Below are 135433 nucleotides of genomic sequence, written 5' to 3'. Positions count from 1 at the left end.
TTCTCGTCCTTCATTAACCAAGTTACCAGGTTTAACATACAGATTATAGATTATATATATAATATATACATATTCTCATTACTTTCAGTTATTTTATAAGTTCAAATGTGGAACTGGAATTAGAAACAGGTGGATGCTAGATGTTATCAGTTGCCATGTTTCAATTTGATAGTATTAAAGCAGACCCTGTATTTGCTCGCCCAGTTATACCTTTCAGAATTGTAAATCCATGAAATGATGCGTGTTTGAGATGCCTCAACAGAAAACTGAATCACCACAGTATTGCTTATAAATTTTTTTCATTAATCAGTGGAAAAAAAAAAAAAAACAAAACCCTGAGCTTTTGGATAGGGCATCCCCCTACCTCCTACCCCAACATGCTAGAATGTCTCTTAGGCAGGGTTGGCTACAATTATACAACATCAAATCTATGTTACTTTTGGTTTTCAGTTCCCTAATTTTTTAAGGATCTCGTAGAATTTTGCGAGTTACTGAAGAAATACTTCAGGACCATAAGTAGGCAAGCGGATTTCACAGCTGGCAGTAAAAAATGGCAGAATGAAAGCTATTAAAGACTAGCACATAACTGTACTCCTTCAGTCAACACGTACTGAACGTCTAGCAAGGACAAAGTGCCAGGCACTAGAACACACAATATTATTGCACTGTCAAACTTTGTTCTCATTTTAATTTATATTTTCATAGGACTTAGAAACTATTTGAGGTTAAGAAAAATACACTGGATTCACATGAATAATTATATCTTATAGAAGAAGAAACATCTGAAAGCTCATTATTTTAGTGTGTGGTCAGGATGTCAAAACAAAGATCAACCACTTAAGATCTAAATAACTGATTTATTATATCACTCCAAAAAAAAGAGTAATTAGAAGTTAGTTGGATACGTTTTTTAAGCCATTATTTCCTTGAAAATAAACTCAAGGGTAGACTGCCTCCCCAACAAGCAAGTTGGATAAATCTCTGGAGACAAATTATAGCCTCCCCCAAAACTTGTTTTTTATAAAAGCCAAGACTGACATATAACTACTAAGCTAAAGAAAAGCTCTTTGATTTCTATTCTTTCAGCCTTATAGTTTTGTAACTCTATTATGTAAATCATGCATCTAAAATAAATTATTTTAATAAAAATAGTGTGGACAGTGCCAAGTGGCACTTCTGCTACCAGAAGAGAGTTACCTATACATGCAACATAGGATCAGGACAAGTGTTTTGTCAAGTGTGGTCCCGGGGTCATCTTCCCTAGAGTATTAGTCAAAATATAGATTTCCTGGCTACACCCTATCAGAATTTCTAGAGATGTGACCTTGAAATACGTATTTTTAAAAAGTCTTCCAGTTGATTTTGATGTACACTAAAATTTGAAAATTGGTAGACTAGAAGCCTGTGGGGAGGAGACATAACTAGCAGCATTAACAATGGAAGAGACAGAAGCTAATAAAGGTAATTTTTTTAAACAAATGGGCTTACATTGTAAATCACTTAGCTGAGGCTTATATTCACTTCTATTTATGTTTTATAGGTGAATTGTTTCCTAATCTTTTTAGTAGGTCTGGTTTAATTTTTAAACCACTTCATCTCTGATTTTGTTCTTCCTACTAAAAAATGTATCCATTCAAGTGAGTTAAATAATTGGGAGCTTAGCCCCATGTTCTAAATTCTTCACCAAAAATGGTTTATTTTTCCACATTTAAACATATGATTCTTACAGTAAGAGTTTCAGTAGTAGACTCATTTGGATAAAAGAGATCTTAAGGTAATTTAGTCTCACCTTCTTTATTCCCACTCAAGTTTTGTTTCAATTTCCTATACAGCAGACAGCCTGAGTTCAGAAAACCATCTGAAATAGGTCGATGCTTCACTTCCTCTGTACATAGCTTATTATATTTAGGATACTCAAATCATGACAAAGACTTGATTCTCTTGAGACACAGACAATACACTCTCCTTGTTTTCTTCCTATCTGACTGATGACTCCTGTTCAGTATTTAGCTGAGTTTTCCTCTGAATATTAAGGTTGATCCTCAGCCTTCTCTTTTCTCTCATCCTCTCCCTAACTGATTTTATCTGATCCCATGGCTTTGAGTATAGGACATGCTGTGACTTTCAGATCTATAACTGTAGACTTTACCTTGCCCATCGAGCTGCAAACTCCTGTATCCAACTCTCTATTTGATACAGGTACCTAAAACTTAACCAGGCAAAACAGTACTCTTGATGACAAGCCACCCTCACACTTCCATTCCAATCTCTTTTCATCTTTAGTCTTCCTCATCTCGGTAAATGGTACCTCCATCTACCTGGTTACTCAAGGCAAAATCCTCTTCTTTGATCCCTTTCTGTTCTTCTCCCTCATATTCAATTTACTACCATGTTTTGTTGGTTTTATTTCCAAAATATATCCCAACTTTATGATTCTCTCCATTTTCACTGCTACCCTAGTCCAAGCCTCTGTCTTCTTTCCTAGACTACTATAATAGCCTCAGTAATAAAAAGTGATTTTTTCCTTTGCCCCAGCATTGGCAACTCGGACTCACAGATGACAAACAAGAATGGCCAAGTACCCTAAATTCTAAAGAGAGTTGGATACTTCCTCCAAGACTTAACAAGAAGCAACAGAACTCAACTTACTACCATCACTACCCCACCACTTCCAGGTTCAATCCGCTAGTCTTTAGAGAACTTTGGAGGGAAAGGGGGAATGCTATCACAGAAGCTGTTGGCCTTTTGGAAATAGCACTGTTTGTGGTAAGAGATTTTCCCCCTTTTACTTTTGAGAGGGGGGCAGGACAAGGTGTTCTTTTCTCCCCAAAGGTAAGTGAGGGAGAGAATCAAGAAAATAAAGAGATCAAGAACCCTGCAAGAAGGGGAAACTGAGAAACAATATACATAATAGTTAATATTGGGCTGGCCAAAAAGTTCGTTCGGGTTTTTCTGCAAGATGTTACGGAAAAGCCCGAACGAACTTTTTGGCCAATGGAATACAAAGGATTCTGAGTCTGACTGCTTGCGTTTACCACCCAATCCACCACTTACTATTTGTGAGACAATAGGCAAACCTTGGTCAAATCATTTAACCTCTATGTTTCAATTCTCCTCTCTATAAAATGGGATAATAACAATACATATTTCATAGGACTGTTGTGAGGCTTAACATGTATTACTACATATAAAGAAGTTAAAACAGATCTTGGCATATGCTAAGTGCTAAATAGGTACCAGTGATTATTATCATCATCATAACAATTATCACCAACATTATGTTGGTCACGCCTTGTTGAGTTGCAGAAAATGCAAACTCAACTTGGGGCTATCAGTTGCAATGAAGTTTAAGGAAAACATTCCTGGGAGAGCTTCACATATCCCCTTGGGTTGCAGGCATGTAGAAACATAGAAACTGATATGGGCTCCTGCTATATGACCCTTATAAGGTATGAATGAAAATATCCAACAAATCTATATTAGTAATCAGAACAGTAGGATACTGGCATGAAAACAGACACATAGACAAATGGAACAGAATTGAGAACCCCAAAATAAATCCACACATATATGGTCAACTAATATTTGACAAGAGAGACAATAATACTCAGTGGAGAAAGGACAGTCTCTTCTGGATATTCACATGCAAAATAATGAAACTGGACCTCTACCTTACACCACTCACAAAAATTAATTTGAAATGGATTAAGGACCTAAACATAAGATCTAAAACCATAAAACTCTTAGAAGAAAACAGATGGGAAAAAACTCCTTGTAATTGGTCTTGACAATAATTTTTGGCTATGACACCAAAAGCACTAGCAAAAAAAAAAATCAACAACTGGGACTATATCAAACTAAAAAGGTTCTGCACAGCAAAAGAAACAGTTAGCAAAATGAAAGTGCAACTTATGAAATGGGAGGAAATATTCATAAACCACATATCCGATAAAAGATTAATATATAAAATAAATAAGGAACTCATACAACTAAATAGCAAAAAAAAAAATCTGATTTTAAAATGGGCAGAGGATTTGAATAAACATTTCTCCAAAGAACGCATATAAATCACCAACAAGTACATGAAAAGGTGCTCAACATCACTAATCATCTGGGAAATGCAAATCAAAACCACAATGAGATATAACATCATACTTGTTGAAATGACTTATCAAAAAGACAAAAGACAACAAATACTGGTGAAGATGTGGAGAAAAGGGAAACCTGTTGTACTGTACGTGGGAATGTAAACTGATACAGTGGCTACGGAAAACAATATGAAGATTTTCAAATAATTAAAAATAGAACTACTCTACAACCCAGTAAGCCCACTTCTGGGTATATATCCGAAGGAAACTGAATCACTATCTCAAAGAGATATCTACACACCCATGTTCATTGCAGCATTATTCACAATAGCCAAGACGTGGAAATAACCTAAGTGTCCACACACAGACAAATAAAGAAAATGTGATATATGTATTAAACTTACACACCATTATATGCCAATTATTTCTCAATAAAGCCAAAAGGAAGAAAAAGAATATATCCAAAGTTTTTCTGACTTGGAGGGGGAGGCAAAGGACACTTGGGAAAAGTGTTAGCTTTATTTGTAATAGCCCAAAACTGGAAGCAACCTAAATGTCTATTAAAAAAACTGGATAGGGCTTCCCTGGTGGCGCAGTGGTTGAGAGTCCGCCTGTCGATGCAGGGGACACGGGTTCGTGCCCCAGTCTGGGAGGACCCCACATGCCGCGGAGCGGCTGGGCCCGTGAGCCATGGCCGCTGAGCCTGCACATCCACAGCCTGTGCTCTGCAACGCGAGAGGCCACAGCAGTGAGAGGCCCGCGTACCACAAAAAAAAAACAAAACTGGATAAACAAATTGTGGCATATCCATTACTCAGCAATAAAAGTGAATGAACTGTTGCAATACACAACAACGTGGATGAATCTCAAAATAATTGCTCTGTGCGAAAGTAGCCAGGAAAATTATCAAAAAGAGTGCATACTGTATGATCCCATATATTTTGTATATTTAAAATATTTAAACATATTATAAAATATATAATCATATATTTTTAAAGATTCTTTAAAAATATATTTCAATGTATGATATTAAATTTTATATTAAGTGTTACATATAAAATACATAATGTTTTAATATAAGTAATTCTAGAAAATGCAAACAAATCTATAGTGATAGAAAGCAGATCAGTGATTGCCTGGGAAGGTAGGGACAGGGAGAAAAGGGAGGGAGAGTAGGATTACAAGGGTACATGAGGAAACTCTTAGGGAGGATGGATATGTTCACTATCTTGATGTAGTTATGAATTCAGGAGTGCACATATAAGTCAAAATTTATCATATTGTATGGTTAAATGTGTACAGTTCATTGTATACCAATTACATCTCAATAAAGCTGTTAAAAACATTCACATCTTCAGAATTCATTTTTTAAGCATGATGTTAGGTTTTCCTTGAATGTCCTTTATCAAGTTGAGGAAGTTTCCTTCTGTTCCCAGTTTGCTGAGAGTTTTTTTTTTTAATCAGTAATGGATATTGTATTTTTTCAAATGCTTTTTCTCTGTCTACTGGATGACCATATGATTTTCCTTTTTTAGTTTGTTAATATGGTAAATTACATTGATTTTAAACGTTAAACTAACCTTGCATTCCTGGGATAAACCCCACTTAATCATGATGTAATATCCTTCTTATAAATTGATAGATTCAACTTACTAAAATTTTGCTTAGAATTTCTCCATATATGTTCATAATGGATATTGGTTTGAAATGTTCTTTTCTTGTAATGTCTTTGCCTGGTTTTATCAGGATAATGCAGGCCCAATAGACTACGTTTAAAAGTATTTCCTCCTCCCCAACTTTCTGGAAGAGTGTAGAATTAGTATTATTTTTTTCTTTAAATGTTTGGCAGATTTCACCAGTGAAGCCATGGCCTAGAAATTCTTTCAAGGAAGCAAGCTGGGGCAATTGCAGAGGTCTCCTCATCTGTTTTCTGTTTCTCAGAGATCACTGTCCTTTGTTGCCTAATTTACAGTGTCTTAAAAATCATTATTTCATAGATTTTGTCAGTTGTTCCAGGCAGGAGGGCAAATCTGGTCTCTATCATTCCATCTTGTTTGAATTAGATGCCAGAGGCTTGAAATTAACAAAAAGCAACACTACAACATTTTTCAATAAATACTACTTAAGATTACAGTATCTCTTTTTTGGCAGCTATGTTACACTGTTGGCTTCTATTTGGCTTCTATCAGTTATACAGTCAACTAAACTTCTCTTTTAAAAATAAGTGTTTCCATAAAGTATGAGATAAAAGTTTTTAGACTGAACTAGAGGTTTTTTTTTAATAGACTACTTTTTACAACAGTTTCACAGGTTCACAGCAAATAAACCAAACATTTAATAATGGAAAATTACCAAAATTATTGAATCTTTTTAAAACCTTGTCAAGGTAAGGCAAAGAAAAATTTAATTACAGTAATTGGAAGCAATGATTGGGAGGAAAAAATGGTCTCATGTTTATTACTCATTAAACTATTTTCTGCTCTAAACTCTTCTCTACATCCAGTCTTACCCCCATAACTCATTGTCCACTCAGCAGTGATCTTTTCAAAAGGTAAATGAGATCATATCTGACTTAAAACCCTCTACTGGCTTCTTATTACACTTAGAATAAATTCAAACTCATTATCTTCCTTGATTTCCCACAACTCTCCCTTTCATTCATCATTCTCCAGCAGCTACTTCTGTGCAGGGCCTTTGTACTTTATAGTCCCTCTGCATGAAACACTTTCCATATCCTTGCATGGTTGGCCCCTCATCATCACTGAAGTCTCAAGTCAAATGTCATTGCCTCAGAGACAATTTGTCTGATTGCTAATCATCTTAACTACCAGTCACTGTCATATTACTCTATTTTATTTTCCTCATAGTATTTATCATTGTTCAAATATCTTATTTTGTTTACTTAGTATCTGTCTCCTCCTCATTAGAATAAAAGCTCCTTGAGAACTGCATTGTCTTGTTGCTCACTTCTGTTTCCAAGAACGAAGCACAGGACTGCCTAAAATATATTATTGAATAAAGGATGAATGGAGAACATCTTCACAAGGCATTGAAAACTGTGTCTAATTTTAAGTCCTCTAATACTATTCATCTCTTTTTTGGACAGGCTCCATAGTGTCAATGTCACTTTTTAAAGTGTAATGTCCAGATATGTATACAACTGTCCAAGTGTTATTTGGCCAAGTACAAAACACAGCAGGAATATAACATTTTTCAATAAATGATACTTAAGATTATAGTATCTCTTTTTTGACAACTGTGTTACTCTATTGGCTTCTATTACATGTCAGTCAACTAAAATCTTCTTTCAAAAAATAAGTGTTTCTAGTCTTTTCTCTTGTCCGCCAACCTATGTGCGGTTGGATTTGCTCCTCGCCATGTCTTCTCACAAGACTTTCAGGATCAAGAGATTCCTGGCCAAGAAACAAAAGCAGAATCGTCCCATTCCCCAGTGGATTCAAATAAAAACTGGTAATAAAATCAGGTACAACTCTAAGAGAAGACATTGGAGAAGAACCAAGCTGGGTCTATAAGGAGCCTCACATATGAAGTGGCCCACACTTATGCTATCAAGGTCAACTGTATCTTACCGCATCAGAACATCATTAGTGTCTGGAACAGCTGCCTGTGTTTGATGCTCTCTCCTCTTTTCTTGATCTTTCCTCACCACTGCTCACTGTGTAGCTCAGTAATAAATATGTGAACCTTTTGTTGGAAAAAAAATAATAAGTGTTTCTATAAAGTAATAACTTCCTCATACTTGAACAGTTGGGATTTGGGTGTGAGATTTAGCATTAGTCCCTAAGTTTTCTCTTACTAAACTCAGACCAACATTACAACCTATTAGATTCTTTTTGAGTTCAGATTTTGAAACCTGGCACATTAGTTATTTCTCTTAGCTCCACAGCATCTACAAACTTAATATACATGCCATCAGAATCCTCATTTAAGTCAGTAATAAAAATGTACAGTGGCATAGTGCTGAAGATAGACTTCTATGGCATACATCTAAAGTCCCCCTCCAAGCTAACAACAATTCATTAATAAGCACATTTTGGGTATAGTAGTTCATTTCAAGTTAACCCATACTATCAAGTTAATACCATACTATCACACAGACTGTAATTCTCCATTTCATCCATAAGGAGAGCATGAATACTTACCATAAGTAATCAATCTCTCCTTAGCCTCTATCTTTAATATCATGTGATTTCTCTCCTTGAAAGTCTTCCATAATATAAAAGGATCCTTGATATCCTGGCAGTTTTCCAGTTAAACACTTAAAAGGATGATATTTTTTAATAGCCTTCTTGGCTTTAAATCCAAGAAGTAGCTCAACACTCTTGATTTTCCTTCTAATGGATTAAATTCTACATTTAGTATTAACAATTCACTGCTCCAATTTGCCCTTGAACTTTATATGAAAAACTGGTTTTGGTAGTAAATAGTATTGCCCAAATCAGCTCCAGAAAATAACTTCTAAAATATGTTACAGAGTCATCAGAAACAAAGCCTTTACACCTTCTCTCTATATATCTATTTTCTATACCTTTGAGACACTAGACAATACAAAAGTAATTTTTGAATTAACATAGGAAAATAAACTGAGGGAAGATCATATTAGCACTGGAGGAAAGATCCAAGAATCATTAACTGCAAAAATGATCTCCAAGAGAAGCAAGATAAAGTGGAAAATTCTGGTGACTTCCCTGGTGCTCCAGTGGTAAAGCATCCACCTTCCAACACAGGGGATGCGGGTTCCATCCCTGGTCGGGGAACTAAGATCCCACACGCCGTGGGGCAACTAAGCCCACACCTCACAGCTACTGAGCTCCCACTCCTCAACAAGAGAGCCCGTGTGCCTCAACAAAGATCCCACGTGCTGCAACCAGACGCAGCCAAAAAAAAAGTGGAAAATTCGTTGTGTATTTATAAATAGTATAATAAATATATAATTGTTACCAATTAATTTTAAACATCCTAGAAGCCCCAAAACATCCGATAGTCATTCAAAGTTCCACAAATCCATTGTATGTAAAGTTACTCACAAAGATTAAAGAGGGAGTTTTTCTATGACAAATGCAAGCTAAAGCCCTTGATCTACTGGTAATCTATTTCTCCCCTGGAAGGGGAGATCCTTCCTGGCTGGGTTGGTCTGGACTTCCCAAAACACCTGTAGAGCACTCTCCTTCCAATTCCACAAAAGCAAATATAACTTATTGAGAATCATTATCAAAAAAATTTTAAAGATATGCTTAATAATGGTAAGAAGTAAACAAGCAATTACAATTGGATTTGTAATGTTTTATTTCTTGAATCAAGTAGTAGTATATGGGTGTTTGTTATATTATCCTTTACAACTTATATATTCATAATAAATTAAAGATAATTGAGTCAGTATCAAAGAAAGACCAATTAGCACTCCAAACAGTGCATGCCTATCCCTTCCCTTTCAGAATCTTAACCCTGGATCTATTTTGTAGATTAAGAATTAAATGATGGCCTCACATTTTGCATATTATTACAGGTTAAGCAAATGCTTAGAATTAAGGGCAGAATTAAGAATACTAAATTTATTTCCAAAATTAATTTCTAATCTTTAAAAGTCTATATAAATGCATTTTAATGATTATACATTTATGCAAACTATTTTGTGTTCCTCTTTGTCACTTGTATATTTTATACACCAATTTCCAAAAATTTATATAGAACACATGTTAACCTTTGAAGTAGTTATGTAATATTCCATAATGTCGATATACTATGGTTTGTCACATAGTCTCTACTACCCTGTTTGGAGTTATTTCATTTACTATTATAGGCATACGTCAGAGATATTGCAGGTTTGGTCCCAGACCACTGCAATAAAGTGAATATTGCAATAAAGTGAGTCATATGAATGTTTTGGTTTCCCAGTGCATATAAAAGTTATGTTTATACTATAGTCTATTTAGTGTGCAATAACATTATGTCTAAAAAAAAAAAAAAGTACTAACCTTAATTTAAAAGTACTTTAGGGACTTCCTGGTGGTCCAGTGGTTAAGATGAGCATGGGTTCAATCCCTGCTCAGGGAACTAAGAGCCCACATGCCATGTGGTGCAGCCAGAAAAATTTTTTTTAAAAAAGTACTTTATACTAAAAAAAAAAAATACTAAACATCATTTGAGCCTTCAGCAAGTTGTAATTTTGCTGGTGGAGAGTTTGAAATAGTCAAAGAATTATCAAAATGTGACACAAAGACATAAAATGAGCAAACATTGTTGGCACCAATAGACTTGCTCAAATGCAGGGTTACCACAAACCTTTAATTTGTAGAAAACACAAGCAAAGTGTAATAAAACAAGGTATGCCTATATATCAAAAATTACTTTTCAAAAAATGTATGTTGCCAACCTAATATGTATTTAATATGTTGTATCCTTGGTGCTAAGATACAGCTGACCGTGACTAACCTGTCCCTGCCTTCCCAGAGATTATACTCTAGTGGAGAAGACAGATGAGAAAAATAAATAAAACAATCACAGTTTGCAATAAATGCAATGAAGCAGATAAACAAAGTACAGTCTGCCCTCCACATCCACAGGTTCCACATCCGCAATCTGCAGACCCATTTTATATAAATCCCATTTCATATAAGGGACTTGAGCATCCACAGATTTTGGTATCCCCAGGGGGTCCTGGAACCAATCCCCCACGGATACCAGAGGACAACTGTAGTGTGACAGACAGCATCTGGGGTAGGGTTGATGTAGCCTACTTTAGAAGACATACTCTGGAAAGGGCTCTCTGAAGAGGTAACATCTAAGCTGAAACAGGAGCAAGTGAGAAGAAGCCTGAACTAGCTTTCTATGCTGCTATAACAAATTATCATAAATTGAGTGGCTTAAAACAACACAAATGAATTACCTCACAGATCTTTAAGTCAGAAGTCTGGGTAAACTAATTCCTCTGCTCTGATTTCACAATGTGGAAACCTAGGTGTCAGCCAGCCTGAGTCTTAACTTATCTTGAGGCTCTGGTAGAGAATCTACTGACAAGTTCATTCAAGTTGTTGGTTGAATTCAGTCCCTTGCACTTTTAAAGCTGAGGTCCCCATTCCCTTGCCTGCTCTCAGCTGAAGTTTGTTCTCAGCTTCTAGATGCTGACAACACTCCCTGACTAGTGGCCCCCTTGATCTTCAAAGTTAGCAACAGTGGGTCAAGTCCTTCTCAAGCTTCAAATGTCTCTAACCTGGGCTTTTGCCATATCTCTCCTGCTTCCAGCTAGGGAAAGTTCTCTGCTTTTAGGGACTCATGTGATTCCATTGGGCCCAGCCAGATAATTGAGGATAATCTCCCCATTGTAAGGCCAATACCTTTAATCACATTTGAAAGTCTCTTTTGCTATGTAATGGGTAACAGATTCCAGGTGCTAGGGACTAGGGCATGAACATTTTTGAGGGGACATTATTCTGCCTTCCACAGACTCAGACAAACACTATCCCAAGAAGAAAGGAAACAGCAAGTATAAGGCCTAAGATAGGAAAGAGCTTGGCCTCCCCAGGACAATAGCAAAAAACAAACAAACAAAAAGAACCCTGGAGCTACAGCAAAATGATGAAAGGGAAAACCATAGTAATGACACCATGTACTTCTTTATATTGATAAGAGTAACTTTTTTCCCATTTAAATTGTACAAGTTTAGAATCTATTTTGAATTTTTCAATCAATCTTAGTCATTCTAAAGCTAACAGTAGAGCATTAAGCCTCCTAACTTCTAGTCTCTTTCACTTCCCACAAAACCAAAAGTCATCAATAGTATTTTTTTCACATCTGTATGGAGAAATTTCTTCTAACTGACATTTTTTAACCCTAAACATTTTGGTTCTTGCATACAGAATTTCTTCAAGTATTGATCTGCCTCCAATCACGGCATATGTAAAATTTATATGTAGATATCAGGAGGCAAAAACTAAATTTAAAAAGAATTCAAACTATGAGAAAGAAATTTCATCCTCAACTCTTTTAAAAATTAAAACAAACAAGAAACTGAATTATCTTTCTTTCCCAATGGCTTTCCACATAGACTTTCAGGGTAGTGTTTTGTGGTTAAATGTTTATAAGGAGAATTGCACCTGTGTTGTAGTCTGTTTTTAAATAAACTTGCACCTGCAGTGGCTTTTCACAGAATTGCTATTTGGGATACTACATATTAGTCATTTGACCATTATACAGAGCTCTTCCCTCTCACCACACTACCTTCTGGGCTGGTCCTAATTTACAAACACCCTATCTCCAAAAATTCATTTGAAAAACAATGGTTTAGGTTTCATGATAATTTTTGAGACACAATAATAAACAAGGTTTCCAGGAAACCCCTCAAACAACAAGATACTCCTTCCAATCCATTAACTCCAGTGGTCTGGTCCCTTGCTGCTTTAAGAAAATTCTAATTTATTTTCAAGGGAGGCCTCTGCTCTAGTCAAATATGTCTGCTTTCCTTTTCCTATATATGATTTGCTAACTCCTGTTTCAGAATCTTTTTTACTCTGTTATTTCCTCGCCATAAATTTCGTTTTACTTCCTGCCAATCTTTGCCAAAAATCTTAAAATTTTTTAAACTTATTTTAGTAAGTCTTCCCTGCTTCACGTCAGCCCATTCTGTTCACTCCATTACTCTGTTTCTTCATTGCTAATAAATTCATCTTATATCTCTTTATATCATTTTACACAAGTTGGCATATTACTTTCCATTTTTATCACTCTTCTTCATATGTGTACAATTTACCTCATACTAAATTAACACTTTCAAGGGACTTCCCTGGTGGTGCAATGGTTAAGACTCTGTGTTCCCAATGCAGGGCGTCCGGGTTCAATCCCTGGTCAGGGAACTAGATCCCACATGCATGCTGCAACTAAGAGTTCGCAGGCCACAACTAAGGAGCCCACCTGCCACAACTAAGGAGCCCACATGCCGGAAGTAAGGAGCCAGCAAGCTGCAACTAAGACCCAGTGCAACCAAATAAATATTTTTAAAATAAAATAAAAAATAAATTAACACTTTCTAATAAAAACAAAAATAAACAAATGGGACCTGATGAAACTTAAAAGCTTTTGCACAGCAAAGGAAACCATAAACGAGATGAAAAGACAACCCTGAGAATGGGAGAAAATATTTGCAAACAAAGCAACTGACAAAGGATTAATCTCCAAAATATACAAGCAGCTCATGCAGCTCAATATCAAAAAAACAAACAATCCAATCCAAAAATGGGCAGAAGACCTAAATAGACATTTCTCCAAAGAAGATATACAGATTGCCAACAAACACATAAAAGGATGCTCAACATCACTAATCATTAGAGAAATGAAAATCAAAACTACAATGAGGTATCACCTTACACCGGTCAGAATGGCCATCATCAAAAAATCTACAAACAATAAATGCTGGAGAGGGTGTGGAGAAAAGGGAACCCTCTTGCACTGCTGGTGGGAATGTAAATTGATACAGCCACTATAGAGAACAGTATAAAGGTTCCTTTAAAAACTAAAAAATAGAACTACCATATGACCCAGCAATCCCACTCCTGGCATATACCCTGAGAAAACGACAATTCAAAAAGAGTCATTTACTAAAGAAGACATACAGGTGGCCAAGAAGCACATGGAAAGCTGCTCAACATCACTAATTATTAGAGAAATGGAAATCAAAACTACAACGAGGTATCACCTCACACCAGTTAGAATGGGCATCATCAGAAAATGTACAAACAACAAATGCTGAAGAGGGTGTGGAGAAAAGGGAACCTTCTTGCACTGTTGGTGGGAATGTAAATTGATACAGCCACTATGGAGAACAGTATGGAGGTTCCTTAAAAAACTAAAAATAGAATTACCATATGAGCCAGCAATCCCACTACTGGGCATATGCCCAGAGAAAACCGTAATTCAAAAAGACACATGCACCCCAATGTTCACTGCAGCACTATTTACAATAGCCAGGACATGGAAGCAACCTAAATGTCCATTGACAGACGAATGGATAAAGAAGTTGTGGTACGTATATACGATGAAATATTACTCAGCCATAAAAAGGAACATAATTGGGTCATTTGTAGAGATGTGGATGGATCTAGAAACTGTCATACAGAGTGAAGTAAGTCAGAAAGAGAAAAACAAATATCGTATATTTGTTAATATACAAATCGTATATTAACGCATATATGTGGAACCTAGAAAAATGGTACAGATGAATCGGTTTGCAGGGCAGAAATTGAGACACAGATGAAGAGAACAAACGTATGGACACCAAGGGGGGAAAGTGGCGGGTGGTGGTGTGATGAATTGAGAGATTGGGATTGACATATATACATTAATATGTATAAAATGGATAACTAATAAGAACCTGCTGTATAAAAAAATAAATTAAATCAAATTCAAAAAAAATTTTTTAAATAAGAGTCATGTACCACAATGTTCATTGCAGCACTATTTACAATAGCCAGGGTATGCAAGCAACCTAAGTGTCCACTGACAGATAAATGGATAAAGAAGATGTGGCACATATATATATACTATGGAATATTACTTAGCCATAAAAAGAAAGAAACGAAATTGAGTTATTTGTAGTGAGGTGGATGGACCTAGAGTCTGTCATACAGAGTGAAGTAAGTCAGAAAGAGAAAAACAAATACCATATGCTGACACATATATATGGAATCTAAAAATAAAACAGTTCTGATGAACCTAGGGGCAGGACAGGAATAAAGACGCAGACGTAGAGAATGGACTTGGGAATGGGAGAGGGGGAAGAGTAAGCGGGGAAGAAGTGAGAGAGTGGCATGGACATATATACACTACCAAATGTAAAATAGATAGCTAGCGGGAAGCAACCGCATAGCACAGGGAGATCAGCTCGGTGCTTTGTGACCACCTAGAAGGGTGGGATAGGGAGGGTGGGAGGGAGACACAAGAGGGAGGGGAGGGCTTCCCTGGTGGCGCAGTGGTTGAGAGTCTGCCTGCCGATGCAGGGGACGCAAGTTCGTGCCCCAGTCCGGGAAGATCCCACATGCCACGGAGCGGCTGGGCCCGTGAGCCATGGCCGCTAAGCCTGCGCATGTGGAGCCTGTGCTCTGCAATGGAGAGGCACAGCTGATTCACTTTGTTAAACAGCAGAAACTAACACACATTGTAAAGCAATTATACTCCAATAAAGATGTTTTAAAAAAGTAAAAATAAATAAACACTTTCTAGATGCAGAGAGGGGTTCATAAAGAGCAGTAGCAATTGGCACCCCATTAAAAGGATATAAGGAAGTACCAGAACGGAATTATAAAGACTCAGTTAGGAAAATGGTTAAGAAAATAAAATTTTTCTCGTTCCTAACTCTTTTACTCAGTTTTTACATCATATTTAAGTGCCATACTAAGTCTGTTTTCCCCAATAACAAGGAGAAAGCATAAATCCATAGTGAGGAATATCCAAAGAAATTTTTTAAAATATCTGATGCATTCTTTCAAGACTATTATATAATTCTTTTGTATTTCTCTCAGAGTTTCAAATAAGTTGCTTTGGCCCAAAATATGTGCAATAATTGATTATTCCCGGCTAATTTTTTTATAGCACCAATGTTTATTACAGCAGCAATAGGAAATTAATATAGCTATCTTTTTGGCTCATAATTTCCTCATATAATTGGAGGCAACCACATATTTTTATTTTAAAAATTTAAAAATAAATTTCAAATTTATTTTCTCTTTATGATACTGAAATAAAGTTGCCATTATAGCAAATGTGTATATGTGGCCTGCAAGACCAATGCTTACCTGGCCCTTAATTCAAATGATCATTCATTCATTCATTTTTTCTTTCTCTCAAGTATCTATTGGCATCAACTCTATGTGGCAGGGATACAAGTGAACAAAATAGGTAAGACCCTTGATCAAATGGGTTTACATGATGACAAGTACAAAGTGCGATAGGAGCACAGATGTTGGGAGAGAGGTAGGCAGGGTCAAGGAAAGGTTCCCAGAGGAAGCAATATCTACGCTGAGATTGAAAGATGAGTTGAAGTAGGGCAAAAATGGGAGGACTATGGTCTAGGAATAAATAAAACATTGACAATTTGGAGTTGAGAGAAAACATGACTATTGAAGGAAATGAAAGTTCAGTACGGCAGTATGAGTCCAGAGACCATATATTTCATATGTTTCAACACACTTACCCTTAAGCACCTACTACAGTGCTGTGTGCTGTGCAAAATTAAAATAGTTTACATGGATGTAAACTTAGCATTATTGTATGATATGGTTGTAGAGTAATGATTTTGTATAGATAACTATATTATACTTGATTATTAAATATCTTCATTCAATTCAGCTCTTTAGCAACAAGAAACAAATTTGAAATATAACATCACAACATTATCAGTGATTTATACTTATATGAAAGGAAACAAGTAATGTGTTCACTGTTACTTTAAATATTGCATAATAGAACATTAATTGTACAGTTAGTAATCACAACGTGAAGTAATGCTCTGATACGGCAATCAGTGTAAACAAAAATAAGTTGAAGTAAACAAAGTAATTTATAGTGAATAAACAATTTTACCAAAATCATAGAAGAAAAAAAAAACACAGAATAAACCTGCCCAAAAATAATCAATGAAGGAACAATAGATCAATCTCTGAATGATATCCTCTAATTATACTTTATGACTATATTTGCCTGTACTCTGAACAAATCTACTCAATTCATGCTTTCCCAGGCCCTAAAATAAAACTGGAGAGATGCAATATGGCTGATGCCTCCTGATTCTCCTATTTTTCTGCCATTATATTGGCTGAAATTGATACCATATCTCTGAGTAATCTTAGTCTATAAATCTGAGGGTTCAACTTTTTTCAGTACGTATTGAAACAGAAATGCATATGTCTCTGGGCATAAGTTTTTCATTGTGATAAAATGTAGACTAAGAGACAGTATAATAAAATAGTTTTAAAAAAATAACTTCAGATTGAGACAGACTTGGGTTTAACAACCAGTTATATAACCTCGGGCAAATTACTTCACATCTCTGAGCCTCATCTGTGAAAAGAGGATAATAATGGTACCCTCATCATAGATATATTGTGAGAATTAAATATGATAATATACTTAAGACACCTAGTAGAGTGCCTGATATGTAATTAGTATCTCCCCAAATATTCAATGTTATTGACAACAGCAAGTGGAGAAAGCCCAGACAGGGACTAAAACTTCTGAACATGATAAAAATGAGAGATGAGCACACATGAAAGCTTTATTCAGATGTATTTTTTGTTATTGTTGTTTTTAGTAATTTTTCATGGCTTAGTTTTACAGGGTAAGTTTAGAGGTCTTAAACTTGAATAGGTTTAAAATTACATACTTAATTGCATGTAGCTCATTTATTAATCCAAACCTTTTAAATTTCACACTTGATTACAGTCTTATAACTGTAGTGGCAGGCAGGTAGTATATCCTTTTTGTTCAACTAATTCATGCACGCTAGCTACTTAGGTAAAAACAACTCCAAACCATATTTTGTTTTTTAGTTAAATAGCAAATATAGTCTCATGTTCCAGCTAAATGTGGAAGACACCCAAATCTCTTGCTCTAGTTCATATTCTCCCCGGAAGCTTCAGAACCATATATCCTGCTGTCTAGAAGAGATTAGACACTTAAACCCCTTCACAGACACCTCAAAGGCACAATGTCCAAAACTTATTTTTCTATTTCCTCACCCCTGCTAACCTCTTTCCTCCTGAGTTTTCTTAGTGGAGGGTACCATCATCCACTCAGTTGTCCAAGAAAACCTGTGAGTCACTTTAACTCCTCACCTCCTCATCCTTAATCAGACACTGAGTCCTGTAATACCATTGCGTAAATAGCTGTTAATCTGTGTACTTCTTATATTTTTGTTTCCAGGGCCCTAGTTTAGACACTAAAATTCTTCACCTAGATGACTGTAACAGCCTCACACTAACTTCCTCTCTATAATCTTACCTCTTCCCGTCAATCCTCTAATCTTGTCCTGTTTAAAACCCCCCAATGGTTCCCCTTTGCTCCTAGCATAAAGTCTAAGTTATCTCTTAATATCAAAAATAGATATAGATCAGTCACATTTTCAGACTCATTAAATTTTTAAGTTATTTTTACTAACTTCTAATACCTTATTGAAATTTAAGAGAACTCAATTTAACTCTCATTATTTGATTAGCTATTATCGGTACTTACTATGTAACTGTATCAGATATTATAAAGGTTACAGAGATGAATGGTGATATATCTGGCAGAAAATATAAAACAAGTATATAAATAGTCTCAACACAATGGAGAAAATGTTTTAAAATCCCAAAATAGGACCTACATACACATTTTTCCAAAGAATTCATACAGATGGCCAACAGGCATATGAAAGGATTCTCAACATCGCTAATTATTAGAGAAATGCAAATCAAAACCACAATTAGGTGTCACCTCACACCAATCAGAATGGCTACCATCAAAAAGTTTACAAATAAATGCTGGAGAGGGTGTGGAGAAAAGGGAACACTGTAGGTAGGAATGTAAATTGGGGTAGCCACCATGGAAAACAGTATGGAGGTTCCTAAAAAAACTAAAAATAGAGCTACCATTTGATCCAGCAATCCCACTCCTGGGTATATACCCAGAAAAGATGAACACCCTAATTTGAAAAGATACATGCACCCCAATGTTCATACCAGCACTACTTAACAATAGCCAAGACACGGAAACAACCCAAGTGCCCATCAGCAGACAACTGGCTTAAGAAGATGTGGTGTGTGGTGTGGTGTGTGTGTGTGTGTGTAGACACACCCACAGTGGAATAGTATGCAGCCATAAAAAAGAATGAAATATTCCCATTTGCAGCAACATGGATGGACCTAGAGAATGTTACACGTAGTGAAGTGAGACAGAGACATACAAATACTATATGACATCACTTGTATGTAGAATCTAAAAAATAATACAAATGAATCTATATACAAAACAGAAACAGACTCACAGACATAGAAAGCAAGCTTATGGTTACCAAAGGGGAGAGGGAGAGAGGGACAAATTAGTAGTATGGGATTAACAGATACAAACGACTATAAATAAAAGAGATAAGCAATAAGGATTTACTGCATGGTACAAGGAATTATATTCAATATCTTGTACTAACATATAATGGAATATAATCTGAAAAAAATAACTGAATCACTTTGCTGTATACATGAAACTAACACAATAATGTAAGTCAACTATACTTCCATTTAAAAAAAAAATCCTAACATAGGAAGAGTTAAAGGGCTATTAGATGCCAAAGGAAGGAAACATATCAGAGAATACAGCCTTGAGAAGATATGATTTTAGCTGGGCCTTGAAGGCCATCTAAGAATTGAGATGTGGGGCAGCATAAGCAAAGGCCAAGGGAAGGAAATCTTAAAAAGAGAAAAAGAACAATGTGCATTTTAGTTTTAACTACAATGTAGAGTTCCTCAATGAAAGTAGTAGGACAGCAGCTAGAAAAATAAGTTGGGGCCAGATATAGGCAGGCCATGAATATTAGGATAAGAGGGCTTTATACTGTAGAGAATGAGGGCTGACTAAAGAGAAAAAAATTACGTGAACTGTTTCAAAAGACCTTCACCATCAAAGTACAATTATCACTGAATCAACAGTTATATGTATAATTGTATCTACAAGGTTCCTCATGACAAGAAAAAACAAAAAGGGGTTAAAATAATGTTTAGAAAATAATTGTGCAGTATTTAGTTGAATTAGAGTTTGGAAGAGAAAGTAGTGTCACAATTTTATTAAATTCTTCATTTTGTAATTAAAACTACCAAACCTAGTCATTTTTAATTAAAAGCTTACAAGGGTTCATATGTTTATCTCATACTTCAGTATAAGTTCTATATTTTACTTCCAAATCACGTTTAGGATTTTTGTGTCTTTAAATAGATACACACCCTAGTTGCAAAAAGAATCAATAACTTACTGGTTTCAGAGTAAGTGGTTTCTGACAGAAATGAAAGCAGATGGCAACTATGCTTCATCTTTTCTATTTTCTTTCTTACACCTAAAAATAATCCTTCTTTTTTTGTACCTAAAAGTAGTTCAAGGAGTTTCCGTGAGGTATATTAAATTATCTAAATAGGTTGATCACTTTTAACACCAAGAATACATCTTCCCATTATTACTCTCATATCAAATTATTTTAACTATTATTACTTCTTCTGAACATTAAACAAAAAAAAAACACTACTTCTTCGACAAATTCAGTCATCATAACCTAGTCTGTGACACTGGGATGAAAGGCAAATACACATTTAATTATTAGCTTAAGTTCACAAAAGCCATATATCAAATATTTCAGTTTTTAAATGTTACTTAAAAAAAAAACAAAAAACAAACCTGTGCTGATGACCAGAGCAGTACAAAAGACATTGCAATTCATTGTTAAAGGCTACTATTTTGTATGCTGACACTGCATTTAGAAACATATTTTCTCGAATACTAGATTCTAGGGATAGGCCTAGATTCTAGGGATTTAAAAAATAACAGCTTGGATCCAGCCTTAATGGGGCTTATACACTTAATGGAGGGAAAGCAGTAAGTATAAATAGAGATCTGAAGCATGGAAATGCAAAAGAGGAAGTTCTTCATCCTGTCTGAGGACACAAGGAAAGGCTTTTAAGGTGACATTTAAAATTAGTTTTGGAATTCCCTGGTGGTCCAATGGTTAAGACTCCGAGGTTCCACTTCAGGGGACGCGGGATGGATCCCTGTTCAGGAAATTAAGCTCCCACGTGGCCAAAAAAAAAAAAAAAACTAGCCTTAAATGATGAGTAAGAATTCTCTAGAAAGCATAGAAGAAAACAACATGTGTAAAGGAAAGGCAGCAAGAAAAAGCATAGCCTGTACCAGGTTAAGGAGGAACCTGGTAGATACAATTATTTTTATATTAATTATTGATACAATGATAACTGTAGTTTTGATGGTGAAGCTTTTTGAAACACAACCCACATAAATTTTTTTTCTAGTCAGCCCTCAGTTGCTATACAATAAAGGCTTTAGCTCTTAGCCTAATATTTACATCTATTGTACATATGTTGTGTACATATACAAGGCTATGCCGTACATAGTAGCAGTGAGAGTGTGGTAGGAGGTAAAGCTTAAGCTGTATGCAGGAATCAGGTCATAAGGAATATAAACTTGATCCTATAGATGTTGGGAAGCTTTTAAAGGACTTTAAGTTAGAGACGTATATGGTCATTTTTTGTCTGCTTATTTGTTTTGTTTTTTGTTTTGTTTTCCTTATTTTTAATTGAACCTCAGATGCAAACAGTTAATCATTCTCCTCAGTTCCTGGCACATTATCATTATTGGTCCATGGAAAGTATTGATACCTCTCCTATTTCCTCTAATCTCCAAGCCTTATCCCATTCTTTGCTCCTCCATAAGCAATTGTTCTTTTGTATTTAATGCACATTATTTTGTTTGTATATGTTCTTACAAAATGTGTGCTGCTGTATTGTTGTACACATTGTATTACATATCTCATTTTTTTTACTTTTGTTCTTAAGCACATTGCTTTTAAGATCCATTCATGTTGATATGTGGATATATAATCCACTTTCCAATTATTGCATAGTTAAGATGACCATATACTTTATCATCTAAATCATAAAAGTAAAAGGGTTGCTATTAATAATTACACTAGAATAACAAGTTCAACAAGACTGTACTAAGCAAACTAAGCTGTATGGTCACTTTATGCTCCTAAATTCCATGCTGTTCACCCATGACATTTATTGATCTGCTCTTCCAGGGATGGACATCCAGGTTGTCTCCAACACCCTGCTATCAATAATAGCTTTTCAAACAGCCTCATACAGGTCCCATTATGGACCTGTGTGAGAATTTAACCAAAAAGATGTCTGTAGTGATTTGCAACTTTTTTACATAAGGAATTATGAGAACACTGAAAAGATGAGCAAAGAAAGAGAGGAGGAAATCACAAAGCAACGTTTGGGGAATAAAGAGTGGTAGAGCATTTAAGTTAGAATGGAAGATTTTAGTAGGGAGGTAATGAAAGGTATGGCGAGGAAGGTTGCTTTGAGGCAAAACTGTGGGAGGGCCATGTATGTTGTGAACTTTATCTTGACAGTAATGGAGAGTCATTGAAGCATTTTGAGCAAGGGGGTGGGATGAGGGAAATGGTATTCTAGGAAGATTTACCTGATGATGCTGAATCAAATGTATAGCAGAGACTGGAAATGAAAAGACCTATTAAGGGAATATTTGAAAGCCAATATAGTACAGTAGTTAGCTATAGTATAGTGTGAATTCCAAAGCCAGACTGTCTGGGTTCAAATCTAGTTCTACCATTTACCAGTCTTAAGACCTCGTTTAAACTCCATGTGCCTCAGTTTCCTAAATTAGAGATTATCATAGTACTTCCTCATAGGGTTAAATGTCAAGAGCTTATAACAGTACTGGAACACAATAACTACTCTCAATGTTAGCTATTATTATTGCTGCAAGTCCAGAAGAAACTGAGATCAGTTTAAGCTAATCTGGTGGTAGAATATCTTAAACAACTTGAACTCATGCCCTGAAGAAAGTATCCTAATATCACCTAGTGTGTCATTCATGAACCCCACCTCTACAGTAAGAAAATCCTACAAGAGGCTTAGAATAAGGCAAAAAGGGTATTCTAAAAAAAACGAAAAAAAAGAAAAGAAACCTGTTGGCTCTCATTATGTGTAGTGTGCTAACTCCTGAGCAGGCATCACAATAATGTAATAAAGATTCAAGTTGATAATACATTATAGTTGCCACAAAAATAATGGTTAAATGTTATTTAATATTTGTGCATTTTCTCTGGGGACTCTGTTTTTCTTTTTAATTGGCATAGGCTTATAATATAATAAAGCATTAATCTGTCTTTCCAGCAATACATTTTTTTTTTTTTTTTTTTGGCGGTGCGGCATGCCGGATCTTAGTTCCCCAAACAGGGATCAAACCCGCGCCCCCTGCAGTGGAAGTGATCAGTCCCAACCACTGCACCACCAGGTAAGTCACGGCAATACAAATTTTTAAGAAAACAATTTCCTCAACAAATGGCAAATAATTCCAAGATTAGGCTATGGAAGATTAGACTATGGGAGCTGCTGGAATGGAAGAACTAACTTCTGAACTGTTCATCAAAAAGATCTGAGAATGTTAGAATACAACACTCTCTGAATATGCACTGGTTACTGCAACTTTATTTTAAATAGTTAGGAAATGTAATGTATAGTATAAACCAAATAATATTAGAGGAATGTGATCATTCCATTAAAAATATCCAAAATATTTTTCTACCTTCTCTATAACAGTATACGCATTTTGTTAAGTATGACTACAAATTCTCAAATAATTAGCAATAAAAATGAACAGAAAAATTGAGATTTACATGCCTAAGTAAAACTTAATGCTTACATATAATGTAAATTTAATACATTTAAAGCATGGATCTAATCACAGTCTCAGCTTAAATGCAACATTCTTTAAGCAACATTTCCAGAACAAAATCCAGAGACGATCTCTCACCTCTGATCTCTCACAGCACTGGGTTTACCTCACACTGCCTTGTATTTTAGTATAATCTGTATGCATGGCTTCTTTTCTACCTGATTAGAAGAGACTGTGGCTAATTCACCTTTAGATCTACTACAGCATGTAGCATTCTGCTACAATTAATAAGCAGTTAATATTTGAATGACAAAACCTATTAAAATTTACATTCAAAAATGAATTCTGGGCTTACCATCAGAACATAAGACTTCTACCCACACCTTTTCTATTCTTTAAATTGTATTACCTAAAATCTTGTAAAGGTTTTTTAATGCTTAAGATAACTTTTAACACTTTAAAAATATTTAGTTCAAAATACCATTTTTCTAAAAAATTGTACTGGGCTTCCCTGGTGGCGCAGTGGTTGAGAGTCTGCCTGCTGATGCAGGGGACACGGGTTCGTGCCCCGGTCCGGGAGGATCCCACATGCCGCGGAGAGGCTGGGCCCGTGAGCCATGGCCACTGGGCCTGCGTGTCTGGAGCCTGTGCTCCACAACGGGAGAGGCCACAGCGGTGAGAGGCCCGCGTACCGCAAAAAAAAAAAAAAAAAAAAAAATTGTACTATTTTTCATAATCTAATGACACTGCACTTTCTGCAAAGAACTTGTATGTCGCCATTAATTTTAGCAACTTATCAAAAGTTCAGCTTTCAACTACCCACATCTGAAGGTGTCATAATACCTAACATATATAATGAATATGAACCTATCATATGTAATGTCTGAAAACTTAAACCCTGAATTACTCTAAGATTGCAGGGCAGTCCTTTCACACTTCTAGACCTAGAAATACTTCTAAAGACAAATTTGACTGATTTTTCCCTTATTACCACCCTCCTCTTCAAACACTTTCATCTGAGCTCTTGGTTTCTTTCATCCACCCAGCTTAGCCTATGCTCTGGAAAAGGTCTGAAACTCATTCACATTGAATTAGCAAAGGACTGATAGCAGCTGAATGTGAGGGCCTGGTGTGGGAGCCCTACCCCAGGTTTCTGTGCTCGATTTGCTAATGTAACCTTCCCAAGTCTTTGTTTCCACATGTATACAATGAAGATACTGGAATTGGAATTCATGACTCCTAAAATCCATTCCAGCTCAGGTTATCTCCCTTAAGGATGTTCGCAGCCTTATGCATTATTCATTCCCTCCGTTTATGGAGCACCTGAAACAGATAATCAAATACTGCAATTTCAATACTTATTCATTAAACAAATCTTCATTGAACACTTACTCTGTGCCAGACACTGTATTGCGTGCTTGCAATATCATAGTTCGTTGAGGTCTACTAGGTGATACAGAAGAACTGAGGAAAAGACTAAGGGAATTAAAGACGAGATCAAAGAGGTGATGCTTAGACTGTCTCTTCAATACAGCAGAAATTTCCCGTATTTGGGCGGGAGTACTCAACACTTTAGTGTTTAGTAAAGGGGGATGGATGGCGTGTACAAAAGGCGATGTAAAAAGGCAGGTTGAGTATTTTCAGCAGCTGGGTAACACAGGACAAGTGTTCCCTGTACTCACCCCAACTATAATCAGGCACGTTTTGCATGATGACTTGATTAACACGTGCCCCCAGCTAGACCACAAGTTCCACCACTGCAGAACAGCGTCTGCTTTCGCCCACCACTGTTCTCCCAAAGCCTAGCACGCTGCCCTGTGTTTATTAAGTGTTGAACAATTCATGAAGCGTCCGCCCTTGAAAGTTAAAATGTGCCATTTCCAAAATATCTTGAAGAATGAACCTCTTCCACTAAAAAGGCAGAGAAATCGCGGTGTCTTCTGCAGCCTACTTGAGCTCCTCGGAAAGAAGCAAACTCTAGAGCGCGGCTCTGCCTTCCCACCGTCATCCCTCAGAAACTCCTCAGGGACACAAATCCCATGAAGTCGCCGAGCCCTGCGGAAAGGGAGCTGAAGGCGGGCTACCACCCGCCCGGCGGCCCGGCCTGCGCTTTCCCGGACGCCCGCGCCAGGATTCCAGAGCGCAGTGGCGCCGCTGCCGCCTCAGGCTACGGGGCCCAGAAATGTCATATTTGGACGTTGCTGAGACAACAATAACCTGATTAACTTCCAGACGGATAGGCAGAGAAGATAAAACAATTCCAGTAAACAAAGAAATTTTCTACACTTGGACTCGGCTCCAGGCCGGTGACAACCGGTACGGAAGCAGGACAACTCACCGCACCGCCCCGGGACCTCTCCTAGGCGTGGAGGTAAAGCGCCCTCCAATGGTTACCGCGACATCACCTCGCGGTTCACCAGGCCATCCCCCTAGCGACGCCCAGCCTCGCGAGAGTAAGAACTGGGTTAAAGGGCTCTACGGAACTGAACTTCCTATACCTATTGTTCCTACACGGAAAGGCCTGAAGGACCAACCGGAAGTCCTGGTTCAAACGCCACACAGAGAGCATCCTGGGGGCCGGAAGGAGGTGGAAACTCCTGCATCCTACTGGAGTGCCCGCAGACGCGCATGGTAGGAGAGCGCGTAGCTGTTATAGAGGCTTGTTGCTGGAGCGCGTGGCTCGTGCGCGGAAGTCAGAGGTGACCGAAAGCCAGACGTCGCTGTAGAAGCTGACACTGCGAGCTATGGTGGGGCGATCCCGGCGGCGCGGAGCGGCCAAGTGGGCAGCTGTGCGAGCTAAGGCAGGTCGCGACCCAGCGGACGAAAATGATGACAATTTGGAATCTCCTCCCTCACCAGCGGACTCCAGCTACTACCAAGATAAGGTAGATGATTTCCATGAGGCCCGATCTCGGGCTGCCTTGGCTAAGGGGTGGAGCGAAGTGGAGAGTGGGGCCGAGGAGGAGGATGGCGATGAGGAGGAGGTTCTTGCCCTAGATATCGCCGATGAGGACGATGAAGATGAAGAGAGTGCGGGGAATGAGGAGGATGACGATGATGATGGTGGGAGCTCCATGCAGAGTGAGGCTGAGGCCTCGGTGGATCCCAGTTTGTCGTGGGGTCAGAGGAAAAAACTTTACTACGACACGGACTATGGTTCCAAGTCCCGAGGCCGGCAGAGTCAACAAGAAGTAGAGGAAGAGGAAAGAGAGGAGGAAGAGGAGGCACAGCTCATTCAGCGGCGTTTAGCCCAAGCTCTGCAAGAGGACGATTTTGGAGTTACCTGGGTGGAGGCCTTTGCAAAACCAGTACCTCGGGTAAATGAGGTTGAGACACGGGTCGTGAAGGATTTGGCGAAAGTTTCAGTGAGAGAGAAGCTGAAGATGCTGCGAAAGGAATCGCCAGAGCTCTTGGAGCTGATAGATGACCTGAAAGTTAAGTTGACAGAGGTGAAGGATGAGCTGGAGCCATTGCTACAGTTGGTGGAGCAAAAGATCATTCCACCTGGAAAAGGAAGCCAATACCTGAGGACCAAATACAACCTCTATTTGAACTACTGCTCCAACATCAGTTTTTATCTGATCCTGAAAGCTAGGAGAGTCCCTGCACATGGACATCCTGTCATAGAAAGGCTTGTTACCTACCGAAATTTGATCAACAAGCTGTCATTTGTGGATCAGAAGCTGTCCTCTGAGATTCGTCATCTGCTCACACTTAAAGATGATGCTGGAAAGGCAGAACTGAATCTAAAAGCAAAATCCACAAAGGCCAAGCCAAAATCTGTTTCTGCTGTTGCTGCCTCTGCTGTTACAGACCTTTCTGATGATTCTGATTTTGATGAAGCTGCACTGAAATACTATAAAGAAATAGAAGACGGACAAAAATTGAAGAGAAAGAAAGAAGATAGTACTGAAGAACAGGCTCTTGAAGTTCAAAATGCAAAGAGAGCCATTACTTATCAGATTGCTAAAAATAGGGGGCTTACACCTAGGAGAAAGAAGATTGATCGGAATCCCAGAGTGAAACACCGGGAGAAGTTCAGAAGAGCCAAAATTCGCAGAAGAGGCCAGGTTCGTGAAGTTCGTAGAGAAGAGCAACGTTATAGTGGTGAACTATCTGGCATTCGTGCAGGGGTTAAAAAGAGCATTAAGCTTAAATAAAGTTTTTGCTTAGCTTAAGTTTTTTGGCAATAATTTTGGATCAATAAATTTTTATTTTTAACTGGTGACATGATTGTATTAATATTTAATACCTAACCGTAAATTTTTAAAAGTCTGTCAATAGGGAAAATTGTTTGGGTTACTGCTTAATTTATTTGTGTTTTAATTTGGAATCAGATCATACTAAGAACTGCGGGAACAATATGAGGGTGCATGGGAAGAGAGATGGTGATGAAAAAAGTTCTCCAACATTCTGTCAAATAGTAGCCTAGGGAAATTCCACAGCTAGTTGTGGAGCAACAATCAAACTTATAGTACTTTTATAATTTTTCACATAAAGTGAAGAGAATGCACCTTTGGCAGTCATCTTATTTGTAAGACAGGCTATAATGTAGTTCTGACATTTCATTTACCTAAAGTATAATTCTCGAGCAGCATACTTGTTAATAATGAGTCTACTGTAAACTTATGGATTTTGTACATTTTATTGTGGTACAAGCTTAGGACTGAAGAGGAACTTGGTTAAAAACAGAAAGAGATATGCCTTAATTACATTAAATGTGAATATTTTTTAATAGTCCTTAATGTGGTAAGATAAAAATTCCATTTCCCCTTCTGTACTGGTGGGTGCTCTTTGTACACTTGCTGAAAATCTGGTATGATTACTACTGGGTAAGTGGTAACTAAAGGTGGTAACAAAATTACATTTTTCTTTATAGTTATTCTGGTCTTTACAGTAGGGAAAAGATGAAATGGTGAACTTAAAAATTTTTAGGATGATGCCAGCGAGAAAATGAGAGGACTAGTGAAGGAAAGCACAAAGGACATCTTACCTATGTCACTGTTTATTCATTAAACATTGTGCTAGCTGCTAGAAATGCAGAGGTGGTCAGTGGTTAATATTTATTATTAAAACATTTACCACAAGTTTGTGCAGTGGTACTGTTCTCTTCCGTCAGAGATGAGGATGCTGAAATTCCCGGAGGTTAACTTCCTAAAGGACATATGCTTGGGATTTGGACCCAAGCCGGCTTAATTTGAGCCTTCATTCTTTTAACTTCTGGCTTACAACTGCTGCCAGAGTAGCGCACATGCCAGATTATTTTCTTATAAATAAAAAAGGAAAGTTAGAAATAAACGTTTATATTGAGTGCAAAGGTACTTTTGTAAGCATTTTATTTATATCCTTATTCCTCACAACTCTTACGTAGTAAATTCTATTATCCATATTTTAAGGATGAAGAAACTGGCAAAGAGAAGTAACTTTCTCAAGGTCATATAGCTATTAAGTGGTAGAACCAGGATTTCAGCCTAGCCTTTCTGGCTTAAGAGCCATATCCTATACTTCCTTTTCTGATATAGTAAAAAAGTACAGGTTTTGGAGTTAACTTACTAGGTTGATTTTGAGTTATACTTGATCTCTGACTCATTTTCTTCAGCTATATGGTACTATACCTACCTTGGGTATAGGTATATACACATAACAGTGGTTAAGAGCTGTGAGACAATAGAAAATATATATATATTGGTTTCTGGCATAGAACTCCTAAAACCCTTGTAAATTCCTAAGTAGTAGGAGCAGTGGGAACAGCATTTGTTCTAATAAGGTGACTCTAAGTGAGCTCCTGGATGGGGGCCGGTCACCAGAAAGACCAAGCTGTGATTAGAAGCTTGGAATTTTCAGCCCCAGACCCCCGTGCTTCAGAGAGGGGAGAGAGGCTAGAGATGGAGTTAATAATTGGTCATGTCTATGTGAGGAGGCCTCCACAAAATCCCGATATTATGGGGTTTGGGGACCTTACAGGATGGTGAACACATCCTCGTACTGGGAGGGTGATGCACTCCATGGGGACAGCAGCTCCTGTGCTGGGGATCCTCCCAGTCTTCACCCTATGTACTTCTTTATCTAGCTGTTCATCTATATTTTTCATCATGTTCTTTAGTAAAGTGTAAACATAAGTGTTTCCCTGAGTTCTGTGAGCCACTCTAGCAAATTAATCAAACCCAAGGTGGGAGTTATGGGAACGTCAGACTTAAAGTCCATCGGTCAGAAGCACAGATAACAACCTGGACTTTGTGATTGGTATCTAAAGTGGAGTAGGGGCAGTCTTTTGGGACCGAGCCCTTAACCTGTGGGATCTGACGCTACCTCCAGGTAGACTGTCAGAGTTGGTTAAATTGTAGGACACCCAGCTGGTGTTGCAGAGAATTGCTTGGTGGGGGAAACATGGTGTCAGAAGTGTTGTGAGTGGTAATAGTGTGACAGTAAAGGAGAAACACACAGGTGGAAAACTCAAGTTTTTCTGTTTGAAGAGCAGGCTTCACCCAGATTCCTACCCCAGTTTCATCAATTAGGACCTGTGACTAGGGGCAAGTTACTTGATCTCTCTTCCTCAGTTTTTTCATCTGAACTGGGGATAGTAGTAGTAGTACCTACTTCATAGAATTATTATGAGGATAAAGTGAATTAATATATGTAATGCACTTAGAACAATGCCTGTTACACAGCAAACACCTAATAAGTGTTGGCTTTGGCTTTTTTTTTTTTTTTTGACACGCTGTGTGGCTTGTGGGATCTTAGCTCCCCAACCAGGGATCGAACCCGGGCCCTCAGCAGTGAAAGCTCGGAGTCCCACCAACCACTGGACCACCAGGAAACTCCCAGTGTTGGCTCTTATCACAGGTTGTGAGCATCCACATCTGACATACAGATGCTCAACACATAGCTAATAGTGTAGTGATTCCTATTCATTGCAGGAACATAGAGAATAAAATATAGTCGTATATGTAAAAATGCTTAAGAAATTAATATTCTAAGTTTGGAACAAGAGGGGAGCACTGGGTAAGTGAGCACATGAAGGGATATAGAAAATCTGGGACAGGACAAAAACAAGGAAATGAAGTTAGAGGTTGAAGGTATTTAATGTTCTACGTCGAATTTCTGCCACGTGTAAAGTTGTGCTAAGGAAAAAAAAATGTTATAAAGGAAGAAAATCTTCCATCAAGGAAAGTGGAAAAAATTAAGACATATTTCTCCAGATGTATCACATATTCCTTTAGAGACCTCACAACACTATAAATATTAATTCATTCTGTAATAGCTAGGATCTAGATGGTACTATCCGATTTTATAAACATAAAAAGTGGCTTTGCCTGAGGTGAATTAACAGTAAACGAAGTAACAGAGAAACTACTGGATTTAATGTTTACATCTTCCAAATTTTGTATTTACTTAAAAAACATTTAAAGAACACTGAGATGTGCTGGATACTGTCCTAACACATGAATAATAAATTGTTAACTATTCAGTATGGTCATTTATCATAGAAACTCACTTTGTGAACTCAGGAGAGTTCACATGGATAAGAGTTCCAATAAAGTAGATTACTGGTGTCAGGCATCAATACAAAGCAACAACCTGTTAGTTTTATGTCAGCATGTTAAGCTATGGGCAGCTATTGAAAATACAAAATATTAAAAATTAAAGTAGAAGAAAATATCAAATTAGTGATGCAGTAACTTACTCTGCCACTAAATCAGCTGACTGGCTTTGGGCTAGTCAATTCTGTAAGCCATAGTTTCTCACCTATATTCTTACTTATGAAGGAGTTAATAAAATAAACATATCCCTTTAATTTTTGTGTGGAAATAAATTTGTCAGACTTTAATAGTCAAAACTTTTGGCAAACTGGGAAATTACTTTTTGTGATTTTTAAATATAAAAACTAGCTTAGGTAATGTGAATAACTGTATTCACATATCTGATACAGAAAATATTTGATATATCTGAGGAGTAGAGTCGCTTATTTTTCCTTGCTGGTTGTATGAAGTAAAAGAATTTTAATATGGTAATATAAGTTAACATTACCAAAATAATTCAGGAAAGGTGAAAATCAGTATAATTTACATCTCAGGGATCACAATGATGAACACGTACCACTTTCTGAATAGTAGATGATCCAAAAACATCATGTAGGATTCAACTACAGTTCCAAATCATTTAAACTGAATATTGCTTCAGGTAATAAGTCAGAGTTTTAAAAATCATTTCAAATATTGATTCTTTTTAAAACATTTGTGGTTTGCCATCACAAGTTTAAATGCAGAAACAGTATAGAAAATTTAACACCACCCACATCAACAAATGTTAAAGTTTTTAAATTTTGCTCAGTGTCATATCAAATTTTTTAATTTGATGTAGTTGTTTTAACTATGTGTTCCAGAAAATGTTTTCTTACATACATATTCTTTCAGCTATTCACTGGAGAAGAAAAACTGATTTTTTTATATTTGCTTCAAAGTGAAGCTTTGAATAATAATAAATATTAAGAATCAACACTTTTTATAACTATAAAACAAAACAAAAAACCTGCAGGAAACTAATAAAAATATTCTCTCTTAAGTGAAACTATACAGAGTAGCAATTAGGAGCTTGACCTCTGGAGCCAAGACAGAGTTTAAATCCCACTTTTACCACTTACTATGTGTCTTTCGTCTATTTACCTCTCTGTGTCTCAATTTCCTCACACTGAATAATATATGATTGTTATAGCCATTTAAATAGTTAAACCATATAACATACATTTAGGACAGCACCTGGCAGGGAGTAAGTGTTTCATGTTAGTTACTATTAATCCATTAAAAAAATAAATAAAAACAAAACTAATTTTCTCCCCTTGAAAGAGTTCATTTTCTCCTTGGTTTTATCATACTGGTTCTTAAACCAGAATGCCTAAGGATCCATTGGTAAGTTTAAAACGCAAATTCTTGTGCCCTACCTCCACAACTTATTATTTAGCTGGCCTGGTGTAGACCCAGGGATCTGTATTTTTAAGAGACACCTCAGAGAATGCTTATCCAGAAGCTCTATAAAACACGTTGGGAAACACTGCTCTGAACACACAGCTTTTTAGGTTCTCTTCGCTTATAACATAAGCATGTGAATGAAATTAATTACAAGAATGAAATATGATGTGGTATTATTTACCATGAGACTACAAAAACTCTAGAGTAGTCCCATGAGAACCTGATGAAAGCAATGGACCTTCCCCTCAGAACAATAACATAGGCCTAATTGTTACGAAGTCCAAGCTCGTACTGCTCATCACACAGCAGGCCAATAAATCAAGAGAGGAGTTATTGGGGGGCAAGGAATAGTAACTTTATTTGGAAAGCCAGCAGACTAAGGGTGTCCAGAGAACTATCTTACCCAAGTTAGAATTCGGGCTTTTACACTAAAAAGGGAGGGGGTGTAGTTGGTTGTTACAAACTTCTTGGTGTCAGATTCCTTTGTTTTTGCAACTATCCACATAGATCAGGTCACTAAGTTCCTGTAAACCTGCAACAAGACAAATGTTATTCTCTGTTCTGTAACTTTTTATCTCTATATGAATGGAAAAGTGTCATACCTTTTTTTTTTTTAATTTTTGGCCGCACCCCACAGCATGTGGGATCTTAGTTCCCCAACCAGGGATTGAACCCGCACCCCCTGCACTGGAAAGCAGAGTCTTAACCACTGGACTACAGGGGAAGTCCCAAAAGTGTTATACCTTTAAAGGTCGGAGACTTGAAAATGAGCTATCCTGTATATTTCAGGCTACAGGCAACATTCTAATAGCAAAAGCAATAGAATACAAAGGTAAAATAAAAGAAACAGACCCAATATGGAGTTAGATTTGTTCTTCCCTATGACATAATCACAACATTTTACATACCATGTCATTGGATTCCTGGACTCTCTGAAGCCTGGAATACTCGGACTTCATAGGAGACTTTAGGGGACTGTTCCTTGTACCCTTAAGCATTGCTTTATATGGCATACATAAATAAATAAATATATATATATATATATATATATATATATATGGACCATCTTAATCATTGATAGGTAAGGGGATTATTCAAAGTAGAAGACTAAAAAAAATTTTATTAGCACCTAGAATTTTTTATATTTATTCAGCGAGCTTTTAAACATACTTAAGTTTCTAAGCATATCATGCTTGAACATACACAAAAAGAGAGACTGCAGCCAAATAAATGTTTATTCCTTAAACTTCATATTCAGTCCAAATTTTCTGAATCACTTCTATTCAAGGTCTCTGATGGCCACAGGATCAAAGAATTTTGATAAGATTTTAGGAAGAGGAAAGGAATTGTTAATAAAAAGGTACGTGGGTCGGGGGAGGAGGTAGGGGCATGAGAACTATTAAACGAGTAAATGTGTTGTGCATTGAAAAAGGAGAAACTCAAAGATGTCAACTTTGGGTGTAGACACTCTGGTGGAAGAGACAGACACAGTTGGAGCAATTAACTGCCCTAGTTAGCATGCTATGGGACCTCCAAAGAGGCATGTACCTCTCTACTTAAGGAGGCCAGAGAAGATCTGTTTGAGTGAAATCTTGAGGGAAGAGTGGGTGTGGCAATATAAGGAATGTCAAACATGTTAAAGTTTATCCAGAGCCAACAAGGGTGAAGCAAGCGCAGGAAAATAATATCAGCAAAGTGGGGAGGGGCTAGATCAGGAATGATCTTAAGGAGCTTAGATTGTATACCAGGTATAGGGAAGGCAACCAGGGTTTTCAAGAATCAGTGTGACATAATTAGGTCAACCTTCAGAAGATTAAGTTACTCATTCTAGCTGCTGTAGAGCAATGGAGTTAGAATAGATTAAAAATAGAGGCATGAAAAACAGGTAGGAGTCCTTTGCAATAACACAGGCAAGAAAAGATGAAAATTTCAATTAAAGCAAAGAGGACAAATTCAGGGTCAGATATGAGAGAAATTTAGAAGAAAATCTGAAAAAAAAGCATAAAAATTGGAACAAAGTGTGGACAAAGTCATAGACGGTCAGCAAAAGCAAACAACGAAGTAGTTTCAGCAATTCTATTAAGATATTAAAACTCTAAATAGACACAAAATATGATAAGCTCCTCTAGGGTAGGCCTCTTGAGTTCTACTCCACAGTATACACAAGGAACACAACTTTGCTGTTAGTAGATCTTCATTAAAAAGATATAACATAACAAAAAAGATAATTATCAAACTATTCATCAAAATAGTCCTTCAACATGTTTTATTTTCTATTATAAAGGTAACACATTCATTACAGACTACTTGCAAATGCAGAAAAATAGAAAATTGGAAAAATACATCCATATTTCTACCACCCAAAGAAAAGTGCCATTGTTTGATCTTGATTAAATATATTGCTTAAGGGGACTTCCCTGGTGGCGCAGTGGTTAAGAATCCACCTGCCAGTGCAAGGAACACAGGTTCGATCCCTGGTCCAGAAGATCCCACATGCCACAGAGCAACTAACCCTGGGTGCCACAACTACTGAGCCTGCGCTCTAGAGCCCACGAGCCACAACTACTGAGCCCACGTGCCTAGAGCCCGTGCTCCACAACAAGAGAAGCCACCGCAATGAGAAGCCTACGCACGGCAACGAAGAGTAGCCCCCACTCGTTGCAACCAGAGAAAGCCCACGTGCAGCAATGAAGACCCAACACAGCTAAAAATAAATAAATTAAATAAATAAATTTAAAATATATATATATAGCTTAAGCTAAATATATTTCTTTAGAGTGCATTGTACTCTTAATAAGAGTATTGCATTAAGAGTAGTGCTCATAAGAGAGGTGGCCAGATGTTAAAAGTAGGAAGACCCTGAACTCACCTTCTCTGACAGACATACCAAAATTTCAACTAATTACAGAGCAGCAACCTATGAGAACAACCTGAAGACTAGCAGGAAAGATTTTCCACAACTAAATACATAAAGAAGGAATCACGAGATGGGTAGGAAGGGTAGAGAGGCAGTATAGTCAGGACCCACACCCCCCGAATCTGGTGACCCACAAACAAGAGGAATATTTTAATCATAGAGGTCCTTCCCCAAAGTGTGAGGAGGCTGAGCATCACATCAAGCTCCCCAGCCTGGTTGTCATGCACCAGGAAGACAAGACCTCAGCACTTCTGGCTTTGAAAACCAGCAGGGCACATGTTCAGGAGAGCCAGAGGGCTATAGGAAGCAGACTTGACTCTTAAAGGGCACTTGCAAAATCTCACATGTTCCAAGTCCCAGCAGAGAGGTAGTACTCTGAAATAAGCCTGGATCAAACTGGTGATCTTGGAGAGCCTCTTGGTGAGGCAGGAGGCAACTGGGACTCCCCTTGGAAGTGAAGATGTTGGCAGCAGCCATTTTGGGGGAGCTCATTCTACTGTGATAACAGCATTGCTGATAAGTTCCACCCTGGAATCCTCCCTGCAGTTTATTAGCACCGGGGACCCAGTCCTGCCTCACAGCTGGCCACAGCAGCTACAGCATAAGGCACAGCCTTGCAGCCAACTGGGCCAGGGGTCAGCTCCTCCAACCAGCACACCCACAGTAGTCAGCCCCACCACAAAAGAACGGCACACACAGCCCATATGGGGGGGCACCCCTAGAGCATATAGCTCTGGTGACCAGAGGGTAGCATGCTGATGGGCCCCATAGGATTTCTTTTACACAAGGCTACTTCTCTAAGATCAGGAAATGTAGGGAGTTCCTTGGTGATCTAGTGGTTGGGATTCGGCACTTTCACTGCTGTGACCCAGGTTCAATCCCTGGTCAGGGAACTCAGATCCCACAAGCTGCACTGCATGGCCAAAAATAAAATAACAATAAGAATAGGAAGTGTAACCAACCTACCTGACACATAGAAATAAACATAGAGAATTGAGCAAAATGAGGAGACAGAGGCATATGTTCCGAACAAAGAGGCATAACCTCAGAAAAAGAACTAAATGAAGTAGAGATAAGCAATCAACCTGATAAAGGGTTCTAGGTAAGACCATAAAGACGCTCACTGAACTGGGGAGGAGAACGGATGAACACAGTGAGAATTTCAACAAAGAGTTAGAAAACATAAAGAGGAACCAAACAGAGCTGAAGAACAGAGTAACTGAAATTTAAAAATACACTAGAAGGAATCAACAACAGTAGATTAGATGATACACAGAAATGGATCGGTAATCTGGAAGACAGAGTAGTGGAAACTGCCTAAGCTGAACAGAAAAAAGAATTTTAAAAAATGAGGATATTTTAAGAGACCTCTGGGACAACAACAAGCATACTAACATTTCCATTACAGGGATCCCAGAAGGAGAAGAGAAAGAGAAAGGGGCAGAGAACTTATTTGAAGAAATAATAGTTGAAAACTACCCCAACCTGGGTAAGCAAACAGATATTCAGGTCCAGGAAGCACAGAGTCTCAAACAAGATGAACCCAAAGAGGTCCACACAAAGGCCCATTAAAATTAAAATGCCAAAAATTAAAGATAAAGAGAGAATCTTAAAAGCAGCAAGAGAAAAGCAACTAGTTACATACAAGGGAACTTCCGTAAGGCTATAGCTATAAACTGACTTTTCAACAAAAACTTTGCAAGCCAGAAGGAAAAAAAAAACCAAAACTACAACCAAGAATACTCTAGCCAGCAAAGTTATCATTCAGACTTGAAAGAGAGAGAGAATTTAACAGACAATGAATAGCTAAAAGATTTCAGCACCACTAAACCAGCTTTAAAAGAAACGTTAAAGGGACTTCTCTAAGCCAAAAAGAAAAGTCTACTACTAGAAATATAAAAAATACAGGGAGAGGAAGCAAGATGGCGGAGTAGAAGGACGTACTCTCACTCCCTCTTATGAGAACACCAGAATCACAACTAGCTGCTGGACAATCATCGACAGGAAGACATTGGAACTCACCAAAAAAGATACCCCACATCCAAAGACAAAGGAGAAGCCACAATGAGACGGTAGGAGGGGCTCAATCACAGTAAAATCAAACCCCATAACTGCTGGGTGGGTGACTCACAGACTGGAGAACACTTATACCACTCCACCCACTGGAGTGAAGGTTCTGAGCCCCACGTCAGGATTCCCAACCTGGGGGTTCAGCAACGGGAGGAGGAATTCCTAGAGAATCAGACTTTGAAGGCTAGTGGGATTTGATTGCAGGACTTCAACAGGACTGGGGGAAACAGAGACTCCACCCTTGGAGGGCACACACAAAATGGTGTGCGCATCGAGACCCAGTGGAAGGACTAGTGACACCAGGGGAGACTGAACCAGACCTACCTCCTAGTGTTGGAGGGTCTCCTGCAGACGCGGAGGGTGGCTGTGTCTCACCATGACGACAAGGACACTAGCAGCAGAAGTTCTGGGAAGTACTCCTTGGTGTGACACCTCCCAGAGTCTGTCATTAGCCCCACCAAAGAGCCCAGGTAGGCTCCAGTGTTGGGTTGCCTCAGGCCAAACAACAAACAGGGAGGGAACCCAGCCCCACCCATCAGCAGTCAAGCGGATTGAAGTTTTACTGAGCTCTGCCCACCAGAGCAACAGTCAGCTCTACCCACCACCAGTTCCTCCCATCAGGAAACTTACACAAGCCTCTTAGATAGCCTCATCCACCAGAGGGCAGAGAGCAGAAGCAAGAAGAACTACAATCCTGCAGCCTGTGGAACAAAAACCACATTCACAGAAAGAGAGACAAGATAAAAACTCAGCGGGCTATGTACCAGATGAAGGAACAAGATAAAACCTCAGAAAACAACTAAATGAAGTGGAGATAGGCAACCTTCCAGAATTCAGAATAATGATAGTGAAGATGATCCAGGACCTAGGAAAAAGAATGGAGGCAAAGACTGAGAAGATGCAAGAAATGTTTAACAAAGACCTAGAAGAATTAAAGAACAAACAAACAGAGATGGGGCTTCCCTGGTGGCGCAGTGGTTGAAAGTCCGCCTGCCGATGCAGGGGACATGGGTTCGTGCCCCGGTCCGGGAAGATCCCACATGCCGCGGAGCAGCTAGGCCCATGGCCGCTAAGCTTGCGCGTCCGGAGCCTGTGCTCTACAACAGGAGAGGCCACAACAGTGAGAGGTCCATAACTGTGGCAGAAGAACGGATAAGTGACCTGGAAGACAGAATAGTGGAATTCACTGCTGTGGAACAGAATAAAGAAAAAAGAATGAAAAGAAATGGAGATAGCCTAAGAGACCTCTGGGACAACATTAAGCGCAACAACATTCGCATTATAGGGGTCCCAGAAGAAGAGAGAGAGAAAGGACCAGAGACAATATTTGAAGAGATTATAGTTGAAAATTTCCCTAACATGGGAAAGGAAATAGCCACCCAAGTCCAGGAAGCACAGTGAGTCCTATACAGATAAACCAAAGGAGAAACATGCCAAGACACATAGTAATCAAATTGGCAAAATTAAAGACAGAGAAAAATTACTGAAAGCAGCAAGGGAAAAACGACAAATAACATACAAGGGAACTCCCATAAGGTTAACAGCTGATTTCTCAGCAGTCACTCTACAAGCCAGAAGGGAGTGGCATGATATACTTAAAGTGATGAAAGGGAAGAACCTACAACCAAGATTACCCTACCCGGCAAGGATCTCATTCAGATTCGATGGAGAAATCAAAAGCTTTACAGACAAGCAAAAGCTAACAGAATTCAGCACCAACAAACGAGCTCAATAACAAATGCTAAAGGAACTTCTCTAAGTGGGAAACACAAGAGAAGAAAAGGACCTACAAAAACAAACCCAAAACAATTAAGAAAATGGTCATAGGAACATACATATCAATAATGACCTTAAACGTGAATGGATTAAATGCTCCAACCAAAAGACACAGGCTTGTTGAATGGATACAAAAACAAGACCCATAGATATGCTGTCTACAAGAGACCCACTTCAGACCTAGGGACACATACAGACTGAAAGTGAGGGGATGGAAAAAGATATTCCATGCAAATGGAAATCAGAATAAAGCTGGAGTAGCAATACTCGCATCAGATAAAATAGACTTTAAAATAAAGAATGTTACAAGAGACAAGGAAGGACACTACATAATGATCAAGGGATCAATCCAAGAAGAAGATATAGCAGCTATAAACATATATGCACCCAACATAAGTGCACCTCAATACATAAAGCAACTGCTAACAGCTCTAAAAGAGGAAATCGACAGTAACACAATAATAGTGGGGGACTTTAACACCTCACTTACACCAACGGACAGATCATCCAAAATGAAAATAAATAAGGAAACAGTAGCTTTAAATGACACAATAGACCAGATAGATTTAATTGATATTTATAGGACATTCCATCCAAAAACAGCAGATTACACTTTCTTCTCTAGTGTGCAAGGAACATTCTCTGGGATAGATCACATCTTGGGTCACAAATCAAGCCTCAGTAAATTTAAGAAAACTGAAATCATATCAAGCATCTTTTCTGACCACAACGCTTTGAGATTAGAAATAAATTACAAGGACAAAAACGTAAAAAACACAAAGACATGGAGGCTAAACAATACATTACTAAATAACCAAGAGATCACTGAAGAAATCAAAGAGGAAATCAAAAACTACCTGGAGACAAATGACAATGAAAACACGACAATCCAAAACCCATGGGATGCAGCAAAAGCAGTTCTAAGAGGGAAGTTTATAGCTATACAAGCCTACTTCAAGAAACAAGAAAAATCTCAAATAAACAATCTAAACTTACACCTAGAGGAACTAGAGAAAGAAGAACAAACAAAAGCCAAAGTTAGCAGAAGGAAAGAAATCATAAAGATTAGAGCAGAAATAAATGAAATAGAAACAAAGAAAACAATAGCAAAGATCAATAAAACTAAAAGCTGGTTCTTTGAGAAGATAAACAAAATTGATAAACTATTAGCCAGACTCATCAAGAAAAAGAAGGAGAGGACTCAAATCAATAAAATTAGAAATGAAAAAGAAGTTACAACAAACACTGCAGAAATACAAAGCATCCTAAGAGACTACTACAAGCAACTCTATGGCAATAAAATGGACAACCTGGAATAAATGGACAAATTCTTAGAAAGGTATAACCTTCCAAGACTGAGCCAGGAAGAAACAGAAAATATGAACAGACCAATCACAAGTAATGAAATTTAAACTGTGATTAAAAGTCTTCCAACAAACAACAAAAGTCCAGGACCAGACGGCTTCACAGGTGAATTATATCAAACATTTAGAGAAGAGCTAACACCTACCCTTCTCAAATACTTCCAAAAAACTGCAGAGGAAGGAACACTCCTAAACTCATTTTATGAGGCCACCATCACCCTGATACCAAAACCAGACAAAGATACTACAAAAAAAGAAAATTACAGACCAATATCACCGATGAATATAGATGCAAAAATCCTCAACAAAATACTAGCAAACAGAATCCAACAACACATTAAAAGGATCATACACCATGATCAAGTGGGATTTATCCCAGGCATGCAAGGATTCTTCAATATATGCAAATCAATCAATGTGATACACCATATTAACAAATTGAAAAATAAAAACCATATGATCATCTCAATAGATGCAGAAAAAGCTTTTGACAAAATTCAACAAGTTTTATGATAAAAACTTTCCAGAAATTGGACGTAGAGGGAAGCTACCTCAACATAATAAAGTCCATATACAACAAACCCACAGCAAACATCATTCTCAATGGTGAAAAACTGAAAGCATTTCCTCTAAGATCAGGAACAAGACAAGGATGTCCACTCTCACCACTATTATTTAACATAGTTTTGGAAGTCCTAGCCACGGCAATCAGAGAAGAAAAAGAAGTAAAAGGAATACAAATTGGAAAAGAAGAAGTAAAACTGTCACTGTTTGCAGATGACATGATACTATACTTAGAGAATCCTAAAAATGCCACCAGAAAACTACTAGAGCTAATCAATGAATTTGGTAAAGTAGCAGGATACAAAATTAATGCACAGAAATCTCTTGCATTCCTATATACTGATGATGAAAAATCTGAAAGAGAAATTAAGGAAACACTCCCATTTACCACTGCAACAAAAAGAATAAAATACCTAAGAATAAACCTACCTAGGGAGACAAAAGACCTGTATGCAGAAAACTATAAGACACTGATGGAAGAAATTACAGATGATACCAACAGATGGAGAGATATAACATGTTCTTGGATTGGAAGAATCAATATTGTGAAAATGACTATACTACCCAAAGCAATTTACAGATTCAATGCAATCCCTATCAAATTACCAATGGCATTTTTTACAGAACTAGAACAAAAAATCTTAAAATTTGTATGGAGACACAAAAGACCCCGAATAGCCAAAGCAGTCTTGAGGGAAAAAAACAGAGCGGGAGGAATCAGACTCCCTGACTTCAGACTATACTACAAAGCTACAGTAATCAAGACAATATGGTACTGGTATAAAAACAGAAGATCAATGGAACAAGATAGAGAGCCCAGAGATAAACTCACACACCTATGGTCAACTAATCTATGACAAAGGAGGCAAGGATATACAATGGAGAAAAGACACTCTCTTCAATAAGTGGTGCTGGGAAAACTGGACAGCTACATGTAAAAGAATGAAATTAGAACACTCCCTAACACCATACACAAAAATAAACTCAAAATGGATTTGAGACCTAAATTTAAGACCGGACACTATAAAACTCTTAGAGGTAAACATAGGAAGAACATTCTTTGACATAAATCACAGCAAGATCTTTTTTGATCTACCTCCTAGAGTAAAGGAAATAAAAACAAAAATAATAAAAAAAATTTAAAAATGGGACATAATGAAACTTAAAAGCTTTTGCACAGCAAAGGAAACCATAAACGAGATGAAAAGACAACCCTCAGAATGGGAGAAAATGTTTGCAAACAAATCAACGGACAAAGGATTAATCTCCAAAATATATAAACAGCTCATGCAGCCCAATATTAAAGAAACAAACAACCCAATCCAAAAATGGGCAGAAGACCTAAATAGACATTTCTCCAAAGAAGACATACAGATGGCCAAGAAGCACATGGAAAGCTGCTCAACATCACTAATTATTAGAGAAATGGGAATCAAAACTACAATGAGGTATCACCTCACACCAGTTAGAATGGGTATCATCTGAAAATCTACAAACAACAAATGCTGGAGAGGGTGTGGAGAAAAGGGAACACTCTTGCCCTGTTGGTGGGAATGTAAATTGATACAGCCACTATGGAGAACAGTATGGAGGTTCCTTAAAAAACTAAAAATAGAATTACCATCTGATCCAGCAATCCTACTACTGGGCATATACCCAGAGAAAACCATAATTCAAAAAGACACATGCACCCCAATGTTCACTGCAGCACTATTTACAATAGCCAGGACATGGAAGCAACCTAAATGCCCATCGACAGACGAATGGATAAAGAAGTTGTGGTACATATATACAATGGAATATTACTCCGCCATAAAAAGGAACGAAATTGGGTCATTTGTTGAGACATGGATGGATCTAGAGACTGTCGCACAGAGTGAAATAAGTCAGAAAGAGAAAAACAAATATCGTATATAACGCATGTATGTGGAACCTAGAAAAATGGTACAGATGAACCGGTTTGCAGGGCAGAAGTTGAGACACAAATGTAGAGAACAAACGTATGGACACCAAGGGGAGAAAGCCGCAGGGGGTGGGGATGGTGGTGTGATGAATTGGGAGATTGGGATTGACATGTATACACTGATATGTATAAAATGGATGACTAATAAGAACCTGCTGTGTAAAAAAATAATTAAGATAAAATTCAAAAAAATAAAATATAAATAAATAAATATTATGAAAGAAAATATCTCACACACATAGACTGAAAGTATGTGAATGGAAAAGGCATTCCATTCAAATGGAAACGAAAAGAAAGTTGGGGTAGCAATACTTATATCAGACAAAATTGACTTCAAAATGAAGACTGTAACAAGAGACAAAGAAGGACATTTAGTATGATAAAGGAATCAATCCAACAAGAAGATGTAACAATTGTAAATATGTATGCATGTATGCACCCAACATAGGAGCACCTAGATACATATAATGCAAATATCAACAAACATAGAGTGAAAATTTGACAGTAATATAATAATCGTAGGGGACTTTAACACCCCACTTACATCAATGGACAGATCCTCCACACAGAAAATCAATAAGGAAATACTGGCCTTAGATGACACGTTAGACCAGATGAACTTAATAGCTATTTATAGAACATTCCATACAAAAACAGCAGAATACACACTTTTCAAGTGCACATGTAACATTCTCCAGGATAGATCACGTGCTAAGCCACAAAATAAGTTTCAATAAATTTAAGACTACTGAAATCTGAAAAAGAATATCATCCCTTCCCAAGTGGTATCTTTTCTCTGATCACAGTTCTAAGAAGCTTAGGCTAAAAGTACATCCATGACATTGATATTTTAAAAGTTTGTAATATATTCTAAGTGTCCATCCTTAAGATCCCCTAAGGGTTTCAAAAACCCAAACATGAGGGCTTCCCTGGTGGCGCAGTGGTTGAGAGTCTGCCGGTGCAGGCGACATGGGTTCGTGCCCCGGTCCGGGAGGACCCCACGTGCCGCGGAGCGGCTGGGCCCGTGAGCCATGGCCGCCGAGCCTGCGCGTCCGGAGCCTGTGCTACGCAACGGGAGAGGCCGCAACAGTGAGAGGCCGCAACTGTGAGAGGCCCGCGTACCGCAAAAAAAAAAACAAAAAACCACCAAACATGAAAAACTAAAAACAAAATGCAAATAAAGTTGAAAAACACCTCTTGCTTTATTTTACAGGAAAATTAATAGTATTTGATTCTTACAGTGGTTTGGATTTCGTCCCTTTAAAACAGTATAGGCAGATGCTCTGTGCATTTTCATAAAGGAGCAGCATGGTTTGGCTTGTTTTTTGAATCTTAGCGTCCCTAAATGTATGTAGCAGTTGAATCAGCCCTTTATGTCACTAAAGGTTATGTAGAGCTGTGATTATAATATTGATCCAAAAGCTAAAAGCATAAGAAACTAGGAACTTGGAGTATCATCCACCTTTAAAGAAAATGCCCATAAATAGCCTTGCCTGTAAATGTTAAAGGACTCATATTTCAGTTGATTTTCTATATTCATTGCACTGCCACTTAATGACATAAAGCATAAACAGAACTGTTTTAAAAGTAAAGAGGCACAAAAACCCCAGTATACTGCAAGATTCCACAGCATGTCAATGTTTCTAATACCTGTAGGTAACCTGGATAACTAGAAAGGAGAAATCTGGCGATTTAAACTAGACAACATTTTATACTTTGTTAACTTGGTGACTCCCTTGGCTTTTACTGCCCTTCCTCAAGAGTGATTTGTGTGGAGTCTGTTTTCTTTTCTTCTACCTACAATTGAATAAGTGTATATTCTTGTTAAATTCTTTACTGAAAAATTTCAAAACACCTGTGTGAAGGAACCTGACAAGAATACAATGATGCTTGGAAATTTCTGCATGCCAAAACAAGGTAAAAGGCCAGTTAAGGAATCACTTTGCTATCCCGCAGAAATTAACACATTGTAAATCAACTATACTTCAGTTTAAAAAAAAAAAAAAAGATCCAGTTAAGGTTGGGTATTAAAATCATATATCTGTAATGCTTTAGTTTTTCTCTTCAAGGTATTATACAGCTTGTAATTCCTAAAAGGCAAGTATGTTTTTTTATCAAGACTCTCGCCCTTAGAGAGACTGAAAAGACCCAACAAAATTCCAAAATGCTAAAGATATGATGAAAGAGCTCCCCCCAGCAATTCTGTTTTTATTACTGTAAGTTATATGTTGTTTTACTAAAATGATAATACATAGCTAATAATAATTATTTTCCCCTATTCCAGAACTGGAATCCAGGCTCAGAGAACAAATAACTTACTCAAGTAGGCTGTAGCACTGGAATCAACAGGTCATGGAAATGCCAGAAACTGAAAAACTACTAAGAAATTTTCTGACTCCTTGATGTTAGCTTCTTGTGAACACCTCCTTTTAAAATGTTTTGTTTAAAAGACTTGGTGAAAGATAGTATTAGACGTGTCACGGTAATTTCTTGTAATTTCAAGAGTCATTTTCAGAGGATAACAACAATAAAAAGGTTTACTTTTCCTTTCAGAGAAGCATAACTTCCTCTACAGAGGGAAAGACAGACCAGAGAAAGAAGGAAAAGCAGGTGTTCAAAATGTTACACAACAGTGATTTTTAATTATGAGTCAACATGGATTCCATGCCAGCATTTTGCAACCCGAACACAAAGCTAATCACCTAGGAAATACGAGGGCACGTTCATAGAATCTAGAGTTAAGGAATAACGATAGTAACTGGAAATTGTCTCTATTATAGAAGGAAATGTTTATGGGAATTACTGGATCAGTAATCGTCGATTCAAATATTCAAAATAAAGCAACAGTGGCCAATTACTAGTGAGACACAGGCACTATGAAAGTGAAAACTGTCGCCCTGTAACAGACGCCTGTCACATAAATTCTAAGCTGTTTGGTTTAAAACGTATTCAGGCGCACGCGGAACCCCGGAAAACCAGGGAGTTAAAGTCAGAGCAAATACAAGATTTCTATACAGGGCACATGACAGAGAACAAAAGAGGTGGGGGAAGGAAGACACCCACCCCTGGTGTCTCACATAAAAAGCTCATAAATCAAAACCGTGAATGAACGGTTATAGTGTATGCGAGGCATAGGGTACAGTTTAATACGGGAGGGGTGGGGGGAGCAGGTTCCATTTTAAAATTAGCTTTCGCCTCTTCAACCCAGATCTTTGTGCCTCCGTGCTACCGATGAAGCTGGGCGGTTGCACAGAAAAGCGCCGCTAGATATTTGGCCAGGTCTCCCACCGTTCAAGCACCGGGGGGTAAACACACCTGACCGCTTAGGAGGGCCGTGCCGGGGGCCGGTAAGGACCAGGCACTGGGCACCGTACCCTCCCCCAGGGTCGGGAGTGAGCTCAGCGCCGCCGGAGCCGAGCGGAATGTGGGAAGTGGGAAGAGGAGGAGGCCGCCCCCTAGGGGAGCCGCGCCGCAGGCTGGGGGCCGGGGCGGGAGGGGCAGGCGGGAGGAGGCGGCCGGTAGGGAGACCGCGCCGTCGGGCGGGGCCGTCCCTTCAGCTGGCTCGGACCCCGGCGGGGCGGGCAGTAGACGGAACGGCAGAGCCCAGACGCCGGCCCGTAGCCAAGGAGAAAGGTGGCGGTGGCGCGGACGGGACGGGGCGGCGGCTCCCCGCCGTGACCCTCTGCTCCCCTGCCCAGGCCCGGGTGCGAGTCGGAGGCGGCGGCGAAGGAAGGAACGAGCATGGCTGAGACCTCGCCGCCGCCCACTGCCGGCGCGGAAAGTTGCAGCGAGGAACCGGCGAGGGGCGGGAAGCAGCGGCTGGAGGAGCCGCGCCGCGCTTCAGCCGGGGGCGCGGACCGAGAGGACGAGGCGGGGCCGCCGCTGGCCTCCCCCGCGGGGCAATCGGAGCCCGGCTCGCCGGTGGCTGCCCCCTTCTTCCTGCTCTACCCGGGCGATGGAGGCGCCGGCTTCGTAGCGCGCCCGCCGCCGCAGCAACAGCGCGCCTGGAGGACCCCGCCGTCGCCGGGCTCCCCGCTGCCCTTCCTGCTGCTGAACTACCCGAGCGGCGGCGGCGGCGGCGGCGGCAAACACCGTGAGTAGCGGCCGGGAAGGGGGATGCCGGTGGGGAAGGGGGGCCTCGGCCGGGAAGGGCCAGTCCGGCTCCGCAAAGCTCCGCCTCCTGCTGGCTCCCCGAAGCTGAGCAGGGCCCCGAGCCAACGGGGAGACTGGGCGCTGGGGGCGGCTCTCGGGAAGCTCCCATCCGGGGGCGCAGGGGGGCGGCCGCGGTCCGGGCGCCGGACTGTTTACCTCCTAGTCTACCAAGGCCGCAGGCTCCCGCCCGGCCTCCTCTCCCCTCCCGGGCCGGGCGCTCGTCCTCGCCAGCCTCCCACGTGTTCGCCGGGTCCCAGCCCCGGGTCTCCGGTGGGAGCCCTCCCTGAAGGAATGGAGGAGGGGGCGGTGTCCGGAGACCCGGCAGCCCAGCTGTCCCGCCTTCTGCGGGCTCCCAGCGCCGCTGCGGTCGATAGGTGTGGCTGCTGCGCCGCCGCCGCCCGCGTGGCCTCGGTTGGACCACTAAATTTTTTACTAGCGTTCACTCCACACCCGTAAATATCACATATCCGTCCCCCACAATGGGAAGAGAAATCAGGAACTGTGCGCGAGATGACGAGAAAGGAAAGTGTGGCTTTAGGAGGGCACTTCCCAGGATAATATCGTTTGATAGGAAGAGGCCTCCACCTTTTAAAAGCACTATCACCGGAGTCCTGTAAATGCAGCGCACCGCACTTTGTGCTGTATCAGTCAACAAAGGTCTAGTGCAACCTGCTGTGAGCGGGGCCCTAGAGTAGGCAATGTGTATAAAAAACTTGAAGAATATTAAATCTGGTTTAAAAAGACAAGATCTTAGAGTATGAAAATGTGACTGAAGATACAAGGCATGATATAAATGCCTAATACTTTGCTGTATGAGTTCTGAAAAGGGAAATTTGCCTAAGGTGAAGAGGGAATCAATCGATCAATCTGTCTCTGTCTGTCTCTCTCTGAGACACAGCTAGAGGTTTCTTGTTTAGCACGAAAGCAAACCTTTTAACTGTTCTGCACTGCCAAGAAACCCTGACTTTGCCTTTTCTGCCCCTGATCCGTCCCCTAGAAAAAGGTTAACATTAGTTGAATACTTTCTATGTGCATGTGCTGTGATTATCATAGTTAATTGTCACATCTCTGTAAGCCAGATATGCCACTTTTTCAGGTGAGGAAGCTGAGGATCAATGTGATTAAGTGATTTGTCCTAAGTAACAGTGTGAGAGAAAGAATGAAGTTGACCCAGATTCTTTGCCTACCGAGCCCATGTTCTTTAAGTGAATAGCAGACGTCCAAAACTGTGATTGGATGGTTCCTCCCTAGATTAGGGTCCATTGGATTCAGCTGGAGGTAATCCTTTGTTAGCTTCTCTTTATTACTTACCTAGAATGGGGGCCAACACTGACTATAGACCTAGAGTCTTAGTAAAGTCATAGTTTGTTGCAGTAATCCACTAATTTCCAAAAAAGAGTGTCTAATAATGTCAGAAATGAGTCTTTTGATAAGCAGAGGAGGTAAAGATAAGAATATTCGCAACGCTGCTTTTCATTTTCTAAGGCATCTGCTTTCTACTTTGTTCTTTAAGCACAGCCTCTCTTTTTCTTCCTAAGAATTTCTATTTTTGTGTAATCTGCTTATTAACCAGTCATTATAGGATGAAGAAGACCCTCCTCTCACTTCTTCATAACTCTGTGTAACAGTTGTGGTAGAAGTTGTGATATAGAAAATTTTTTCAACTGTTGGCCAGTATCAGTTATGGGAATTATCTGAATTTCAGGTGATTTATTTGATTCCTTCTTCATATTAAGGGTTGACTTTATTTATTTTTAAGTATTGTCCGAAAATTGGGGCCTCAGCATGATCAAGATCAGCAACGGAGAACTTAAAGCTAAAGTTTCGTAACTGTGATCCCTTGGTCCTTACCTTACAACAGTAGCAGATGTATGGCATGATTTGTTAGCATATAAAGTTCTAATAGTTCGTCCTGGTCTTTAATTTCTGAAATAGTTTATTGGTGTGTAAGTACTCAGAAAATTTACTGGGAAAATACACGTGTCCCACTTGCACTGTTTTTAAAGACCAGTCACTGAGGACAGTTCATATTGTCAAAGATCACTGATACTTATTTTATTCAACTATAAAACTGACTTAAAGTAGTTTTTGTTTTGTACTGTTTTTATTTTTACCTGTTATTTTTATATGTACTTTAGAACACACATACTTGCAAAAAGGAATTCTCTGGATATTAATAAAAATACTTCCTTGTTGCTGCTCTGTAGAGTCAGTGCAATATTGCTTTATATGATGTACCTGGATATCAGAACTCGGGTTGTCCTGATGACTCATTTGAGCAACCTGAGACCAGCAGTTTTTCAAAGACTTCTCATTTCAGTTAGCAGGGCAGTACTTAGACTCAGCCTCAAGCTAATGAACATTTGCCTCCTCAACACTGAATTTTTAACTCTCGCTGATGTACTTGCCAAAAGTGTATAATATATAATCATTTTGATAGACTGTTTATTAAGGCATTATTATCTCTTCATTTTAGAAGTCTTGACTGTACTCAGAGATTTTAAAATTAACCTTTACATTTGAGTTTAGAAGATTTGTTATAAATGACACCGATGAAGAACAGCAAAAATGTGTGCAGAGGAGGTAGCCTAAACCTTTCAGGGTTCATGACATGTAACGTTTCAGTGTAAAATCTTGCAGGATATAATGTCCATGAAACATGCAGCGAGCTTAAATGCAATATGAAAGGTTTCTGATGTGCCTTGTTGGATTATGTCACTCTCTGACTCTGAGTGCTGGTAATCTGCTAAATTTTTATGCTCCTAGCTTTTAAATCTCAACTTTCTACCATGCCTTTTTTTTTTTAAGTAAAAATCACAAGTAGCACATGGATCTGTTCTCACTATTTAAATGTTTTATAATGCAAAGGTACATTGAGCACAAAGTGACTTTCCTCTTTGTGGGCCCCCAAACCCTCCTCTCCCCCACCCCCCATCACCACCACAATTTATTATCAGAGACTACCACTTTTGAGTTTGGTGAGTTTTCTTCCAGAACTTTTGCATGCATTCACAGAGATGTATGTGTTCATATTTCGTGGGGCCATTTCCCCCTTGGTGTATGACCGTCCATTCCAATTTCTCATCAACTCTATAAGAAGGAGCTACTTGCATGCCATGGTCTAATACTTTTGAAACCAGGTCCCCCTAAAACTGAGTTCTTCTGCCAAGTTTATGATTAACCTCTCTATTCAAAACTCTATTTCCGGGCTTCCCTGGTGGTGCAGTGGTTAAGAATTTGCCTGCCAATGCAAGGGACACGGGTTCAAGCCCTGGCCAGGGAAGATCCCACATGCTGTGGAGCAACTGAGCCCGTGCACCACAGCTACTGAGACTGAACTCTAGAGCCTGCAAGCCACAACTGCTGAGCCCACGTGCCACAACTACTGAAGCCTGCCCGCCTAGAGCCCGTGCTCCACAACAAGAGAAGCCACGACAATGAGAAGCCCGCACACCGCAACGAAGAGTAGCACCCGCCCACCGCAACTAGAGAAAGCCCGCGCACAGCAACGAAGACCCAACGCAGCCAAAATATATAAATTTATATTAAAAAAAACCAACAACTCTATTTCCTTTCTTGTCCCATACCTGTTCCCCTCAGGATTGAGGAGTATCAAAGTAAAGGGGGCATTGAAACCAAGCAGGACCCTGTGGGACTTTCCCAAGTACAAAAGTCCCATTTCTTATTTGTAGAAAAAAAGGCTTTAGACTCCTAGGCCTTCCCTGAGTTCCAAAGAGCAGATGCAAGCAGTCAGTGAAGAGGACAGTAGTGTCACAGGACTCCTGGTTTCTCCTGAGGGGATATAGATAACAATCTGATGCATATCTTTTTTTAAAATGAATATTTAGATTTATGAATCAGTAGATTACTTCAGTTCTTTGTGATTTTTTGTTTTATTTTTTTATTTTTGCTGTGTTGGGTCTTCGTTTCTGTGCAAGGGCTTTCTCTAGTTGTGGCAAGTGGGGGGCCACTCTTCATTGCGGTGTGTGGGCCTCTCACTATCGCGGCCTCTCCTGTTGCGGAGCACAGGCTCCAGACGCGCAGGCTCAGTAGTTGTGGCCCACGGGCCCAGTTGCTCCGCAGCATGTGGGATCCTCCCAGACCAGGGCTTGAACCCGTGTCCCCTGCACTAGCAGGCAGATTCTCAACCACTGCGCCACCAGGGAAGCCCCTGATGCATATCTTTGAGTTGCTCTGTAGAGACTAAGACCCCCATCCAGGTGGACGATGGCCACTACATGCTGACCACAAGCAAGGTAGACCCCAGACTGGTTGGAACCAGAAGTTTGAGATTCCTGAAACATCAGCCTGTTACCTCACCACCAACGAATCAGAAAAAGGTCCACGAGCTGATCACGCATCCTACGACCCTCTCCTCTAAAACTGTCTTTAAAAACCCTTGCCTGAAAGCCATCCAGGAGTTCGGGTCTTTTGAGCATGAGCTGCCCATTCTACTTGCTTGGCGCCCTGCAAATAAACCCTTACTTTGCCGCAAACACCTGTTATCAGAGTTTGGCTTTCTGTGCCAAGGGCACACCAGCCCTTGCTCAGTAACACCTAATGCCTTCCTTTTCCATCCTAACTTTAGAAGTCATCTTGTGAGTGGACAGAATGGACAAGAGATGGCTTCTCCTTGGTGTTGGAGGGAAGAGGCACCCCTGCCATTTGCATGGTTATCAGCTTCTATTGACAGTTCTTTTCCTCTTTCAACTCTCAGAGCTACCACAAACATTTATATTTAAAGCAATGCCATACAAATAGCCCACATCTCTGTCCTTGTCTTTTCTCTCCCAAATACAGCAGTGTACCAAAAAAGAGTCCACTCACAAAGTAGCAGCTTTCTTTCTGTATTTGCATGTGCTATTTTGAGATAGGAGAGCTAGGAAAGGAATAGAAAGAAGGGGGAAACACGTCTTGGGAAGGACCGGAAGCATTACAGTGACTACCCACGTCAAAGTTGAGTATACTTAACAGTGAATGCCTTGGTTGAGCCCTGGAAAGTGCAGAGAATGAGGCTTCTAGAAGCATTCACTGTTTCTCATGGATGCTCTTTAAGAGTCCAGGATGTGGGGAATGAGTGCTCTCATTTACATACGAACCCAGGAATGTGTATTTAAGAGGAGAAAATCAATTTTAGGTTCACAGTTTCATACACACACCTACAACAGAAAGATATTATGTATTATATAGGTATATGTGCGTATATACATTATTTGTATGTGTATGTATGTATTTATTCATTGACTTTATTCTCCATGGGTATTTCTATTATTATGTCTCTCTCTTTTTTCTCTTTTCATTGTTTAATAGTACTCTAGAAAACATTATACCTGATTAGGAGTTGAATACACATTAATCAGTTCATCTGCTGTGTGCTTTTTAAACTTTGAAAAGACAAAAGTCACTTTTTTTGGATTTGTAAATGTAGAGGCATCAGCTCAAAATTGGGAGGTGTGCAGGGGAAGGGTTGAACCATCAGAACCAAAAAGTTTTGAGCATTCACCTCACATGAGTAGGTTTTAGCTTGATGTGTGACTTTTTAGAAGACAGCATTTTGTTATAATTAATGTAGAGCAGTGCCTTCATTTACAGTATTGTGATTCACAAATCTGTCAGCCATCAGCTCTTTTCCAGCTGTGTTCAGAATGCAAAGAGCCACTTTCTGATTCATTAAATGCTGTTTTGTCAAATAGCAGAAGTAAAGGCCCATAAGAAAAGGGGGGAAACCCTCAGAAACGTAGCATCTTCGGTGTGTAATTGTAGATTAGTGACTACCAGAGACCTGTAGTTTAGCCCTTAAGAGTATCTAAATGCAGGTGGGTCCTTTTCCACACACAGCTGAAATAACCTGGGATCTTGAGCGTCTAAGGTCCTGGGAGCTGGGTCATACCCCCATTTCCCACCTCATGACTAAGCTTGCTGTCTGCTGCTTGCCTTCCTGATTTTGCTTTTATCACCACTGCTGCCTAAACTGTCAACAGTTTGTCTTCCCAGCCAATTGCTCCCCTTCTCTTCTGCCTGCTTTCTTTTGTTTTACCTCCTCTTCTGGCCTGGCATTATCAAAAAGTCCTGTTATGCTTCTTATTGACAAAGCAACAGTTTCAGAATATTAGATGTAATTTTTGAGTCTTTGTTTTGGCTGCTCTGCTATTGATAATCATGGGTTCATTCTTTCAGAGTTTTCTTTTTTCTTAGTTCTCATCTTAGCTTCATTCTGGATACTAGAGGATCCTAAAAGGTTCTTCATTAGATAACAGAAATTTTACTGTAGTTCTGTAACCCAAACAATTATGAATAAAGAATGTGACTAGTAAGATAGTAATGGTACTTAGTGGCTACATTTATAGAATATTTTTATGTTCTAGGCAGGGAGGCACAAACTTCACATGTATCAGTACTTATCAGTTTGGGGGGTTATATTTATAAGAGGTATTTCTTAGAATTTCCATTAGATGGAAGAGCTAGTGCATAAAACTACTCACTTAACAATGAAAGCTGAAAAGAAAAAAATGGGGAGGAGTAGTTCACATAGAATTCATATAGGTAGGTGCAACATACGTTTTTCATCAGAGTATTTGATTCAGTCTTTTAGTGATATCTAAGCTATTATGAAATAAATTCTGATAGAGTAACCTTGGATTTAGAAGATTTTTCTGGAGATGTAGATTCTTTGGTTTAGGAAAAGTCTTATCTCAAACTTTAGCGCACATCAGAGTCACCTGGAGGTCCTGTTAACACAGATTTCTGTCCCTGTCCCCAGAAGTGTTTTTTGGTTTTTGTTTTTATGTTTTTACTGATATATAATTGACATATTTTTAAAATTATTATTTTATATTGGAGTATAGTTGATTAACAATGTTGTATTAGTTTCAGGTGAACAGCAAAATGATTCAGTTATAGATATACATGTATCTATTCTTTTTCGAATTCTTTTCCTATTTAGGTTATTACAGAATATTGAGCAGAGTTCCCTGTGGTATACAGTAGGTCCCTGTTGGCTATCCATTTTAAATATAGCAGTGTGTACATGTCAAACCCAAACTCCCTAACTATCCTTTCCCCTCAACCTTCCCCCCCGGTAACCATAATTGACATATTGTGTTAGTTTCAGGTATACAACATAATAATTCAATATTTGTATATATTGCTTTTTTTTAACTGAAGGACAGAGAATGAATTCATATTCCTCAATAGTCTGAGTATCCAACGCTCATGTTGTTAATCACTGTGTACTCCCTCACCAAGGCCTTAAAGAACCCAGTTTGGGTAGAAGGCAGTAAAGAAGTTCCTGGGTGGGAGAGACAGCAGAGGAAAGGTGGCAAAGAAAGCAACTTTTCAGACTGAAATAATAGTATTGGCTTCAAAACATGTTCACCTGACTGTATTTTGTCTCTCATCTTTTCCCTTTTTTGTTTGACTTTTAACAGAAACCTATGTGTTAAACAGGTAAAATTTTATCAAGAAGCTGAGAACATATTTTTCTAGTGTATGTTATAGGTAGTAGAAAGTCTAGGTGGATGATGATGAGAGTTTAGCCAAATTAACTGGATGAAATAATGATAATTCCTTGTTGGCTAATATTTTTGAAAATTCCTTAAATAATGAAACAAGTTGCATAAAAGATATGCTGCTTCTCTATCATTACACAATAAGTAACCTGTAGCCATCATAAATAAAAGTAGAATCCCATTTTAAGGAACTTTGCAGAACATCACAACTTACATTTCTACACAAACCTTATTAACATTATAATGTCTTCCTACAGTGCGACGTGGCTCAAGTATGAGCTTTAAATTTTATTTTGGGAAGTTAGTAGTATACCATAAGCATAAAGAATTGGTTTGAAATTACGTGAAAAGAAATGCTTTTAGAGTTACAAAGGCAGTGGTACTCGAGAGGGTACCTATCAATACTGTCACGCCCTCTACTGTAGCTATGTTTGAATAATTGTGAAAAGTTCATAGTCTTCCTAAAACATAACAGATCAGGAATCAAGGGCTGCTGGGCCAAGATGATATTCCTCTTTGCACAACCCATCTTAGTGAGTGTCTGGTTCTAGACTTGCTCCATACGGAATGGACATGACACTCAGCATGTGTCAGAGGGAGTGTCATGGATGGTGGGGCAGAGGCGGGAAAGTCTGAAACCTCATGATCCATAAGGAAAGGAGAGATTAGCAGACTGTGACAGCAAAAGGCATGTAGAAAGCGGGAGAAATTGTTTCAACATACTGCCTTTAAGAATATGGTTTTTCTCTCTAATTTTAGAATCTGTTTATGGACTGTCCACAGACATTTATCTGCTTCCTCTGCCTTTTTTATGAACTTAGGAAATCTGGTCACCTGTTATGAAGGCTTGGTAAAATTCTGACCCCTCTCTCCTCTTCCTTTCTCAAGTCCCAAGTGATGCCCCAGCATACCCTTTACTCAGATCGCCTTTTTTACTTTCCTCTACCTTAGTCCCTTGAACATTCATCCTTACTGACTTTCATTTCATGTGATTGATAGGGTTTTTGGGTTTTTTGGGTTTTTGGGTTGTTTCCCAGTACTCTTGAAAGCAGAATCACATATTAAAATGATGATAATGGCTGCCATTTACTGACTGCTTACTTTGTGTAAAGTACCATGTTGAGCATTTTACTTTCATTACTTCATCTAACTCTGAAGTAGTGAATATGAGTATCGCCATTTTGTCAGTGAAGGAACAGGCGCAGAAATAAGCACTCAGCTTCTAAGTGATGGACCTAGGATTGACTGTGGGCATTCTGGCTTGAGTCCACATGCTCTCAGCCTCCTTCACCACCTCCCATAACTGGAATCACATCCTAAACTGGAGGCTCCTCTTTAGGCAGCAGTAGCCCTCTAGTTCCTTGTTCTACCTGATAAAGCCCTATTTGCTAAAAATGAATGAATGTGAAATTCACAAGCCACCAGCGTGATAGAGAAAATAGGTATGTAAGCAATACTGAATAGCCATGTGTGTAACGGGGATTTAGAAATTTCTTAAACACCTGTAATTTTCTGTTTCTTGTCTATTGCCTTGTTCTTTCTTCATATCCATAGTGGCTAGACATAATAGGTGCTTTATACATATTAAATCATTGAATCTGTTGTGTATAAATGAATAAAGCCTGTGTTAGAATGACATGTTTGTTGGGGCATAAATATAGCTTGATTTTCTAGAACTTGGGGGCTTTCATGGTTGAAGTGAAACAGGAGGGTGGAAATATATCATTGCAAGAATATAGAGTGCTTTAGAGTTATATATCTATACCAACAAGTATCTATGGAGTATCTGGTATTTGGTAGGTATTATTTTAAGCAAGTGTGTAATGGTGTGTAAAACAGGCAGAGTTCTTCTCATGGAGCCTGTGATCTTTGTGAAGCTAGTTATTTAGTTCCATGTTTATAGCTGAATAAATTGAGACAAGAGGAGGATAAGTTTCCCAAGATTGTCTACTAAGTAGTTGGTAGCTTTACATCTGTAAATTATTACCTACTGCCACGTAGCCATGAGATCCATTTTAGTTATTAAGGTAGGAGTTATTTTCAGTCTTATGCTGGTTAATTTTACAAGAAAAATATTATGCAATGTAATAGTCCTGGTGGTGTTTTTAGCAACCATAACTCAGCTTCTCAGGTATACTCATAGTATATATTATCTTCCTTGGAATATCTACAGAGTAATACTGAGCCTGCCAAGTATATAAACCTAGACTTGTAGCAATCTCAACATTAGAGGAGGATATAATAGATCTTCGTGTGGGGGAGGGAAGGAAGTGAGAGGGAGGACTGGAGCATGTGACAAAGTCATGATCTTTCAATTGAATAATCTTATAATTTAGCAGAAACATCTGGGCTTTCCCAGATGGCATCATGATGGTAATTCATCAAGGGAACCCTTTTGTGCTAACAGCAACTAGTGAACTTGGGGGGAGGGGATGAGACTTTTCTTCTTAAATTGTAAAACGGTGACCCAGGAAGCCTTGGGTAACAGAACTTGTGAGTTTTACAAATTGATGTAGTTGCACAAGTTGACAAATTTTAAGCACTATTGTGTGCAGAATAGGAACTAAGTAATAGGAGGAGTCAGCTAACTGTAAAAGAAGTAAGTGAAGTGGTCTCTTACCCTCAAACCTGTTGAAGAAGAATTGGCATACCTACCAGAAATCTATTTCTGAAAAGTATCTAAATAATATCATTTAAAACGAAAAAATTAGAAATAACCCAAATGCTCACCAGCATGAAAATAGATCAAAAATTGTTTATACATACAATGGACTGTTACCTTGTAACACAGCAGCCCAAAGGGTAAAGTACAAGCTACACACTACAATGTGGATAAGTCTTAGAAAATGCAGTTTTGAGTGAAAGGCTTAGGTTATATACAGTATCAAACCCTTTTCGCTACAGTTAAAAAAAAAAAACAAGCTAAAATATTATTTAGGCATCCGTGTATTTGTAATATTTCTAAAATAAGACAGTGATTTACACAAAATTCAGAAGTAGCTGCCTCAAAAGGGGAGGCAGGAATTCAGAACAGAGAAGGAGCATGTAAATGAAAGACACTGGTCTGTTTCTCCAGTTGGGCAATGGTTTCATGGGTATTGGTGATTTTTTTTTAAGAATTAAAATTAGGCATCGAAGTTTGTTATTTAAAAAAGTTCTGAAATGAGTCATTTTAGAAAATCGTTCCCCCCCACTTCATTTATCTTTTAACACTTCTGGATGTATCAGGTGTTCTTAATATGTCCACCCGGATAAGTAAATGTGGCGGGAACTCGGTAAGATGGTTTTTTCAATGGTACAGTTAAGCAAGTGACATCCTTCACAATAGTCAGGAAGAATCTGGTTTACCCTTCGCCAGCACAAGCAGAAAGATACATGCCGGATTCTCAGCTTCTCAGAAAATGCCCACTTGGGAATTCCCTGTGCTCAATGGTTAGGATGCAGCACTTTCACTGCTGGGACCTGGGTTTGATCCCTGGTCAGCGAGCTAAGATCCTGCAAGCCTTGCTGCTTGGCCAAAAAAAAAGAAAGAAAGAAAGAAAAGAAAATGCCCACTTATTAAAAACGTAAACTAGATGTATAAGGGTGACTAAGTGGAATATATGGTTTGTGAAACATTAAGGTGTAAAGTATGAAAGCGGTTAAATTTTTTCTCTGCTTCAAATCTTAACTTTGTTGAAATAACTGTTTAGGAAATTTCAAGAGGACCTTGCCTGTGTTACTTTGTTTTGTTTTCCTTTATTTTCCCTGAGTAAAGTTTAATCCTTGGGGTGGAGTGCTGAAGCTGCAAAGTATAGAAGAAAAAATGGACTTCATGGGCATTCTAGAAGCAGCTGGGGATCCTGGTTCTGCCACTTGCTAATTGTGTGATCTTGGGCCAGTTATGTGGCTCAACTTTGGTTTCCTTGAATGTAAAGAGGGAATATCAATACCTACTTTGCAGGATTCTTTTTTTTCTTTTTTTTTGGCTGCATTGGGTCTTCGTTGCTGTGCACAGGCTTTCTCTAGTTGCGGCGAGCAGGGGCTACTCTTTGTTGCCGTGCACGGGTTTCTCATTGCGGTGGCTTCTCGTTGCGGAGCACGGGCTCTAGGCGCTTGGGCTTCAGTAGTTGTGGCTTGCGGGATCCAGACCGCAGGCTCAGTAGTTGTGGTGCACGGGCTTAGTTGCTCCTCGGCATGTGGGATCTTCCCGGACCAGGGCTTGAACCCGTGTCCCCTGCATTGGCAGACGGATTCTTAACCACTGCGCCACCAGGAAAGTCCCAACTTTGCAGGATTCTTGTGAGGATTTGATATGATATTTACAAAGCACCTAACAGAAAATAAAAATTCAATAAATGGTAGCTACCTTAAGTAGTAATAATTTTTCCACATCGTATAACAGGGCCATTGGGTGTGACAAATCAGCCTTTGTCTTATAATAGTAGCTGAGTAAATATACTTTAAAGGAATGTAACTACTAACTTTGAAAAGTGAATCTCATTTGCTTTGAATCAACCATAATGTGGAAAATTCATGCTGGGTGAGCAGTTAGAACATAGTATTGTTCAGATCATTATCTTGGATTTGAACTTCACATAGCCTTGTTAATTCTGTTTTAGGGCCACAAACTGTACCCCAGACCTCCTCACAACTCTTTTACAAATATATGCTGTTATTCTCAAGTGGAATCAAATGAGAAAATAGTTCAATGCAGCTTATAATTAGTGTGTTTATGAGAAAAGATTATGAAAAAAAAGTTCAAGGTTTGTATGTCTTACTGATGACTTAATATTGCCCTTATATTCTAAGCTAATATGTTTACATAGTAAAAACATTACCAAGCAATATTTAAAATTATTTTTATTAGTCCTCTATTTAGTGTGTGTTTTCATAGTAAGTTCATTGCTTATGAACAGAACAATGAATAACTGTCATGTTGAAGACTCAAGAGTGGTTACCTGCAAACAGGTATAACTGGGTAAAAGTACAGGTTTTCCTGCCCACCCACAGTTCTTATTTCTGAAATAACTGCTAATACCCCCTCAAACTGATAGGTATGGGAAAGTCAAGGGTAACCAGTGCAGACAGGTTTTTCTCTCCTTGGCAGAAGTTTTAGTTGCTTTGGGCTTCCTTCCTTGTGTCTACCTGGAGAGGACCTTTGGAAGGAATGTTAATCAAGTTTCTGTGCTTATTGACCTAGATGTTTTTGTTTTGCTGGTACGTTGTAATCAATCCAGATCTCCTGTTCAGGGTTAAATAAATGCTTATTGTTTGGTTGGTGGGAAGATTGTCCATCATGGTTTGTGACAGGCTGAATTCAGGTGTTGGTGGACACAGGCAATCCCAGAGCATTCAGATTAATTCACATATTCACAGTTCTATATTTTAAGAATGTATCAGTGACCTAGAGTCTTGATGTCATATGTACAGATAGCCAGGGCTCTTTGGTATTGTGGTTCCAGGAACTATTCAGTGTAATTTTAAAGATTTTAATGACTGCTTAACGGTGTTTTGAAGTATTACATGGCTTAAAGTGAAACTATAAACTATCTCCCTTTAAGTTTTAATCTATAAAGATGTCTGGCTAGAAAGGAATTGGACTGTAATTAAATGTGAATGTGTTAAATAAAGACTTATATTCAGTATTTGGATATGTAAACTCTGCTTCCTTGAAGAAGTGATCTTGTCTTAAGCTGCATGCCCAGTGCCTGGCACATGGAGTACTCTCAGTGAATATTTACTGAATGAATGAATGAATGAATAGCTCTGGTCCAGATGTAGAATAATGTTGGAAGAGATTTAAATAGAAATGAATAAACCTAGTTGGAAAATTTTATTTTCCTTAGTAACTTGCTGACGTTCTTCCTAATTATAAATAAGCATATACGTATATATATTCTTACATTGTACCAGATTGCCTTCCCTCTAACAATATGAAAATACCTGTTTACCTACAGAATCTGGTTCTGAGCATTTTTTCTTTGAGTTGAATCTCAAATTAGGATGGAAGCATTTATGAATTTTTTTGTATTTGCTGTAAACACTTTATTCCAGTATGGCTTTCCTTTTCATTTACTTAAAAAAAATTTGTTTTATTGAATTACAGTTATTTACAATGTTATGTTAGTTTCAGGTATACAGCAAAGTGATTCAGTTATTTATATGTATGTATGTATGTGTATATATATATATATATATATATATATATATACACATATATATATATATATATAAAATACTTGGGCTTCCCTGGTGGCGCAGTGGTTAAGAATCCACCTGCCAGTGCAGGTGACACAGGTTTGAGCCCTGGTCTGGGAAGATCCCACATGCCACAGAGCAACTAAGCCCGTGCACCACAACTACTGAGCCCACACACCACAACTACTGAAGCCCGTGCACGTAGTGCCTGTGCTCTGCAACAAGAGAAGCTACCACAAATAGAAGCCTGCGCACTGCAACGAAGAGTAGCCCCTGCTCGCCGCAACTAGAGAAAGCCCGTGCACAGCAACGAAGACCTAACGCATACAAAAATGAATAAATATTTTAAAAAATTTTAATAATACTCAAGGAGAAATTTTTCTTTCAGTTTTTAGATAACCCTCTGATAAGAAATCCTAGAACACAATAAATCATCTTGGGACATATTTCTTGAAGTTTTGTGCTCCTCCTAAAAACCAGACCCTTAAGTAAAAACAAACAAACAAACAGAAACTTATTTTCAATCGTCCAAAACATTTTCAAAGAAAATCTTTGTCATCCCTTATCTCCTTGTTATTTATGTAGCTCAGAAAGCAAGTACCTAACTTCTTGCTACCAAGGCATAATGGTCTCCTTGGATAGTATAGATACGTGGGCGGGTGGGTAAACTGGTAGATTGGTTTAAGAGAACTGGATAATGTGCCCTTAGCATGTTCCAAGATGGGAGAATTTTTAAGGTACTAGAAAATAATCTAATGCAGAAACTTGGTAAATACAGCAATATCAGAAGGGGAGGGGGAAATTGCCATTAATCAGGAAGGATTTTACTTTTTTCACTTCAAGTTTTTTTTTCTTGCACTTCTGTCCTGTCTACAAAGTTAGGTCTTTGTACTTTAGAGAAGGAAATTATGAATGCCTGAGAGTATGGTATTTAAATGGAAAATCTGCTTTAGTTTTTCTTAAAACACCACCTTTAGCAGAGCAAAGAATTTTGATAGCTAAGTATATAAGGAAAAAAGAGGTGAATTATGTGCTTGTTAAAGTAATCTAACTACCTCTTTTACCATCTTTGCGGTGCAGTATTACCCAGTATTAAGTGTCTTCCTGTTATCCAGCCCTTTTATCCCACAGAGAGGGGAATTGATGAGGATATGTGCATTGTGTTATGTCTGATCACAGTTTGACTAGCATAGTCTGGAAGTGGGTTGTGCAGGATGAGAGCTAGCAGCCTAATTGCTCTCCCTGCATCAGCAGCATCTATAAAGCATCCTGGGAATTGCTCGCCCTACGTTCAGAGCAGCTGGTCACATGAGCCTGAATTTTCAGTTCAGTTCATTAGTCAGCCATTTTGGTCAACACCCTGCTTACTGCGCACGACCAATCCTATTAGAACTCAGCATCCCAGCTCCTCTGAGCAGATCCTGGAAGTGATTTCTGCAGTTCAGGATTTTTTTTTTTAAGCTAAATCGAAAATATTGGTTTATTTTTTGTTCGTTTTTTTTTTCTTTTGTACTTTTTTCTTTTTCCTGCACAGAGAAGGAGGATTTTTCACTTACTCATACAGAGGCCAGTTTTTCAAAGCCAGCTAAGGTAGCATCGGCTGTGCAGGATTTCAAGCCTCTGGCTCAGCTGAAAAAGAAGGAGGTAGGGAAGGGAAGATAACAAGAGAGAAGCTGGAAGAAGACAAGCATCATCTTATTTTGCTAGGTGGTAGGAGCTGTCTATGAGAAGAGATAGGGTAGAATTGTTTATCTTGAACAGTTAGTTCTTAAACCATAAGGTGTGTTTTTTTTAACCTCCCCCACCCCGTTTCTTGAGAGCTTTGTTGCAGAGCTTTGGATTGGGGGTTTTTGTTGAGGAGGCTTTATTTTTGTGCGGGGTGTGTGTGTGTGTGTGTGTGTGTGTGTGTGTGTGTGTTGTGGTCCCAGCTGAGTCATCATGTCGGCTCTGACGCCTCCCACCGATATGCCGACCCCCACCACTGACAAGATCACACAGGCTGCTATGGAGACCATCTACCTTTGCAAATTCCGAGTGTCTATGGATGGAGAATGGCTCTGCCTGCGAGAGCTGGATGACATCTCACTTACACCTGACCCAGAGCCTACCCACGAAGGTATGGTTAGAACCCATCCACTAGTATCTCACCAGCATCCCCATTGTTACTCGGGCTGGGAGGGTCAGGGAAAGGCAGGAAGAACCCATGCTGTAAACTATTAACAAGCCTGAAAACCTTTCATCCTTACCTACCACCAGCTCCCCTTCTCTACTTTACTGGGAAAAATAATTTTTCCCTGCCCCCTGAGGTATCCTTTCAAAAGATGCTGGTGCTTGTTCAGAGTTCTTTGTCTTGAAGCCTCTAAAAAGAACATTTGAGGTCACTTATCACATCTGACCCTAATCAACAATGAAAAAGCTATTAATTCTGATTAGATGCTAAAATATTATAGAAATTGTAGTGATTCTTAATAAAGATAAAAAAGCATGACCATAATTATAGGGTTGTACATGATATAGTTGAAACGCTCATGAAGGGTATCCTATCATCAGGATATAATGTTAAATAGGCTATGATATCTAGAAAATATTTGGTCAAACATTTTTTTCTTTAATAATATAGATTATAAGGTTAGATGAGAAAGCAGTTTTCCATTCAGTGCTTATTTAATGAATATGGTGTCTTAAAAAAGCACAATGCCTTAAAAAGGCATGATTGATAAGGTAATTTCTTCCCATGGAACCTATTGGCCATTGCTTTTTATAAGTTATTTGTGGTATCTATGATGACCCATTTGAAATTTCCACTGTCAGTACCTTTGAGACCTTTGTGGTTCTTGACTTGTGACTTTCTCCCAGAACCTTTTCTAAATTGTGAGAGCGTTTCATCTTCTACCCCTAAATTCTCTTAGTACAGTAAGAAAGAGAATTAACATGAGTCATAATTTGAGTCAAATTGTTTTGTATTTTTATGTAGTGACCTCTTAGCTAGTGTTTATTCTCTACCCTTAAAATAATGAAGACAGAAATGCTCACGTATGAGAATAAATTCTTCATAAAATCTGCCTAATATTTAGACATACTGCAGGATAGAGGGCACAAGGTGAATTGCACTTAGCAATTGGGTTAGGAAAAGTGATTCCTTTCCCTTGACCTAGTGTCATTGCAATCTTATCATGACTCAGATTTCACTCTTTGTGTCTGAAAAGGATTTTATTTTCCCAGTTAGACACTTTTAGAGAGGGTTAACATCACAACACAAAGCATTCATTTGGGTGTGTCTTTAAGGGCAATGTTTAAGTAGTTTTTAAGGCCCTTTGCATCTTTTAACAATTGATTTGTCAGCTGGACAGCTTCCTTTGGCTCTAAGTTTCAGAATGTACACAGGGGTTAGAGGACATCAGCTAGAACTGCATACAATGCCAGTACTGTTAAGAACAGCCTCCAAAGCTTTAAAAATCTTTAGGGAAGAAAAATATATTTTTAGAAGGCTACCAAGAAGTCTTTTAGCAAATGCCTCAATTTGCATATTTTGTTTTAAAATATATTCATTTTGAGAGTCATGTGATATCAAATATTCCCTTAATTATAAAATTTAATGTGTCAGTGTCTCAAAATAACTTTTAACAAATTTAATAATTTGAATACATGTTTGTTTTTTGAGCAAGATTCCTGTGAGTGAACAAAAGTGAGCTGTTTGGTTCACATAAGCATTTGTAGTGGTACTGTTTAAATTCAATATGGAGAACTCTGTGATGGAAAATGTATGAGGGCTGCAACCTAAGCTTAAGTGGCACATCCTTAGATTAAGGGAAACAGACAAATAGGAAGTTCCCAACACCTTAGAGTCAACTCTGGAGGGTGTGGAGGAAAATAGAGAAATGCTAACAAATGAATTTTGGAATTCTGCCTTAAATTGGGTAAAAGAAGAAACAATTTCAAATGATTAGCACTAGAAGTAGTAAAAGAAAGTCCAGACCCAGGAAAACATCTATAGGTTTAGTGATCTAGGAAACCAGGTAAATAAAATACAGGGATTTTGTTTCCTTGCTCCACTGGCTAACTCTGGATGTCTAAACAGTCATTTGAACCAAAGAAATGTCTGCTTTAATATTGATGCTAGTGACAATTGTTAAGTTTAATTTAGCTACTAACCTTTAAGTGGTGATCACCAGGCCAGTGATAATGGGAATCTTACTGTGTTGACAAAATGGAGCACCTGGTGCCCAGGCACAGGAGTATTCATAGAATACTTCAGACATCTGACCGTGCAAATCCTGCATTGGGGCCCTCTGACTCCCACAAGAGAAAGGGGGCAAAAGCATAATGTATCCTCTTAAGAGGATAATATAGACTAACTTTGTGGCCTCAGCACTACAAGCATTGCGGTTTCCAACTTTTGTTTTCTGAAAACAGTTCCTTCCTTCACTGTGCTGTCCAAAGTGTAGGCCTGGACCTAGAATTTCTGCCTAGCTTAACTCTTAAACACGTGGGAATAAAAACTCACTTAATTATTTCAGTGCTTATTGGTGGTCAAGGAGGTGATCTTTCTTTCACTTCTTCTAATACACTTTTTTTTGAAAAACCTGGAGCAAATCTCCAAATCTTTAATTGTAAGGAGAAGGTTCAGCAAAGGCTTCATCCAGTAAGTGACACTTGGGCTGGGCTCAACCTTGCGTGATAACTAGACCATCACCAGGCTGACACCGTGGCGGGTAGGGGTTGGAGGGGATGTTTCAGACAGTACATAGTGAGCTGGCCAAGCTTGGGTATAACAAGTAGTTAGGACTGGTACCTACCAGATAGTAGGTTAGGAGGATTAAATGAGATACTTAATGTAAAGTGCCCTATAAATTTAGTTATTTGTGTAATAGTTATTCATGGAGCAGTGGTTTGAGCTGCAACAGTTTAAGCCCCATTCTTAAATCTATTGCCGTTTTAGTGTGTATTTCTGTTTTTATATCTAACTTTCTGGAGTAGTGTAAACTAGTTGTTTACCAGACAGACTAAAGGTTAGTAGCTTAAATTCATATAAACGAGAAAATAATCGGTTAAAAATAAAACGCAGTTATCAAGAAATACTTCTTTTCCTATTAACCTTCTTTTAAAGAAGAGGAATCTGACATTGAGAGGTGAAACGCAGATGATCGGTTTAGTACAGTTATAATATACCATTTGGTTATAAAGACAGCTATAAGCTTTGAATTATTTTTTTGACTTAGAAAATTTCCTTCTCAAATACAGATAATAAGAGGCAGACTACGAAGAAATGATACATTGAGCAGGCACATTGAGGAGAGAATCTCTGCTCAAGTCTTTGATTTTAGTGTTACTATAGAGAACTGTATGTGATGGCCGACGTGCTGTTACTGCGTAACTCTGCAGTTTTCCCCTGGTAGTTGCATTTTGCTTTAGTGTTCATTAGACTACCTGGCACTTATACTGTAATGTATAAAGAGATAGCTTATATGTAACATCTGTGAGTGTAGTAAAATGATACTGCACCACATGCAAGGAGTGTGTTTTGGTCTGTCAGTTGGTCAGAAATATTTATTGGGCATCCCTTCATGCAAAGTCCAGTTCTAGAGACTAAGAAATAGGTGGCCCTTGCCCTCAATGAATTCACAGTCAAGGAAAAGAGAGAAAAGAGATGAAACAAAGATGTCAGAGGCTGCTGTAAAACAAGTGTGAACTACTTAGTTGCTAAAGGACAATCCTGTTCCTTAGGAACTGGACATGGAATTCAAAGCCAGGTAACACTTAGAGTGACCACACTTCCCAAAGGACAGTATGGGTGTAGATTTGGGATCAGGTTTTTCCATTCAGTAGGGAATACGCTACTGATATAACAAGCAAGGAAAAATCCCCTGAAGATGAAATGGAAAATGTTTGTTATCTGGTGACTGTGGAAAGTGTCTGGTGCTGAGATAACTCCATTGACATTTACTAACGTACTCTTACTCATTAATATCACTGCACACTAGTAAAACCCCATTCTGCTTGGGACCTGCATATGTTTTAATGAAAAAAGTGCCTGTCCCAGTGGGCATTTTGTCAGGGGAAGCCAAATGGCTGTTTACCAAGAAACTTCATAGCATGAATTCACTACAGTCTAGTGCAGGGCTTCTAAATCTGGAAACCATGATTCAAAAAATTATATGTAAAATTTTACGTTTGTGCTTTTTTTTTCCTAGGGGAAAAATCCTTAGGGTCTGTTAGAACCCCCAAAGAAAAAAAGCAGTGTTTAAAAAACACAGTTTTTATCATAAGATCAGAATTTATGCTCCACACTATGCTAGGTCCTGAGGTACAGCACAGTGAATAAGCCCACTCCTCCGTATTTTCTGAGCTTATTGACAAGTGGGAAGTAGGGTAGTTCAACAAGTAAAATGGCAATCACTGCAGTACCATGGTACAGAGCCAATGTATGAAATATATATGTATGAAATTATATAAACCAGATTTAAGGCATCTGGCTATTGTAGTTTTCTGCTATGATTAAACAAATAGTGCTGTATGTGTTAGGCCATAAAAGAGGGATTTATGTGCTCCGTTCCACAACAGAAGCTTAATTTTGTCTTTCATTTTAGTTTCCGCAACTACCAGGATCTAATTATGTCACATCCAGATTCCTACACCTACTTTTAGCTTTTCTCCAAACCATTTCTCTTCCTATACTGATTCATTCTTTATAAAATTGCCAAATGAGTCTTCAAGAAAGTAAACTTTTCATTCTTGTACAAGAGCCTGTTTCAGGCAGCCTTTATATTGAATGTAGAATATTCCTGAAAAGGTGGTAGTGGTGGTGGTGGTGTAGCAAGAAGAGATGCTATGTTTTATTGAGCAGCTACTTTGTGCCAGGAACTGTTTCCTCTAAGTAATATATATGAATTATCTCATTTAATCCTTACAAAAACCCTTTGAGCCTAGGTACTGTTATCCCCATTTTACAAATTGACAGATTCAGAGATGTAGTAAGTGTTGGAGCCTCCATCCAACCCACATGCAGCTCACCTACACCGCAATTCAGTGAGTGTACGTCCAACAATAGACCTGTGTGTCATAAAGAACATCTTCCTCCCAGTCTCTGGTGACATATTTCCAGTAGTTTTGTACACAATTGAACGTGGCATTGACCAGCTTATGTCCAGTGAGCATCCAAATGAGGCCAAAAGCATGCCAATTGGGGCAGGCTTGCTGATTGCCATCAATTAAATTGGATACCTTAGCATTTTATCCACTTGGGGTTTTTTTTTCCTCTTTCCACCCGTTTTTATAAAGCCCATAAAAATATTTACATAGTTGTGCAGATGCTGCGAAACAGTAAAAATGGCACACTGCTGAAACTGACCTGGTGGGCAGGCAGCACCTTTATGTGCTAAATTTAAAATGTTTCTCAAGTAGATGTGCAAAATGACGTGGAAAGCTGTTTGTGGTAGCAGTAATGTTCATGATTATGGATTGTCTGAAACAGTAACGACGTTGAATCCTTATTCTTTAGCTAACTATTCCCATGCCCTTCTTTTGGGTAATTTTACTTATCAAATGTTTTTTCAAACTCCTTTTCAATGCTTACCAATTTCAATCAGGCTGTGATTCTGCACTTTGCCAAAACCCTGATTATTCTTGTTGTTATACTATTCCCGCTTTAGATTCTCCGTGCTGACATTAAATTAGGAAAGGGTTCATCAGTGAACCTTTTCCAACAAGTCCAATATCCTTCATCTCCTGAATCGTTGGATACTGTCTGTGTCGCTTGATTGAATGCACTTTAAATCATTCTCCAGTGATTTATTTTAACCTATGTGATTCATACTTCATGAGATTATACAGAAAGTTCTTTAGGGTAAAACTTCTGCATCCTTCAGAAGGCCTTATATTACTGTGTACTGTTTATTGTAGCTATCTACCACACTTTAGGTGAACTCATTAATGCCTCATAACCCCAGAAAATAATCATTCTTAAAAGAAAAGTTTATGAAAAGATTATTGGAATACCTTCCCTCCATTACACATAACTTATGTTTCTGGGTATTTTAAATTTTTAAAAATCATTTATCTCATATTATAGACTCATTGTATCTTATTTCAAAAATGGAAGTTTAGGGCTTCCCTGGTGGCACAGTGATTGAGAGTCCGCCTGCCGATGCAGGGGACACGGGTTCGTGCCCCGGTCCGGGAAGATCCCACATGCCGTGGAGCGGCTGGGCCCATGACCCATGGCCGCTGAGCCTGCGCGTCTGGAGCCTGTGCTCCGCTACGGGAGAGGCCACAACAGTGAGAGACCCGCGTACCGCAAAAAAAAAAAAAAAGGAAGTTTAGTACAACAGATAATTTGTTGTTGTTGTTTAAAATATCTATGAATAATATTCAGTGCTGATGAAAGTGGGAAGGCTCAGATAGGGCTCTGCTAGTAGGATATATATTGGTACAGACTTTTTGGAAATCACTTTATCGGTGTGAATCAAGAGCCTTGAAAAATTAAGTTCCAGTTGTTTTACCAGATATCTATCCTAAGGAGATAATCAAAGATAAAGGCAAAATATATAGGTATATATATTTATCACTGTATTATGATTTATAGTAGCAAAACTTTAAATGCAACTTAAATAACCTAATAGGAAAATTGCTCAATAAATTGTAGAGCATCAATACAACAAACACTAATAATGGTGTTGTGGAAGAATATTTAATGGCAGGGAGTATTTTTTAAAATATAGTAAGTTTTATGGGCTTCCTTGTGGTGCAGTGGTTAAGAATTAACCTGCCAATGCAGGGGACACGGGTTCGTGCCCCGGTCCGGGAAGATCCCACATGCCGCGGAGTGGCTAGGCCCGTGAGCCATGGCCGCTGAGCCTGCGCGTCCGGAGCCTGTGCTCCGCAACGGGAGAGGCTGCAACAGTGAGAGGCCCACATACCGCAAAAAATAAATAAATAAAATAAAATATAGTAAGTTTTAAAAACTGTCTCCCAAGCCACATATACACTGTGGTCACAGTTTTTTTGCTGCGTTGGGTCTCAGTTTCCACAATTTGATTTAAATATAGGTACACGTACACACAAGTGAAAGGAAATGTACGAAAAATGTAAAAAAGTGGTTTTCTCTGGATAGTGGAACTACAGATGATTTTTATAGTCTTCATACTTCATTATGTCTTCCAAATATTCTACAAGAGGATATATTACTATAATCAAGAAACAATGTTATTTTTTTCTTTAAAGAAAAAAGCTTAATGAAAACTGTAGATGTGCAGTCATCCATCTTTCTAACTCAGAGTTAAGTACCTTACATGACAGAGTTTCCAACAGCCATGAATAGGAGAAATAGCCTAAAAGTGGAGCTACTGGGCTTCCCTGGTGGTGCAGTGGTTGAGAGTCCGCCTGCCGATGCAGGGGACACGGGTTCGTGCCCCGGTCCGGGAAGATCCCACATGCCGCGGAGCGGCTGGGCCTGTGAGCCATGGCCGCTGAGCCTGCGCGGCCAGAGCCTGTGCTCCTCAACGGGAAAGGCCACAACAGTGAGAGGCCCTTGTACCGCAAAAAAAAAAAAAAAAAAAAAAAAAAAGTGGAGCTACTGCTTTAGATTCAATTTCCACTATAATTTTTTAATATTCCTAGTAAACATCTTGAGTTTTTCCAGGTCACAGGTCAGGGTTTATTTTTTGGCATGCTTTGTTTTCAGAGCTGTCTAAATGCTGCATGCTGTGCACAAGGGTGACCCACAGCACTTAGACTTAGGTGCATTTAGTACAGCATTTGATTTATTCCTTTCCTGTGTTCAGAAAATAAAACCTGAGTTGTTAGGATTCTCTGTTTTACAGAATCGTGTTGTTCTTTGCTTTCGCTCTGGCACTCCTCCTTTTGTAATCTGCCCTCAGTGAGATTATTGGAATATCTGTTGCCACCAACCCGGTTAGCCTCATAGTCAGGTTCTCTCGAGTTGTGATTACGTGTGCACAAGGCAGTCTTCGTGAACTTCTCAAAGTGAAGAGGTTATAGCTTTTACTACCATCTCAGAAGCCTACCAGACAAAGTTCTTTGGACAAGGTTCATCCCTTCTTGTTGTTCTGCTCTGGGAATAGTCTGGCTAGTCACCTTTCCAAGGTAAGTTTTACCCACTTGCCTCTGAGATTTTATAAAGTCCTAAATCTGGGAGAGAAGTATCAGCAGAGTTCCATTTGTACCTCAATCTGTAATGAAACCATAGAAGAGCTACATGTTTCCTCTGAGCTGACTGTAATGTGCTCTCCCTAAAATCAGCTTTCTCCTTCTGATTTCAGGTCTGCTTTCAATTTCTTCCCAACTCCCTAGTACTCCTGTCACTGGAGTCTGCTTTAGTGCCCTGTCATTAATCACAGTGCCTTACTACTGTCTTTCCTCTTTATTGGTGAGCTTTTTCTGGACCGTTTTTGAACGGAGCTTTTACTTTAATTTGTGACTTTCTTAGTGTAGTTCACATTAACTCTTCTTTGGGTTATCAGCGCCTAGTGCCAGAAGGTTATTTGTCCTAAGCTAATCATGGACATCTTTGTCATTTTCCAGAGGTACATGCTGTACCAGATTAGATAACTAATACTCAGTGATGGATCTCAGATTGGAATTCAAGCTGTTGGATTCCCAAGCCTGGGTACCTGTGAGACCTGGCTAGGAAGAGAGCAAGGCTGTCACTTGAGAGCGCCCACAGTATTCTCTGTGCTTCAGTGTGGTTCTGTATTATTTTGGGTTTGTTGGTTGTGCCCCTTTTTTGGGAAGGTGGAGAGTATAATGGGGCATGATTTTCCTTTGCTGTTGTTCTAACCCCACTGGGACTGCTATGAAGTACTTTTGAGTACAGGGAAGTAAATACTAAAATTCATTCCCTTGCAATTTTTTTGTATTTGAACTTTGCCAGAGAACAAATAGCTGAATTTGATGAGCTTAGAAACACATGTGTAGAGGGACAGTGAAACACACTTATTGTCAAATGACCCCTAAGTATTTATTTTTCATCATAATTAAATTTCCCCCAATAAAAAAATATTATATCAGCATATTGAAAATACTGGGGTTCTCTTAGAAAAATATATTTAGAATTATATATATATATATATGAATTTTAGTGAAAACAACTTTATTTTTAAAGTTGTATAATATACTCGCATTTAAGAGTCACAGAATACAGACAAGTAAAAATATATAAAACAGTAGAATTCACCTAAAATTCTAGCACCTATCAGTAACCACTGGTAAGGTCTAGCAACCTGATTCTCTTTTTTAATATATACACATGTGGTTCGTTTACAAACTCGCACAATTTTATGCATGTAAGGTCATCACATACCTGTCTTGTGTGACCTGCCGTTCTTCTCTCCACTTCAGTAAATAGAAATCTCTACTGCCTCATTTAATGTCTTCACTTGTTTGGATGTGCCATGATTTGTTTACTCCCTTATTATAGATATTTAGGTTATTTCAAAATTAGGCTACCCCAAACAGTTTTGGTACATCATTATGTTTATAAATTGAACACTTTTCACTTGAACAATTTCATTTTTAGAAGTGGAATTTCTGGGTCAAATAGTAATATATTTTACTTTTTTTATACACATTTCCAAGCTGCAGTAAACATTAAAAAAAATTTAATGCCATGGTGTCATGAATTTTCATATTGGCTGCTTCTTTGCAACTCATTTTCATCTTTTGCCACTGCAGTTGGTTGTGGTTTCCCACACTATTAAAATCTGAACTTTCAAAGGAAACAGTTGTGGGGTTTTAGGACAGTTGATTCAGCAACTGCAAACTGCATGATAATATTTTATCTGTTTTTTGCGGGGGGGAGGTTCTTTGAGCTAGTGACAATGTCCTAGCAGAAGAGAATGCGTTTTACTGTTGATTGTACAGTGAGAAATTTCACACTTCTCTAAGATCGCTATGGTTTACTTTCTACAATGAAAAGGCTGCTGGAATTTCCTTTTTCTTTCTCCAAGAGCTGTAAAACTTAGGGTATGTATGAGATGTACTCTGTGTTATCTGAGAATTTCACAGTGTCCTCTTTTACGGGCAGCAGCTACCCAGTTGAGGTCCAGTTAGTCAGAGACATTATTTTCTGCCATTGCAGCCATTCAGGCAAGAGGGCAAAGGGTCTCCTGATGCAGTGGAGGCCCCTTTTTTTCATCCCCTCACTCCCCGTCAGGCCCTGTGTCACCTAGCTGCTCACCTGACTTAGGAATCTGTTTTATCTAATACCAATCCCTTTTTACCTTGTGTCATAGTTACATAGTTCTCCTCAAGGGCAGTGTCTGTGGATACTTCATCTTTGTCTCTTCTGTACAGATTAACTGTCCTAACTGCCTTAGTAAAGCCCTGTGCTCCCCGTTCGAAAGCCCTGTGCTCCCCGTTCGTGCTCAGCAAATATTAAACGGCTCAAATGTTGATAACTGTATTGGAAAAACCTGCATTCCTCCTCTTGTGTCTCTCTTTTACTTTCACACAGAACACTTCACTTCCGACACTTCTTGTCACCAAATGTGTGGGATTTTTCCCAATGCCAAGCAATTCCATGACACCAGCTGGGTGTCCCACAATTTAACTCCTTTCTGACTCTGTCTACCTGGAGATAACATCAGATCCCACAGATCAAAGGCTCAGACCCTCAAGACTGTTCCCTCCCAGCCCACAACCGTAACACTTCAGCTGCCAAATGCAAGTTGTAGGGCCCCAGGTCACCCACCACTTCTCTCTGGCTGGGCTACAAATCACAGATTCCCATGACCTCTCTCTTATATTCAGTTATTTGCTAAAGAGCTCACAGAACTCAGGGAAACACTTAACTTAACGTTTGCCAGTTTATTAGAGGATATGATAAAGGAAACAGATGCACAGCCAGATGAAGGGATACGTAGGGTGAGGTCTGGGAGGGCCCAGAGCGCAGGAGCTTCTGTCCCTGTCTAGTTGGAATGCATCACCCTCCCCGTGTGTGAATGTGTTCACCAACCTGAAAGCTTTCAAACCCCATACTATTGGGATTTTAAGGAGCCTTCCTCACATGGATAAGACCAATTTTTAACTCCATTTTCAGCCCCTCTCGTCTCTTCAGAGAGGTGGGGGAGTGTTGCTGATAATTCCAAGCTTCTAATGATGGGAACCAGATCCCATTCAGGAGCCACCCAGAGTCACCTGATTAGAACAAAAGATGCTCCTACTGTTCTTAGCACTGAGGAATTTATACGGTTTCAGGAGGCCTCTGTCAGGGACTGGGCATGAAAACCAAAGATATATTTCTTATTATAAATCACAGTGTCACAGTAACTTTTTTTTTTTTTTTTTTTTTTTTTGGTGGTACGCGGGCCTCTCACTGTTGGGGCCTCTCCCGTTGCGGAGCACAGGCTCCGGATGCGCAGGCTCAGCGGCCATGGCTCACGGGCCCAACTGCTCCACGCCACGTGGGATCTTCCCGGACCGGGGCACGAGCCCATGTCCCCTGCATCGGCAGGCGGACTTTCAACCACTGCGCCACCAGGGAAGCCCCACAGTAACTTAATATTACCTTTTCCAGGACCATTTGTATTTCTTTGCAGATATTTTTGTTTTTTATTATACTTTGAGGAGAAGATAGACCTTGGCCTAAATTACTGGTTTATTATAGCAGGCCCTCTTAGCATTTTTTTTAAGTTAGCTTGACAGTTCCTCTGCTAATATTTATTATTAGGTTACCAACCTAATTATATTATTGTTTAGCAGTGTCTCAGCTGCTAAATTTGTCCTTGTTCTACTTACACTGACTTATGTTCTTTCCCTGTGTTTAATAGTTAGTTTAGTTTTTTGTTTGTTTGTTTGTTTGTTTTCCCAATCCCATTACCTCTATTTCCTTTGAATAATTATGGCAAATATACTTAGAGGACTCCAGTTTGTAGCCAAATCAAAATACAGGGCACATATTGGTTTCTTATAAATGTAAAGTTGACATTGAGTACCTGTGATTTGCTAAGTACTTTAAATTAATTAACATTCACTTTCACAACAGTCCTTCAGAGTTATTTGTGATCAGTGGTTGGGGCTTCAGGAAGGCTGTGCCCTCAAGAAACTCTCAAGAAACTCTAGTAAACTTTTAAAAAGTAACACTCTAAATCAAAGACACCTAGCCTCAAGGAGACAGTGTAACTTGGTTGCTTTTGTCTCTAAACTTGACTGCAACTCCCTTGTCTATAGTAATAATACTCCTGAAGAGAGAACATATCGAGAAGAGAGATCTCACAAGCCTGGGTACATAAACAATGGAGAAGCACTTTGAGTCTATTCCAGTGCTTCTCAGGAGGGATGGAGCTTCAGCTCTCCCTCATGGAGAGAAAAAAGAAGTAGCTATGCAGGGTCCAGTGTCAAAGCTAGGCCCTCTTTTACCAGACCACACTGCATCATCATTGAGTCACCACGTACCGTAAGAACAACTATTTTACAGTACCACCTAATTAAATATTTCCAGAGCTAAGTAAATTAGTCTCCATGTTTAGCCGGGAAATGGTTCAGTGAACCTCAAATAACCTATGCTTCCTAATTCAGGGCCTTTGTATAGTTCCAGCCTGTCTCTTATCTCTTGACTTTAAAAGATGTCTTTGTTCATATGCATCTTAAAAATAAGATGATAGAGTCTGTTAGGAGCAGCATTTTTAACTGCTTTAAATCCAAGCGTTTAGAGTGGAGTGGTGGTCCTGACACTGCATTGGTCTCATGGCACCACACCCTGTGACAATCCACTTGGCATTTATAAGGTATGCACTCCTTTCCTTATGAGTCAGTGTTTTGAGTGAACTGAGGGTGTCTGTTCAGCCAGAGTAACTTTGGAAGCTCCCCTTTACCATTCACTTTAATATAGTGCACATCTGGCACAATTCTGATTGCTACAGCTCTGCACTATGCATTATCTAGAGCAAAATTTTAATCCAGACCTATCTTTTGTATCAACCAGCAAGGCTTTAGATTATGCTTCTTTGCAATTTGTGAATATGTATTATGATACAAATGAAAGGTAATATAGTTTTTTAGACCAGGCAAAACATGCTCAAGTCAACAAAGTATTATCCCTAGGAAAAGGAAATGTTCTGGGAAAGAGAAGAGTTGGTCATGCTGCCACCCACCTCTTTGATTCATGTATTACATACTTTTGTTTTTATTGTTGTTGTTTTAATAATTTGAACATATTCCAGAGGGCACAATTTTAAAAAATCTTTTATAAATCCTTCTTTGGGGGTTATAAAAGAGCATTATGGTATCCATTCTTTATTACAATAAAACTGTGAGCATGCCAAGGTAAAGTGGGTAACAACTTTAAAAGGAGAAAACATACCTTTTACCTTTCTGGGGAGGAGGGCTCTTTTAAATTGATTCCATCACTCTGACACTCATAATTTTAAATGTTGTTTTAGAAACAAAACAAAATATGTCTGGTTGGAACAGAAAAGTGCTCTAGGTGGCCCATGCCAAGGGGAAAATCAGAGAGATCCCTTGTACCCACACCCATTTCCAACTAGAAATTCACTTTCCTGAGCTCTTCTTTGCACAAATCTTGGAGTTTCTTTATATTTTGCTTTAATAGAGTAGACTTTTATTAGGTGACAAATGTAGTTTTTAGTTAAAGAAATGAAGAATAAAATAGGAAGTCACCTTACGGATTTTCACAAGGTCACATGGCAAGTCTGTATGGCAAACTAACATGATCGTTAAAAGAATATTCTTATGAATCTATAATCCTACATAATATAAATCTGTAACATATTATATTTTCAGAGGATTATACTTGAAAATCATATATGCAAATATATATATATGATGTCTTTTAACACAAATTCATTGTAAAATAATAATATTGTGCTTTTTCTGTATGAGATACTTTCTAAGTGTTCTAGACATAAATCCAAAAAAAAGCTCTTAAAGCCAAAAGCATTTTTCATAAATTTGCCTGAACTCATTTGATGCTAAAACATGACCTGAATTTACTTCAGGCTATTTATAGTCTTTATCCTATTTAATCTGAATATCCATATGTGTCCTGCAGAAATGCTGATGTGCTTGCTTGTGAAGTGCTGTCTCAGGCCCTGCTGGTTCTACATGTTGGCCTCGGTATATGCCGTTTTACCTTTCTAAAAAAAATAAAATTCTGCCTTTCAGAATACATTTGGCCAGAAAATATTCAGCTAAAAGATTTTGGACCTGTATTTACTCTTTTTACTCCTTGCAGCAGGGCTGTAAGATAGGTAATCCTCTCGTCCATGGTTTATAGATGAGGAAACTGACTGAGGAAAAACAGATGAAGTACCTGGACCAAGGTCATACAAACAGTAAGGGGTGGAGCTGGGACGTGAGCCCGGGTGTTCCAGCTCCTGAGTCTGTTCTCTGAACTATCATGTTCTCCTACCTCTGTTTATAAAGTGACTTGCTTGGGATGTTGACAGAAGTTAGGAATTTAATCCTGGTTCTCTGAGCTGTACTCCTGTGCTTGGTTTTCTAAGTCATTGATTTCTAAACTTTTGAATTGGGGAACGGTACAAGTGTAATAGGGTATAGGTACTTGCATTCTTTTTATATTACCTTTTATATTACTTTTTATATTGCTTATCTTTGTGTCTGACCTAACCAATAATCTCTATATATGTAGTTTTCAAAAAAGTTTCATTTTAATCACATATCACTTTACTAGATCCCCATCTGCTTCCCTGTTTTCTGAATTTAAATTTTAACTTTTTATATATTTGTGGGGTTTTTTGCACGTCTTTACAGGATAACTGAACATATATTTCACATTAGAATGAATGCTTACATTCCACTTGAAAATCACTATGCCACGTGAGAACCAAAGTTGACCAGTTTAATTACAGTGTTAATATAATGAACTAGTGAGTAGGACAAATGATAAATTCTTTTTCTGGATCATTACTCCAAGTTATTGCTTCAGACCCTATGCTGGCTTCCATGATAAATTTTTCAAGAAAGAGGGCTTGTCATGGGCAAAGTATTCTTTGCCCATTTTGTCATTTCTGTTACGCTTCATCCTCTGAGAACTTACCTTTATTTGTATTTGCGTATTTACACATATAAAATTCACATGATTTGGTGGGTTTAATTATGAATATTGCAGTTGTGTATAATACCATGGTTTCAGAGTTACTGAAGGATGAACCTAATCCATTTTTTAAAAAATTTCTATAGGTTCTCAAAATTCATTTCAGAACAGATAATGATCTTACAGCTTTAAGACACTATTAGAAGACACTATAATAAAGTATCTATTATATTTGTAATCGTGACATCTGTGTCCTTTTGTCTCACATGGAATATTCTGTATACAAGAACACTGAGTTTATAGTAAGAGGGGAGAGAGAGTACTATACTTTTAACTGAATAAACATCTGTCTTTTTTGAATTATAAGTGATTTATCTTCAAAACAGCAACTTTTCCTTTATTTTTGTTTGGGGGAAGGAGAGCTGTTTGGGTGGAAGGCTCGGGAAAGGTATTTAGGGTATTCTTTGGTTGTTTTAGGAAAAGTCACTAGTTTTGCATCATGATATTTGGCCTGAGTCTAAAAAACATTCCACATGTTTTTTTAGCTTCACTGAAGGGATCAAAAGAAATACTGAATGAGGTCAGTGTTGTGTACACTAGAATACAGAGTCTCATCTTGATTTTCAGTGGGAAAATAAAGTCTGTTATTTATGGGATATACAGATCCCATAGAAAATCTGTGAAATTAGAAGCCTTGAAATTATTAATCTTAGCTTTGAGACCTATTAACAGTCATAGTTGATATTTCTGCTCGGTTAGTGTCACATTCCTCTTTGGGTATGTTCCCAGCGCTTTTCACTGCTAATCTCTGAGTTAAGCCCAAAGAGTTCTAGGCATCTCCCTTTCAGTTATCCCTTTTGAAACCTTGTTTTTAATAACACTTTTCTTTCTTGGCTTGCATGACATTTTATCTTTCTTTTCCTTTCTTTTTGCTGTTTGCAAAGACTCTTGGGAGGATTTGACAGATTTGGTGGAGCAAATGCGCGATGATACAGAAGGTGCGTGCCACACCAACATCTTTCAGTTTTCTTTTTCTTTTCTTTTTTTTTTTAATCTTCTAACCACCTTTTGATTGTTTTCCATAAGAGGACGTGTCCGCTTTAGGTTTTATTTCCCATGACTGTAACTGGAGCAGTAAGCATATTCGCCAGATTTTCCATGCAGGTACTTCGCACAGGATTAGGTTTTCAGAGTCTTGCATTTAAAAATCTTTATCTTTCTGGTTCCAAGTAAAGTGGGATTAATATATGTTTATGCTGTTCCTTTAAGATACTAATATGTTCAAAGGGGACTTTATTTCAAGATTATATCATTTTTCTATGGCTGTTTTTTCATGTGTTAGGAAGATGTAAATTTTTTATCATTCATGAAAAGAAATATATATATCTATATGTATTACCATGAACAAGCAGTTTAAAAACAAACAGATCCCAGGAACTTCAAGTACCTGGAATGTTGCTCTGATTTGTAGATTTCCCAGAACATTAAGTCATTTTGAGCTTGGTCATGTAATAGCATTCCTTTCTGGTGGAATTACCTTGAAAAGTAGCACATATGTTCAAATGCATGAAGGTTCCCCAAACCGATAATTATTTCTTCTATAATTGGCACCTAACTTTAGGGATCTCAAGGTGATTTACACATTTTATAATAAAGATAGAAAAATTGAAGTTTGGCTCCACTTTATCATTTTACATTCTCCCACTTTGGCTGGGCACCTACAAGTCCCCCAGCCTCAGTGTATGCTCTCCTAGCACACGCACACCCACCACTCTGTCCACACTGGCCTTTTCACTGACTGCATGAGCTGACCTCAGCCTCCTCTCCTGCGTTGTTCCTGTGACATCCCACCCGGAGCACTTACTTCCCTTCTCCCTCCCCCTGTGCCCCCTACATCCCCATTTAGTCTAGATGAGAGCTCTGTGAAGCGCTCCCTGACAGCTTTGGCCCAGTTCATTTCTCCATTCATTCAAATCCTGCAGAACTTGGAGCCTAAGGCTTTTTACTTGTTCTCTAATTCTTGTGTGTTTACATTCCTAGTTAAAGTGTAAAATCCTTGAGAGCAGAGATTGTCTTAAACTTCTTGGTATTCGTATCAGACTTAGGACAGTACTGTCCTCCGTAGATTTGGTCACACCAGACAAAAAACTAAGGCAGTTTTCTCTCTCCAGTGATGCCCAATAGTTTCTTCTTCAGCACTTTACTTTGAATGAGTAACTTATCCTGAGTTTCATCTCATTTCCTATAGTCAAACTATCTTTTTATTCCATCTTTGATTCTACTTTTAATATAATTAGTTACATGTATTTTGATGAAAAGGCAGATCAGTATTGTCTAGTTGATTGACAGTTCATAGACAAGAAAGAAAAGAGGACAGTGTTGATTCATTCAGTGAGTACTGATGTTAGCTGCCATTATCATTATTATTATTATTATTATTATTTACCAGGCACTAGATAGGTTTAAGGTTTTGATTCCTTTAATAGACTACGTACTAAAGAAAAATGCTGCATATAGGCCAACAAATCTGTGCCCTTCTTAGAAACTTCTTCCCTATGACTTAGCCCTGGCAAAATTCTATTTCTTTGATACAAGGTACTACTGCAAGAATCAAGCCTACTCTAAGAGTCAGCCTCCTCCTTTTCATTTCTTTTTGCTGGAATTTTTGTGAATGATTGTCATAGGTGAAATCAAAAAGGGAAACCCCCAGAAGATGTGTGAATTTTTTTATTATAGTATAGTTGAATTACAATGTTGTATTAATTACTGCTGTACAGTGAAGTGACTCACTTATACACTTATATACATTCTTTTTCATATTCTTTTCCATTATGGTTAATCACAGGATATTGAACATAGTTCCCTGTGCTATACGGTAGGACCTTGTTGTTTATCCATTCTATATATACCCATTTGCATTCGCTAATCCCAAACTCCCAGTTCATTCCTCCCCACACCCCCTCCCCATTGGCAACCACCAGACTGCTCTCTATGTCCCTGATTCTGTTTCTGTTTCATAGACAAGTTCATTTGTGTCATATTTTAGATTACACAGATAAGTGATATCATATGGTATTTGTCTTTCTCTCTCTGACTTACTTCACTTAGTATGATAATCTCTAGTTACATCCATGTTGCTGCAAATGGCATTATTTTGTTCATTTTTATGGCTGAATAGTATTCCATTGTATATATGTGCCACATCTTCTTTATCCATTCATCTGTTGTTGGACATTTAGGTTGTTTCCATGTCTTGGCTACTGTAAATAGTGCTGCTATGAACATAGGGGTGCATGTAAGAAGATGTAAATTGTGTTACTTTGATGATCTTAGTAGATTACCAGTAAAGTGGTATATGGTAATGTTGGCCAAGAACTTACTTATAGAAAAGTCTTTCTGGAATATAGCTTAAAAAAATAAAGTCAGAAGGGGAAGGAAGGGGGAAGGAAAATGGCTTTTACTTGTTAACTTTTTTGGAGTCATTTCATCCTTGTCTTTTTTATACAATTTTCTACATCTCTTCTCATTTCAGTTATATGAAATGCTAGAATTTTACTGTTTACATAACTTAGGGTTTTTGTAAATGAGTACTTGTAACAAGAATGAACATGAGTTATGGAGTATTATCCACATGTAATACCCAGAGCAGCTCAGGGTCTGGGGAGGAGCCTGCAGTCCGAACCGGAGAAAGCTGCTGATGTATGTAGGCTCAGATCTTCTCAGGAGACCTTCACTGCTGAGCTGTTTTAATTCTGTTTCTTATCTGTTGTTATGGTTGTCTCATAAGAGGTGGCTTTTTAATAGGAAATGTGTTAACACTGGCTTCCAGCCTCCTGAAAATCTGCTTTTTAAAATAACAAACTCTAGGAGGTCACAGATTTGAACTGTTAGCTTTGGGGTTTGGTTTTTCTTTTATTTTGTTTTGATTTTGGCAAGATTGAAGGTTTTTCTGGTGAACTGATTTCTTACAGTGATGGCTGGTTTTACAGTCAATGTGTCTGTAACTCCCGTCTGGTAGAATATGAAATGTCTTCTTAGGGTGGAATTGTATCATGCTTACAACATTGATCAATTATCTCACATCTCATCTCATTATATGCTATTAATTTAGGTCTAAAAGTTTTGAAACTCACTAGAAAATTATGAAGATTAAATGAAATAATAAAAGCACATGGTTTACTACCTTTAGCTTCTCAATAAATATTGAATTCCTATCTGTACTTACTACAAACCTTTTAAACCGATTATGTGAACTTGCAGTTGCCCAGATTACTCATCTCTCTGAGCATTGGAGTGGCTGGGACATTACTTGAATTAGGGAAATAATATAACTTCTATGAAATAATACCTCATCAAGATGGCTTACTGGTTCCTTGATATATTTTGTGAGTTGAGACTTGATGTCCACCGTTCTGAAAAATGGAAGGAACATATCTAAGAAATTTTCTTAGCATCTAGCACTGTATCACATAGACATTCAATGAAGGTTTATTTTAAATTAAATAAAAATTTTAAACTTACTTATGGAGGACCATAATAATTTTGATAGCTAACAATTTTTTATTCTTTTTAAAAAAATTGTTTTTATTTATTTATTTTTGGCTGTGTTGGGCCTTTGTTGTTGTGCGTCGGCTTTCTCTAGCTGTGGCGAGCAGGGGCTACTCTTCGTCACAGTGCACAGGCTGCTCATTGCTGTGGCTTTTCTTATTGCAGAGCGTGGGCTCTAGGCTCGTGGGCTCTAGAGCGCAGGCTCAGTAGTTGTGGCACACGGGCTTAGTTGCTCTGCGGCATGTGGGATCTTCCCAGACCAGGGCTCGACCTGTGTCCCCTAAATTGGCAGGCAGATTCTTAACCACTGTGCCACCAGGGAAGTCCCACAATTTTTTATTCGTAGTACATCCCAAGCATTTCTAAATGATTAACATACATGAACTTGTTTAATCTTCAAAACCCTATCATTATCTTATGGATGAAGGAAGTAAGGTCTACAGAGTTAAGAAACTTCCCCAGTGGATTACTACTCAGCAATAAAAAGGAACGAACTATTGATAACCTAGATGGATCCCTCATGAACTATGCTGAGTGAAAAAAAGCCAATTTTAAAAGTTACATACTGTATGATTCCATTTATATAACATTCTTGAAATGACAGCACTGCAGAAATGGAAAACAGATTAGTCGCTATGGGTTATAAGGGGGTAGGAGACAGGAGGGAAGTGCTTGTGGGCTGTAAAAGGTCAAAGTGAGGGATCCTTGTGATACAGTTCAGTGTCATATCCTGGTTGTGATAAGTTACTCTAGTTTTTCAAGATGTTACCTTTGGGGGAACTAGGTTAAGGGTACACAGTATCTCTCTATTTCTTACAACTGTATGTGAATCTATAATTGTCTCAAAATAATAAGTGCAAAAAAAAATGAAAGAAAAGAGAAAAGGAACTTGCCTAGGGTTACACAGCCAGGGGAAGAGTTCAAGTAGAGTTCAAAGTCCAACAGACTAGCTCCAGAGCTTGTGCTGTTAACCACTATACCAAAGTTCAAACCTAGTTGGCTCTCAAAAATACTTTTTCATCAAAATTCCATACACACATCATTTATTTCTAAATATCTAGAACAAAAGTTTCATGAAACAACGTATAACCTTACACTGTAGGACATACTAAATCGATTTTTATACCCGACTAAGGGGTTGTGACCTTTAATTTGAAAGATAGTCCAGTATCCCGTAGTGCCTCTCTGGTGTATATCCATTTCAGCTCTATCTACCAAGATATAAGCAAAAGAGCTCTTCCAGCAATGCCAGTATGTTGTGTTCTGTTCCTAGCCTATAACTGTTGGCACCCTTTAAAGGCCAGTTACCTTGCATCCGTCTATTTCTCTTTAAACCATCTCCTCTGATGGAAACATCTTATTTCGAATCATTGGTACTATTATCCCTTGGCTAGTGATTATCCCAACCCAAACTTTAGTTTGTATTTACAACTATGTGATGAAAATTATGTTTCAAATGCTTCTACATCATTGTATCCTTTATTGTATCCAAAGCCAAGCTGATTTTACCCCTTACTTCCAAAACAGTTATTCAGTTTTTTTCATTTCCATTTTCAGCACAGTATTCGAGGCTCACAGGGCAAAAACTTTAGGTTATTCTCGACTCCTCTGTATCCTTAACAGGTCCAGTTCTTCAAGTGAAGCCATTTTGATCCTCTCCCCCAACTTCTTCAGATTCTCTTTGCATAAACCTTTCAGACTAATCATCCTGAAACAAAGTTCTAATCATGTGACTTCCCTGCTCAAAACCTACATTGGTTCCCATTGCCTGCTTCCTGGACATGCAGGTCTAGTTTTAGAGACCTGTCATTTGACTTTACCTTTCCTGTTTTCCAGTTCTCCCCAGGAAGAACTCCCCACACCATTCTTATTTCCTTCACCTCACTTCACATACCCATTCTCCCCATTTGGAATACTTTCTTCCATGTTTTCTGTGAATTTCATATTTAGGGTCTGCCTCAAATCCTATACTGGAATTTATCATGCTTTTAACTATATTACTTTTGGTGTTGTCTCATTTGGAGCACAAGTGTACAATATTCCAAGGAGTTAAGGGTAGAGATTATTCCTATATTTTGTCAAGGTTGGGGTTTACTCTACTTACAAACTAAAAAATTAGCCTATTTCTTGGATACTGGTGAAGGACATGACAAAAGACTTTATTTCTCATGACACTGCAAGCAGTCTGAGCATCAACACATTTGTGTCAGTTCCTCTTGCACCAGAGTTGCACCTGGGAGACACTGTATTGCTTAGAAAAATGCTACACACGTTGTGGTTCAGTGTTGCAGCTGAGGAACACAGTTTGGGGAACCGTTGTTTTTATAGGAAGCAGTAGGAAAGCCTCCTCTCTTAAGATGATCAGTTGCATAAAGAACCCTGAGAAATGGCCTGGGTCAAAGAGCATTGAGAGCCTTTCAGTCTTGATACAACCCATAAAGACATGTAGTAGCACAAGAAGTCCATGGAGGATTGTCTGTCTCAGTATCTTACAGGTTAGATATAAAGAAATTTGTAATTTCTCCAATATCACCCAGGGAATATGAGAGAGACAGCTCTAACTCTTCTAGATCAGAGATCTAACTATGCTAGATCACTGTGTTGCCCCCTAATATTTAACTTATTTCTATGGAGTAAATTGAGCAGAGTAAGGAATTCCTGAATTTGTACTTATCACCTAAGTTTCTTACGTTGCATCAAAACAGAGAAGACTGACTATTGTCCCAACTTCTAGATGTTCCCAGATATCTGGGTATTCTTCTGTGGTGCAGAATTCTTCAGGTAAAGGTACTTGAAGATGTTTGGGAAACTTTCCCAAACTAAAATTGATTGTATTATGATATGGGAGGGCAGTGAAGAAGAAGAAAGTGTGGTTTCTTAGGAACTCTTGGGCAAGCTGGAATTAGAAACGGACATTTTTTAAAGATTAGAGAAATGGATACCTGAAAGAAAAGTGTTTTCCTCTATTGCTCACAACATTTCTGACACTGAATGTGTGGGGAAGTTTTCCCACACCCACCAGTTCTCCAACACCAGTTCAATTCTGACACTGTCTACTTGGGGTTAACACAGACTCCACAAGATGCCCCCTCACTTTAGATGCCAATCACAAGTCTAGGCTGTCACCTGTCCTTCTTACCAACCAGCTATAAATCAGAGGTTTCTATGACCCCTCCTTAAGTTTTATAATTTGCTAGACTGGCTCACACAGCTCAAGGAAAGAGTTTACTTGCTAAAGTACAGGTGTATTATAAAGGAACACAACTCAAGAACAGCCAGATGGAAGAGAAGCATAGGGCAAAGTATGTGGGAAGGAGCATGAAACTTCCATACTCTCTCTGGGCACATCACCCTCCCAGCAGCTCGATGTGTTCACTGACCACAAGCTCTCTGAACACTTTTCTTGAGGATTTTTATGCAGGCCTCATTATGTAGGCATCATTGAGTAAATCGTGGTCTTTGATGTTTGAGCTCTTTCTCCAGCCTGTCCCCCCTCCCTGGGTTTGGAGGTGGGGGAGGGAATGGCTGAAAGTTCCAATCCTCTTATCACACCACTGGTTCCCCCTGGCAACCAGCCTTCCCATCCTTAGGGGCTTTCTAAAATTCACCTCATTAGCATAAACTCTGTGTTTGAAAGGGACTTGTTATAAATAACAAAGATGCTCCTTTTATAATACCTTTAACTCTGGAGCTATTTCAGAACTAGAAACAAGAACCAAATATAACAAAAGATGCCCTTATCACTTGGGAAATTACTAGGTTTTAGGAGCTCTGTGTTAGGAAGTGAGGGCTTAGATAAATAGAGAAATTGATTGATTTCTTATTGTTCCACAATACCTGACGAAGAATAAGTAAGAGTACATAGACAATGGTTTTGGAATTTAAATAACCAAATAAGCTTGCTCATTTCAATGCTAATGCCAATCAAAACGGGAATATTGGTAATGTTCAGGGAAGAAAGCAGCACTAGACTCTTATTGGAGGCTAGCAGTTAAACCTTGTCCTGAAGCAAGAGAAAGCAGAACCTCTTTTTTCTTTTCTTTTTTTTTTTTTTTGGTTCGCGGGCCTCTCACTGTTGTGGCCTCTCCCGCTGCTCCGGACGCGCAGGCTCAGCGGCCATGGCTCACGGGCCCAGCCGCTCCGCGGCATGTGGGATCTTCCTGGACTGGGGCACGAACCCATGTCCCCTGCATCATCAGGAGGACTCTCAACCACTGCGCCACCAGGGAAGCTCCTCTCTTTTTTATTTTTAATTATGAGATTTTTCAAGTACTTAAAGTAGAGAGAGTAGCATAAGAAACCCTAACGTTTCCATCACCCAACTTCAATAATTATCAATATATTTTTTTTAATTTACATTTTTGGCTGCGTTGGGTCTTTGTTGCTGCTCTCCGGCTTTCTCTAGTTGCGGCGAGCGGGGGCTACTTTTTGTTGTGGTGCAGGGGCTTCTCATTGCGGTGGCTTCTCTTGTTGCGGAGCACGGGCTCTAGGCGCATGGGCTGCAGTAGTTGTGGTGCGCAGGCTCAGTAGTTGTGGTGCACGGGCTTAGCTGCTCCACAGCATGTGGGATCTTCCTAGACCAGGGCTTGAACCAGTGTACCCTGCATTGGAAGGCAGATTCTTCACCACTGTGCCACCAGGGAAGTCCTGCCATTTGTATTTCTTTGGAGAAATGTCTATTGAAATCCTTTGCTCATTCTTTTTTACTGGGTAATAGTAAGTCCCCTACCTACAAACGAGTTCCGTTCTGAGAGTGTGCTTGTAAGTACAATTTGTTCATTAAGTCCAACAAAGTTAGCCTAGGTGTCCAACTAACACAGTCAGATATATAGTACTGTACTGTAATAGGCTTATAATACTTTTCTCACATTAATACATAAAAAAACAAACACAAAAAATAAGGAAAACATTTTTAATCTTACAGTACAGTAATCTCACAGACGTCTGAGCTAACTTACATGATTGGACATGGGAATGCACGTTTGCATCTTTGAAAGTTCTCAACTTGAAGGTTCATATGTAGGGGACTTGCTGTATTTGTCTTTCATTGTTGAATTGTAGGAGTTCTCTACATATTCTGGATACTGGATCTGATTTATATTTTTTCCTCCCATTCTATGGGCTTTTTTTTTCCTGAATGATGTCCTTTGAAGTGCAAATGTTTTTAATTTTAGTATAGTCCAGTTTATTTTTTCTGTTGTTTTTGCTTTTGGTGTCATCTAAGAAACCATTTGGTCATATTGTATAATCCTTTTTGTATGTTGCTAGAGTTGGTTTGCAAGTATTTTGTTGAGGGCTTTGCATCTATATTAACAAGAGATACTAATCTGTAGTTTTCTTACGATGTCTTTGTCTGATTTTGGTCTCAGATAATGTTGGTCTCATAGAATGTGTTGGGAAGTGTTTCCTCTTCCTCTGTTTTTTGGAATTGTGAAGAACTGGTAGTAATTCTTTAAATGTTTGGTAAACTTCAGTAGTGAAGCCATCTGGTTTTGGCCTCTTTATGGGGTGTGTTTTTTATTATGAATTTAATATCTTTACTTATTATAGTTCTATTCAGATTTTCTATTTCTTCTTGAGTCAGTTTAGGTAGTTTATCTGTCTTAGAAATTGTCCTTAGAAATTGTTTCATCTAGGTTGCCTAATATGTTGGCATACAGTTGCCCATAGTATTCCCTTATAATCCTCTTTGTTTCTGTAAGGTCAATAGTGATGTCTCCTCTTCGTTTCTGATTTTAGTAATTTGAGTCTTTTCTCTTTTTGTCTTCGTCAGTATAGCTAAATATTTGTCAATGTTGTTGATCTTTTCAGAGAGCCAACTTTGGGTTTCACTGGTTTCTCTCAATAGTGTTATTTGCTGTTGATTTCTGCTGCGATCTTTATTATTCCTTTCTCCTGGGGGCTTTCTACTGATAAATGTATTTATTGGTTGGCCTTGAGGAAGCCATCTGTGAAATCATGGAATTATGACATGCTAGAGCTAGAAGAGCTAGGTCAGTGCTTCACTAACTTTAATGCACATACAAATTGCTTTAGGTTCTGTCCAGAATCTGATTCAGTAGTACCATTGGAGCCCAAGTTTTCCCATTTCTAAAAGCTTCCAGGTGATGCCAATGTTGATGTTCCAGGACCACACTTGGAGTGGCAAGGATCTAGTTCATTTGGTATCAGAGTGGTTGGTGGGGTTTTCCAAGCCATGTTGTTTCACCCCATTCCAGGCATATTAATGTGCCCCCTGCTTGAGAATTAGTGCTGCAATTAGTCATTATGATTGGTGCGGGTGTGTGATGTCTTTATAAAAAAAAATTACTGAATAAGTACGTTTACAGATGAGGAAATTGAGGCCCCAAAGAAGTAAGATTCCTTGCCTGGCATCATATAATAAGCTAATTAGCATAGATGATTCATATCAAACAGATTGAGTAGTGGGTGGATATAATCTTTCTGATGATAAGGCTTAATTTTAGCAAAGTATATCTTTGATTATGCTATTACTAAGGAAAGGTAGCAATCAGGATAAATAAATTAGTGATTAAATTTTCTTGATTAACTCCTTTAACAGATTTCAACCCAGAGAAAATATTGTTTAAGTGAATTTCCTCTTCATTATTCTTGAGTAGAAGCTTATGTAATATCTGAAATGACATTAAGGAGAATAGATAAATACAGATATAGATGCATATATAGATAATCTAAGGGTCTTAAGACTTTATTATTTTTAAATGAGGATTGAGTAAAAGTTCATAATTATTTTGTACAAATAAGTGTCATCAGACTAGTTAAACGGTGTTTTATTAAAGATCTTTTTAGTACTTTCAGTGATTTCTTTCACTATCACAGACAACTCATTTTATGCTTAATTTTATACTCTAAGAACTATTACAGCAAAAGTTCAAAGTAGATTTATTTAGGAGTCATTGGTCTTCAGTCATTCTGAACATCAAGTAAGCTTTCCTTTCAATATCTTTCTGTTAGTTGGTCATTTTAAATCTCATATTAATGCTTTTAGGTACCATTGGGAAATTTCTGTAGGACAACTGTTTTGTTTCACATTAAGATAAAAGTAACTGTTGTGCTACCTATGAATTATTCCCACTTTACCAAGAATTGGGTATGATGTAACATACTTAATATTAACATAATGTTAAAGATAACTTACTTTTCCTTCAATTATTCATAAAACATTTCAATATTTCTCGGTATGAACCTTAGTCACTGCACTATAAGGAGATAAAATAGGGTCTTGGTTAGATGATTGGTTTGCAGAACAGTGTGATTCACTGTCGCTCTTAGCTATGTGACTTTGGGTCCATTTTTGTCATCACTGTTGACTAGATGAACCACATGACTCTGTAAAGTTTGTTAGAATTTCCTCATATGGAAATTAGCAGCCTTGAAGAGGTGTAATGAAGACCCATACGCTCCTAAAAGGACTTTGAAAACCAATATGGTTTATTATAACTACAGTCATTTCTACATGGTTTCTTTAGTCCACTGCTCCTACTGTGTTTCCCACCAAGGTGATTTGTACCACCGTCCAAATGTAGAAACAATCAAATAATCACCAAAACTAGAAACACAGAAGTTGCTCTCCATTCTATTTCCTTCTTCCCTCAATCCAGCTGGTGATCAAGTCCTGAAATCCTAACATTCTACCCCTAGAACATCTCTCAGAGCTAACTCCGTCTTCTCCACAAGCACACACTGCTCCAATTCCATCCCATATTATAATTTTCCTCCTCAGTTTTTGTGGTAAACCCTTACTTGCTCCCCAGCTTTGAGATTTTATTCCTTTTCGATCCATCTTCCACAAGATTGCTAGAATGGCTTCTCTAAAATTCAAATCAGTGACATTGCGCCTCACATCAAAATCTTTACTGACTTTAAGGTAAAATCCATATTCCTTAAACAAGGTCCTTAGCAATCTCTCCCTTACCTATTTCCCTTGTCTTACCTCACAACCCTTACTCACGTGTATCATAAACTTACGGCATTTTCTTGGTTTTCCTTAGTATGCCATGTTCTTTCATATTTCTGTTCCTTTACCCAAGCTGTCCTTCCATCCTACTCCCTTCACAGCTCTACTCCTAACCCTTCCTGGCCTGACTAATTTCTCTTTGTCCTTTAAGATTGAACTCAAAAGTCTCATCCTCCGTATTTGGCACCTAGTTATTTCTATATATTAATTTTATATTCTGCTACCTCTGTGAATTATTATGTTTTTGTAAAAATTTTAGTTTACTTTGATTTTTTCTGGGTGCAAAATCAGATTGTATGAGAGCAGTAATATATGATCCACACTTTTACAGTTTATATGTCTCCAATTTCTTTATCTTCTCTAATTGCATTGGTCTTCCACCCTCAGTATAATGTTAAGTAATAGCCATGGGTAATGGACACTTCTTAAACTTTCCCTCAGAATACATCCAATGGCAGAGGAAATTGTACCAGACTCGCAGCTTGCATGAAATCCTACATTACTTTCATATCTACTATCTTAGCCTTAAAAATATATATAAAATTTACATTTGATTCCATAGAATGCATATATATGGCTTAACATAAAAACATTTTAATTTATTTGTCCTGAAATAAAATTAATCTTTGTTGAAGATGATAATGTTTATCCTGAAGTTTCAAGTATTCTCTGTAAGCTGCCCTGTTTTGTTCTCCAGACATCTGTATAACCCAAGTTTGATAAATAATAAGCACTTGGATGTCGAGGACTAGGTCTTCTATCTCTGGATTCCCAGCATTAAATACAGTATCTAACACCAAGTAGATGTTCAATATTTATTGAAAAAAATGAATGAATGAATGAACGAACAAAAGTTCACTTTTGGAAAAATAGTGTTAAATGTTAGCATTGTGAATAATTGCAATTTTAATTATTTTTCTCATAGAAAAAGTATGACAGACAACATTGTAAAAGTCCCGCACTTTAAAATAATTTTCTGGTCTATATAATAAAACAGAACTTTTTAAAGCTTTTTATAGTTAAAAGTGTAAAATATATAAAAAAGGTCACATATTATAAGTACTCAGCTCAATGAATTTTCACATACTCACCTATTTCACAAAACTAACACCCCATCAAAAGGAGAAATTTACCTGCCCCTCAGAAGTCCCCCCATGCTCTCTTTTGGTCACTGCAGCCCTTCCCTTTTTAACAGCATACAGGGAATTCCTGGCAGTCCAGTGGTTAGGACGCCACACTTCCACTGCAGGGGGCATGGGTCAATCCCTAGGCAGGCAGCTAACATCCCGCAAGCCGCATGGTGCGCCCAAAAAACCCCAGCCAAACAAACAGCATACATTAGTTCCACAAAATCTTTTTTTTTTTTTGGCCGTGCCGCACCACTTTGATAATAGTAAGCATTAAATAATCATTGAACTTTTGCATTAATTAAACAATTAATAATGAGCAAAAAATTCTTTTGAGCTCTTATGTCTAGTTGTCAAATTACGCTGAATTTCGTTTGACTTTCTTTCATTTGTTTAGGGTAGTAGTTCTCCACAGGTAAGAGATGTCTTTCAGGGACTTATGGCGATATCTGGAGATATTTGGGGTTATCATGACTAGAGCGTGCTACTGACATCTAGTGGGTAAAGGCATGGGTTGCTGCTAAATTTAATTCACAGAACAGCCCCCCACAAAAAGAATTATCTGACCCAAAATATTAGTAATGCCAAGACTGAGAGTAATATTTTCTAAAGAATGGGTGGGTTGTTTATGTTTGATGCAGGTTAGTTCAAATAGGTTATAGCACCATACTAATGGAGTCTAAGGTATCAGGAATTTAATTTCCCTAGGCAGTAGTTCACCTTTCTGTAGTTTAATGCGTCCCAGCCACTGACCAGATGTCCTAAACATTTCTGCTACTGATGACAAGAACGAGATGAGGCAATGTAGAAGAGCCAGTACCACCACTTCTGGAAAAATGCCTCAAAGCATCGTGTTTTGTACATATTCCAAATCCAGCTCTCCCACGTGACTAGTTCTCACTAGGTTGGAATTAGATTATTTACTTTGACTAGGAGCATTGCTTAATTTTGTTATTAGCTCCCTGAATTATTGGTCAACAGACTTAAGGCAGAGGGAGTGGTACCTTATGGACTGCCAGTTAATCCAACTTCAGCCACATTTTCTTACGTTAAATGGAGAATCCAGGAGCTCTCCACAAACATTCATGCATACCCACACACCCCTGCCCTATTCCTTTCTCCCAGGGATTATAGGTCGGAAACAGTACAGTGCACATAAATGCTGATAATAATGTTGGAAATTAATATCTGATAAAGTTGTTCTTCATGGCAGTTTGTCAGGGGGTAGTTTTTTGTGTATTTCAATGTCCCTTGTGGGTTTATTCCATTCTTGTCAAGTTGACCTACAATGAACAGAGAGAGCCAGATTTGAGGCATGGCCCTAAAACATTTGTTGGTGTGCAAGAGAGAATTCGTGGCAACATACACCAATTCTGACTTTCCTAATAAAGTATCCTCTAAAATTATTACCTCAGAGAACACTACAACAAACCAAGATTTGTATAGTGGGCACTGTAAACCTACAAGTCCTTAAACTTAATGGAGAAGATGAGCTTAGAATTTGACTATTTGATTCTGCTTCATTTAACTGTGAATGCATATCTAAATGAAAACACTGTGTGAAGAAAATTACTTGGGACAATTTGAATGAAATAATCTCTGCTTTGCGCTGTAGCTTATTTCTATTATGGGAGCATGGCTTTTATTAGTACTACTTTTAGTCCTCCTAAAAAAGGTAAAATATTTCATAGATCTCTAGGCCTTTTTCAATTCGTATAGAAATTTAACACATTTAACTTTTGGGAGGATGTCAGGTAAAATGTGGTACTTAGTCCCTTTCCTCAGGGAGTTTATTTGGTTGATGAGAGCCACGTGCTCTATGTTAAGTCTTAAAAAATCGGGGAGTTGATTAAGTTCTAATACTTCATTATACTAATAATGTTAATTATTTTTAGTCATTTAGTAATGCATAGTTTAAATAATAATGCTAACTAGTATAAATACTAATAATGCACATAGCGTATTTGGAACAAAGTTTAAGCACTTTGTCCTTTTTCTCTACATTGGCTTTATTTTTTTATTTTATTTTATTTTTTTTGCGGTACGTGGGCCTCTCACTGTTGTGGCCTCTCCCGTTGCAGAGCACAGGCTCCGGACGCGCAGGCTCAGCGGCCATGGCTCACGGGCCCAGCCGCTCCGCGGCATGTGGGATCTTCCCGGACCGGGCACGAACCCGCGTCCCCCGCATCGGCAGGCGGACTCTCAACCACTGCGCCACCAGGGAAGCCCAGCTTTATTTTTTAGAGCGCTTCACAAGCTGTAGAGAATGGGTGAGGCAGGGCAAGGGTGGAAGCAGCCCAGTGTGAAGACTGTGCAGTACTGAGTTGTGACGGACCCAAGTTAGGCTGGTAACAGAGGCAGTGGTGAGAATATTAAAAGACTGTACTCAAGGCTCAAAATTTTATAAAATAAATACATTTTTTACTGTTTCACCAAGAATATTCCTAAGGGAGACTGGCATCTTTTTTTAAAAAAAAAAAAAGGAAAGCACATGGTGGGGAAGAATACAACAACTAATAGTATAATTTGGTGCCAAGGCCTTGATTCTTGCCAAGACACCAACAGTCTTACCCGCTATTGCTTTTGTGCCATCAATGCAAATGTCAACACAGTGAACTTATACTGAATATTTTAATGCGCTATATCCAGTAACCAGGCTTCATCCTTTTCTCCTTTGGCTGCAGATCCTAATTATCTCATGGCTAACGAACGCATGAACCTGATGAACATGGCCAAGCTGAGTATCAAGGGCTTGATTGAATCTGCTCTGAACCTAGGGAGAACTCTGGACTCTGACTACGCACCGCTCCAGCAGTTCTTTGTGGTGATGGAGCACTGCCTGAAACACGGCTTGAAAGGTAGACCGTGGCCTCCAAATACAAATGTGCACACACCTGTTTCCTAGCAATACATGCTCCAGAAGAGAAGCATTCCTGGTGGAGCCAAAGAATAAGAGTCTTTTTCTTTTGTTTTTTTGCGGTACACGGGCCTCTCACTGTTTTGGCCTCTCCCGCTGCGGAGCACAGGCTCCGGTTGCGCAGGCCCAGTGGCCATGGCTCTGGGAAGCCCAGGGAAGCCCAACTGTGAGCTTTTGAGGACAGGACCTGGTCTTGTTCACCTTGGCTTCTTTTCCTCCTCCTGCTCCAATCTTTGATAACCTGTTCTTGGATTACATATTCTTTTCCCCTGGACTGTTTTCTTCACTAATACCACACGGCTTTAAGCATGATATTGTTAAAATATTTTATCGTTATTATACAGCTAGTCCATAAATTCTTCCTGAAAGAGGAAGGACTGAGTCTTGGAAAGTAGGGGATTTTTGATTTTTATGAAATGTTATCTATTATGAAAGCATGAATAATTTTAGAACTGTCTGATAACCTGGGATTAATTCCCGGAAAAGCGCACTGAATAGATGGGAGAGGGTATGTGTGTGTTGAGAGTGTGTTTATGTTGTGAAAGATGTTAAAATATTGCTTTGTTTTTATCGCCTTAGCTAAGAAAACTTTTCTTGGACAAAATAAATCCTTCTGGGGCCCTCTAGAACTGGTAGAAAAGCTTGTTCCAGAAGCTGCAGAGATAACAGCAAGTGTTAAAGACCTTCCAGGACTTAAGTAAGTTTAAGGTTCAATTCTGTGTGTCAGGGAAAACATTCTTCTTAACTACCTCCTTTAGGAATGAGACTAAAGACAACGGTGATCATAATAATTTATTTCATGACAGTCCAGAATGCAAAATGCTGTTATGAATAAGTGATGTTACGAGAGAACTGGTAGCATAGAATAATGAGAAGTGTGAGGGATAATTATTCTTAATCTAAGAAAGGTTGTCTTCATGTTAAAATACCAAATGTTCTCTTTTTTTTAAAAACACTTGTGGGTATCAGCTAGTGAGTCTCAAGAAGTTAGATCTAGGGAGGTGGCGTGTTGGACTTAAGACAAACAATGTGTTTGATGAGAACCAAGATTAAAACAGTTGTCAAGTGAGCCTCAGGATCTGACACCCGGAACCTCCTTGGGACTTGAAAAAGAGTGGTAATCACCTTCCCAAATTAGATTGGTCTAATTGTAATCAAGTAGAGGTCTAAGTGGCCTGTGTCCTGATTATTGTTATTCGGGTCCTTACATGATCCTCACTAAATTTATGAGGATTTACCAAAACTAGTCTGATGGAGCATTTTCAGTTTGGCCTTCCAGAGGTCTTATCTTCAAATCATAGTCTCATTCAGTAATTAATTCCTCACGAGAGCATTTGTCCCAAACACACCCCTGGCTCCCACTGGCCCACACAGAAGTCCTCCCACAGGAGTGTGGTGGGAGAGGCTGTGAGGGGCACGTCCTGTGCACCTTACACTGGGGGGGCCCGTTAGCGGGAGTAAATGGACCTGTCCCACTGTGGCCTCTAGCTCTGCTACTTTTAGTTGGTTTCTATGTTTTTGTAGGACACCAGTAGGCAGAGGAAGAGCCTGGCTTCGTTTGGCATTGATGCAAAAGAAACTTTCAGAGTATATGAAAGCTCTGATCAATAAAAAGGAACTTCTCAGGTATGAAGATCTTCTCGTTGAGCTTCCTTCTTTTTCTCCCCATGTTCTATATCATATGAGGCTGAAGCATATAAATTTATCATTTTGGGGGGTCAGAAACATTCGATTCACGACAATTTCACGTAGCTCAGCTAATACCTTCTCCCACATCACACACACACATACGCAAGAACAGATGTTTTTATATTAAGTGTGTTCACACTGTCTCTGTGGCATATGTATGGTCCTTTGCAGGACAGGTCAAAACTTAACAGGGAAGGCTTTTGACACCTTAGCATATACCCAGGCTCACTAAGACAGGAAGTTGACGTGTAACATTAAATTCAAATACAGCACACAAAAAAATTTCCAGTTGGGTCATAGGTACAAATGGGAATGAGAAAACAATAAAGCTTTTAGAAGAAACATAAAGTAGACAAAAATTTCTTAAACACAAAAAGTTCTACCTGTAAAGGAGAAAATGGCTAAATTGGTTACATTAAAATGAAGAACTTCTGTCCGTCAAAAGTCACTCTTGAGATTAAGAGTGAGAGGTAACCGATAACTCTAAAGGAGATATTTGCAATACATAATACATATATTCAACAAATTATGCATACTCATGGTGTATAAAGAACTCCATCAGTCCAAAAAGAAAAAGGCAGACGAGCAAAGACAGAATTGGGTAAAGGACTTGAACAAGCCTCTCACAGAAGAAGAAAATTGAAATGGCCAGTAAAAATATTAAAAGATACCTAACTTCATTAGCCATGTTGTAAATTCAAGTTAAAACAAGAGTGTGATAACCTCACACAACCACCAGAATGGGTAAAATGAAAAAGACAGGTCATCGCAGGTGTTGGTGAGGATGTGAAGTTACTTTAATGTCCTGCTGATGAGTGAATTGGTATAGAAATTTAAGAAAACTGTTTGTCATCCTCTAGTAAAGCTGATCATGAGCATTCCTTGTGATCGAGGATTCTGCTTCTAGTTGTTATATCCAATAAAAAATGCATAGTTATATCCAACTAAAGACATGAACAAGAATGTTCATAGTTATTACAATGTTTGTACCAGCCCCAAATGTTTGTAATAGACCCCAAGTATCTATTCACAGTAGAATGGGTAGGTAAATTATGGTATACTCATACAATGAAATACCATATAGCAGCTACACACAGCCATATGGATTAATCTCACAAGTGTAATGTTGGGCAAATGAAACCAGACATGAAAAATACATTCTGCATTATTCCGTTTATATAAAGTTCAGAAACGTACACAATTTATCTTTCATGATAGAAGTCAGGAAAGAGCTACCATTGGCAGGGTAGGGGTAGTAAATGCGGAGTAGAAGGGAGCACAAGGTGGCTTTGGAGGTTCTGATGATGTACTGATTTTTAATATAGTGCTGGTTACATAGGTGTGTTCTCTGTGTGAAAACTCATTCCACTGTATTGTATGATTTGTGTACTTTTTAATATATACTTTATAGGTCATTAATATTTACTAAAAGAAATTCAAGTGTAGCAGACTGCCTCTGAGAAATATTGTAAGAAGAATAAGTAATCGAGAATTTAAAGACATGGCTGAATTTTTCAAGATCCTAGTTTTTACAAAAAATTGCACTGCAGATCCTAACATGGAGCATTGTTTTAATGTTGCTGCAGCTGCGTGTGCCATTGATTGCTGTTTTCTTGCCTAAGAAAATTAAACAAATCAGGGGAAAGAAGAACAGTAACCATTCTGGAGAGCTTATTTATTTCCACAAGGGGAAGGCTCAACTTTCCAAGGATCAAGCCTTAAAGTGGTGTAGGGTCTAGTGTTCAAGCTGTAGGCGGCTACAAATTTATATGATTCAATTGGGGTCTGAAGAATTAGCTCTTCATCCAGCAGAGCACTAGAGTAAATGCATTCAGTCTTACGAACTAGACAGAACACTTTTTTTTTTTTTTTTTTGCGGTATGCGGGCCTCTCGCTGTTGCGGCCTTTCCCGTTGCGGAGCACAGGCTCACGCGCAGGCTCAGCAGCCATGGCTCACGGGCCCAGCCGCTCCGCGGCACATGGGATCTTCCCGGACCGGGGCACGAACCCGTGTCCCCTGCATTGGCAGGTGGACTCTCAACCACTGCGCCACCAGGGAAGCCCGGGAACACTTTTTAATACATATTTTCACTTACTTTGACTCAGCACTTTCACACCCTAGGTATGTCTAACAGAAATGCATGTGTATATGTACCCAAACCCATGTGCAGTAGTGTTCAGCAAAGCACTGTAGCCTGCACAACTGAAACAGCAAATAGAATGAATCCATTGTGGTATATCCCTACCATGGAATACTGTCCAGAGGTGAAAGTGAATGAACTACTATTGCATACAACAATATAGTATATGTATTACTAAATCACTTTGCTGTATACCTGAAACTAAGATAACATTGTAAGTCAACTATACTCCAATATAAAATAAAACAATTTTAAATATATATAAAATTAAATTTAAAAAATAAAGCGGATCAGGAAAAAGGCAATTTTTTAAAAACAAAATAATCGGTTTTTTTAAGACGCATGAAAGATTGAAAAATTATCCCCTGGTGCGTTACAAATACAGATATGTGGCAGAAGCATGAATGCTCACTTCAGTGAAAATACCATTCTAATCACTTTTCTTTCAGCTGGACTGTCTATTATCTAGAGTCTGTTCATATCCCTATTATCTAAAATAAAGTATCCAAGTAATCCTTGTTTTTACTTTTTTGCTGTTATTATAGATGACCATATTTAACCACGAGGCAAGTGCTTTTCTCCTTGTCTCATGGTTACATCATTGGATTCTTGAGGTTTTATTACAGTAGACTGTTTCATGGATTTCTCTTACAGTGAATTCTATGAACCCAATGCCCTCATGATGGAAGAAGAGGGAGCCATAATTGCTGGTCTGTTGGTGGGTCTGAATGTCATTGATGCCAATTTCTGTATGAAAGGAGAAGATTTGGACTCTCAGGTATGAGGAAGATACTTGGTTACCTAGTGTGTCACTCTGAGTTCTGTTATCTCAGAATTTGGATTGATCAGATTATACCAACCAAATTAGGGGAACTTCTATGAGTCATAAATAGGATTTTCTTTATTTTTGATGTGAATATAAAAAAATCTGTTTGTTTTTCCTTCCAGCTTGGCTTATTTATGCATAATGAATGTTTTTCAAATTCTTGTCTTAACTGTGATCCCTGTTAAAAATATTTTGCACAGGGTAAAATATATATATATATGCTGTGTGCTGTGTGGTTCAGCAGCAAACATATGTATATGTGTTTGCCGTAGCATCTTATGGAAAAACCCAAACAAACTTTTTGGCCAACCTAATATATGTACACACATATAAGCCAAAATATATACACAGGGGTTTAGTAGCAGAATATTTTAAATAAGCAAGAGAGAAAGAAATGTTAAACCTTAATTTATATTAAGTATTCAGTTGACTTTCTTAGCCATGTCCTACTGACTTAATCTTGGTTCTTTATTTACAACCCTTGCCAATTCTTTTTTTTTTTTTAAGGAGGAGCATTTTTTTTTTTAAGTTACCTTTTCCAACTTTTTTTTTCTTCTCTTTTGTTGGCTACGTTGGGTCTTCGTTGCTGCGCACGGGCTTTCTCTAGCTGTGGCGAGCAGGGGCTACTCTTCGTTGCAGTGTACGGGCTTCTCATTGCTGTCGCTTCTCTTGTTGTGGAGCGTGGGATCTAGGCGCGTGGGCTTCAGTAGTTGCAGCACACAGGCTCAGTAGTTGTGGCTTACAGGCTGTAGAGCACAGGCTCAGAAGTTGTGACACACAGGCTTAGTTGCTCCGCGGCATGTGGGATCTTCCCGGACCAGGAATCGAACCCGTGTCCCCTGAATTGGCAGGCGGATTCTTAACCACTGCGCCACCAGGGAAGTCCCGTCAATTTTTTTTTTTTAACATCTTTATTGGGGTATAATTGCTTTACAACCGTCAATTCTTGATTATAATAAAACATTAAATTTTTATTAAAAATTTCTAGTAGTTGTCATGACCGTAATACTATTTTGAGTACCTAAAAAGAGACATTGTGTTATGCCTTGGGAAAAGTATCTAATTTTATATTGAATTCTGAACATTCTCTCTGTAGGTTGGAGTTATAGATTTTTCAATGTATCTCAAGGATGGGAACAGCAGTAAAGGTAGTGAAGGGTATGTACAAAGAAAATTAGTTTTCTTTTTTCTTTAATGTTCTTTGATAGTATTTAAAGTTTACAACAGTACTGCTTTAACAGATGTGCTGAAAGAATTTCTGATGAGATAGCTTTAATAGAATCTTGTCAAAAATATCTGACAATTATGCCTGCTAAACCCTAAAAGGGATTTTAGTTAAGTAGATTTTCCTACTATGTGGCTCAGGGGCAAACAAAATAAAAATTTTTATAAAAGGAATCAAATGCTTCATCTCTTAAAAGTAATGTTTGGAAACATGGTTTTCTTGACCAGAAGGATTGCATTGTCGGTTTGCTTAAAATTTGCACTATTACCTGTGCATCATGGGATTATGTAAAATGCTAATGTTAGGGGGAGCTGAGTGTATGGGAACTGGGCACTACTTTTACAACTTCTGTAAATCTAAAATAATTTCAAAATTTAAAGTTTTAAAAATATTCATATGGTACTTGGAAATTAGCGATCAGAAACTCACCTTTTACCTTTATAAATTTAGCAGTTGAAAGCATAATTAGTCTGAAGTTTTTAACCTTAGGCATTGAGCTAAGATTATATTGCTTGTCCTTTTAGTAGTCATAGAGGTATGTGGCCTTGAATTTTGTTTTTCAGTTGAAAAGTCTGTCTGTTTAACTTTCACCTATTCTAGATTATCTGGTCCCAGAAGTGAACCTTCTTTTTCCACACTTAATTTACTCATGTAATAATAAACACCTGATCTTTGTGAAAGCCTTTTATACCATTCACTTTGAAGCCAAACAGCAGTTAAAGGCAAATAAATATATAGCCTTTGAGAACAATAATTATTTCACCCAAATAAGCTTAATTCAATTACTATGACAAATGGAAAATTGTTATGATAAATAATACTAACAAAGCTAAAATAAAAATCTATCAGTTGTGAGAAGAAACTTTTTATTCTTTAAATGCCTCTAATAGATTGTACATTATACCTATAACCTAAGTTATTAAGATATATAAGCTATAGCAAGAGCTTTATTAATATGCAGGGGTGGTTTCCATTTTAAACCTCCAAGTGTCTTGTTGATATGCCAAGGGGATTATACATCAGGTCTGTCTTCTGATACAGTGTGTCTGTGCCATAATTTCCTTTCTATGTTTTATGAAAAGATTAGGGGTGGGGCATCTTGGTATTTCTAATATTATTTACTTTTTTTCTATTTTTTTTTTTTTCCCTCAGAGATGGCCAGATTACTGCAATTCTGGATCAGAAGAACTATGTAGAAGAACTCAACAGACATCTGAAGTAAAGAATGAATAAATACTATTACTTTACTGGGGGTTTTGGTGTGGGGGAAGGGAAAGGTAAACTGATGAGCAGTTAGGATAAATTCAGACAATACTCAACAAATATATATAGAATTACTGCTTACCAGGCACTGAGCTAGACACTGGATATGTGGCATTTAACTGTTCGGTGAGCTTTAATGAAAAGCAATATAAAATCAGTATGTAATTAGAATTTTAGTGATTATGTAAATATATTCAGTTAAGAACTCTTAAGTTTGTGACATAGTTGAAATTGGAGGTCTTCTTGGTTCGGTAGATCCAGCCACATATTTCAGGACTAAATCTTGGGTAAAGCACTCATCACTTTAGTACCTTTAATTGTATCTCGTTGGTCCCTTGCACTTCTCATCCACTGGATTGATAGTATTAATTTACCCTTTTTCCACCATCACTACCATTAATTTACCAAGTACTCACCAAGTATTTTTCATGACCAGGTTATAAAACAATCTCTTCTTTCCTGAGGAGAGCTATCCAAAATTTATTGGTATTCTCAAGTGTATTGATGGTCTAAAAACTGTTGAATAATTCAGAAGAATTAATATACCCATTAATTACCTTATTTATAGTTCTCTTATGAAAGATAATCATTTTAATTTAAGTAAGACCTAAAATGTGACTATACCAGTATCCATATAAATTATAGTCTTGGTTCCATCTAGAAAATTCAAGAACAATTTAAGTACATTTTCTCTGGGGACTGAGTACTAATAATGAACTGACAGTAAACTGTGGAGATGTTAACCTAGCAAAGATGTGGTTACAGTTGACAAATACAAATATGACCCTATTATTTACTCTTTCAATGCCTCCATTTCTTTATCTATAATAACAACCCCCTACCTAGCACATGGGGTTGTTGAAAGGAGTAATGAAATAATGCAAGTAAAATCAGAAGAGTGCTTGGTGTATGGCAAGCACATCATAATTCATGTAGCCCATTATTATTATTACTATTACTATTATTATTATTTAAGTAAAGTTTACTGTGTAGTGCATCAACTCTTTTATTTCATCAACAAATACTTATCAAATACAAACTTCATGCCAAGAATGGAGCAGGTAAGACACACATCACCTTCTAAGCTGTCTTAGAGCCTACAAGTCTGTCAAGAATTATGGACAGTAAACAATGAAAGTATAATGAGTATTTTAAAAGAAAGTACAGGATATTGCTCTGTTTATCAAAAGAGACTATATTATGTTTTTTCTTCTCTTGATAGTGCTACTGTAAACAACCTTCAGGCAAAAGTGGATGCGTTAGAAAAATCCAACACTAAACTGACAGAGGAGGTAAGTGTTTTGGAAGTTTTCTGATTTACTTATAGAATTTAGTAGAGTGTATTAGTGGAAAATAATTTCTCTGGAGCCTGGAAATAAAGGACTTGACTTTTCAGATAATATCTACTATAGGACTCCTTGTTCTGACCAGGAATGGCCAGCTGGCTTATCTGAGGGGTCTCAGTTATCCAGTTGGAATATGAAGTCATAGAACCTGGGCTGATCAAATATTTTGCTTTCTTTTGTGAATGTTTTGTCTGGGCTAGCCTAGAGTTAATGTTTAGCAGGTAGCGTGATATTCATCATTTATTCATTCATCAAACAATTTGGGTACTACGTATGTGCCAGAGCTAGACAAAGATTTATATCTGCCAGGCATTGATTTATGTGTGCCAGATTGGCAAGTTCCTGCCTTCAAGGGTTTTATTTTCTCCTTGGGGTGATGGGGTAGATGACATAAAGAACACGGGTCAGGAGACCAGTACTAATAATGAACTAACAGTAAACTGTGGGGATGTTAGCCTAGCAAAGATGTGGTTGCAGTTGACAATGAAATAACAAATATGACCCTATTATTTACTCTTTCATTGCCTCCATTTCTTTATCTATAATAATAACTCCATACCTAGCACATGGGGTTGTTGAAAGGAGTAATGAAGTAATGCAAGTAAAATCAGTTAGAAGAGTGCTTGGTATAGCAGTTTACATGTCATGTGCTCCTGAGCAAGTAAGTCACTTGACCTCCAAGAGGCCCAGTTCCCTAACTGGCAAATTAGAGTGTTTCCCCTTTTAGCTCACAATTACCCTGAAGATCAAGTAAGAATATACATGTGAAAACTCTTAGAAAAGTCCCTAAAATTAGAATGGAAAAATAACCTCATATTTTACTTCTGATTAATTTTTTTTCCCCGAACTTACCAACGGCTAAGCGACATATTTTTTTCTTCAGTAGCATTAGACGTTTCTATGAGAAACCTTAAATAAAATTTTTTAGGTGGCAAAGACTTTATCTTCCCTTTCTCAAATTATAACTATCCTATTACATACAGTGAGAAAAATTTGGTTAAGTACAACAACATAGATGGACCTGGAAGGTATTGTGCTTAGTGAAATAAATCTGAGAGAGAAAGACAAATACTGTATCTTATTTAAATGTGGAATCTAAAAAATGAAACAAACAAATGAATATAAAACAAAACAGAAACAGACTCACAGATATAGAGAACAAACTAGTGGTTAACAGTGGGGAGGGGCAAGATAGGGGTAGGGGATTAAGAGGTACAAATTATTATGTATAAAATAAATAAGCTACAAGAATATATTGTATAGTATAGGGAATATAGCCAATATTTTATAATAACTTTAAGGTTATAATATATAAAAGTATATAATCTACATATTTTATATATAGATTTTATATATATAAAGTATAATCTATAAAAATATTGAATCACTATGTTGTACACCTGAAACTAATATAATATTGTAAATCGTCTATACTTCAAAAAAAATTTTTGGTCTAAAATAAGCAAGTTAAAGCACTAGTCAGGAAACGCTATCTAATCAGATTTTTTTCAGAAGGAAAAAATCATTGTTCATTGTTATGACTTTAAAACACCTTCCATATTACTCAGTTCTGGGGGCTTTATTTTTGGATGTAGATTCTTAAATTATATTAAAACTTTAATTTATTGATATGACCCTTAGAATTTTATGCCACAAGGCTTTGGAAACATTCTGCAGAGCAGTTTTCTACTGTGATTCTACTGCTGTTATATTGAGGCAGTGTGGCATATTAATTAAGCCTGCTCTCCAGAGCTAGACTTGAATTTGTGTCCCAGGTCTGGCGCTTGCTAGCTTTCTGATCCTGGGCCAGTTACTTGAGCTCCTGTTCTTTGGTTTACTTATCTGTAGAATGGGGATAAGAAGAAGAAGAAGAAGAAGATTTTTGTACAAATTAAATGATTTAATGCATAAGGGACTAGACTAGTGCCTGACACATCATAAGCACTCAGTAAATATAAATTTTATTCCCTCAGTCACAGGACTTGTGTTCTTGGCCTAAACTTATCTTACCAACAATATTAATTTATTCGTTTACTTATTTATCTTACCAGTAAGATTTATTTTCTTAAAGCTTTGAACTTTTAGAGATAGGAAAGCACTGTGTGTAGACTTTATAAAGAGCAGACAAGGCTAATAAGTTCTGCCCTCTCTCATTTCCATCTATTTTGGATTTAAAGGGACCAGTAAAAAACAAAACAAAACAAAAAAGGCCTCTTTTCCCCTCCTGAGTTCTGAACCAATATGACAAAATGAGAAGAAATGAGCAGATGAAGGTAAATAAACATCCACTTTATGTTGGTAAAGCTGACTTAGAAAGTGCACTTGGATCTGCAGTCGTCACTTGTAATATTTTCTCTGATGATGAGACCTTGGAAGAAGCAGTCCGAGGTGCGCTTGGATCTAGAGAGCAGACCCGTCTGCCCAGAGTTACTTCTTTACGCATTTTAGGCCCACAGAGCAGAGAGAGAAATGGGCTGCCATACCTGCCTCTAGAAAGCTTGCCTGAGCTTGGCTCCTCTGTACTTACATAGTAGAACAGGAACCAAGCAGAGATGACGAAAAGGGAGACTAGCCTGGCTGAGAGGAGTCTGCTCAGTTCCTTTCCTAGCCTCCTTCAGGCACCTTCCCACTCTCTGTGGGAACTGAGCTCAGTAGGTACAGAGGAGAGCGTTTCCACCATACTCTTCCCTCCAGTGAAATAGGGTTATAAACATTTCCCCTAGAGATACACTGCCAATAACATTACCTTGTCTTTGTAGGTGCTGAAAAGAAAAATCTCTTTAATGCTTAATGGCATCTTTTAGAGTGAGAACTTTGGAATCCATTCCTTACTCTCTTAAAAATTATATGTAGGGACTTCCCTGGTGGTCCAGTGGTAAAGAATCCACCTTACAATGCAGGGAATGCGGGTTTGATCCCTGACCAGGGATCTAAGATCCCACATGCCGTGGGACAGCTAAGCCCGCGTGCCTCAACTAGTGCCCATGTGCCGCAGAAACTACAGAGCCCACACGCTCTGGAGCCTGGGTGCCACTACTAAAGAAGAGAAACCCACACACTACAACAAAGAGCCCGCACGCCACAATGAAAGATCCCGCATGCCACAAGTAAGACCCAACGCAGCCTACAATAAACTAAATACATAAATAAATAATAAATAAATCTTTAAAAAGAAAGTTGAACATTTTAAAAAAAATTATCTGTTAAAGGTTTTATGGAGGGTTTGTAAGATGGGTCCCAAGGCATGAGGTGACCTCTTATACATTTTAGAAATAGTTTTTTTTCAGGAGACCTTCAAGATGGTGGAGGAGTAAGATGTGGAGATCACCTCCCTCCCCACAAATACATCAGAAATACATCTATGTGTGGAACAACTCCTACAGAACACCTACCGAATGCTGGCAGAAGACCTCAGACTTACCAAAACCCATGTGGCTGACAGGGTCTTGGTGCTCCGGCCAGGTGTCAGGCCTGTGCCTCTGAGGCAGGAGAGCCAAGTTCAGGACATTATCCACCAGAGACCTCCCAGCTCCATGTAATATCAAACGGCGAAAGCTCTCCCAGAGATCTCCATCTCAACGCTAAGACCCAGCTCCACTCAACAACCAGCAAGCTACAGTGCTGGACACCCTAAGCCAAACAACTAGCAAGACAGGAACACAACCTCACCATTAGCAGAGAGGCTGCCTAAAATCATAGTAAGGTCACAGACACCCCAAAACACACCACCAGGCACAGTCCTGCCCACCAGAAAGACAAGATCCAGCCTCATCCACCAGAACACAGGCACTAGTCCCCTCCTCCAGGAAGCCTACACAACCCACTGAACCAACCTCACCCACTGGGGGCAGACACCAAAAACAATGGGAAGTACGAACCTGCAGCCTGTGAAAAGGAGACCCCAAACACAGTAAGTTAAGCAAAATAAGAAGACAGAGAAACACACAGCAGATGAAGGAACAAGGAAAAAACCCACCAGACGAAATAAATGCAGAGAAAATAGGCATGCTACCTGAAAAAGAACTCACAGTAATGATAGTAAAGGTGATCCAAAATCTTGGAAATAGAATGAAGAAAATACAAGAAACGTTTAACAAGGACCTAGAAGAACTAAAGAGCAAACAAACTGATGAACAGCACAATAAGTGAAATTTAAAATTCTCTAGAAAGAATCAAAAGTAGAATAACTGAGGCAGAAGAACCGATAAGTGACCTGGAAGATAAAATAGTGGAAATAACTACTGCAGAACAGAATAAAGAAAAAAGAATGAAAAGAATTGAGGACAGTCTTAGAGACCTCCGGGACAACATTAAACGCACCAACATTCGAATTACAGGGGTCCCAGAAGAAGAAGAGAAGAAGAAAATATGTGAAGAGATTATAGTTGAAAACTTCCCTAATATGGGAAAGGAAATAAGTTTAGGAAGCGCAGAGAGTCCCATACAGGATAAATCCAAGGAGAAACATGCCAAGACACATATTAATCAAACTATCAAAAATTAAATACAAAGAACAAATATTAAAAGCAGCAAGGGAAAAACAACAAATAACATACAGGGGAATCCCCATAAGGTTAACAGCAGATCTTTCAGCAGAAACTCTGCAAGCCAGAAGGGAGTAGCAAGACATATTTAAAGTGATGAAAGGGAAGAACCTACAAACAAGATTACTCTACCCAGCAAGGATCTCATTCAGATTCAGCGGAGAAATTAAAATCTTTACAGACAAGCAAAAGCTAAGAGAATTCAGCACCACCAAACCAGCTTTACAACAAATGCTAAAGGAACTTCTCTAGGCAGGAAACACAAGAGAAGGAAAAGACCTACAATAGCAAACCCCAAATAATTAAGAAAATGGTAATAGGAACATACATATCAATAATTACCTTAAATGTAAATGGATTAAATGCTCCCACCAAAAGACAGACTGGCTGAATGGATACAAAAACAAGATCCATATATGTCGTGTCTACAGGAAACCCACTTCAGACCTAGGGACACATACAGACTGAAAGTGAGGGGATGGAAAAAGATATTCCATGCAAATGGAAATCAAAAGAAAGCTGGGGTAGCAATTCTCATGTCAGACAAAGTAGACTTTAAAATAAAGACTATTACAAGAGACAAGCATAATGATCAAGGGATCAATCCAAGAAGAAGATATAACAACTGTAAATATTTATGCACCCAAAATAGGAGGACCTCAATATATAAGACAAATGCTATCAGCCATAAAGGGGGAAATCAACAGTAACAGTCACAGTCATAGTAGGGGACTTTAACACCCCGCTTTCACCAATGGACAGATCATCCAAAATGAAAATAAATAAGGAAACGCAAGCTTTAAATGGTACATTAAACAAGATGGCCTTAATTGATATTTGTAGGACATTCCACCCAAAAACAACAGAATACACTTTCTTCTCAAGTGCTCATGAAACATTCTCCAGGATAGATCATATCTTGGGTCACAAATCAAGCCTTGGGAAATTTAAATTTAAGAAAATTGAAATTCTATCAAGTATCTTTTCCAACCACAATGCTATGAAGCTAGATATAAATTACAGGAAAAAATCTGTAAAAAATACAAACACATGGAGGCTAAACAATATACTACTTAATAAACAAGAGATCATTGAAGAAATCAAAGAGGAAATAAAAAATACCTAGAAACAAATGACAATGAAAACAAGATGACCCCAAACCTATGGGATGCCGCAAAAGCATTTCTAGGAGGGAAGTTTATAGCAATACAGTCCTACCTCAAGAAACAAGAAATGTCTCAAATAAACAACCTAACCTTACACCTAAATCAGTTAGAGAAAGAAGAAAAAAAAAAAACCCCAAAGTTAGCAGAAGGAAAGAAAGCATAAAGATCAGATCAGAAATAAATGAAAAAGAAATGAAGGAAACAGTAGCAAAGATCAATAAAACTAAAAGCTGGTTCTTTGAGAAGATAAACAAAATTGATAAACCATTAGCCAGACTCATCAAGAAAAAAAGGGAGAAGACTCAAATCAATAGAATTAGAAATGAAAAAGGAGAAGTAACAACTGACACCACAGAAATACAAAGGATCATGAGAGGTTACTACAGGCAACTATATGCCAATAAAGTGGACAACCTGGAAGAAGTGCACAAATTCTTAGAAAAGCACAACCTTCGAAGACTGAACCAGGACGAAATAGAAAATATAAACAGACCAGTCAACAAGCACTGAAATTGAGACTGTGATTAAAAATCTTCCACCAAACAAAAGCCCAGGAACAGATGGCTTCACAGCCGAATTCTATCAAACATTTAGAGAAGAGCTAACAGCTATCCTTCTCAAAATCTTCCAAAATATAGCAGAGGTTGGCACGCTCCCAAACTCATTCTACAAGGCCACCATCACCCTGATACCAAAACCAGGCAAAGATGTCACAAAGAAAGAAAACTACAGGCCAATATCACTGATGAACATAGATGCAAAAATCCTCAACAAAATACTAGCAAACAGAATCCAAGAGCACATTAAAAGGAATCATACACCATGATCAAGTGGGGTTTTTCCCAGGAATGCAAGGATTCTGCAGTATACGCAAATCAATCAATGTGATAAACCATATTAACAAATTGAAGGATAAAACCCATATGATCAGCTCAAAAGATGCAGAAAAAGCTTTCAACAAAATTCAACACCAATTTATGACAAAAACCCTCCAGAAAGTAGGCATAGAGGGAACTAACTTACCTCAACATAATAAAGGCCATATATGACAGACTCACAGCCAACATCATTCTCAGTGGTGAAAAACTGAAACCATTTCCTCTAAGATCAGGAACAAGACAATGTTGTCCACTCTCACCACTATTATTCAACATAGTTTTGGAAGTTTTAGCCACAGCAATCAGAGAAGAAAAAGAAATAAAAGGAATCCAAATCAGAAAAGAAGAAGTAAAGCTGTCACTGTTTGCAGATGACATGACACTATACATAGAGAATCCTAAAGATTATGCTACCAGAAAACTACTAGAGCTAATCAATGAATTTGGTAAAGTAGAGGCATACAAAATTAATGCACAGAAATCTCTTGCATTCCTATGCACTAATGATGAAAAATCTGAAAGAGAAATTAAAGAAACACTCCCATTTACCACTGCAACAAAAAGAATAAAATACCTAGGAATAAACCTACCTAAGGAGACAAAAGACCTGTATGCAGAAAACTATAAGACACTGATGAAAGAAATTAAAGATGATACAAACAGATGGAGAAATATACCATGTTCTTGGATTGGAAGAGTCAACATTGTGAAAATGACTATACAACCCAAAGCAATCTACAGAGTCAATGCAATCCCTATCAAACTACCAATGGCATTTTTCACAGAACTAGAACAAAAAATTTCACAATTTGTATGGAAACACAAAAGACCCCAAATAGCCAAAGCAACCTTGAGATAGAAAAACGGAGCTGGAGGAATCAGGCTCCCGGACTTCAGACTATACGACAGTGCTACAGTAATCAAGACGGTATGGTACTGGCACAAAAATGGAAATATAGATCAATGGAACTGGAGAGAAAGCCCAGAGATAAACCCACCCACATATGGTCACCTTACTTTTGATAAAGGAGGTAAGAATATACAATGGAGAAAAGACAGCCTCTTCAATAAGTGGTGCTGGGAAAACTGGACAGCTACATGTAAAAGAATGAAATTAGAACACTCCCTAACACCACACACAAAACTAAACTCAAAATGGATTAAAGACCTAAATGTAAGGCCAGACAGACTATGAATCTATAAAACTCTTAGAGGAAAACATAGGCAGAACACTCTGTGACGTACATCACAGTAAGATCCATTTTGACCCACCTCCTAGAGAAATGGAAATAAAAACAAAAATAAACAAATGAGACCTAATGAAACTTAAAAGCTTTTGCACAGCAAAGGAAACCATAAACGAGATGAGAAGACAGCCCTCAGAATGGGAGAAAATATTTGCAAATGAAGCAACTGGCAAAGGATCAATCTCTAAAATATACAAGCAGCTCATGCAGCTCAATATCTAAAAAAACAAGCAACCGAATCCAAAAATGGGCAGAAGACCTAGGTAGACATTTCTCCAAAGAAGATATACAGATTGCCAACAAACACATGAAAAGATGCTCAACATCACTAATCATTAGAGAAATGAATATCAAAACTACAAGGAGGTATCACCCTCACACCAGTCAGAATGGCCATCCTCAAAAAATCTACAAAGAATAAAGGCTAGAGAGGGTGTGGAGAAAAGGGAACCCTCTTGCACTGTTGGTGGGAATGTAAGTTGATACAGCCATTATGGAGAACAGTATGGAGGTTCCTTAAAAAACTGAAATTAGAACTACCATACAACCCAGCAATCCCACTCCTGTGCATATACCCTGAGAAAACCATAATTCAGAAAGAGTCATGTACCACAATGTTCATTGCAGCTCTATTTACAATAGCCAGGATATGGAAGCAACCTAAGTGTCCATCGACAGATGAATGCATAAAGAAGATGTGGCCTGTATATACAGTGGAATATTACTCAGCCATAAAAAGAAACGAAATTGAGTTATTTGTAGTGAGGTGGATGGACCTAGAGACTGTCATACAGAGTGAAGTAAGTCAGAAAGAGAAAAATAAATACCGCATGCTAACACATATATATGGAATCAAAAAAAAAAAAAGGTTCTGAAGAACCTAGGGGCAGGACAGGAATAAAGACGCAGTCGTAGAGAATGGACTTGAGGACACAGGGAGGGGGAAGGGTAAGCTGGGAGGAAGTGAGAGAGTGACATGGACTTATATACACTACGAAATGTAAAATAGATGGCTAGTGGGAAGCGGCTGCGAAGCACAGGGAGATCAACTCGGTGCTTTGTGACCATCTAGAGCGGTGGCATAGGGAGGGGGGAGGAAGACGCAAGAAGGAGGAGATATGGGGATATATTTATATGTATAGCTGATTCACTTCGTTTTAAAGCAGAAACTAACACACCGTAAAGCAATTATACTCCAATAAAGATGTTAAAAAAAAAAAGAAATAGGTTTTTAAAATTTTTTTTTGGCTGCGATGGGTGTTCATTGCTGTGTACGGGCTTTCTCTAGTTGTGGCTACTCTTCGTTGTGGTGCATGGGCTTCTCATTGCAGTGGCTTCTCTTGTTGTGGAGCGCGGGCTCTAGGCGAGTGGGCTTAAGTAGTTGTGGCTCGTGGGCTCTAGAGTGCAGGCTTAGTAGTTATGGCGCACAGGCTTGTTGCTCCGCAGCATGTGGTCTCTTCCTGGACCAGGGCTCGAACCCATGTCCTCTGCATTGGCAGGCGGATTCTCAACCACTGTGCCAGCAGGGAAGTCCAGAAATAGATTTTATAACTAAATATAATTACAAGTTATCCATGAGGAGACCCTTGAGGTAAATAATTGTAAGATAACATTGTGGTACTGAAAAAATGTTTACACTAAAAGCAGTAATAGGAGATATTTTTTATTTTTATCTTTAAAGACATTTTTCCTAAGTTCCCTATAAGAACATTTTTATGGGGCTATAGATAGCTTTCTTTCCTTCTAAGAATAGCTAAGCCTGAAAATCATGTCCTAGCAGATCATGAATTATCTTATCCTGTGTTTAGTGAAAGAAAGATAACGATTATTTTTAAAATTTTATCAACAGCTTGCAGTTGCAAACAACAGGATTATTACCCTGCAAGAAGATATGGAACGAGTTAAAGAGGAAAGCTCCTACATATTGGAATCTAATCGGAAGGTTAATCTTACTGGATTTATGAAATATTCCCAGAGAGCATGTCATGTGTCATGGCGGGGGGGGGGGGGGGGGGGGGGGGCTGCCTCCAGAGGACCACTTGGTAGCTGTGAGCATTTGCATATGTTAAGTGCACCGTTTTCACTGAGGCTCCAGGCACAATTGAGTGAATGGCAAAGGTTATGGGAGGGGCTATGTCCCTTCTCCTACAAACACTGCTTGGCTTCACCGCCACCCACATCTGTTTAGAGACTTCAATAAACAGTCTAATTCGACGTCTTGTTTTTACATACTAATGATTTGTACTATATTTAAGTGTTCTACTATATTAAATATACCATTATTTTTAGACCATGTTACTGTTTTGTAAAAAGTGTTTATCTGATATCACTGGGAAAGAGTTACCATATAAATGAATTTTCTAGATAACTCAATCCCTTAAAGTATAGGGTTGGTTCCATAACATCTTATGGAAAAGCCCAATCGACCTTTATGGCCAACCCAATACCAAACTTTTTATATATGTCTAAACAGATATTTTGCAAACCTTTTGTATATTGTACAGTTCTAAGCTTTCTTAAGTGGAGGATGTAATTGAACACATTTAGCCCTTTATGATGACTGAATATCATAATTATCAACATTGGCAATTCTGTACTGAGTTATAACGGTGCTACTTTGGTGGGGGTCGGCTATTGAAGTTGATAGAGCTTCTAGCTTCTGAGCTTAAATATTCCCAGATTACTGTGGGTGGTTTTTTCTGCCTTTTATTTCACTGGCATCTATTGCTTCTTACTGCTGTTAGCATTACTCTCTCTAGAAAGGTCTCCCTACTTATTCTAATGCTTCTAACCTGCTGTGACCTAGGAATCCAGAAATCCAGTTATTAACATTGTTCTTAAAGAAGTAAGCACCTAGGCTCTGAGTGGGGACCGACATGAGTAATATGTTTGCCTTTAATGCATGGACTTTGTAAAAACAACTGTGACTACTCAGCATTTTCTGATGAGCTACTCATGTTTAGCTCTGATCTCTCTGTATGGGTGGAGACACCAGATGTGAGATCTCTGGAGTAGGACTACATTCCTGTTTGAACGTTTGGCCCAATTTATCGTTTACAGTAAATGCTATTTTGTTTTCAGAGGCTGATTTTTAAGACTTCTACCACTTGGTTTGGTAAACTATCTTAGGACTTTAAACAAAATGGAAAGAAACTCCCAATTTGGCTTAAGAATACTTACCAAACTTCTTCAGTTTCTTTGTTGTCTTCGTTCATTATCATACATGTTTAGGTATGATCATTTCCCTTACTAAATAGCAGTGCTAGTGTCCACAAACTGTATAAATTCTTTAAATCCTTAAATATGTACTATTTTATTTATCTTTTCAAGGGCCCTAAGCCAGACAGAACTTCAGAAGGGCAAGCACTGAGTGAAGCAAGGAAGCACTTAAAGGAGGAGACACAACTACGACTGGTAAACTTTGCTTAGGTCCTAATAGTTCAGGAACACATTAAAACCCCTACCTAGGGGTTTTACCTCACAGATCAAGGAATATCAGTAGTGTTCTAGCAAATTTTATGGATCCTATGAAATAGTTTCTCATTCTTTTAACCCATATTCCCTACAGTGCTTCCTCAGTCCTTTTTCTGAGCATTCTCAACAGCCAATGGAATTTTACCTATTTTAATTTTTAACTTATTTTTGCTTTTATAGTTTGTGTTGCAAAAACATTAGGTATATAGAACCTACTTTTTTCTTTTCTTAATTAATTAATTTACTTATTTATTTTTGGCTGTGTTGGGTCTTCATTGCTGTGCGTGGGCTTTCTCTAGTTGCTGCGAGCAGGGGCTACTCTTCGTGGCGGTGCTCAGGCTCTAGGTGCATGGGCTTCAGTAGTTGTGGCGCACGGGCTTAGTTGCAGAACCTACATTTTTAAACTATGCTATCTCCCCTCCTCACCCTGGCAAAGATATGTCTCCTTGGATTGGGCAGCTCCTCTTCTCCTTAAGAATCATTAATTTAGAATTGTATGCTTTTATTTTTAGTTGTTATTTCTGAATTTATTCTTGTTCTTATACATAAACAAAAATGTACATCAGTATTAGTCTTAAGATATTTTTAGAAATTAAAAAATATATATATACATATATAAAAGAATGTGTAATAAGGACTAATACTCCTATAATAGATTTTATCCAAATATTAGTATATTAAATACACCCGTGGTATTAGTACATTAACTCTTCCTGTAATTTAGATAGTATGACGACCAAATAATCCCCCTCCAATAATGTCTCTAACAGCAGGGAGAAGCCTAAAAATAAGGGGTGATCTGATTTGTAGTTTGTTGTAACAGTGTGTAGAACAGAATTTCAGGTTATTTTATAATGTTACTTTAACACTGTTATTTAACATCCTTGAAATATTTATCATTTTCCTTCTATGTGTTTGTGGATTTGATCTCAAAATACTTTCCATAAGGAAGGTCCTAGAAATAATGTATGTCAGCATTTTAAGAAGCAGTCTGATTTGTCTTCGTTCATGCTAACCATGTACAGAAGAGTGCCTCAGTTAAGTGGCAAGTGAAAAAATTTTACATAAAATTTTCCACATTCTCGTACCACATTAAGATAAATGTTCATTAAAAGAGAAAGAAACCAAGCAAGTAGGCAAGGTTCTGAATGTGCCCTGGGCACAGCCTGGATGCAGAAGAACCTCAGGTCTTTGTACCCCTGATCATCCAAATAATGTTGCAGTAATAATGGTTGAAACAAAGATACATCTCATGATAAATGAATAGAAAAATTCAGTTAGCCGCTATATTTAAAATAGATAACCAACATGGACCTACTGTATAGCACAGGGAACACTGCTCAATATTCTGTAATAACCTAAATGGGAGAAGAATTTGAAAAAGGATAACGTGTATACGTATAACTGAATCACTTTGCTGTACACCTGAAACCAACACAACACTGTTAATCAACTATACTCCAATATGAAATAAAAAATTTTTTAAAAACTCAGTTAGCCATATTGACCATTGCCTGTAACTGAGCTGTTACCTTGGGGACCCAAAGTATCTTTTGGGTTCCTTGGGCTCTTGAAAATGTCAGTAGCCTCCAAATGAAGAGAATTCCAACTGCTTCATTTTGTGCTGGCTGCTGTAACACTTAATATATATTTCTATAATAAGATGTGACATCAATTGTCTGTTCTAATATCTAATGAAGTGACTCAAGTATTTTAGACATATTACATAGCACTATGTTTGGCCTACGGAGTTTTTCAGATTCGTAAATTATTGAGTAAATGGTACTGTAATTATCCTAATTATTATTCTTTTTTTAATGTCTCTGTATTGAATGATAGCTTATAGCTGTTTTGCCAGACTTTATACCTGAGAGTTTTGGTCTACCTTGTCCTGTGGAATTTTGTGATTTGCACTTAGTTGAGGAAAGAGAGAATAAGTAATTTGTTTTCCTTTCGGGGCAGGATGTTGAAAAAGAACTGGAAATCCAGATCAGCATGAGACAGGAGATGGAACTGGCTATGAAGATGCTGGAGAAGGATGTCTGTGAGAAGCAGGATGCCCTGGTGTCTCTGCGGCAGCAGCTGGATGATCTCAGGGCTCTTAAGCATGAACTTGCCTTTAAGTTGCAGGTAGGCTCACTGGCTCTCTAAAATCCCAGGGCTTCCCTATGCCCCTCTTCTTCTCTAGAATCACACTTTAAATAGAAGAAGAAAGGGTCACATCTCATTTTGAGGCTAGCTACCAATAAACCACTTTAGGAATCGGTCTATCCTAGGATCCTGTATTGCTGTTCTGGAAAGTCATGGCCACTTTTTACATTGTAACTGGGCAAGAGGGTCTTTTTTATCCTATAAAATAATTTCTACTCTCCAGCCTAACTTGCCAACTGAGTTATATAGATAAATTGATGTACTTTCCAATGTTGATTTTTGAGACAAAACTGCATATAACAATACTAATCTTAAATGTTGCTTCTTGCTTTTTCTACACTTGGTAATTAACTGATACGCAAATACATGAGCATTTCTATTTCTCTAGTTCCCGCTTACCATTAGGTTCAAAAGGTATGTGTGATTTGTTTCAGGATTTTATGTTATATGCAAACATAAACATCACTCATAATTCTTTTCCATAACAGAGTTCAGACTTAGGAGTAAAACAGAAAAGTGAACTAAACAGTCGCTTGGAAGAGAAGACTAATCAGATGGCTGCTACCATTAAACAACTTGAACAAAGGTAAAAGTGCTGTTTCTTTAGTGAAACACTTAGGGCGTTCAGTCCTGGACGTGAAGAGAATGCGCTATGCATTTGGCAGAGAGTATGTGGGAATCTCCAAGCTTAACACCAGGCATGCAAGTAGAAAGCAAGCCAGTTAAATTTTGTGTTTTTTAAAGATGTCACTAAAAACCATTTTAGTGTCATGTGTTAGAGGAGGGATACTTACAAGGATGAAAGGACTTTTAAATCTGTTTGTGATTCTGTTACTGTTCATCACTCAGGTCTTTGAAGACTTTGGTGCTAGGTGATGGAGGGGTACTGAGGGCCCTTCTAATAACTGTAACCCCTTTCCCTCCTCCCTCATCTCCTTTTTCTCTCTGCTTTCTCCTGAATAGTTCTATAGCTTCTACTGTCACATCCCGCCCACACCTCTTAGACCTGTCGGTCTCCCGCTCTGTCCTCAATCTGGAGACCAGTCTTGCATTTTCATCCCCTGACCAGTTACTTCCCACCAGTACCTACAATTCAATCTGCCCAGAGTACATCTTCTCCCTATGCTACTCTTTTCTCTTTCTGTCTGAAGCCACCATGTTCTTCCTGATGACTCAGCTGCCAAGAGAAATGGCTAAGGCTTGAAGATTGAATGAGCCAGGGCACCCATGGTCATTAAGCGTTGCCAGCCTGTGTTGCTACCTGTTAACACCCACTGATCACCCTTCTTGCACCTAAGCAAAACTAAACTACTTACTAGACATGCCTCCCATTTTCCCCATCCATGTCTTGCCTAATAGTTTCACCAATTAGAAATGCCCTTTGTCTTCCCACTTCCTTGTTCTTCAGATACATTTTTTATGTTCAGGCTTCAATGCCACCTACCCAAAGCTTCCTCTAACACTCCTTCCCAGCTAAAAGTAAACTGCGAATTTGTACTAGTTGGAATTCCCATAGCCTTATATCCATACCTATCTATACTGCTTATAGCACTTCTGACTTTGTCCTACCTTATAAACCTTTATATACGTATCTTCTGATGAGAGTCTGAGTTCCTTGACATTAGTTAACTAATCCTTTAAGTTCCCTTGTTGGATCTGTCACAGTGCCTTGAGTGTCCAAGGCATTCATTTAGTAAGTGCATGGATGAAAGGGTGAATGGATGGCTTCTTTTATTCAGATGGCTCTTGACCAGGGTGGGTCCTGAACAGCACTGCATATTACTGTTGAATCAAAAGTTAATTGCAAATTAATAAATAAGCTTGAAAACTCTGGTTTGGCTGATTTGAAATGAAAAAGTATCAGTCTATCTCGGAAGTTATCTAAGTGCTTGCTCATAGCAGTTATATGTTTATGATTTAAGAAATCAATTTTAGTGTTCATAAATTGTGTTTTTGAAATGTATCAGATTATTTTTCAGTGGATTTTTGGCTTGGCATTTAAAGCAGACAGAACTAAAATAATGACTTACCTCTTCAAGTATTATTAAGCTGACTTGTTCTCTTGCTATTTTTGTCTTTCCTATTTATTCATTTTCTCATTCCCCTTTCATTCCCATTTTTATTTGTATTGTATTAATATAGTGAGAAGGATTTGGTGAAACAGGCAAAGACCTTAAATAGTGCAGCAAATAAACTGATCCCAAAACATCATTAGGCATTTTACAGCTGGTCACCTCGCAAGTTGGATACCACAGCTTAATTGTAAAAGGAAGAAATCTGAAAGTTATTGCATTTATGCTCTGATTCTATATAAAATGTCACCAAACATTGAATTTGCTGGACTTTTAAAAAAAAAACGTTTGATATATATAGGCTGTGTTTTCTTCTTTATTTTCTCCCCAGAGTTAGAAAATTGAGTATAAGTTCTCAATTAAATACCAAATAAACTTTGAGAAATTACTTGAGTTGACCAATAAATAAACACACCATTAAAAAACATCCTAGGGAATTGAAGCTCTGTACATATATGACTGATACCTTTACAGTCCAGTCCCCAACAATACCAGTTTCTAGGTGCGATGTCTGTGTCATTGAGCCTGTTCTGCCGTTGCGATGTAATGAACTAGAGGTGACTGCCACATGGTCTTGGACTCTTCTAAAGTAGTTCTGTGTCTCTTAGGCCATGACCCCTTTTCACTTTTGTCATCTAGGTTTAATCCCCAAGCCAAGGATAAGTACTTAGTATTCCACTACAGTTCTACTCTCAGTAACCAAGATTGCTTGCAACTATTTTGCCTTAGTGACTTTGGTGGGGGGCAGTAGGGTGAGGGCGGGGAACAGCATCCTTACATTTCTTTAAAGTCATAGAGATAAAGTTAGTGATTAGGTAACTTATGATAACATAATAATGTGGAAGCTTGGGAAAACCCTCCTAATATTTGTCATCTTCTACCTCTGCCATTTTCCTGCAATTCCACTTCCTATTTAGGTAGCTCAGAGAGAACCATTTTAATAAAAGCACATCTCTTCTATTAAAAAAAAAAATACGCTACACGTTTTTCACATCTATCCTGCTTTTCCTTTCGGAGTAAAGACAACAAGGCACAGACATGAGTGATGGTTTCCTGCCTCTTGTTCCTTGCTGGCAACGTTTACTTAAGAGTTTCTGTTACTTTTTGTTCAGATGGGAATTTGCTTAAGTTTCTAGGAGAATAACAATCTATTAGAAAACCATTTCAGAGTAGGAAATAGACAAATGATAAACTTATATTCATTATTATTATTTAGTCTAAAAATAAAGGTTCCCAGTAGGTATTCATAAACAATAATCAGCAGGGCTTCTTTTTCTAAGTGACCACAGATCTGACCATTCCTAGGCATTACATTGTAATAATCCTATAAATACTTTGATTTTTTTTAAAAATGACTTTTGATTGGGGGGAACAGGTGTTAGTTACATAAGCCTTTATTCCTTCAAAAAGTCTTGGGAAAATTTTTGTTTTTCTGTTTTTTCTCATTCTAGTAGATTTGCAGCATTTCAGCTGCTTAAGTGGGGACAAAGATAACCCCTTTGCTCCCAGCTCTTTAAATTCTTTACTGTCTTCTTGGAAAAAAACAGAATTAAGAGAGTAAGATAGATTTCATGTGTGTTTTTATAGGTCCTTGCAGACTTGAACCAAGGTCAAGTCAAAGAAAATATGACCAACTTCATGGAAGAGCCTGTACTTTTGAACTTAGTTTCTCTCTTATAATTTTGCACCTCTTCTTACCTTCATCAGCCTTTTGTGGTGATGAGGTGCCTTTTCTATGAGCATTTGGAAGGAGTGCTCAAACACCAAAATAAAACATTTTAAAGACTATACATAGTAGCATAGTAGCATGCTCCCAAATTCTATTACAGAGAGCCCCAGATATTTCACCTTAGAACATGCTTCTTTATAGGTGCAAAGTTATAGGATATTTGGAAGAAAACATTCACAATCTTCCAGAGAATATGGTCAGGAATCTTATGCAGGCCCAGTGCTGAATTGTTTGTCCACTTAGTCACACACCAGTTGGTAGAAATGGAAAAGGAAAGAGATAGCCAAAGGCTTTTCATTATGTTAAAAACCCGAAGCCTGGGTAAAGGTTGATGTATAGTGTCCAGTGATTTAATATAATTTGTGGTTTAGGGAAGGGACCAGGAAAATGTTCTAGTTCCACATATAAGAAGGTAGTTGCCCATTTGCAAGTTCCAGTGAGTATAAAACAGAAATATAAAGTACCAAACCTATTAGGAAATAAAAACAAAAAAGTGGATTTAACTTTAATTACTATGTACTTGAGGTTGGCTTTGGATATGGATTTTCTAAAAAGTGATGTTTTATTGTTTATCATCTAATGGCTGTAAACTGTAGTACTAGAATAAAAAAAAATGGAAAATCAACTATTCCTCTGCCTGGTTCACCTTCATCTTGCTTTTTTTAAAGAATTTGTTTCTTCTCCATCTTTTCTCCCCCCATAATTTCTTCCCACATCCTACAAAGTTTATTTTTCTCTCTCTGTCTCTTCATGCCCGTGGGTTGTTTTATTTTGTGTTTTGAACTTGGTCTTCCTCCCCACCATGGCTTGTGTTTTTTATCACAAGTTCATATGGCTCACATCCAGATTGCGCCAGGCTGAGCGAGGCCGCCAGTCTGCTGAATTGGACAACCGGCTCTTCAAGCAGGACTTCGGAGACAAGATCAACAGTCTGCAGCTGGAAGTGGAGGAACTCACCAGGCAGCGGTGAAGAACGGGTTGGCTTTAGCGGCCAGGGTGGTCATGGGAAGTACTAAGGCCAGACAGCAAGAGAGGGGCGGTCTCCTGATCAAGCCATGTCTGTTTTGTCCTGCCATGTCCTTTCTCCAGAATTAGAATTCAGAAAGCTTCACATACATAAGCATTCCCAAAATCTCGTCAACATCTTTTGCCATCAAAGAATTAGGAAATTAGAACCCAAGATCCCAGGTAAATAGGATGGAGTAAGAGAATTAATAGCCAACACAACACTAATAATAATAGGATTTCCTGAATTCTTACTGTGTGCCAAATACTTTACTAAGCACTTCATATGCATTCTCTCCTAACATCTTCCCATCGACCCTATTTGTAGGTGATCTTATTACCCCCACCTTCAGAGGAAATTGAGGCTCAGTGGAGTTAAATTGTCCAAATTCACACAGTTAAGCTAATAGGTAGCAACACTAATTTAAAAGCCAATTTCTCTGACTCCAAGCCCTTAACCATTCTTCCATACCATCTCTCAAATGAGACTCAACTCTGTACCTAAGGCACTGACTTCAAACAAATAGAACTTTGCTGTTGGATATAAAAGCACACAGTTACTAAGGATACTAGTGGTTGAGGGTGTAACTGGGGATTAACTACATAACTGTGAAGAGAGAGCAGCTAATTCATATGTAATGGGACTACAGAGTTAGTGCTTTCATACTGTATCTTGCTGAAAATTTAGAAATACTGTCTTTCAATTATAGTAAATCTTCAGTTGACCACAACTTTTCATTAAGAGTTAGTATTAAATGTTGCTATTCGGAGCCGTGACCCTCAGGCACTGGGAGATCCGAAAGTGCATTCTTAATCATCCAAGGAAGATTAAACATGTTGAATGTATTTCAGTGTTACTGGTTTGATTGTACTGTATTTTAGTACTTTAAAACCTGGTTGTCCATATATATCTGGTATCCTTTTTATTAATCAAGTATTAAAATTTAATTACTGAACTCTAAGAAAAGGGTTTGGCATTCTTTAGGAGTACAGAAATCCAAATTTTCATCGTTTTTCTCTCCCACCTATCCCAGGAACCAGCTTGAGTTAGAACTAAAACAGGAAAGAGAAAGAAGGTTACAAAACAACAGGAGCATCCCAGGAAAGGGTTCCCAGAAGCCAGAACCCAAAACGGTAATATTTGTTATTCCCATGTTTATTTACTTAATTTTTAGAGGCTACCTTGATGGGCCGGACAGTTTTCTCTTATGGAACACATGCCCTATTGCTATGGCCTTGAGTACGTAGGTGGCAGGCAAGAGCTGGAGTAAACACATGGAGGCTTGATTCTGAGTCTGCCCCTGGGACACTCTAACTTGAATTCATTTGGAAAAGGGGATTAATGACCATAATTCCCAGTGACCATCTTATTCCTTTCAGTTAAGTAAGATTATTTTAGTATCTAATATTTTTAATAATATGGTATAGTCATCCCTCCCCAACCCTGAATTGCCCTTTGACAGAATTGTCTTAAATATGGATTCGCTTCTGTACACCTTTTTCAAGTCATGAAGATTTCAATTTTAGTACACTCAAGGTACTTCTCTTGGGAAAATTAGAAAAAAAGGGAATTAGGCACGGGGAAAGGAAGGTAATATAGAGTTTAAAGAGCAGGAGTAGAAGCTTCTACACAACAGTGTTAGGAAAGAGACCTCCAGCAACCTGTAGTGGTGAGAGATCTAACATTGGATTACGATCATCTCTGGGACCCAGGAAACCAAGCCACTCTCTTCAAATAATAAAATCAGGAAAGCGTGAAATACTTTTTCTGTCAAATACAGGGAAAAAAATACCTTCTTTGTAAATATTATATATAACAAAGCAGGACAAATTTATAAGCTTTTTAAAATTTCTAGAGAGTGAGCTGCTAATTTGCTGGAGAGTAGAAAAGTGGTGAATGGAAATTTATTACACCTCTAATGTAACATGTGCAAAGAACCATTCTCTCTGTAGCAGGCTGTCTTTATCATCTTAGTTTAGTGAACATAAAATCTACGTATAAGGGCTTACAGAGATTTACTTAAAATCTTGGCCTGTCTTATCCTGTTTTTCCAGTGAGGCCTTAGATTTCTCAATCTTGAATCGCCGTGCAGTGCGAGCCTTTCCAGGAGTGGTCTGAGAACGTACATGCTCCTTTTAGAGGCTGATGGGCAAGGAGTTCAAGGCAGACAGCAGTGTTTGTGCCACAGGAAGAATCTGTCCCCCCAAAACTGCCCAGGCAGGGCTTAGCAGCATTGGTAGAAATGCAGTTTGGAATTTTCCATTGGTCCTTCAGAGTAGAAAACCCCTCGAGTCGTATAGGCTATAGAAGTTGTCATGATACTGAGGCAAATACTTGACCGAGCGTCTAGAGGATTACACAGTCTGCTGGACATGGCCATGCTCGGTTTCACTAGCTGTCCAGAGCTCAGCTGGGGGTTTGTGTGTGTGTATGTTTTTGTTTCTTTTTTTTTTTCCTAAGAAGTAACTTGATACCTTGAAGCCACTTTGTAAGTAAATACGATACATTCTGAATTTCATTTGAGTCTCAAGCATTAAAGAAAATATCTACTCTGAAAATCATTTGTTGCAAACCCTATCAGAATCATTTGTTAAGAAACTATTTGGAACAAAGAATGATGGAAAATATCTCCAAAGTTAAACTCCTTCCCTAATTAAAAAAAAAAAAAAGGGGCTTCCCTGGTGGCGCAGTGGTTGAGAGTCCGCCTGCCGATGCAGGGGACACGGGTTCGTGACCCGGTCCGGGAAGATCCCACATGCCGCGGAGCGGCTGGGCCCGTGAGCCATGGCCGCTGAGCCTGCGCGTCCGGAGCCTGTGCTCTGCAACGGGAGAGGCCACGACAGTGAGAGGCCCGCGTACCGCAAAAAAAAAAAAAAAAAAGCTGCTTAGCTTTATACCCAAGCTAAGACAATATAGAAGAAAATGTCTGCAGCATCATCATTGTTTAGCGGTCTGAATAATTAATAAATTGGGCTGTTTTCTTTTGGCAGGATGAGAAGCACAAAATTGAAGAGGAAAATGTTAAACTAAAAAAGGCCCTGGAAGAAAGCCACAGGTGTTTATTAATGAAGTATTAGCTAGGATATAAAGCTATTTTGGGGTGGTGGGAAAAAGGGAGCTTTTGATATACACTGGCAATGACACAGACCAGACACTGACTTGTAATATTAATATTTCAGAAAGACATTTTGAAGGGGGAGTGAATAAATAACAAGCCAGATGTTAAACCAAACTCATTTAGTCCATTCCAGAAGAAAGAAAGAAAGAAAGAAAGGTGATCAAGCTGTCCTCTGATTCTTCCCTGGTTAATCCCCAAACTATCACTTAAAGGATTATGTCTAATCTAATCTTTACTGGATCAGTAGGACAAGTAAATGAAGCACAAACCATAGGATTTCCTAGGTTCTTAAATGTACTTGGGCATGACTTGTTTCCACCTAAGTACTAAGTGAAAGGCAGCTATGTTTCAAATAAATACTCTAATTTCCCTCACTTTTTTTGTCTTAAGGAGAAAAACAGTTTTGCTTTATTCCTTTTTCTTAACTCTTCATCTCATTTCCCCGCAACGAAGAACATGGGATCGTTCCAAGGAAGTTGACTTTTAACAATTATTTTAACAACAAAACATTACATACTGCCACTGTATTAAATGAAGAAGGTCCAACTATGTGACATTCTGGAAAAGGCAAAACATGGAGATAGTGATTGCCAGGGCTTAGAGGATGTGGATGGATGAATCGGATTTTGTAGGGCAGTGAGAATACTCTGTATGACACTATAATGATAGATACATGTCATTATACATTTGTCCAAACCCACAGAACGTACACCACCAAGAGTGAACCCTAAGGTAAACTATGACTTATGATGTGTCAGTTTAGGTTCAATGACTGTAACATCAGGTACCACTCGGGTGTGGAACGTTGATAATGGCTGGAGGGTGGGAGGTCCAACAGAATATATGAGAAATCTGTGTCCTTTCTGCTCAGCTTTGCTGTGAACATAACACTGCTCTAAAATTTAAAGTCTATTATTAATGACAACAACAAAAATAGATTATTATCAAGGAAAGATACCATAGAGGGATTTTGAGAGACCTATACAGTATACATTTTTGGCAGCTGTACCTGTCCAGCCTTTAATGCCTTAAGAATGAGATAGGGTGTCATCTGGAGCAAAACTAGCTGCTGGGGAAGATAAATCACACAGTCCAACAGTAGGCTGATTTTGCAGGTACTTAGCCTAAACTGCTCTTCCTCACCTCCAAGGCCAGAATGATTCCAGTACCTTTAAGTTTACTCCCAAAGAACATGGTCTGATCTAGGACCAGCCTTATTAAACTACAGTCCATCTAACATTATAGATCAGCATGGGCCATGGGAAGGAATTAGACCACAAAATTAACCAGGGCTCAAAAGGGTCTTTCAGAGTCAGCCACGTTCCAGACTAAAATCAAGTCATTTACATTCAAGAGGGTCTTACATGCCAGGTTCTGATTTTAGGCCCTGGGAATATAAGACAATACAGTTGTCCCTCGGTATCCAGGGTGCCAGGAGCCCCTTCAGATACCAAAATCCATGGATGCTCAAGCCCCTTACATAAAATGGCCTAGTACAATGAATATAATGGGCTCTCTGTATCTGTGGGTTGCTCATCTGGGGATTTAACCAACCACAGATGCGGAACCTGATATAGGGAGGGACAAGTGTACTACCTTATATTTGTATTGTGCTCTGCAGCTTAAGAAGTGTGTCACATTCATTATCTCCTTACAAAAGTTTAATCATCCATTCCTACTTTACAAGTGAGAAAACTGAGGCCCACAGAGAGGCCCCAGTTGCCTCTCCTTATCATGTCTTCTAAGCCCTTTGTCTCTGCACTATATAATAGCTGCTGCCAGGGCCTATCCCGGCCAGAACTGCAATCCTAAAACATACCGAGATTTCCTGGGGTTGTGGTCCAAGGAACAGCTGAAAACCTGGTAACACTGATGGTCACACTGCCACTCAACCAAAGAGAATTGGAACCATTGTAGATCTGTGGTCCGTTTTTCCCAGAGCTGAGGCTTTGCTGAGGAGGAGGCTTTGCTTCTCCTCTTGTGTAAGTTCTGTTCCAAGTTGGGAAGATCGGGGTTAGCTCAGCTGGTATCATGAAGCAATATTTCAATCTGAATGGGTACGTGGGAGAAGGGACTAATACGTGACATATGATAATGGGTAGGTTTCCATAATATTGGATAGGAAAAAAGCTATTAAAAGTATGGCCTTGGCCATTGACGTTTTACAGGTTGGGAAACATAACCACTATTTTCTTGGTAGTAAAAAGGGAACAAAATTTAACTCCAATCTATTTTTAAACAGGAAGCTACTAGCATAATGTAGGATCATATTCTAGTAATAGATTTAACAACCAAAATTTCCTCTCTTTGGAGGTCAACATTAATAATTACTTTGGTCTCAGCAACATAAAAGAACCATGGTATTGCTTTTTGTGTGCTTCTGAAATGATTAAAAAGGAAATATGTTGCTATTAGTTACTGTTTCTACTTTCCCATTGTAGGCTGCCGTCTCACCCTGTGAATGAACAGGTAACTGAGTCTCCTGTCCTAAAACACCTTGTATAAATTAAATAGTTGGCTGGACCATGCCTAGCTGTACACAAGGCAGCAAGGGAGGTAGATGAATGCATACAGGCCTCTGCTTCCCATCCTTTTAATAATATCCTGAACAAACATGCATTTGGCTGAAACGCTCACAGGAAGTAGCACAGTTTGGAGCAATTTACTAAGTAAACAGCAGCTCTTAACTTCCTATCTGAGATTCTCTTTGACATACCACGGGACCTGAGAGCTCACTGTACCTCCCTTTCCCTTAGTCTTCCCTTATATAAAATGAAGAGAAAAAATACTTATTGATCACTTAGAAATAACCAAACATTTACAAATATAGTGGTAGATGACAACTCCATGAGAAAACTGATAAATGCTACTGTGTCTGAGTCACTGCTGTCATCTATTAGGATATAATGATGCCTACTCCCTCCATTCTTGGTGATAGAATAAGACAAGAGGGATGGGGCTTCCTTTTTTTAGCTTTTTACATTTATATACGTGAATTTTCTTTATATAGATAAAATCACGTTACTTTATTATAAAAATTAAAAGAGCACCAAGGAGAATGATAGGATTATCAGAGTTGTATATAAGGTGGTGAGACTGTATGTAATTTGTTCTAGTTTCCAGATAGCCTGTAGTGTGATTATGTTAATTTTGTAACTAAAAAATGCATATTCTGAAAATACTGGTCTTTCCGGGGCTAAGGGAAACTAACCGGCTCACTGTGTGGTTTAGGATCAGCCGCTGCCCTCCGAAAAGCCACAGATGTGTCAGCTGTGCCAGGAAGACTGCAGTCTAACAAAGGTAACAGTGGCGAGAAATGAACAGGTTCTTCACAGGGACACCCACTGCACCACCAGCCGCTTCTCACGATAGGGACTTCACTGTATAGAGTGCAGAGAGTGGGGAGAAAAGCAAAAGGAGCAAGCATTTAGTGTGTACCTATTTTTTTTCAGTCCTATTAAGTCATGTTAGTAAGTCCCCATTAAAATATTAAATACAAATTAACTATATAAGTAACTTAAAACAAACATAAATTTGTAAGTAAATATTTATTGAGTGCCTACTATGCGGAATGTACTATTCCATGTGCCGGAGAAAGAGTAATGAACAAAATGTAGACCGAGTCCCAAGTCCTTGTTCTTGTTAAGCTTGTGTCCCTTGTGCCATCATTATATAAAGAACCTTGGGCTCAGAGGTGTCAAGTGCATTATCCCAGTTACTGAAAGCCCAGATGCAACCTGACTCTGGCTCCAAAGTCTATACGCCTTCCAGTACTCCATCCTGCTTAGTACAGAGAAGATAGGTTGGGGCGGGGTGGGGGGTTGGGTTCTTTGAATTATTTGGGGAAACAGCCTCTGAGAGGGAAATGAGCTCTTTCTCCACCAAATCACTTGTTCTCCCCTTGGATCCTCAAGGGTCTCTGCCTAAACCCCTACCCAGCTTGTTATCCTAGAGTCAGCAGGGTGAAGGAAGCATGCAGGAAAAGTAAAGTGTCTTTGACAGCCATAGCTGTGCCTTGTTCACAGTAGGATCCCCCAGCACCTAATATGGTACCCAGTTCATAGTAGATGCTCAAGAAATGTTATGGACAAATGAATGTCAGAAACAAGTGCTTAGAAGAGAAGGAAACGTGCCCAAATTCTGGGTTACAACCTGCGTGCCACCATTTGCGATCCTGCTAAATTTTAACAAGCAAAATTGTAGCATGACCTAGTCTTAAATTAGCAGAAGCAGATAAAGATAAACTGCCTTTATGGAATTGGAAGTTGTAGTTAGAGAAATGTGTTCCCAAACAGAAGAAGCTGCTAATCTAATTCTGGCTTTTCTTTTCTAAGCCATGCAAACTAACTGCAATATGTCAGAGGAAGATTCCTCCCAGGCTTTCAAATAAAAATGACCCCCCCTAGCTCTGCTGCACCCTCAAGAAGATGAATTGTTTGGGGAAAAGTAGCATTATTTAGGGGGGAAATCATTCTTCACAGCCTTTAAATAGGGACCCTTGGAGCTATGTGTGCACCAACATATCACAGCTTTACCAGTGGCACTGCCATAATGACCCACATGCTGTCCCACAGTTTGGCCACTAAAGACTCAAAATGCTTAATAAAGAGACTAACTTCCCAATAAAAAGGATGCAGGAAGCTGTGCTCCTGCTGCACTGATAACCCCAAAGGATGTGCTTGTAGAGCATCACAGGAAAGCACTGAGCACATCAGTGTATTAGAAATTATACTTTCAGTTCATGCTCAGCAAAGTTTTTAATCTTATGTCAGTTACCCAACCCTACCCATGGCTAGGTCACTGCCTGCCTTATTTGAAGTATGCTTGGGTAATTGCAAACTAATTTTAGAATTAGCCCACCTAAAGGTGAATATAAATGAAAGTATATATTATAAAGATAAATAATTATTGTAGTATCTGTTCATTTGCATTCTGTGGAAATGCTTCTCTTCATTTGAATCTAAGAACTAGACTGTATGCTTCTTTGTAGACAGATTGTTTAGTTAGATACTGTGTGGCACACAGCACACATTCAGCCAGTATTTTTTTAGGCATTGAGCATCTATCATATTTGGCCTCTTATATCCCATGCATCCTTATGCCCTGCTCTTCTGTTACCCACTTGATCTCCCCCTCTCCTTGTAGAATGCGTGTAAGAACTGCAGAGGAACCTTCTGTAATGCCTGCTCAACAAACGAACTGCCTCTTCCTTCAAGTATCAAGCCTGAGCGAGTTTGCAATCCCTGTCATGAGCATCTGATGAAACAATATTCCAGCAGCCCATTGTAAGACTGGAGTCTGAGATCTGGACCAAAATGTCTCTACCTGTGTTAGATGTCAGGATCCCCTAGAGCCCAGACTTTAGAATCAACTCAAGAATTGACAGGAATGATTTAAATAAGCCAGGTCCAGGGAGAAAAGGCAGTGGTTGGCAGTACTGGAATTTTGCTCATTTTCTCTAATGACTGTATGAATAAAAGTTACTCAGTTGAGCCTCTCTCTGCTAAATCTAAACAACCCCACTTTGGAGCATTTGGAAGGGCTGTTCATTTTTATGAATAGTGATACTACTACTGGGGTGGATGTTATAGGAGAGAGGGTCCTTGGCGGATAAGAATAAAAAGGAAAACGATCATCCCTCTGTTACATTCTCAGATTCAAGAGGAAAAGAGAATTGTTAACTGAGATTGAAATGACAGATGTTAACATATTTTCCCAGATGCTGCTAGACACAAACATTATTTCTTCTTTACCCCCACTAACTACCTCTTCTTTAAAGTATCTCTACCAAACTGTGAACCCAAACTCAGGGAAAATAAATTAAAGAGTAATATAAATTTTGAATGTACTTAAAACTATTATAATATATTATAGTTTTAGGACCAGAATTTTCTAGTTCTGGCCTACATGTGTTTTCATTATCGGAATAAGGAGGAAGAACATTTGCTGTTTTTCCACTTAGTGACTTCAAAACTAAGTATCTGCCCTTTTCAGAATCCCCTACTACACAACAAGCCCGCCTTCCCCACTCCCTCTTTCCTCTCAGTCATGGAAATTATAAGGGGTTTTAAAGATAGGGTTTGACTTTTGCAAGTAGGAAGTATTGAAGCAAAGCTATGTCGGGTGTAAAGTAAAACAAATTTAATTTGTCTTGGCTGAGAATAATTAGCTTAGAATATTTATTAAATTCTTTTGTGAATTAAGAGATCCCTTATTCCAGGCTCAGATTCAGAACTGGTAGGCAGGTTTCTTGGAAAGTAAGATACTTCAACATCTCTTAGTAACAAACCCTTTGGGGAAAAAGAGGGAAGTGCATTCAGCAGGGGAAGGAAAAGAAATGGTTTATGCTCTTTTGATTATGTTACATGTGTCTAGATTGTTTGATTCCAGTTAAGACCTAAGAAGATATGATTCTGTAAGTGGCTTAGAATTATGGGGTGGAAACATCCTGGAACTATGATATTTGATAAATTCTGTCTCCTGAAAAGGGTTACAGCCCAGAAAAAGAGTTGTTATTCCAGAGGTCTGACCTGTTACTTGGTGAAGCTGAGTTTTAAGAGTACTAGGGAAAAATAAAACCTAATAATTCTAGCCTCGTTTGTTGTCATTTTTTTCCCTTTAAATAATATTTATTTCTTGTGATTCTTCATTCTCCTTATTTTTTTACCACATATATGTGCCAGCACTGTTCTAAGTGCTACAGATAATGTGGGGAATTATCCTGAGTTAGCAAAAGTTATTTTATAATTAATTTTGAATTAAATTGAAAAGAGGCCACATGGAATGTAAGGAGGAATAAGTAATTAACCACTTGAGATTTGATTTTGAAATGCACATAAGCTATATAGCATTTCGTTTTTGTTTTTTTTAATAAAACAAAGATCCAGAGATCTGTTATTAGTGCAGCTGCCCACAAAAGCAAGGGGACCAAGTCATGAATACCTCGACTTAATGTTAGGCCTTTCTTCCTTGAAAATTGTGCTTTCCACCATTTAGCATCACCAAGAATAACATACTTAGGAATAAACTTAACCACACAGGTAAAAGACTTGTACACCAAAAACTACAAAACATTGCCAATACTACCCAAAACCATCTACAGATTCAATGTAATCGCTATCAAAAATCCCAATATTTTTGGCAGAAATAGAAGCATTCCTGTAGAACCTCAAGGGATGCCTAAACAGCCAAAACAATCTTGAAAAAGAACAAAATTGAATGTCTCTCACACTTCCTGATTTCAAAACTTACTACAAAGCTACAGTGATCAAAACAGTATGGTACTGGCATAAAGACAGACATAGTGACCAATCGAATAGAGAGCATAGACATAAACCCCCACATATATGGTCAAATTATTTTTGACAAGGGTGCCAAGACTATTCAATGAGGAAAGGAAAGTATTTTCAAAACTGATGTTGGAAAAACTGGATATCCACATGCCAAAAATATTAAAAGGGACCTTTACATCATATACAAAATTAACTCGAAATGGATCAAAGATCTGAACATAAGGACTAGAACTATAAAACTCAGCAGAAAACATAGAGAAGAGAAAGACTCATGAAATTGGATTTGGTAGCAATTTCTTGGATAAGACACCAAAAGCACAGGCAACATAAGAAAATATAGGTTGGGCTTCATCAAAATTAAAAACTTGTGGAGAAACTGGAACTCCTGTGCACTGTTGGTGGCAATGTAAAGTGTTACAGCCACTGTGGAAAACAGTATCGTGGTTGGTTCGTAAAGAAATTAAAAGTTCCATTAATACAGCAATTCCACTTCTGGGTATATACCCAGAAATGAAAACAGGGACTCGAACCAATTATTCATACACCCACATTCATAGCAGCATTATTCACAATAGCCAAAAAGTGAAGCAACCCAAGTGTCCATTGACTGATGAATGGATAAACAAAATATGACAGATACATATAAGAGAGTAGTATTCAGTCTTAAAAAGGAAATTCTGACACATACTACAACATGGATGAACCTTAAGGACATAAGTGAGATAAGCCAGTCACAATAGGACAAATAGGTTTCCACTTGTTTGAAGTGCCTAGAGCAGTCAAATTCATAGATAGTAGAATGGCAGAGATGAAGTAAAATGGTGGTTACCAAGGACTTGGGGAAGGGGGAAATGGATACAGAGTTTCAGTTGGGGGAAGATGAAAAAGTTCTGGTGATGGATGGTAGTGGTGGTGTTTGCACAATATGAATGTACTTAATGCCACAAAAATGTACACTTAAAAATGATTAAAATGGTAAAGTTTGTTATGTATATTTTACCACGATTTTTAAAGTACCATGCTTTCCAGTCGGATACAGAAAATAATTAGATATGTATGTGTATATGGCTGGTACACAGACATAAAGCCCCATCTGCTGAGAGGGTCTGGAAGTCGACACCCCAGTAGCACTGGGCACACCCAATGCCCAATCTTTCATTAGAAACCAAACCTTGGTTTCTAATATCATTCTCCAATAAAAGGAACCAGGACCCCTTGGAGAAATGGCTGATTCTCAAAGGGATACAGGAACAAGCTAAAAGCTCCCAATGAGTAAAGCTGAAAAAATGTGAGCAGAATAACGTAGAATAGGATTATTACCCAGAGTATAAAATACCTACGAGTCCATATTAATATAAAGGATTAAATAAATGGTGAAGAAATGTCATCTCTCCTATACAGAAAAATTCCAAATAATTTACGTAGCTACTATTCTTTCAGGTAAGTGGAGCTTACCTCCCCACCTCTTGAATCTGGGCTGTGCTTAGTAACTTCGAGAAAGGAGACTATAGAAAGAGAAAAAAGGAACTTTATAGTAACCTAGGAGACACTATTTTGGTCAGGTGATCAAAATTCACATGGTCAGTGATAAGTCATGTTGATAACATGAATCCTTGATAAGATGAATGCAGTGAGAATGACACCTTTGTATTCTTTCTCTGCAAAACCAATAACCCCAGTCTAAACATGAGAAGAACCTCCAATTGAGGGACATATAACAAAATATCTGACCAGTACTCCTTAAAATTGTCAGGTCATCAAGAAAGACTGAGGTTAAGGAGACACGAAGACTAATGTAATGTGGGATCCTGGAGTGAAAGATACTAGGGAAAAGCTAATAAAATCTGAATGAAGTCTGGAATTTAGTTAATGGTTATGTACTAAAGTTAGTTGTGACAAATATATTGTAGGAATGTAAGATGTAAACAGTAGGGAAATTGGGTGAGGTAGTAGTAGGAATTCTACTTTTGCAACATTTTTGTATATGTCAAGCTATTTTGAAATAAAGTTTATTTAAATTTTAAAAATCGTGCTTTCATACTCAAAACAACTACAGGTCTGACCTAATAGAACTTGACTAAACTCCCTAAATGCAGTTTATTTCCAAATAGAATCTGAGAATTTTCCTCAGCATGAGGATTTTAAATCAGATTTATAGCTCAGCACAACGTCCTTGGTTCATTCATTATTTACAGTCAAGTTATAAAAATGTATGATAATTTGAAAAGATACATGCACCCCAATGTTCACTGCAGCACTATTTACAATAGCCAAGACATGGAAGCAACCTAAATGTCCATCAATGAATGGATAAAGAATGGAATATTACTCAGCTAAAAAAAGAATGAAATAATGCCATCTGCAGCAACATGTATGGTCCTAGAGATTTATCAAACTGAGTGAAGTAAGTCAGACAGAGAAAGACAAGTATATATCACTTATTAGTGCAATCTAAAAAAAAATGATACAAATTAACATATACAAAATAGAAATAGACCCACAGACATAGAAAACAAACTTATGGTTACCAAAGGGGAAAGCAGTGGAGAGGGATAAATTAGGAGTTTGGGATTAACATATATACACTGCTATGCATAAAATAGATAACCAACAAGGACCTAATTTACAGCACGTGGAACTGTACTCAGTATTTTCTAATAACCTATATGGGAAAAGAATCTGAAAAAGGATAGATATAGATATGTATAACTGAATCACTTTGCTGTACACCTGAAACTAATACAACATTGTAAATCAACTATACTTCAATTTTTTAAAAAAAAATTTAATGGAAATAAAAAACACCTAGTAATAAAAAATAGTGAAAGTCAGGAAAAAAATGTATGATTTAAATTCTTAAAAGGGAATTTAACCATTCTGTAAAAGGACTCCAGGTATGGCCTAATGATTTTGAAGTAACTCTCAGGGCCCTCGCTATATTACAGCCTCATTTCAGCTTTGCCCAAGAGAAAATGTAGCCCTTTTTAAAGAATTATATTTCAGAAGTAAGTGGCATGTTTTGATGTATAGTAAAGCATCTTTCTAATAACTTAGCCTAATAACCCCACAAATGTTCTCCCAGGTCAAATCTTAATGATTCTTAGACATTTGTTAGCTTGGGGATTGTCAATTATTGAGGTTTTCTATTTTATTCTCAACATTCCTGAGGACAGTTGATTTTGTTGTTAACACATTAATTACTTTTGTATAAGAGATTTTGCAAGCATGTCAATCTACCAAATCAGAAATCAAGGATCTGATAAGCACAGTTTCTATACCTAGAATAAAAGACAAACTTTATTCAAAGACAGCATATCATCTTGAAATGTAAACATAGTTAAAAATAGAACCAGAGACCAACTGTAAGCAGTGCTGAGGATGTCAGATTCCTGAGTTAATAACTAAGCTTGGTAAAGAGAGAGGACTCAGGACTCTAATGGGTAGTGGGGTAGAAAGACTGAACAAGTCTCCAGGCAGCAGTACTACCATGCCATTTTGGGGTGCTGCTTTTCAGCAGATTAGGATCATTCATATTCAATTATAAGGTCTATCACAAATAGTTTACTCCTGTAAATTAGAGCAGGTTAAAAATTAGCCCAATATTATCACTTGTATTCCCCCATTTGCTCTCTTGAGGGGACAAGAAATG

General features: G+C 38.3%; 3 protein-coding genes across 10 annotated transcripts; all 3 read left to right on the top strand.

The window, feature by feature from the left end:
- Positions 1–6486: 6486 nt before the first annotated feature.
- Positions 6487–7782, top strand: LOC132425416 (large ribosomal subunit protein eL39-like). Its single transcript, XM_060011717.1, has one exon. It carries the CDS (start codon positions 7466–7468, stop codon positions 7619–7621), a length of 156 nt encoding a protein of 51 aa, XP_059867700.1. The 5' UTR covers positions 6487–7465; the 3' UTR covers positions 7622–7782.
- Positions 7783–25961: 18179 nt separating this feature from the next.
- Positions 25962–27779, top strand: UTP3 (UTP3 small subunit processome component). Its single transcript, XM_060012431.1, has one exon. It carries the CDS (start codon positions 26303–26305, stop codon positions 27716–27718), a length of 1416 nt encoding a protein of 471 aa, XP_059868414.1. The 5' UTR covers positions 25962–26302; the 3' UTR covers positions 27719–27779.
- Positions 27780–46737: 18958 nt separating this feature from the next.
- RUFY3 (RUN and FYVE domain containing 3) lies at positions 46738–131083 on the top strand. Of its 8 annotated transcripts, XM_060012424.1 has the most exons (19): positions 62266–63134; positions 78992–79045; positions 94385–94558; positions 95197–95314; positions 96142–96243; positions 99102–99225; positions 100370–100431; positions 101651–101716; positions 102984–103053; positions 112792–112884; positions 114273–114356; positions 116379–116546; positions 117056–117153; positions 121215–121334; positions 122408–122507; positions 124365–124429; positions 126934–126961; positions 127724–127792; positions 129638–131083. In XM_060012424.1, the coding sequence occupies exons 1-19, from the start codon at positions 62957–62959 to the stop codon at positions 129779–129781; spliced, it is 1917 nt and encodes a 638-aa protein (XP_059868407.1). In that variant the 5' UTR covers positions 62266–62956; the 3' UTR covers positions 129782–131083. The 8 variants fall into 8 exon arrangements, 7 of the variants coding, with proteins under 7 accessions (XP_059868406.1, XP_059868405.1, XP_059868410.1 ...); XM_060012422.1 differs by lacking the exons at positions 62266–63134; positions 78992–79045 and adding an exon at positions 46739–47271; XM_060012425.1 differs by lacking the exon at positions 78992–79045 and having other exon boundaries at positions 62271–63134.
- Positions 131084–135433: the final 4350 nt, after the last annotated feature.

The sequence above is a fragment of the Delphinus delphis genome, chromosome 5, assembly GCF_949987515.2.
Source record: "Delphinus delphis chromosome 5, mDelDel1.2, whole genome shotgun sequence".
Lineage (NCBI taxonomy): Eukaryota > Metazoa > Chordata > Mammalia > Artiodactyla > Delphinidae > Delphinus > Delphinus delphis.
This window is presented reverse-complemented; position numbering and strand designations above follow the sequence as displayed.

Bases quoted from the DNA above. Each gene is read 5' to 3' on its own strand.
- LOC132425416 (XM_060011717.1), top strand. From the start codon at position 7,466: ATGTCTTCTCACAAGACTTTCAGGATCAAGAGATTCCTGGCCAAGAAA.
- UTP3 (XM_060012431.1), top strand. From the start codon at position 26,303: ATGGTGGGGCGATCCCGGCGGCGCGGAGCGGCCAAGTGGGCAGCTGTG.
- RUFY3 (XM_060012422.1), top strand. From the start codon at position 46,920: ATGGCTGAGACCTCGCCGCCGCCCACTGCCGGCGCGGAAAGTTGCAGC. The intron at 103,054-112,791 runs GTAAGTGTTTTG...TTTTATCAACAG, and splicing joins ACACTAAACTGACAGAGGAG to CTTGCAGTTGCAAACAACAG. The intron at 122,508-124,364 runs GTAATATTTGTT...TTCTTTTGGCAG, and splicing joins AGAAGCCAGAACCCAAAACG to GATGAGAAGCACAAAATTGA.